The sequence below is a fragment of the Thermobia domestica genome, chromosome 2, assembly GCF_964235325.1.
Source record: "Thermobia domestica chromosome 2, izTheDome1.hap1.1, whole genome shotgun sequence".
NCBI lineage: Eukaryota > Metazoa > Arthropoda > Insecta > Zygentoma > Lepismatidae > Thermobia > Thermobia domestica.
Genome location: NC_137455.1, coordinates 124,230,010 through 124,346,796, shown reverse-complemented (window position 1 = coordinate 124,346,796; position 116,787 = coordinate 124,230,010). Strand labels below are relative to the sequence as shown.

The 116,787-nt window shown below is 35.3% G+C and overlaps 2 protein-coding genes across 2 annotated transcripts; one reads left to right on the top strand and one right to left on the bottom strand.

Annotated features, from left to right (window-relative positions):
- Positions 1–1,249: 1,249 nt before the first annotated feature.
- On the bottom strand, positions 1,250–2,635 carry LOC145679160 (glutamate receptor-like). Its single transcript, XM_081749751.1, has one exon. The coding sequence runs from the start codon at positions 2,633–2,635 to the stop codon at positions 1,250–1,252; it is 1,386 nt and encodes a 461-aa protein (XP_081605877.1).
- A 44,148-nt stretch (positions 2,636–46,783) lies between these two features.
- Phax (phosphorylated adaptor for RNA export) lies at positions 46,784–115,858 on the top strand. The gene is made up of 5 exons (XM_081745741.1): positions 46,784–46,945; positions 94,899–95,595; positions 102,659–102,750; positions 105,055–105,247; positions 114,164–115,858. The coding sequence occupies exons 1-5, from the start codon at positions 46,898–46,900 to the stop codon at positions 114,451–114,453; spliced, it is 1,320 nt and encodes a 439-aa protein (XP_081601867.1). The 5' UTR covers positions 46,784–46,897; the 3' UTR covers positions 114,454–115,858.
- Positions 115,859–116,787: the final 929 nt, after the last annotated feature.

The following is a 116,787-nucleotide window of genomic DNA, read 5'->3' as shown; positions in this document are numbered from 1 at the left end:
AAGGATACTCTCGTTGTTGTTAATTTCTTTCTAGTTTCCAATATATGAACTTTAATAAATAAACCTAATTTCAAGTTGTTTTTTTTTCCTTCCTACATCGAATTCATAACGCATAAGAAACTTTGGTTTTTCTCACTTCCATTAAATTCTGAATGATTGAGAACTAAATCACTATTAATCAATGAGTTATAACACTGTTTATACACAGAATAACACACAGGTATACTTTGTGCATTTGACTGGAGTACGTTCACTAGTAAAAGAGCTCCACTAACAAACGTGCCACTTTCAGCAGCGGTATTGCAAAAAATATTTATAAGAATACTCTGTTACACTTCAAGAATATATATGTACTGTAATACATTGTTTTTATTGGTTGATAGGTTTGAAGTTGCACGTTCCAGTTGAGCACCCGCGACAATTTGAGACACGGACCGACCTACAGCTTACTGTAAAATCGAAATTATGTAAGTTCCCACAGGCAATTGAGACAGTCAGTCAATGTGTTATGTAAAAGTACAAGCGTAAATATGTTGGCGACTTATGGTTTCGTGTAAATTAACAAACAGGAAGGTGCCTGAGCTTAGATATTAGCACAAAATTTATGATAAAACTGAAGAACAGTAATATGACTACATGTAAGTTCCTTTTTGAAAGTCACTCTCCTCCGGGAGTTTCTAGAGACAGTGTTTTCTAAAGCATGTCATTTAACCTTCCAGGATTTAATACTTTGTTTTGAAACAAGAAAGATTTAAAAGTATATTTTAAAAACATGTGCCTAAAACAAAATTAATAAAATGCTCTTTTAAAACGGTTCAAACTAAAAGCATTTGTCAAAAGCTACTTTAAACATTTATTGAAAATGTCTTAATTACTCGTATATAACCTTGTAGTGAACTAATAAAATGCACTGTTTTTATCCTATCTGTTTAGAATTAGTTACCATTTTATTTACTATATCTGCAAATGTAACATTTTAATTATCCGCTATTTACTTCAGGGAAATTTTAATTAATCTTCAATTTTCGGGTCGAAATTAATACGGTGTGCCTTAATTATCAAATTAGATGTGTTTTTCACAACACAATAATCTTATATCAGGGGTATTGTGTAGTCTGATGGTAACAGTACGATATAGTTTGTGTGCTTTGTGAAGTCTCATATAAATTCACATATTTAGCAAATTAAAACATGACTATGTTGTGAGATTTCTTAAGTGGGAGTTTCATCTTTAAATAACGATGACCTGTTATTTATTCCAACCAAAGAGAGAAATTCCTTTACTTTGAATAATTTCAATGATAAATGAGATTGTTGCAAGAAAGGAACCAAACCCGACTATATAAAAAAGTACTTGCACACTTTGTAGTGAAAAGGCAGTATGTACTTCATCACATGGATCTTTACATGTGCCTTCAATTCTAGCTTTTCTTATTTCGTCCATCATCCATTTAAAAATTAGCCCGCCGTTTCTCAGTCTTCCTAGCAAAGCATTAATTCTAGGATGTAAAAGAGATCCCTTAGGCAGTCCAATACCTACAGCTAACATTCCTACGCTTTCTTTCATGATGTGAAATTCGTTATTACAACTCGAGCAAGCATGAAATTTGTAACCGTAATATTCAATGAAATCCTGAGTACCAGCAACTGCTATTCTTCGATATTTTATTAAGTTATCGATAAGCTCGTCAAAATTTCCTCTTACTTCGTATCTTTTAAACAACGACCATAGAATTCGATTTGAGGAGTCATTGAAAGCACTTTGGAAAATCCGCAAACCTTTCGGATTTAAGACAGAATCTGCGAGTTTTTGTAGAGTGTCGATATCAGGAAAATAATGCGGAGAGGTAAATAAACTTACTACCTGCCCTTGAAACAGTGATGCCATTATTAGACAATAATAAAGCCAGGAAAAAAATATGACTCTGAGCGAATTGCTTGTTGGTTCGACTGCAGAGCTCTGAACAAGAGCGACCTTCAGCACATTTAAAACAATTTTAGGAATATTTTGCTCTTCATCATTCAGCCGTTTACTGCATACATAAAATATTCTTAGTATGAAAATCATGACAAAAAATGTCACAGAAATCAAGTACCAGACAATATTGTCATAAAGTAACAACAGTGTCTGTGCTGGTGGTATTTCTTCGCCTTTTGGTACCATAATAGACATTCGTAGAACAACTGCATAGTCGCTACAGTCAATAACTTCGCAACGTTGAGGTGTCATTCCAATAGAGCAATGAGCTATGTCCACTTCTTCCCGAACAAGACTTCCCATTACTCCTGTCCATGATCCATTTAGAAGTTGATGACCATGTTGGAATAAGCCATACGTTTTAGCTGGTTTCATCGTATAATTTATATGTTCTTCTAGAGATTGAAGAATGGTTTCAAAGTAACCAGCAACTTTATCTTCACCATCATCACCTTCCCAAAAAGAAAATAACGGTGGAAAATTCCCATAAACATTCGCTCCATATATCGTAAATCCATGAAGATTTGATGTTTTTCTGGGTGAATACGCTGCAGTAAACATATGCTCAAGTATGCTTAATGTCTCTATTGTAGCACTTCTATGATAAAATGCATTTAAGAATGGATTATACGATGTCACGAAAATCTCTCTTTTCATGGATGCAATTGAGTGTGGATTTTGAGCTCTTTGAGAACAAATTGCTGTCGATAATACTGCAATTTTGACTATTTTTACTTTCCATAAATCACGTAATACCACCTTGGTGTTTTCTTGCCCAACACCTTCAGAAAGATATATGACTAGAAATTTGGCACGACGATTTATAAAATGAAATGTCTGAAACATGTTAATATATTCCAATATTTGAAAATCTCGCATGAACACTATAAACACATCGTCATCTCGTGATACAATTTTATTGTGAAGCTGAAATCCTATGTTTGTATTTATTATACGTAATGATACGTTCATTTTTATGGGAATTTGGTAAAGAAATAAGGATAATTCGTTGTCATTTTGTGCATAAAGAACGCTGACAAGTTGTGTGCTTGAAAATGATTTGGAAACCAAACCCAGAATTGAATTCAAAACCTCAACACAAAGTAAATTGCTGGTTACATCATACTTCACCATTAATGCGTTTCTTAATCCCACTGTTGTTGGTAACTTTCCATTTCCCAGGCACATAATTATTAATGTCCCGAATACAAACATTTGTAAGCCATACATTGTGGATCTTCACAGTTCTAATTCATGCTGTACAACCAAAGATTATCTTCAGTGTTTCTTTTAATCTGGAAGAAAGATGGAAATCTATCAGTAGCATTTATAATTATTCATATTAGGGAAAGGGATATAAGATCAGACACTTCATATTTCTTTTCAGAGGCTTATAGCAATATTTCCATCGTAAGAAGCTCATTTGGTGATATCAATAAAACGGACAAGTTACTCATTAGTCCCAATTTTGAAGTAGTTACTCGCATTGGTATCAATAAAAAGAGAACTGAGCACTACTCGTCTCGGCTGACCTCGGAGAAGGCCCGCCCTTTTGAAGTAACCACACCTCTATTCTCGAGCCGAATAACTACTCCGCGTTTGACATAAATAAAAATCAAAGACTCCTCTGTGATGCTAGTAACTTCTCCAAATTTCTGAAGCAAGCTAAATAGGTGACTCCGTGTGAAATATGGCAGAGTATATGATTGTTTTGCTACATGGAAAAACTTATAATCTGCTTAGAAATGTTGCAAATGGAGATTACAAAAAACATTATGGGTTCATGAAAGAAAATGTATAGTGGTTAGCACAACATTTTTTTAGGAGAATCAACCGAAAATCGGGGTGGTGCAGTACGTAATGACGAAAAGATGCAGGTTTTCTTGCGTTACGTGAGTGATCCGGGATTCCAAGTCGGAATGTCAGGGGATTCTGGTGTGGTGCAAAGTACTGTGTCTATGACTACTACAAATGTAATGGATGCGATTATTGCGAACCGGAAGAGTGCGTAATATGCAAACAGCAAAGGCAGAGTGTCAAGAACAATATACATTTCCGGATGCTATCGGAGCACTTGACTATACACCACTTGGCAATAAAAGAAAAAAAAACTAGTATTTTGGAGACGAATACGCTAATAGGAAGAGTTCCTTCGTGGCTAAGCGGTTAGCGTACATGCCTTTGGCATGGGAGACCCGCGTTCGATTCCCGGTGGGAGCTCATGTGGTTCGGATTCCACGTTAATCAGTGGGTCTCGTCTCATATAGCCTCGCTACTGAAAAGGACGTTAAACTCAAAATCAACTCAACTCAACATTGATAGGAAGGGTGTATTTTGTTTATGTCAAGGTGAAAGGGGACACGTATGGTGTGGAAAACGCAATCAGATGGACGTGCTTTATGACATGACTGGCTGGACTTTTTAAAAAAAAAAAAGGAAACAAAGGGGCTAGGTGTCTGATTTCGTTCTTAAAGCCAAACGATCTACAAAGACTTGGGCAATACGTGATATGCGCTTGTCGTGTTAATCTTCATATTGCTGGATTCGAATCAAAATCCATCAGCTCCAACAGGTTCGTTCCCATGGTTTCAGTGTTACTTTCTTGTTTCCCGTTTTCTTCTTTCTTTCTTCTTTTCTTTTTTCTTTCTTTCTTTCTTCTTTTCTTTTTTATCTTTCTTTCTTTCTTTCTTTCTTTTTTTTTGTTTTATTCTCGCTCGAATATTAAAGATTCTCTTTTGAATTTGTGTCTTAGTCGTAAATGTATTTGATATTTCGTTGTATTTCACTGTAATTGCCTTCTAAGCTTCGGCTTTCCTTCGTTTGCTTTCTGGTAACTTTCACTTTGAAAGTACCACTGGAAATTCTTTTATACTATCCACAAATGCACTTTAATTGAAATTTTCGATGCCACTTGTCCCTTCCATGGCGTTTAGAATACTGCGCCATAGGTTAATCACAACGAAATGACCGCCCGACAGATGGGAGAAATTAATAACTACTTTGCCCCACAAAAGTTTGGAACGGCTCCTAATCGGATTTTTGTCTTTTTACGAAATAAGCATATCATACTGAGTTAAGTGATAGTTTGGGTGTGGCTACACTATATGTAGTTCTCCAGATATAAGGTATACAAAAAATGTTTGATTGAATGAAATATATTGAATTTTTTGGATCAGGGAAGACAAAATTTTTAAACGGCCTTTGAATCCTTTTTTTTTTTTTTTTTTTTTTTTTTTACGGAATAAGCACACGATACTGAGTAAATTGTTAATTTCGATTTGGCTACACTTTATGTAGTTCCCAAAATATGGGACGTACAAGAAAATGTTTGATTGTATGAAATATATTGAATTTTTTGAATGAGGCCACAAAATTTTTGAACGGTCCCTAAATCGAGTTTTCATATTTTTTTACGGAATAAGCATGTCATACTGAGTAAATTGTTAATTTTCGTTTGGCTACACATTATGTAGTTCTCAAAATAAGGGGCGTACAAGAAAATGTTTGATTGTATGGAATACATTGAATTTTGTGAATCAGGGGCAGGGCCGTTTTTAACCTCCTAGCGCCCTAGGCACTTCAAATTCTTACGCCCCCTTATTTCCAGAGCATCCCCTCCTTCAGTTATTACTTTGTCAGTTTTGGTTCGGGAGGGATTTTCTTTTAATTCTCTTACTCTTTTCCCCTTCTTTGTTTTTGCTGTTTGGAGAGTATTTCCATTATCTACCACCTATCAGGTACGTAGCCAGGGGGAAGTCCGGGGGGTCCAGATTCCCCCTTCGAGACCAGAAATGAAAAAATTAAGGAAGGATGAAAAAAATGAAATGAAAAAAGAAGGATCGCGTTAAAAAAAATTAAAAATCAGGAAGCTTTTGGTTACTCTTCCTTATGAAGAGATTTGTATTACTTAAAATACATGGTGGCGAGGTGAGCGAGATATCCAGGAAGAGTCAGGGAATTTGAAATTTCTAGAAAAGTTACGGAATTCTCAGAATTTCTAGAAGAGTTACGGAATTCTCAGAATTTCTGCTACAAGTCAGGGGGATTTCAAGGGAGATTTCATGCTTCCGAAAGTATAGTACCGTTGTGTAACAACGTGGACATTTTTTATCATAAATTTTCGTCATCGCATCCTTGCAGTATGAAACATGTTATTTCAAAAACAATTTTCTACTGCTCGTTTAACCTGTCATTGGAACAGACAGTAGTTGACGGAATAATAAAAACAAAAATTTGTATGGAAAGAAAGTTATGTTAACATTTGATTCAACAGAGAAAGGAACGCAGATATTGTAAACTATTTTACAAGATATCATTGAGTATGTACTTTTTATAATAGTGAATATGTATTTTTTATAATAGTTGGGACCATAATGAAAGGAAAATTGTTATATTTGAACGAACAGAGGAAGGATGTAAATATTGTAAAAACTTTTTCAGCACTTTTATTATTATTATTATTATTATTATTATTATTATTATTATTATTATTATTATTATTATTATTATTTTACTCGAGATTTCTCATAGTTTGTTATTAAAATACTTACCAACATATCCTCATTTTATTGTCCTAACAAACCAATATATGTTGATAATAAAGTAGTTTAGATTGATCGAGCTCCTGGGCATTCAGAATTTCATGCCACGCCCCCCCTCCCCCGTTACAAAATCCTGGCTGAACGAACCAATATATGTTCCAGTAAAATAGTTTAGAATGATCGAACCCCTGTTGTGATGACCACAGTATTTCATGGTACGGACCCCCCTCCCCCCTTCACGAATTCCTGGCTACGTGCCTGCACTTATGAACCCATGCATGTACAGGAGATTGAAATTTATTTGGGCGCACTTTACATTGAACTCATCAAAAGTATATAACAATTGTTGTTTTCTTTTTTATTCTTTCATCATGTTGATGTTCAGTTTATCATATTGAGTGACAAGCTATTAGTTTATAATGGATGGAGGTTGCATTTATAGGTTTCTCGTAAATTATTATAATTAAAAAGTGCACAAGGAATCATTTCCACAGGCTCGGCTTTTGTCTGCTAATAGCAGGAAACACGTATTTTCACTAATATTAGTACAGTTAACAGTCTGTTTTCATCCCCCAGTTATCCTCCGACAACTATCCTTAAGTATTCTTATTTATCAACAATATAAATCTTTATTTTCAATTAACGAAGGTAAAATTATACGTAATACATTTACCTTAACTGCCGAGATCTAGTTTGTTTGTAACGAGGGAGCTCAACCGGAACGGAAGTGATGTTTTCTGCACCAGCGTATTTTATTTTTTTCTCTTTCGCCCTTCAATTTATGCGCCCCCAAATCTTTTGCGCCCTAGGCACGTGCCTAGCATGCCTAAGCGGAAAAGCGGCCCTGATCAGGGGCCACAAAACTTTTGAACGGTCCCTAAATCGAGTTTTTTTTTTTTTTTTTTTTTTTTTACGGAATAAGCACATCATTGTGAGTAAATTTTTAGTTTTGGCTTGGCTACACTATATGTAGTTCTCAAAATAAGGGGCGTCCAAGAAAATGTTTGATTGTATGAAATATATCGAATTTTTTGAATGAGGCCACAAAATTTTTGAACGGTCCCTAAATCGAGTTTTCATATTTTTTTACGGAATAAGCATGTCATACTGAGTAAATTGTTAATTTTCGTTTGGCTACACATTATGTAGTTCTCAAAATAAGGGGCGTACAAGAAAATGTTTGATTGTATGGAATACATTGAATTTTGTGAATCAGGGGCAGGGCCGTTTTTAACCTCCTAGCGCCCTAGGCACTTCAAATTCTTACGCCCCCTTATTTCCAGAGCATCCCCTCCTTCAGTTATTACTTTGTCAGTTTTGGTTCGGGAGGGATTTTCTTTTAATTCTCTTACTCTTTTCCCCTTCTTTGTTTTTGCTGTTTGGAGAGTATTTCCATTATCTACCACCTATCAGGTACGTAGCCAGGGGGAAGTCCGGGGGGTCCAGATTCCCCCTTCGAGACCAGAAATGAAAAAATTAAGGAAGGATGAAAAAAATGAAATGAAAAAAGAAGGATCGCGTTAAAAAAAATTAAAAATCAGGAAGCTTTTGGTTACTCTTCCTTATGAAGAGATTTGTATTACTTAAAATACATGGTGGCGAGGTGAGCGAGATATCCAGGAAGAGTCAGGGAATTTGAAATTTCTAGAAAAGTTACGGAATTCTCAGAATTTCTAGAAGAGTTACGGAATTCTCAGAATTTCTGCTACAAGTCAGGGGGATTTCAAGGGAGATTTCATGCTTCCGAAAGTATAGTACCGTTGTGTAACAACGTGGACATTTTTTATCATAAATTTTCGTCATCGCATCCTTGCAGTATGAAACATGTTATTTCAAAAACAATTTTCTACTGCTCGTTTAACCTGTCATTGGAACAGACAGTAGTTGACGGAATAATAAAAACAAAAATTTGTATGGAAAGAAAGTTATGTTAACATTTGATTCAACAGAGAAAGGAACGCAGATATTGTAAACTATTTTACAAGATATCATTGAGTATGTACTTTTTATAATAGTGAATATGTATTTTTTATAATAGTTGGGACCATAATGAAAGGAAAATTGTTATATTTGAACGAACAGAGGAAGGATGTAAATATTGTAAAAACTTTTTCAGCACTTTTATTATTATTATTATTATTATTATTATTATTATTATTATTATTATTATTATTATTATTATTATTATTATTATTATTATTTTACTCGAGATTTCTCATAGTTTGTTATTAAAATACTTACCAACATATCCTCATTTTATTGTCCTAACAAACCAATATATGTTGATAATAAAGTAGTTTAGATTGATCGAGCTCCTGGGCATTCAGAATTTCATGCCACGCCCCCCCTCCCCCGTTACAAAATCCTGGCTGAACGAACCAATATATGTTCCAGTAAAATAGTTTAGAATGATCGAACCCCTGTTGTGATGACCACAGTATTTCATGGTACGGACCCCCCTCCCCCCTTCACGAATTCCTGGCTACGTGCCTGCACTTATGAACCCATGCATGTACAGGAGATTGAAATTTATTTGGGCGCACTTTACATTGAACTCATCAAAAGTATATAACAATTGTTGTTTTCTTTTTTATTCTTTCATCATGTTGATGTTCAGTTTATCATATTGAGTGACAAGCTATTAGTTTATAATGGATGGAGGTTGCATTTATAGGTTTCTCGTAAATTATTATAATTAAAAAGTGCACAAGGAATCATTTCCACAGGCTCGGCTTTTGTCTGCTAATAGCAGGAAACACGTATTTTCACTAATATTAGTACAGTTAACAGTCTGTTTTCATCCCCCAGTTATCCTCCGACAACTATCCTTAAGTATTCTTATTTATCAACAATATAAATCTTTATTTTCAATTAACGAAGGTAAAATTATACGTATTACATTTACCTTAACTGCCGAGATCTAGTTTGTTTGTAACGAGGGAGCTCAACCGGAACGGAAGTGATGTTTTCTGCACCAGCGTATTTTATTTTTTTCTCTTTCGCCCTTCAATTTATGCGCCCCCAAATCTTTTGCGCCCTAGGCACGTGCCTAGCATGCCTAAGCGGAAAAGCGGCCCTGATCAGGGGCCACAAAACTTGAACGGTCCCTAAATCGAGTTTTTTTTTTTTTTTTTTTTTTTTTTTTTTTTTTTTTTTTACGGAATAAGCACATCATTGTGAGTAAATTTTTAGTTTTGGCTTGGCTACACTATATGTAGTTCTCAAAATAAGGGGCGTCCAAGAAAATGTTTGATTGTATGAAATATATCGAATTTTTTGGATGAGGGGCCTCAAAATTTTTGATTGGTTCTTAAATCCAGTTTTCGTATTTTTTTACGGAATAAGCAAATCATACTGAGTAAATTGTTAGTTTTGGCTTCACTACACTATATGTAATTCTCGAGATATAAGGCCAGAAGAAAATTATATTGAATCTTTTGATCCAAAAATAAAGTTAGAGGCAGTGTATGTAGAAATCCTTGCACATATATATAATGCTAAAACAAGTAATGACACTGATCATGTAAAGTTTTTAAGCAGTTAACAACTCATATATTCCTCTATCGAGTAAAAGCAGTGTTGTAATATAGATCTGGAGTTCTTTCTGGATTAAGCAATAGAGTTCTGAGTCTTTATATCTTTAGGAAGTTTATTGTAAAAAATGATTACCCACGTATTTACACCCTTTTTCATATAATACAGTTCTGTGTTCTACAATAGAAAAGTTTTGTTTGTCTCTAGTATCATGATTATGTTGTTCTTCTACTTGTGTAAGGACACTCTGTAGGTATCTCTTTACAAATATCAATAAATTTAAGATATACAAACAAGGCACTGGAAGTGTGCTAAGTTTCTTAAATATTGGTTCGCAGTGATCTTTTGATTTAACAGTTGTTATCATCCTCAATATTTGTTTTTGTACTGTAAAAATTAGCCACTTGGACTTTGTATTTCCCAAAATATAATGCTATATGTTAAATTCGACTGGAATAACCCAAAGTAAGTTGTTTTTAAAGTAGAATATTTTAACTTGTTTAAAGTATTTTAATTGGAAAATAAATCAGATTTATTAAGATTATAATGTGGTACGAGAGTTTGATCTTAATTGCTCATTTGTTTTCTCCTGTTGCAGAAAGAACATGACGGCTGAACTGGCATTGTGCACGAAGGAACAACAGAACATAATGACCCGATTTATTTGGTCTGAAGGTTTCAGAGACTGCAATTCATCGGAGACATTCAACACAACTCGGGACAAGTGCTTTAAAGGACAGAAAAGTGTACGAGTGGATAGAAAAAGTGGCCGAACAAGCGTGGCACACGAAGTAGCAGGACGTGCGTCAACCTCCATCACTTCTTTGACTGTTTCAACAATTAAGGCGACGAAGTTTTGAGCAGAATCGTTACAGAAGTTGTGAATCTCTGATCATGAGTCAGAGTCCAAAGAGAAAGTATGGAGTGGAAATACTCAGGATCACTAATGAAAAAGAAAAATAATAAAGATTCAAAATACCGCGGGAAAGATTATGTTTGGGACCGAAAAGGACCTATAATGAAAGACCACCCGGAAAGGAGGCGCAAAGTTAATAATACAAGATAAAGTTATTTGCTTGCCAACAATCTGTAGCCAGTAATTCGCAGGTAACGGTGATATATATATATATATATATATATATATATATATATATATATATATATATATATATATATATATATATATTGTCGAAGACAGTATTTTTGTCGTAATGCTCACTATCCTTTGTCCTTTGTTCTTCCTTGGTGCACACTGCCAGCGAAGTGTGCATATTCTCTTTGGAATAGAGTTAAGAAAATGGAGTAAAGATCAAACTTTTGTAGCATTACTAATAGTGTAACCTTATAACATACAAGGCAGAAAACAGTCCGCATAATCTACAGAGAGAGATTGACTGATATTTTTTGTTATAAGAAGACGTTCTTAACGTTATGCTAAAGCAATAACAGTAAAGGTATGATTTGTTTTACAAAAAAACTTTTCTGTATGTAAAAGAAAATGTCTAAACGTTTATGAGGGTGTTAGCCTAATACTTCAGTTAGGTTTGATGTTAAGCAGATTTTCTTTCATGTAAAGAAATGGACACTAAAGACTACTAAACAAATAGTTGAATTTCACAGTTATATCACCAGATGATGTATGTTTTGAATTGGATGTAGTTTGTGAGAAATATTATATTATTTTTCCTGACTTGACACTTGGTAAAGAACAGGTATAGTCTGTATCGGAAAGTATGACAATAAGTAATTTCCTTTCTAATTGATAAAAATGTTTGTTTATTTTTTTTCAAGGAACAAACAAAAAAAGTTCCTCAAGATTCTACTAAAATTCGACTTTGGGAAAATTAATTAGGATACTTCCGAAATAATTGTTAATTTTTGACATAATTTGTACTCCTTAAGCTTTCTCAATTATCAGCACTGCTTAGAATTGGAATTAAAATTGAATGCATTCCTAGTAGAAACATAATATGTTCCGAAATAGGATTTCTTAACTTTCTGGTTATTGTGAAAGGTAGCTTGCGTTTCGTTTAAGACTTAACTCTAACCGATTTTCATGATGCATAATATATGCTTTCTCTTAGGCTTTTCAACAGTCTGTCGCTTAAGAATAAATCAGTCAAAAGGAATCAGTGAGTGTGCATCACCAAGAGAAAGTATTGAAATGTATCTTTCCCGCTAGTTATTACATTAATATGGAGCACAGCGTCTGAGCCTTTCCAGGATGGTTATTTATGTATTATTTTTGGTTGAGCACAATTCACCTTCAACTTTAAGGAAATGTTTGAGGGCGAGTTCGTTTTAAAAAAAAATAAATAAATAAAAATGGAACTTTCGTAAAAATCATGTAAGTGCCCTTGGATAACTAGGAACTATTTTCTACCTTACATTGAAACTGATGATATTTAAATGTTATCATTTCTTATATATATATATATATATATATATATATATATATATATATATATATATATATATATATATATATATATATATATATATATATATATATACAGTGGCGGCGTAAGGCAAACTGGGGCCCAGGGCCAGTGAAGTTGATCGGGGCCCCTTTTCGAACAATCGTGATTTATACACTTCTATTTTTGACATTCATTTACATAATCATTTTTTCTGTTTACTCCTCCCCCTTTTCCATTGCTGTGTGTGTTTAGATCATTTTAATCTGATATATATTAAACAAATGGGGTGACATTCAGCGTCCCTGTCTATTTTTTTAATACTTAGAACCGCCTTCAGGCTGGTATCTAAAAATAAAACTGGAGCAGGACTATCATTGCATATTGTTTTCTTTTTCTATTCATTTTTAAACAAAGGACACGATAGGAAAAATATTAGGGATACAAGTGTAACGGAAACTACAACCCGCAACAGAAATAATATAATCTTAAGAACAAACAAAACTTAACAATCAAGAATCCAGAATTTATCCTACACCAATACTCGTACTATCCTAGTATCAACGCGTACTGTAATTAGATGGAATAGTGGAGGGATTGCTCCTAATAATACATTTGAGAAAAATTTACCTACAAAATGTAACAATGAGCTGAAAAAATTGCAAATAATAAAACCGATGCGATTTCTAAATGTAAGCTCTATGTTTTCTAGAATTCTTTGTTCGGTTCTCGCCTTTGGTATGTCTCCTGTGAAATTTCTCATGAGTTAGTTTATTCATAGTTTCTTCCTGTCTGATTTTGCGCTATATGGGTTTTATTTGATTAGATTTTTCTTCTACAATTAGCCCCATTCACTTTAACATTAGGTTCCTCTCCAGTGATCATACACAATGCTTAACTTTTTTTTTTTTTTTTTTTTTTTTACACCGAACTATCAGTAAATAATGGCTAGAATAGATTTCTCTCCTTTGTGTCATCTTCATTTATCTTTCACCAGGTTTCTCTCCAGTGATAATGTACGATCTATTTAGTCCCACTACTTTAGCCGAAGTATCAATGAATAGTTAAGCCCTAGAATATTTCTCTCCTCCTTGTCTATTTTACTATTGTTTCCAGATTTCACATTTGTTTTATGATTATATTATTTTGTATTTAGTAATTCAGTCCTGTTTATATTCTATCACTTATGACTATTTCCATTACCTCTTACTAACACAGTATTAGAATATATTATAACAGAAAATCCTGAATGTATTGACAGGCCCGCAACTAGGGTTTCTGTCACCCGGGGCAAACACACAATTCGGCGCCCCCCCCAGGTTTAGTCGGAAAGTATCACTTACTTATGGATTGCAACTGTAAATAACATTCTTAATGAAACCAGTTATATCGATTTTTAAGTACTTTAATCAAACTTACTTTAACCACAAGAATATATTACATTCGTTATGTGCTCACAAGTTTTAAGAATAATTTTGTACATAAATTTTGTTTTAATGTTGTATGAAGAAATCAAAACAAAATGAACTAGAAAATATCTGCCACATTATACAGTTATTAATTGAAATAACACATTTAGTTTTAATAACCCGAAGAATAATTATGAACATACGCTTTCATATTAAAATAAGAAACTAATACAAAATAAACTAGAAAATTTCTAGTACATCATAAAGTTATAATTGAAATAACATTTAGTTCTAATAAACCCAAAAATAATTTTGTACATAAGCTTTCATTTAAAAATATAAAAACAATACAAAATAAACTTGAAAATATCTGGTATATTATAAATAGAGCAACCCAAAAGCATAAAAAGCATAATAGCAATTTAGACATATGGTTGGTACCTTGAACATGGGTGTGGTTGTCTAAGGGTCCAGAAGAAGCTAATTTTAAAGAATAATAAAGCATAATTTTAGAAAATAAAGCATAATTTAAAATATATAGCATAATTCTTGGAAATTCTATTTAACTGCAAGTTTAACATATACTATATTAATATTTTTTTAAAAAATATTTATACTGCAAAATCATTGAGAACATAACAATGCAACAATGAAAAGCTTATTTTTATTTCTGTAAATTTTTCGGTGTAATCCTTTGATGTGGAGAAAAGAAGAAAACTTTCCATCAACAATGAAGCACAAAAGAACTCCACACTATATTGTTATGTGTACCTCTCGAACATGAGCACTTTCTGTACTTTTTGTGCACCTTTCTGTATATATGCACCTCTAAGGTGCACATAAGTGATAGAAAAAACTGATTCGAGCAAAGCATATCTCTTTACAGTGCATTAACTAGAAAGTTCATTAAATATGAAAGAAATTGCTTCATAAAATATTAATAAATAGATCAAGATATTTAGATTATTTAATGTATAGTAAATATTATACATTATACACGATTAATGTAAAACAATGATTGAAATTAACAATAAAGCATAATAAAGCATAAGTTGGACTGATAGATAACAATTCAAAATGCCTCGAAAAGCTCTCAAGCAAAACTAATAGATAAAACATCATATCACTCGCAAAATCCCTTGGTAGGCGTACAAGAAACAATGAAATACACCGAGGCGTGTAACTTATCTTTTCCGCCACAAAACTGCCCTCTAGCTTAAAAACATTACAGCAATTACGTAACATTACAGGGGCGCGTCTGAGCTAAACTCTTCAGCCACCAGCAAGCAACAAAAATCGGTAACTTTTCGCCCCCGCCCCTATTGATAACAGCGTTTTAAACTTCAGAGCTGTTCTCAATGGAATTATAGAGCTTCTTCGTGGCTAAGCGGTTAGCGTACGCGCCTTTGGCGTGGGAGACCCGGGTTCGATTCCTGGCGGGAGCTCATGTGGTTCGGATTCCACGTTAATCAGTAGGTCCACGTCTCATATAGCCTTGCTGCTGAAAGGGACGTTAAACTTAAAATCAACTCAACTCAATGGAATTATACAGACCAACAGCTCCTTGTGGTAGGAAAAGGAAAGGGGGGCGGATTCTCTGTGGTCGCCCAAGGGAACAAATGCATGCAATATTAAGTTTTTAATGTATGACATTACACCTATTTAGATGAGACTCTCTCTCTCTCTCTCTCTCTAAAAGAGGTCCCATGGAAAAGGCCAAGTAAACTTTTGATTTCTTTTAACCTCTAGAATAAGTTTCTCAAGGGAAAGGGTGCGATTTTTAAAACAATTGATATACTATCTTCTTTCTGGCGCCCCCTTCAACCACGCGCCCGGGGCACGTGCCCCCTCTGCCCCCCCTTAGTTGCGGCCCTGTGTATTGAATAATTAGGGATATATTATAGATTAAATATGTAAGCACAGAATTCTACTACGGGTTATACCATCCTACTTTTCATTACCAGCTATCACCAGTCAATTGACAGATCTTAACTGCTTTTTATTACTCTTTTGGTACTTTTGTATTTTATTGCCTTTACTTGAAAGATGAAACTACTTTCGACAGTAGTTCCACTACCATATTAACCTGTCTTCCACCAACATTCAGAATGATACCTTCCTTGCTTTGGTAGCAGCGATAGTCTCAACTTCATTATCAAACTCCAAAGTGGACGCTAGTTCATTTTCGATAGAAAGAATATCCAGATTCGTGAATCTTTCTTGACTCATTGTAGAGCGCAAGTATAATTTTATCAATTTCATTTTGCTGAAGGACCTTTCACACGATGCGACAGACACATGCAGTGTTATCGAAATCTGGAGAGCGGTTGGCAAACTTTAGTAAATTTCAAGCTCCATTGAAGATACATATTTCAGGATGCCTTGTGGGGAAAAGTCAAGCTGTTCTTTAGCTTTCTGAGCACACCTTAGTGAACGGATTATATTCTTGCAATCCTGAAATAATTCTAAGCCATCCAGGTCATTCGGGTAGAACAAAGCCAAATCAGAGCAACATGCTTTTAGCCTGTCCTCGCTCTCATCATCTAACTGCTGCACAAACTTGGCCATAGAACACAGGAATCCAAATCTGTCGTTCAGGTCATGCATCTGAGTAAAATGATCATACACTTGTCTCCTCATCTCATCTAGAATTTCATTGATAGAGCGCTTCACTTTGGCCTGTGCAGTCTCATTCTTTGCTTCTCCAGGCATGCATCTCTTTCTCCTGTGTGTATCCACAGTTATGTTCCATGCCTTGCAACTTTCTTTAGCTGTAAATATGATTTCCTTGCCCAGCTCAGTCCCCAGGTATCAATGGTGTCAACCAGGCTCTGTAGCTGAATAATGTTTGATTGAAACTCACATCCTCAGATTGAAGGAATTTTTGGATCCGATCAACATATAAGAGGCTGCAGACCAGAAATACACATTAAAGCGATGAAGTTAAATGACTGGATGCTTGCTAAAAGAAGACCAGTATCTCCTCTAGCATCAAGTGTTTCAGTCCAAGTGTCACGCAGATCTTCCAACAGATTAATTACTTCATCCAATTGACTAGAAAGTGCCTTCAAAGCTTCTATTTTTGAACTCCGTCTAGTGTCAGTTTTACGTTTCAGACCAATCTTTACGTGATTTTGCAGCACATTCCATCGGTGACTAGATCTAGAGAAGAAGACGAAAAACGTTCCATTGCTCCAAACAAAGTGTTCGTCAGAACGTTAACGTGCGCAGCATGTAAGCCACAATGTTCAATGAATTATTGTTACAAGGAACGAAAATGACCAAAAGACTTATATTCCGTATCAAAGTTTGAACTCCAGAATATTGCCCGGTGATTATAGGTTGATTTTATCACAAGATTGGCCTCTGCAATCATAATATCAAGCCTATCACGTTGTAGTTACTTCAGTATTTCAGCATAAATGCTCTCAGCAGTTTTTCCTTTGACAGAGATAAAATCAATAAATGCTTCCCGAACTTGAACAGAATCACGTTGTATGTCAACAAATCGAAAGATTTGTGGCAACTGTTCCACATGAGAACAATCAGGAATTGAATTAAATATAATGCTGAAGTATTTTGAATATTTGAACACTTGTTTTCTTATTGAACATTTTCTTCATTCTAAATTTGTGGACTGAAATGTAAATTCATATACCAAAAAACAAGAGCAGAAATGGGGAAACCAGTTAAGCAAAAGGGTTTTGCTCGCTGAAAATTTGACTTGTAAAGGACAAAAGAAAAAGACAGAAGAAAATTAACTGAATCTGCGACTATAGCGTCTGCACCAAAGAGCTTTCAGTTAGCAACAGAATGCTAGTACCGTAATAAAGCATTACGTTCATCCCTTCTTTCTGAACTAATATGTGAACAAATAAATAAACAGTGATGTTTTAGGAAGCAGGCTAGCAGATGGGGCCCCATTACTTGCATCATAAGACCTTAGAATGTAAACAACCCAATATACTTTGACTTTCTTTTATTATATTTTAATCTACACAGCTTTTTCCTTTAAATTTCTCTGAGGTTAATGAACAAAGTGAAACTTTTATTTTATTCATACGTATTTTAATCCACATACATTTTTTTCCTTTAAATTTCTTTGGGGCCCCAAGAGAGTAAAACTTTTATTTTATTTATTTTTCACCTACATTCAACTTTTGTCTTTGATTTTCTTGGGGTCCCAAGAAAGTGAAACGTTTACTTTATTTTTCACCTATATTCAGAGCTTTTTCCTTTAAATTTCTTTGGGAGCCTCCAAGATAATGCAACTTTTATTTTACTTATTTTTAATATGCATTCAGTTTTTTCTTTAAATTTCTTTCGGGTCTCCGAGAGAGTAGGGTCTAAGATTATAGCTTGTATAGCTTATACTGAAATCCGGCACTAATTAGCTTTATTAGACAGATATTTCTGTTGTTTCATCCGTTAGTTGGTGTAATATTGATCGACAATTAATTGCGTTTCCTTTTAGGAAAGGTGTGGTTTATAAACCTTGACAGCCGTTGTACGGCTCATGCTAACAAAGTTCCTTATTAATTATCTTTTACCTACCGTCGGGGGCCCCCAGAAAGTGGGGCCCGGGGCGATGGCACCGCTCGCCCCGCTCTTACGCCGCTACTGTATATATATATATATATATATATATATATATATATATATATATATATATATATATATATATATATATATACAAATTATTCTTACTTTTAATGGCGCGGTACATCAAGTAACGATATTGTGTAGTTAATCTTCTGTATGCACTACCAAAGAATTCTGAAAAATTATTTTGGGATTTAGCTATAACATTAAAAATATTTTTTTATAGACTTATTTATTTCAGAATGTAATTCGTAGGTTAAAAGTTAGTACGATAATATGCTTTTAGAACTACAATATTTTACATTATACACCGGTATGGTTAGTTTTTTAGTTAGTTGTTTAAAGCAAACACTAATAACTAAACTCAATTTATAGTAAACTCCTGAAATGCACATTCTTAGCACCGGGAATAACCGGTTTATGGAAAATATTTGAGTCTTCTTCCCCCTTAGGTACGTATTTCGATGAACATGTAATGATAAAAACACAGAAGGTACTCTACTTTTGGTATAACTTTTGGATTAAGCTCCACAAGTGGCGAACGAAAATTACAAAATTTACGAGGAAATTGAAGGAATTATACGAAATTTGAGCATCAGACAAACAAGACAGGTCAAAAGGTCATCAAAATCATCAGTTTACGGTTATTAGAGTCCAGAAGGTATAACGTCGTTGGGTTTCCGCCTTTGGACCTGCTCGTCACTGGGGGTGTAGCAAAAGGATAGCCAGTCAAAAACTTTCAGATTTGCCTAACTTACTCATCGCGAGGGTGGTGATTGGCCATCCTCGTACTACACCCTCAGTGACGAGCAGATCGAAGCGTGGGAAGGCAACGACGTTATAGACTACCTTCTAGACTTTAATTATGGATAAAAATGAAATTTAATCTTAGACTAGAGAAGAGTGGGGCAAAAATACACACAGTTTTTGAATGCTCAAATCTCCGTCTTAAAGAGAAACAAAAGTTTGTAATTTTCATGTGACAATCTTCAAACATTCTTCTTTTAGAGTTAACAGGCACGTAGCCAAGGGGGGTCCGGGGGGTCCTGATCCCCCCTTCGGATAAAACAGAAAGAAACGATAAAAAGAAGAATCAGCGTTGAAAATAGATGCTACAACAAAGCTCTGATAACTGCACATTACCCTGTGCCTTTCACCTCCTGACGAGGTGTTAAATATAATGGCATGGAAAGGAAAAAGGAGGTTGGTATTGGAAATATTTGTTAGAGACAGAATGAGAAAGTTATTGACGTGTGATTTACTGTCGGTTTCAAATTACAAGTTAAATAAGCAGTAGCCAATGAGATGCGAACTAGAGCACAGTGTTGTCGGCATGTGCTTTCCTCATTGTTTCCTCTTCACTCCGGCCTTACGAGGAACGCATTAGCGGAATTACTTGCAATACATGGCGGCGAATGAACGGGATATCCTGAATAATTTGGGGAATTTGAAATTTCTAAAAAAGTTACGTAATTCTCAGCATTCCTGCTACTAGTCAGGGAAATTTCAAGATTTCGAAAACATAATGCCATTCTGCAATAGTATGGACATCTATCTTTTTTTTTTTTTTTTTTTTGCCATCGCTTCCCTGCAGTATCAAACATGCTATTTCAGAAAAAAGTTTTTTACTGATCCTTTAACTTGTCATTTGGAACAGGCAGTAGTTGGCGGAATAATAAAAACAAAATATTATGAAGAAAGAAAGTTCTGTTAACATTTGATCAACTGAGAAGGGAACACAGATATTGTAAAATATTTTACAAGACATGTACTTTTTATAACGTCGAGGTCATAATGAAAGGAAAATTGTTATATTTGAATAAACAGATGAAGGAACGTAGATATTGTACAATCTTTTTCAATATTACTTTTATGTTCTTTTACTCGAGATTTCTTCATAGTTTATTAAAATACGTACTAACATATTTTCATTTTAATGCCCTAACAAACCAATTATGTTGCCAGTAAAATAGTTTAGAATGATCGAGCCTTTTGTATGATAAACACAGTATCTCATGTCACGTGTCCCCCCCCCCGTTACGAAATCCGGACTAAAAGAACCAATATATATTGCCAGTAAAATGTTTTAGAATGATCGAGCCCCTGGTGATTTTAATGTCACGGACCTACCCCATTACGAAATCCTGGCTACGTGCCTAGATTTAGTATGTTTCCAATTAATAATTTCGAGATTCTGGCTTCAATAAACGATTATTTAATCATTGACAAAATCGCACTTTTGTCCCACCAGTGAGGTAATAGTTCTCATGAGAAGGACTAAGAGCATGGAACAGTAAAAATAAACAACAGTAATGTTGTAAATGTGTATTAACATTACATTAAATACCAGGTACGTAGCCAGAATTTCGTAATGGGGGGTCCGTGACATGAAATACTGTGGTTATCACACCAGGGGCTCGATCAATCTAAACTTTTTACTGGCAAGATATACAGGGTGGCCCAAAAGTAGGTATACAGACTGCATCAATCAAGTATGACATTTTAATTGGTAAAGATAATGATTTTATTTGCTTTGGTTTGTTCCGAGCTTAAGGTGTAAGTGAAAATAAATTAAGAACAGATAAGATAGAAACTAAGACCCCATTGCCACGTTACATGAATCTTGTAGCTGTCATAAAAAAAAATCTTGAAACCCTATCATATTTCACCATGTAAACATTGTCTTGAAAGGGACATGCAGCATTTTTTCCCATCTTGCAAGGAGTTGAACCATGTGCAACTTTCTGGGACGTCTTGCTTGCTACCTGCTATAGCCCTCCTGCTGATAAAGGAAAAAAAAAAACAGTTTCGTCGCTTCCGAAACAACGGATTCTTTTGCACAGGTAGGGGAAAGTGCACCAAAATACACGTTTTTAATGAGAAGGTTCACTATTTGTCCACTAGAGTGCAGTACTGCATGGTTGGAGGTACCTTTCTTGTTTTCAGGAAGTTGTAACATGTAAACAGTAAATAGAAAGATTGGGTTGCAAGTTTTTTTTAAAGACAGCTACAAGATCTATGTAAAATGGAAACGTGGTCTAAGTCAATACCTGTATGGATAACAATAAGTAAATGATATAAAATGTCATGACCGATCAGTACGGGACTGTATACCTACTTTTGGGCCAATCTGTATTGGTTTGTTAGGATAATATTCTATAATATCCACATTCTTTCCTCTGTTCAAATATAACAATTTTCCTTTCATTATCACCTCAACTATTATAAAAAGTACATATCCACTATTATAAAAAGTATATATCCAATAATGTAAAATCTATTACAATATATGCGTTCCTTTTCCTGTTGAATCAAATATTAACAAAACTTTCTTTCTACATAACTTTTGTTTTTATTCCGTCAACTATAGTATGTTCCAAATGACATGTTAAAGGAGCAGTAGAAAACTGTTTCCGAAATAACATTTTTTATACTGTAAAAAAGTGATGACGAAAAATTGATAAAAAAAAATGTCCACACTATCACAGAACGACACTATGTTTTCGAAAACTTGAAATGTCCCTGACGTTTGTTTTTTCTTGGCATGCTTCCCGCCTAAAGAGTGGATCTGTCTGCAACGAATTGTTGCCATGCCACGATTAAGTTGGCAGTTACAATCGCTAGGAAACACAGCAAAACGCGACACCACTCACAAATCACTGTAATACATTTGTTCGTGGGTAGCAACTGTGCACTTCAAATACCCGCCAAATAGCAATCACCTCATTTGATAGGCTGGCTGACAACTAACATCCTCTACACGACAAACCAAATAACACGTCCATTGGATTAAAACGTTCACGTGAGTTGAATTGATTTTGAGTTTAACGTCCCTTTCAGCAGCGAGGCTATACAAGATGGGACCTACTGATTAACGCGGAATCCGAACCACATGAGCTCCCGCCGGGAGTCGAACCCAGGTCTCCCACGCCAACGTTCACGTGAGTGCTAGCAGAAAATACTTTAAAAGTCAACAATGTGCACTGGCGGGAAGTATGCCAAGATAAAACAAACGTACTCTAGTAACAGAAATTCTGAGAATTCTGTAACTTTTCCAGAAATTTCAAATTCCCTGACTTTTCCAGGATATTCCGTTCATTCGCCACTATGTATTGCAAGTAATTCGGCTAATGTGTTCCTAGTAAGGCTGGAATGGAGTGGAAACAATGAGAAGGGCACATATCGACAACGCTGTGCTCAAGTGTGTGATGGGCACATATCATTGGTAGAATATTGCTTATAAAACTTGAGTTTCGAAATGACAGTAAAACACACGTCAATAACTTTCTTATTTTGTCTAACAAATATTTTTCTCGTGTCCATTTTGTTTTATCCTTCCTTATTATTTTTTTCATTTCTGGTTCCGAAGGGGAAGGGTCCGGACCTCCTCCCACTTGGCTACGTGCCTGCGTATCATATAAGTTCAACCGAACTCATCCAATCTAGATCAAATTTCATATGATGCTGGAACTTGAACTACTGTATGAACTTGTGAAATATCATAGTGTGCAGACTTTTGGGTCCTGAGTTATATGTAAAATTAAAATGAAATGAAGGATTATTTAATTATGACTATGCACAAGTTTTGCTAGTGAAAAGTTCAAATTCAATTAAAAAATAAGTTTCAAACCTGAGTTCAAATGCCTCCAACATTACGAGTATTTACTAAATCCTTTTCCATTGTCTACTCCTCTGCAGAGTTTATGTGTAACTAGAAGAACAGAAATGAAAATTCCGAATAAATTACGTCAAAATATGTCAATATAATCTAACATTGCGTGTAATAAGCGGAGGTCACACACACAAGTCGTGATATATGTATATATTATCAGAAATAGAAATAATAACTATGCTTTCCAAACGTGTTGGTGAATGAAATCCATATCTATTGATGTAATGAATTGTTAATACGTAATGAGATTGTTCATATTAATCAATATTATGAGCAGTTCTTTTTCACATAAATGTAACTAAATAAGCTACAGAAGAATATATGGGAAACTCATTAAACAAAGAATTCAACTCCACTTTTGGTCATCTTGGACATATTTCGTTTTTAACATCACTACCTGAAGCTTCTTTTAGTATTTGAAATATTCACGTCCAGATATTGTAAATAATTTTTAGTTTTTTTTTTTTTTTAATGTTTACTTTTCCATTTCTTTAAACGGAGCATACAAACTTTGTCTCATTTTATCTGGAATTCAATCCCTTGTGCTCTAAATGACACATGTAATCACTCAACTTCAGATCCTTGAGTAAATATTTATACTAGTATATATGGTATTCACCTAAAACAGAGCTATTGTTCCTTGTTCCTTTTAAAATAGGCATTGCATAAATTGAAATAAATATCAAAACTTATTACATAAATGAAAAGAGTAAGACAAACATTTATAATACAATCAATCAATAACAGCAAAACATATGTCCACAACACACACACATACACTCACATATACTTACATGTATATATACACATACTTGAATAGAAATACATTCACGCATATACATATATCGCCTATCGTACATTCATACACATATGCATACATATACAACTGAAGTATACTCCAACTTACTTCTAATAAGCATATTAAATAAAGTTATTGAAGTTCTGTAGTTTGTTAGATCTTTTGAATTCCTCAGTAAAAAAAAAAAAAAAAAAAAAAAAAAATTCTGAGTGATTCATTAACGCATTTTTCTATATGTGCCTTGAAGTTAAGTTTACTATCTAGTAATATGCCTAAGTAGTCTTTTATAGTAGCTGTTCTGGTAATTACTGTATTATTAATTGTATATTCGAAGTTGCCTGGAGTATGTGATTGCAAAAGATTTGCTAATATTAAAGTGTAGCTTATTTCTTATAACTATTATAACATTTATTTAAACCATCTTGCAACTTTAAACAATCAGCGTAATTCGTTATTTTCTTGTATAACTTAATGTCATCGGCAAATAAAAGACACTTAGAAAACTTAACAACACGTGGCAAATCATTTAGGAATAATAGAAAAATAATGGTCCTAAATTATGCCAGACCTTACTTCTAAAGTGATTTTACATTTTTATTTCATTTTTACATGTACATGTATTAATGCAGCATAGTATGAAAACAAGTGTCATGCACAGGATAATTAGGAAAAATCCCGTTTTGAACGGGTAACGGAGCAATACTGCTTTCTTCTCTTCATAACAATGGGTTTGGGTTTTTAAATCGTTAAGTATTCCAACGGGAAAATCACCATCGACATTTAAGGCGAAAATACTTTCGCGTGCGCGTCTGCTTTTTTGTCCCTAGATAATAGGGCGTATATAGAGGGGTCCTATCCCCTCTCCGATTTTTTTAAAGATTTATAACTTTAGGTGAAATTTATCTATTTCGTGCCTCAAGCTAGTTCCATTTAAAAAAAAAAAAATATGCCCCTACCAAATATCAGTAACTTTTGTGAAAAAAAGTGACATTTTCATAAACGTTGCTATACTTTTTCCTTAATGCTTAACCTTTTAAATTTTATTACCTATTTTTATCCTATTAAAAATCGAATCTTCATTATTCGATTAAAAAAGTACCAATAGACCTTTTTACTTTTTTATTTCAAGACTGAAGGCATTGTAGAACATGTTACATATGCTTTCACGCCTTTCTGCGTCGAGACATAGTGTGTGATGACATCATAAATTTAAAAAGATATTTTTTGTTATGCCTATTATTCTTTTTTTTTCTTGCAGGCTTACATTTTGCATTCAAAAGACTGAAATTTTGCACACTCGTTCAGTGCACCCCTTACTTTTTTCAGATGTTTTCAGATCTCTGCGTGAAAACAGGGGGGTCCAGAGGGGAAAATGTAAAAAAAAAAAAGATATTTTTAACAAAATAGCTTTTTTGCGATTCAGATGGAGACATATAAATGGTACCGTTTGAAAGGCTGTTCTATTCTGAAGAGAATGACGTACGAACCATGATCCTTGGATAAATAGGGATGTTTCAGGAAACTGTTACCTAAGATTCTGTTTTATAAGTGAATCTGGGGGATTTGGGGGATATTATTTTTCGCGGGCTTACTTTTGCACCTAGAAGATTGAAATTTTGCACATTTATTCAATGCACCCCTTAGTATTTTTCAGTGTTTCAGATCTCTATCTTGAAACAGGGGGTTGGTCCAGAGGGGTAAAAAGTAAAAAAGGATATTTTTAACAGAAAATCCCTTTCTTCGTGATTTTTCCGCCCCAGATACACGATGGAACATTTGAATGATAGGATTGAAAATCTTCTTTATTATGAAGAGAATAATATACAAATCACGACCCTAGGATAAATAGAGATGTCTGAGGAAATTTTTATATTACATGTGGGTTATCTGGGGCATTGTGGGGATGTTCTTAGTTCATTGTTAAATATTTTCCCCGCCCTTACTATTCAAGATAGCTTGAAATTTTATACACACATTTAGTACACCCCTTAGTATTTCCCACTTGATTTTGAGATATGTAAGTTAACACAAGAGAGTCCAGAGGGGATGAAAATTTGAAAAAAAAAAATCAGAAAAATCCCATTTTCTCTTAAAATTTTCCGCTTCAGGGACATGATAGGGAAATGTGAATGTTGCCGTTTCAAAGGTTGTTTTATTCTGAAGAGAATGAGGTATAAACCATGATCCTAGGATAAATATTGATGATAATGTAGCTGCTTGACTGGAAGTCCATAATTTTCCTTTTAAAAAAAGCCATAATTTAAAAGGGTTAAGAAACATTGTTTGGGATTAACAGAGGTTAACAATTGGGGATTAATTCAAAATTCAACCCTAATATTTTCACTTAAATGGCATAATTAGCATTTAATACTAATTCCTAATGCTTTTTCTTCAGTTCGCGACTTATAATTTACGAGGAGAAAGATTTGATTTAAATCAAAAAAATCAACAAAAATGATTTTTTTTTTTAAAAAAATCATGATTTCTTTCCACCCTCCTAATAATACTACCCACGAAGGGAACAGTAGAGTCGACGGGCCTTGCTACCCAGTATCGACAACTAGTCACCTGTTCTATTTTCTCCTTTCGTTTTTCTACCTAGGTATGCTTGACAGTTGACTCTTCCTTTTCCCCGTATAGTGTACCCATCGAGGGACGCCATCCCTCATACGTGACGGGCTAACATGCCCATCGATGCCGCAAGCCCAAAAATCTAAAATTCTAAATCCTCCTTCTCCACGCAAAAAAAAAAAAAAAAAAACTGCCTTTTCTTTTATGACAGATACTTCTTACATACCGCTATGCTCAGGGGACCGAGACTTTTACGAAAACAGTTGCAAAAACAGAAAATATTTTTTTAAAAAATAATTTTCTTTCTTATTTCAACAAGAAGAGGAGCATGTCATGTAAACAATCGAAATAAGGTCTAAAAGAAAAGTATAAGAGAATTTCAACGTATCTGTTATTGTTAAGTCGATTGAAAGTCTGAAAGTTTCTCTGAAAAGAAAAAGAAATTAAGATTTTCTGCCTTTCTTCTCCAAGTACTTTTTTTTCGCAACTTTTTTCCCATTCTACTTCCTGTTCTCTTTGATAAACATTTTTATCAGAATCAGAAGCATCGATTTTCCTTCTAAATGCGCTAGATTTTTTTAAGAAGAAAAAAAAACTCGAACGACTTATGCCAAATGCCTGAAGAAGCATGGAGAGGATAATTTTCAACATATGAACAGAGAGGAATTCTCTCTCTCTCTCCTTTTTTTTTTAAACCTTTGTTGGAAAACAATATTTACGTTTTCATATCGCACCTTCTCGAGAAAAGTGACACAAGTCAAAAAACCTAAACGTCCAAGTTCGTATCCCTCGAGGGAAAAATTACATAACTCGTAACTTGTTTTAAAGTTATTTTATAATCACATTTTTTTTCTTTTATGTCTAAAAGTGTTGTAAATATAGCTTTAAAATTATCCCGAAATCAGAGTGTATTGGAACAAAAATGACAAATTTCGTGTTATGTCACTTTTCTCGCGAGGGATACGAACTTGGACCTTTAGTTTTTTCACTTGTGTCACTTTTTTCGAGAAGGTGCAATATCACACGCTTCTTATAACCTCTCGCGATGGAGAAGTGACGAATGTGAAAGTGATGTAAGATTTTGGCTACTCCCTCACCCCTAAACCCTGTTCGGGTACGGACTAAGCTCTAAGCTGAGATAAACAAAGTAGCGTTGTCAACCTGATCAGAAGATATTATCGTTCGTAGCACTTAAAATTGTTTTTGTCGTAAAATTATCGTATCTTTTTTTCCAGTCTCAATATCAAGTTTTATTATTATTATTATTATTATTATTATTATTATTATTATTATTTTTACAGCTAGAACAATATTTAACTATCTGCAATAGGAAACAAGATCGAAGCTTAATTCTTTAACATTATCGAAAAAAGTTATTTTCTTTCAACACTTCATATGTTTACCTGTGAAAACTTATCTACATTAAGTACCTAGTAAATACTCCTTCTCGATTGGTTTCTTCTGTGCGTGGTAGTGGTCCCTGATTTGATTACAGGTGGGATCATGGGTGCACGGTATACTAATAATGGTTTGGATCAATGTTCCAATATCTTTCATCTCATACAGTCTAACCAACCAGCAGTTTAACAAAAGTATTTAAATTGTTATCCGATTAACTTTAATTTGCCTGCATTATTTTACCTTCTCAAGACGTTGGTCGTCTTTGTAATGTTTCGCATAATTTCGTCTGTTGCAAAATTCAATTTCTTTCTTACGCAATGAATGATTCTTTTTTTTAATTTCAAATATTTCCGGAGTAATTTTTACTTCTTACCAGGCAGTGGCATGGCGTGACACTTTCACAGTTGTTACCGGTTGTTGGTTTTACAAGTATCTCTAGTTTTTCAATATCAGACAATCTAGTCCGTTTTTCATTTTAGCGTATCAATCATTTTAAACTATATGCATTGGCAACGATTTTTCAAGGGGGAGTCAAATCCCACTTCATTTATCTTGATCTTTTGAAAAGTGTGGCTTTTCAGGTTCTTCCATTTTTACTAAATATAATCTAAAGTCTCTCAATGAACTTAGATATTCTTCAAAGTCATTTATTTTTTTCTGCAAAAACTTACATAATGAATTTCCTTCTGTAAGATAGTGAACAAGATTTCTTATCTTGACCCTATAACATAAAAAAAAAAAAACAGTTTAAGTAAAAAAAAAATTAAGTCAAACTTTGAAGGGTTTGGTAGAATTTTGCTGCACGAACTCTGGTTTGAGAATCTCATTCGTCGATATTTTCGTCATGGATTTAAAGAGTCCTAACAGTTCATCTTTAAAGCTATACAGCACATCATTTATCCTACTTCTATAGTTCCACCTTGTGTTTGAGGCTGTTGGGATACTTTTGTTGACTACACAGGCCGGTAGCCAGCCCAAAAATGTAGAGGGGCGGCTGAAGTTAAGGGGACCAGATCCAACCTTATTATACTTCATCACCATATTATAGTTCATTTCAAAGCCTACTATGAAAATCTTAGAGGGGCAGCAAAAATTTAGGGGAACCCGGCCCCCCTAAACCCCCCTGAATACGGGCCTGTGACTACATAGTCCAAAGCATTTGTTCTTTTTGAAGACTTTGAGAATAAAGAAGCAAGTCACGACATAGTTTTACACCGTTTTGTACAGTCAACGGACTTTTCTAACACTAAATGAAGCTTATGGGCATGACAATGAAAAAAATAGACTTCTGTATATCTTTGTTTAACAAGAGGCTGCTGCTTCCTACCTCATCAACCATTACCGAAGCTCCATCGTATGTTTGAGCAACAGGTTTTCAGTATTGAAAACTATTGATATGCCATATTGACTTGATCCCTAGTCTTCCGTTGCAAGCGCTGCTATCGGCTGAAGGAAATCCACTCGCTTTCTCTCGCTTAGCAACAGCTGAACCCTTATTGGCTCAACGCGTGTGTGTGTGAGGGTGTGAGCGTTAGTTCGCATTTTTGCCACGGCTCAAGTCATTTTGGCAGCACAATAGTCAGACTGTCAAACACAATGCGAACAGTCAAACTACGGTATAGTGAAGACGATTGCACAGTTCTTTTTCAACACATCAAACTGCATCAAAGTGCAAATTCAACTAGTAGGCTAGAGGCTAGGGCTGGAAATTTGCTGAATCGAAAGTAGGTATTCTATACTAAATTAAAAACAAAATATTTTCAACTTAATGAGCATAAATCTTAAATAATAATAAATATACGAATTAGAAGGAGCGCCGGGAAACATCTCTACTTCTCTCCAGGGGTGCCCACAAAGGGGGGCTATGACGCAAACTGCGTCATTGAAATATTTGGGGGGGTTAAAAATATATATAAATATGTTTGAGGGGGTGTAAAAATTAATCGAAAATATTTTTTTTTCAATTTAAGAACACCTACGGATAAACAATTGGGGGGATGCGTCATGGACATAAGGGGGGGTGGGCACCACTGCTTCTCTCTAATTATCATTACTATGAAATTGTATACTGTTAAGACAATGAAAGAACTTTACGAATACGGAAATTACAGCCAAGTTTCCATACTTGGATTAGGAAGCAAACGAAACAGCATAGTTGAATCACACTGCCAGCTCGATCCTCTATAGCGAGAGGAGAGCGAGTAGAATAAACATGCTGATGATATTCTAGATTCTCCTTGTTTTGACAGGGAACGTTCCTATTTTTTCCTGTTCCACTCAGCCGAACGGTAACATAAGGGCCATTCCGAACGTCCAAATACGAGCGCGCAGGATGCTTCTGGCCGTAGAGTGAGTATTATAATAATCACTCTACGCTTCTGGCACTGGCTGGCACGCTGAAAGGTGCTTCTGAAGTGAATAACCGCTATCGGGGTTCGCGTTACCTCTGAAATCTATGGTATAACAACAATATGTTCCTATTTGGCGCTGGCAGTGTAAATGCGGTATAGGCCGTCCGAACTTTTTTTTTTAAAAAAAAAAAGAAAGGAAAGGAAAGGAAAATATGATGAAATTTAGAGACATATGAAAACAACGAAAAACTGTCATATTTTTACCGTTACCGCCGGTAACAGCGGTAATATGCACTACTCGTCCCTGTTACCAGGACCAGAGATGGAGTGGGTCAGTGAGTCGGTGGCAGAGTTGGCGTGGGTCAATGAAAACTTGACCCACCACCCACCGTAACCCACTGACCCACCACCCACCGTGACCCACTCTGACCCACGACCCACCGTGACCCACCACCCACGGTGACCCACTCTGACCCACCACCAACCGTGACCCACCACCCACCATGAACCACTCTCATCCACTGTGACCTATTCTGACTAACCAAAATCCATCGTCATCAACTCTGAACACGATTCACGGCCTCTTCTGCACTGACTAAAGAGTTTACACTTATAATAAAACATGACTGTGAAATTGTCACTAATCGGAGTTTGAATTTCTAGTCAATCGCTCAAGCACCGCTCTGTCAGAATAACGGTGGATCTGATCTTTATGATATAAAATGGTAAAGTGTTTGTCAGTGAGGAAATTGAAACAGTTAGAGGTGAGGGGAAATTAGTGTGTGCGTAAAATATACTTGCACTAAGAGAGTATTCTTGCAAGTGTTAATTTCTCATCGCATTCCAAAAGAAACTTCTATTCGCAGGAAAATACCCCTGTACAATATGGAAAAAGTTATGGTTTCTCAGTTCACAGTATTTTTCTCATAAAAGACTTGAAAAATCAGTTTTTCATAGTGTATAAAGGTGCTCGGGTACCCTATGTGAGAGCATCTCCATAAAGTATGCTCATAATTGTAATTCGTGTAATCACTAAACACCACGTTAAATTTAAGTTACAAATATGCATAATTGCAATTATTATGAATATTTATTGGAAGTAGTTTACCTAAAGCAAAGAAGAGACTTACTAAAAAATAGGTACAGAGTTGAATAGCACAAATAAACCATTAGTAATACAAGGAGGCCTATAATACAAGTTAGACAATGTTTGAGCATTAGTCAATTTCTAATATCAGTCATCTGTAAATTCATAAGGGGAAGTCCCCGTTCGCACTCTGTCGTGGAAATTGATAATACTTCTACCCGATTTCTGCAACTCCTCATCGACAATCTGCTTGTTAGACTTAAGTCTGATGAAAGAAAACGAAAAAAAAAAAAAACACAAAATGAAGAAAAAATAATGTGCAATGTACTGGAGAGGAGTCGCTAAAATTAATTCTCTTTAACGAGGACGATTACGAAACATCACCTACTAATTGAAATCCAGATTATTCTCCAATAAAGTAAATTCCAATAAACTTTCTTGTTATTGTTCGTCCCTCAATACATACTAGAGATGCAAGGGCTCGGAAAAAAACCGGCTTTTTTGGAAAAAAACTCGGTTTTTTCTGCTTTGCTTTTTTGCTTCGGAAATTTTGGGCTTTTTTCAAAATACTGCTTTAAATTGATAAAACAGACTTTGTATCGCTTCTCTATAACACAAAAAATCATTTAATTAGTGGTTGATGCTGATAATAATATAAAACATCGAAAATAAACTATGAATTTCGAAAAAATATTTCAAACAATTTTTCTTCAACATACTTACATTATGAATTCCACAGGATTAACCAATGTATATAATAAGAATTTTTTAACCTCCTATATACAAAAGTAAGCAGAGTTGGCAAGAACCGTGGTTGTTTTTGAAAATGCCAAAAACCCGTTTTTTGGGGGATGTTTAAACCAGGCTTTTTTGGTTTAAACCAGGCTTTTTTGACTTAGATTTTTTGCTTTGTGTATTTATATTACATATTCACAGAAATAGCCTAAGTTTGTTTCGCCTTGATGTTATTATGCAACAGCGGGGTTATGCCGGAAGAACTCCCATAAGCTTAAAGAAGTGCGGTCAGTAAATTTCTTAAGTTGAGAATCTCTCGCCCTAGCCATTGGGAAAATCCCGTCATTACTTGAAATGTAAGACAATAACGGGAAAATCCTGTTATTGCTTTGCATGTAAAATTTAAAGGTCAACGTACCATAATCAGTACGCTAAAACTGAGGTATTAAATTACAAATTTAGTACCGGTACGTAGATATCATTGAAAGTCCAATCCAAGCTAATGTTGGAAGCTACGTAGGCAATCGATAAATTTTGCCAATTTCTATCAATATATTTAAGCAATATTGGCTTCTTTATAAAACAACACGCATTTAGGCATGTAGAAATATACAATTTGGTTTGTTTCGTATATTTAGGCTTAACATCCTTACGAAATACCGAGGTTATCAAGGAGAAGACTTTCGCTTAAACTGACATCCGAACCGCTACTTGGGTTACGCATGAAAGAAGGATTGTGGTTCGACCGAGAATTGAATATGGGACACCTTAATTAACAGGTGAAAGGGAAATAAAACTATTGCAGTGGTTTGATATCTGGAAACGTTACCATGAAGTTCACACGATTCGCATTTTTCATTCTTTTTATTTTTGTGGTTTAAACCAGTTATTAAAAAAAAAGTTGGTGTAAATCAGCCAACACTAAAAGTAAACACTTCTTTTTAAAGAATACACAAATAACTAGCAAAATAGTATGTAGTATTTTTACTTCAAAATATTCCATACCCTCTTTTTGAAACAAAATAAAATTAAAATAAAACATAAGAAAAATACTTAGATTTATATGATACACTTAAAGGCTGCACATCTAGAGCTTTTGGTTCTGTATATTCTTGAAATTCTACAGTTAAGTTTTATAGAACCACCATCACAGTTTACCCAATCCTCAAGTTTTCTGAATTTTTAACAAGAGGGATTCAACATATCATTACGGACCCCCCCCCCGAAAAAAAGACTACGGAATATATTTAAGTTAAGCTAAATACAACTGCACAACAAACATGACTGAGTAATTAGCTTTTGCGGTTCTATCGGGAAGTCCGGGATTCAACCAGCGTTCGACCATTCTGACAAAGCTTTTCTTCATTCCATCTGTGAATGTAGAAATAGTGCGTGTACTCTGATTTGAGCGACTTCCTTTTTTACTGTTTTTAAAATCGTTATTATTACTAATTACCAGCAGTGACGGTTTTGCGAAGGTTAGCGGGGCGGTCTTTCGGACTGAAGCCCGTTCCCCAAAGTTACGGAATGTCTGCAACAAACGAAATATCTATTATTTATGCCTTTACTCATAAACTTTAAGCTCCCGTCAAATAAAAATTACGAATGTTTAAAAAAACTAAACATTAGTAAGAAACCCTTCCCAAAATACTTTTCTAAATCCGCCACTGATTCTCAGTATAAAATGATTTTTAAAGTTGTATCCGGAAGATTATTACTAAACATATAAACGAAACGAAATATTAGTTATGCCTGTACTCATAAACTTCAAGCACTTCCCAAATAAAATTAGGACTTTTTAGAAAACGAAACAATCAGAAAAAACCCTCCTAAAGTACTTTTCTAAATCCGCTACTGATTATTTGTATAAATTGGTATTCAAGGTTGTATCAGGAAAATTATTGCTAAATCACTTCACAGCTACAGTATAACAGAAATGTGGAAGTACGGTTTGACGGATATATTGAAAAACGTACGCTTTGACGGATAAATAGAAAAACGGGCAAGTTTTACTTTTGCGCTAGAAACTAGAGTACTAAAAGCTCTTAGAAATGAAACACGGATGACAAACTAGAGAAGAAAAAAGATGTCGATAACTCAAAAGTTAAAATAAAGTTAAATAGCCTCTAAAAATTACCCTCAAATACTACATTCTTCATGTTAGCTTTAATTCGTAAAACATGTGCTCCATCCATCTTGATGGTGAATTTCAGAGCGAAATATCACATTCAGGTCATGGAATTCTTATCTAACTATAGAATATACTATAGGAAAGCTATTTAGATAGAAAAATCATGAAGTTGAAAAAAGCCAAAATTTCCAAAATTCTCGTTTTTTTTTCAAAAAAGCCGGCTTTTTATGTGAAAAAAACCATCGATTCAAAAAAGCCGGCTTTTTTGCATCTCTAATACATACTCATCTCATTGTTAATTATCCCATTGTTAATTATCCCCGGACTCCCGAAGAAAACTCATCGAAACAACTTATTGACCGTGCCAATAGCGACTACTCTCAGTCATGACTCCGTTTTCTTTCATTTAGAAATAGAAAAGAAAGAGAAGAAAGTAGAAGGGTAAAAGAAGGAGGTAGGAAAAGAAGAAAGAAAAGAAATAGGGTATTTTAATAAGAAACAGATTACTGGATAATTCCGGAAATATAGTAAAAGGTCGGGAAAGTCGTTGAAAGATGAATCATTCTAAATGTTATTAACGACTAATCAATTTTGGAATGCTTCGGAATAGACACATGTTCCCTCATACCACCCAGACCTAGCTCCAGGCACTACGTTCGTGGGGTTGCCCAGATCTAGACCAGGAAACGAGAAAAGTGAAATCATTCTTTGTACTGTTATACCAACCGGTGATTGATAACCATCCAGCATCTGAACTCTGTTCTTTAGGATCGACCACACATATGAATTAGCCAAGAGGAAAAAAAAATCAGACTTATAAACTCAATATAAATTTATGTATCGTATCAATAAGAATTTCAACTTCCTGGAAGAAAGATGTCGTATTTAGGCTCATCCTGCTATTTTTGTTTCACTCCTAGAGCCGATTTAAACCATTAGTAGCGGTCCTTCATGACCTAGGTTATTTACCTTAACACATCTATTAAAACATGACACATATATTGCAGATGTTAATACAACAAATGATATCACTAAAATGACTTAAATTAAATCTATCATGCATTCACGCGCTCACTCACTCAGGACAGTGTATATATGTTTAAAGGAAAATCAACTAGCTACAAGGGTACAAATAGTTTATTACATTCATAGTGAAAAGAAAAGACAAAACAAATAATTATGAAGAAAATATTAAAAGCACAAGTTCTTGGTTATATATTAATAGAGTACATAGTGTTATATTTTAGTAAATTTTTATATATTCAATCATATTGACAAATGGAAAGAAAAAAAATAATTACATGTATCATATCTTAGACATGCTAAAGCAAAATTATGATTTGCGACATACGCAAAGAAGACACTTATTTCACTTTAAAAAAAATTTGGACAAAGAGGAAAGAAAAGAAAAAAAAACTTTTTAGGTGTATTAGAACTTATATGAGTCTCTACCTCACATTGATCAATAAAATATTAATAATTTTGAGCGTTCAAATCACAAATCACGCACTAGTCGTAGTGTCCAAAACATTTCGCTCCATTTAACTTAGTTTGTGTGTATATATATATATATATATATATATATATATATATATATATATATAACTAGTGGTTTACAAAAACCATTCATCGACTATATTTGGTTTGTAACTCTTAACAGTTTATATCTGCAATCGCACACTGCTACGTTTATACCCATCTAGGGATTTCGAGAAAATCACTTACACCAGAGGATGTTTCTCCTCTTAGACGGTCTATTTCCAAACTTATTAATTGAATAATTTCAAGTTATTTATCCAACACTGGGACACGTCATGAGACCTTGCCTTTAGATCACTTTTGTATATATGTATACACGGTTCGGATTAAAAAAAAACAATCTTCCACAGGTGTACGGAGTATGATGGTTCAAATTGAGGATGGAAAAAAAAACTGGTCAAGTCACAGGATACATATGCAGGTGAGAAGGATTCAAGGTGCACTTTCCACAATGATTTTAGGTTAGTTGTTCAGGGATAATATTCGTTATGATGTGGGTTACGTTTAGACCTACCGTTACTTTTCAATACATGCCATTACATAATTACAGAGGTTATTATTTACATCGATTCAGAAGAAAAGGAAAATTACTTGAGTGCACGGCGGTATTCTTGACAAAATCTACATTCTTAAATTCGTCGGAAAACTCACTGGTAAACTATAGCAACCAATACACGTTTAGGGGGACAGACACGAGCGCTCTTACATATATTCATATAATACATTTAATATCATACTTTTACTTTAAAATCATATTCACATACTAATTACATATACATTTCGACGTATTCATTTCTCTCTCTATATATATATATTTATAATAAATGCGCACGCATTTAAATTAATCACCCCAACAATAAATTTTTTGAAAAGGTTGCAACATTGTCCAAGAAAACAAATGACTTCCGACATTACATATGAAAAAGAAAATTGATTTTTTCACCTGATACCGCGCGTCTATAAATTTTAACTTTTATATAATCAATTCGTGCTTAAATAATAAAAAAAAAACTTTGTGAGGCAGGCACGTAACATAGAACATTCCTAAAGATATAAATAGATAAATCAAAGTACAATTTCTGGGCCCAGATCAACTACAAGGTAATCGAAAACCAAAACAGAAAGGAAAGTGACCAATGGATTAAAAAAAAACTTAAGAGGACGACGGTGACAGAACGTAATTGAAGTGTCGTCAAATATGAAGTCTTTGTTCATTTCGGCGATAGGTCAAAATGTGACGGAGGACCCAATCACTATCTACTTTATCCATGAATCGTGTCTTGCAACGTCTCAGCTGGTAATTTCAGATCAGAGTTGTACGTTAAATAAATCGTAAGCGACAAGTTCGAAATCGAGGGAGGGGGGAAGGTTGAAAATTAAAAAAAAAAACTTGAAGAAATGAAGACAGAGAGAGAGATAGGGAAGAAGGAAGACGAAGAATAGGGGCGCCAAAGACTTAAGTGAGAAATAACTAACGCTACAAAGATAGAAGTCGAATTTCGCTCTCAACAAATCCATAGCCAAATTATTCTTAACATGCCAAAAGGGTGGTCTACTCAAATACGTAGACTCAAGGGGGCGCCCTGCTGCCAAGGATGCAAGTTCTGTGTCCATCAGATCCCAATCCCACAAGAGTTTGTTTGTAAGATTGAAATCCGAGCCCCGTATCCGGCCCAGACCAGCAGGATAAAAGGAGAGGGGGAAGGGACCAGGTAACTGCGTCCCCAATTTTGAAATCTCTAAGTAAGAAAAAAAAACATTCGACCCCTCAGAAGAACTAAGAAGGTTCAAGGACAGTAAAGAAATTAGAGTAATAACTAAGATATCCCTAATTAGTGATTTGCCAAAATAAAAAAAAATTAAATAAACTGAATTTTGGATCGGTGATTTCTATTGCCAAACTTCACCGATAGCTCCCCTTCGCAGAATGCGCTAAATTCTGAGGCATCGATTAATTTCCATCACTATCTAGTTTGAAAACTGAGAAAAGAAAACGAAAATATTCAAGGGGGGAGGGGTCGATGCCCGGGTACGGGAAATAAATTTCAATAACTAATTGTTTTAATTCTGTAACCCTGTCAGAGCTGTCGCCTTTATAAACATTGTAAGCTAGCCCGAGTAGGTAACGTGAAGAAAAAAAATCTCACAGAGCAGGATATTCTATTTTTTAAAACCGACCAGAAAATATAATTCACTACAGCCCTGATGTATAACTACTACTGTCTTTTCACAATTTATTATTCAATATGTCTAGTCAGCGATTATATGATGCTACCCATTCTATCAGATGGTATTACTATGGTTGATTATTACTATAACCCATTAAACTACAAAGTATTACCATAGTCCGACTATATATCGCCCTCCGGTCCGCGTGATATTATGGTGCAGGGGTCAGAACCCGAGATGTTTGTAGCTACACGTATCTATTCAATATCTATATATCAACACGCGGCGAAGTATTCACTGGGCTACTATATATTTAACTATATGGGTGTTCTATCTTCTATATTCATTTACTACAATATTCATACACTTTCATATTCATATTCGTATTAATATTCATATTATATTCATATCATCATTCTTTTCATTCACTACGACGCTATATTTTACAAACACCCTGTCTCCTCTATCTACGCACAGCCTATATACACATTTCATCATAACACTTTAAAATCTATAATCACTACAAACATTTCCCATTCCGATCACCGCACGACAACCTCACTCGAACTCAAGACTCTTTCACCACGCACACAATACTATGTAATACCTGGTAGCTTTATTAAGAACGAAAAAAAAAATCCTACGTATGTTCACTGAAAATAGAATTATCTGCGATAATATTTAATGTTTATGAAATTCTGCAGAAACAATAAAATTATTCTGCAGCCACAAAGAAAAAATGAACATTTAATATAATTTCAAAGCGAAGAACTAGCATCATATCGCCCGACTTCTGTTAAAAATTACGTATAGTTTATTTACTTAAATATTTCGATTTCTAGACTAAGCAGAATGTTGAAATTTTCAGGATATATTAATTTTGGGTCACTTGACCTAACTGTACATCCATATAGGCTGTGAATTATACCTTCTAGGTTTTATTTCGAAAAGAAAGGTCAATTTCACGGAAACTAAATCACTAAGCACCTCGACATACGAATGGCGGTTAGTACTGACTTTCGACACTAGAGGCTAGCGACGATATGATCAACCCTTGAACAACTGAATGTGACCTTGTACACGGAATTATTGTACTATATTACGTTCACTTTTAAATATTGTGTATGAGTTCACTTAATGACGGAATAATAAACAATTTATCGCATAGTAAATACTACACTGTCCATATTTAATTATCTCACACACTCTTTCATCGCTTAACTACCACTACCACTGATACTACATTACAAATATACACATACTACTCAAACTACAAGACACATCATGCCAATACACACCAATCATCACTATCATTAATACATGTTATACTAATAAATATACACAGAAAACATTCATATTTTACCATTTTAAATCGGCTCGAAAGGAAAGGGGAAGAAAGAAACAAGGCCAACTGGCCCTTGTATTTACTAAATCACATTCTTGAGTGTTTAATTAATGCCCCGAGGGGACGTATCGAAGTATTAACTAACAATAGGACCCCTGCCCTGAAGGGGCAGGAACCCGGAACAAACTACATGTTCAACTCATCCCGCTGGAAGCCGTACTCCCAATTTGGGAGTCAGATAGGAGCCCTTACTGTAAATTTACACGTGCATTATGATTACTATCCTAACTACAACAAAATTAAATGCCGCCATGTATGTAAAAAAAAAATCACTCGCTACCTACATAAACAAATCTATAATGGACAGGTCTTGTAACCCTCAATTAGCAGGAAAATTGGAAGGTGAAAAATATCAGGGGAAAACACTGATCTTCAGAACCGGTGTTAGGAAAAGGAAAAACGGAAATCACACTACTTCGGAATCCTGTCCATAGCGATCGGTGGATGCAATCATGGCGTCACTATATTGCACTTACTATTTCAGCTTTTTAGTCCAGTTTTACTATGAAATTTAATAGTTCATGGCTCCTCAAGACTTCCAGTGATTGTACATGTTAATAAAATCCCAAATATTACCTTGTTTGCAGCTTTTCTAGCTCCTTTTGACCTTTTAAGCTAGACGATCAGAATCTAGTGTCTTCAGTAACACTTCCCGGCATGGAATGGAAATAATTGCGCCCTAATATCATAGCGTGGGTTTATCAATCAATCAAAACAAAGCATTTTTGGCGGTGGGGCTTTGAAACAAATAAAATTTGGTAAAATCTGGATTAAACTAGTTTTTAGAGGGACCTAGGTATCTAAAGAGAGGTGAAGGGTGGTCCTGAAAATTCTGTCGAATTTTAGATTGGTTATTTAATCTGAAGAGTTCCGTCCAATAGTGGATCTATATTTTCAGATAGCACTGACACCGTAAGAATTGTAATAATCCATTTACATATCCATATACAAGACTTATAACTAATTTAATATATAAATAAAGATATTGATTCCCAAAACTATAATCCGTAATGAATTTTTTACAGTTTTCCATGTTAATTTGAAATAGAATAACGAACAATATTATGAATTATATGAACAGCCAGAAATTTTTTGTTGAACGTCAAGTACAGTCGGTGCAAAAAATTTCGGGCACCCTCCTATTAAAAACATAATCTCATTAGACTGTAATGGCATATTACACTGATAACGATCTCGTTGGTCAGTTTTGAAATACTCAGCAAGAAGTATCATATCTCAATCACCATACAACATCTTTTCCATATCGACCATGTCAGTTGGCAATGTCGACTCATGGAGAACAGAAACTTCACCTACCACGCCTTCGATAGGGAATCTTGTGAATAAAGTATCAATTAAAGCCTGATGAACTGAAGATTTCTTATTTGTTTATAAATTTAATTTTTGTAATTACACATGAAGGTTTGATGCCATTACCAAGTTCCCTCCCCCGTCTAGAAAGCGAAAGGGAACGAGGTTCCTGGAAAGTGTTCAGAGGTGAATGGGAATTTCTCTCCTTCTTCAACTTCAATTACCACACTGCTGTTTGCCATGTGCCAAATTACGATGAATTTCAATTAAATTATCATAGTATAACTATTTCCTTGTTGAATTATCAATACTTTTCAGTGGAAAAAAGGATGAAATTTGAAAGTTCCAAATCAAGGTAAGTAGACCAACATAAAGGGGAAAAAAGTGTAAAATTTTCCATATAATTATGCGTACAATCCAAACTTAAAATTTCCGTGTAATTAAGCTCACAGTACAAATTTTATGCCTATTTTTCTCACAACTTTATGGGTTGATTGCCCTGTGCTGTGAGCGCTCCATATAATTAACATAAGATTCAGTAATTATTATAGCAGAAAGCAATGGATATATGAAGCCAAGCACTGTGTTTTTTGTTTCTGATTTTTTTTCTTAAATAACATCGATCGTTTTCGATCATTTTTACAAACCAACTCACTACCAATTTTCCATATATAGAAAGTGCCCCCCCCCCCACATAAAGGAGAATTTTAAAAAAATGCTAGGACACATTCTGTTTATTTTCAATAAAGAGTTAATACACAGAATTTCAGCTCCGTAAGTTTAACGGCTTGCGAGATACTCATTTTTTTCGCAAAAATTTGGATCCTCACTACCTCCTTAGGATATTATGCATTATAATAAAAGCAATATAACATTCCAATTTGGATTAAGGCCTAACTATATACCAAAAGTAATTTCATTTGATTTTGCAATTTGACCGTGATGATCAGGCACACATAGTTACATTCATTTTTTTTAATAAAATTTATATATTACAGTGATTCAAAAATGTATTTTTTCCAGTAGTTAGCTCCTCTAAAAACTCACAGATCTCGAAAGCCAAGTAGTAGTATAAGTCTTATTGTTATTATTACAATTAAAAATATCAATATCCAAAAGCGCCTGAAGTTCTTTTTTCACTTGGTTAGATATACTCACCTCAGGTAAGTAGACAGAAACAAGTGGAAAAGGAAGGGAAATGAAGGTCTTGGAAGTAAAACGAAGATAAATTTACCAGTCTTCAGAAGATACTGTCTACAATGCAGTGAGCAGAGAGGGTCGGTAGATCATACTGAGTCGGTGGGTCGCAGTGGGTCACGGTGGGTGGTGGGTCGCAGTGGGTCATGGTGGGTGGTGGGTCACAGTGGGTCATGGTGGGTGGTGGGTCGCAGTGGGTCACGGTGGGTGGTGGGTCACAGTGGGTCATGGTGGGTGGTGGGTCGCAGTGGGTCACGGTGGGTCACATACAGTTGACCCACGACCCACTGACCCACTCAGAAAACTTGACCCACTGACCCACTTCAACTCTGGTCGGTGGGTCAAGTTTTCTGAGTGGGTCAGTGGGTCAATAGCATGTGACCCACTGTGACCCACCACCCACCGTGACCCACTGCGACCCACCACCCACCATGACCCACTGTGACCCACCACCCACCATGACCCACTGCGACACACCGACACTGTATGATCTACCGACCCACTCTGCTCACTGCATTGTAGACAGTATCTTCTGAAGACTGGTAAATTTGTCTTCGTTTTACTTTCAAGACATTCATTTCCCTTCCTTTTCCATTTGTTTCTGTCTACTTACCTAAGGTGAGTATATCTAACCAAGTGAAAAAAAGAACTTCAGGCACTTTTGGATATTGATATTTTTAATTGTAATATTAGCAATAGGACTTATACTACTACTTGGCTTTTGAGATCTGTGAGTTTTTAGTGGAGCTAATTACTAGAAAAAATACATTTTTGAATCACTGTAATATAAATTATTATATAAAAATTGAATGTAACTATGTGTACCTGATCATCACCGTCAAATTGCAAAGTCAAATGAAATTACTTTTGGTATATAGTTAGGCCTCAATCCGAATTGGGATGTTATATTGCTTTCATTATAATGGATAATATCCTAAGGAGGTAGTGAGGATCCGAATTTTTGCGAAAAAAAAAAGTATCTAGCACGCCGTTAAACATACATAAAATTTTTACTGTAAGCTTAATTACACGGAAGTTTTAAGTTTGGATTGTACGCATAATTACATGGAAAATTTTACACTTTTTTTTTTCCTTTACGTTGGTCTACTTACCTTGATTTTGAACTTTCAAATTTCATCATTTTTTCCACTGAAAAGTATCGATATCATCAAGGAAATAATTATACTATGATAATTTAATTGAAATTCATCGTAATTTGGGACATGGCAAACATTAGTGTTTTAAAAGGGGAAGAAGGAGGGAAATTCCCATTCACCTCTGAACACTTTCCAGGAACCTCGTTCCCTTTCGCTTTCTAGACGGGAGAGGGAACTTGGTAATGGCATCAAACCTTCATGTGAAATTACAAAGATTAAATTTATAAACAAATAAGAAATCATCAGTTTATCAAGCTTTAATTAATAATTTATTCACAAGATCCCCTATCGAAGGCGTGGTAGCTGAAGTTTCTGTTCTCCATAAATCGACATTGCTAACTGACATGGTCGATATGGAAAAGATGTTGTATGATGATAGAGATATGATACTTCTTGCTGAGTATTTCAAAACTGACTAAGAAAAATCGTTATCAGATTTAAGTCTAACAAGCAGATTGTCAATGAGGAGTTGCAGAAATCGGATAGAAGTATTATCAATTTCCACGACAGAGTGCGAACGGGGATTTTCCCTTATGAATTTACAGATGACTGATATTAGAAATAGACTAAGTGCTCAAACATTGTCTAACTTGTTGTTCATCAATGTTAATGGCCCACCGCTAGACAAGGTCAAAGTAGACGAGCTAGTTATTTCTTGGCTGAAGGATGGACATCATTCCGCTGCGGATCATTTACCACGAAAAAGTTCTAGAGGCCAACAGGAAATAAATCCGATTTCAGATTTGTTTTAAGGTGGAAAATTACGAGTTATGGAAAATGTATACTTTTATTACTAATTGCTTATTTGTGCTATTCAACTTTGTACCTAATTTTTAATAAGTCTCTTCTTTGCTTTAGGTAAACTACTTTGAATAAATATTCATAATAATTGCAATTATGCATATTTGTGACTTAAATTTAACGTGGTGTTTTTAGTGATTACACAAATTACAATTATGAGCATACTTTATGGAGGGTACCCGAGCACCTTTATACACTACGAAAAACTGATTTTCCAAGTCTTTTGTGAGAAAAATACTGTGAACTGAGAAACCATAACTTTTTCCATATTGTACAGGGGTATTTTCCTGCGAATAGAAGTTTCTTTTGGAATGCATTGAGAAATTAACACTTGCAAGAATACTCTCTTAGTACCAGTATATTTTAGGCACACACTAATTTCCCCCCACCTCGGACTGTTTCAATTTTTTAACTGGCAAATACCTTACCATATTATACCGTAAAGGTCAGATCCAACGTTATTGTAACAGAGTGGTGCTTGAGCGATTGACTAGAAATTCAAACTCCGATTAGTGACAATTTCACAGTCTTGTTTTATTACAAGTGTAAACTCTTTAGTCAGTAAAGAAGAGGCCGTGGATCGTGTTCAGAGTTGATGACGATGGATTTTGGTGAGTCAGAGTAGGTAACAGTGGATGACAGTGGTTCATGGTGGGTGGTGGATCGTGGGTCAAGTTTTCATTGACCCACGCCAACTTTGACCACGACTTGTTAAATTATCGTATATTTTTCTACTATCGTATAGTAGCTATCGTACATTGTACACAGATCAAAATAATTGTATGATTCGATTATTATCGTACATGTTGGCAACGCTGAACAAAGCCACGTGAAACTAAATCTCGCTGCTTTGCTATTTTCCTACCGACGCTTGTGCTCATGGGCGTCTCTGGCGGGGGGGGGAAGGCGGGGGAAGCGTTCCCCCCAATATTTTGAAGTAGAAAATATTCAATATTTTATTCTAATTTAATTTATTTACTAACGACAGAATAACATAAATATTAGTCTAATAATTGAGGAGTTCGATGTAATAAGGACGTAAGCGAGTTTACGCCCTTTTTGCATGAAACGCATTTGTGGCTTTTACCATGCTTGTTTAGCTTCCTGGTAATATTTCAGTTCAATATCGGAATAAAATGCTTCATATTACATTGTTTTATGTAAGAAAAAACACTTCTTAAACTTTCAAGATCGTTTTTCTCCAACCGCATGCTTCATACGTACGCCCTTATTATATCAAACTCCTCAATATATATATATATATATATATATATATATATATATATATATATATATATATATATATATATATATATATATATATATATATATATATATATTAATATAATATTGAGGTTATGAAACGATTATAACAAAGTTCTTAATATGCGTTAGGGTGCCTATGAAGGTAAGCAGAAAGGTAACAAATGGAATCGAAGTTAATAAACAGGTTGGGCTAGGTAGTACCATTCAAATCACTTTCTTTGATGTCCCCCCAAATTTTAAATGCCAGAGACGCCAGTGCTTGTACTCCTCCGCAAAATAGTTCATATGGTTTGATCATTACTTTTACTATGAAGCTCCATATAAAACTGCTACGTTATTATAAATGACAAAAATATAATACGGATTATCTAATAATACTGCAATCAAGTATGGTTAATGAAACAATACAAATAAACACTACGCATGCGCAGTAATTATGGCGCCAATTCAATTGCGGACACGTGTTCTGCTTTTAAGTCTGAAAGATGGCTGGCATGAATCCCGGTTGCGCGAGTGTTGTGGTGGAACACCATCAAAGTTAACCTTTATTCACTAAGCAACAATTGTTTACAAGCGAAATTCAAATATATTTTTTAAAATCTTTCGACTTTTCTCTTTCTTTTCTGCTGCTGCTGTAAGTATCTGAACAACATGAGACAGTATTATCAAGTATAATTTGCTCCATCCCGTGGGGAGTGGGAGTGATACATGACTAGCCAATCGTATTTGTGGCAAGCGGAAATATACAAATATTTTGTTTATCGGAGTGTAGAGCTTACGCTGAACAGGGAATAAGTAAGAAGAAGGAATAAACCACTCCTTTTCCGAGGAAGCATTATATATATATATATATATATATATATATATATATATATATATATATATATATATATATATATATATATATATATATATATATTAATTCGACGAGGAAGTGGCAAATTATAGTACTTCCACATTATTTTCTCACCGTGTATTTGTCGTGGTCAGCAGAAAACTAATAGTAAATAAATAAATAAGAAAGAGAGAAAGAGAAAGTATACGGAGTTGAATATAGCATGTTAACAACTTCCCGAATAAAGCACAGTTTTGTGTTTCTACTCTACCGTGAACAGAGCTCCTTCGTACGCGGGAGAACCGGATTCGGTTCACGGAGGGAGTTCATATGGTTCGGATTCCACATTAATCAGTAGGTCTACGTTCCATATAGTCCCGCTGCTGAACGGGACGTTAAACTCAAACTCAACTCAACTCAATAACTCTATCGTGAACAGCTCTTTCCCTGTCTCCTCTTGCTATCGCTCTGTTTGGTTCTACTACTAAGCAGTTGAGTCTCGATAAGTGCAAGGATAGAGGGGAGTGTCCAATACTAGTCTTAAAAATCACTGAGTAAAATTCTGCCTAAAGCAATGCAACACAAAAACTGTAAAAAGTCCTTTAGAGGAAACATTATAGACATAACTATGTGTGAATTTTTTAAAAAAATCCACTCGATACACAATAATTATTTTGAAGCGGACTGAAAAATACAATTAATTTAAACAATGTAATTTCTTGTATTAAAAGTTAATGATAATTTCAAAGTTGTGCAAACGATTTAAGCTAGATCTCTGTAAATCTAGATTTAAGTTTAAGAAGAGATGTATATAATGAAATTTTGAGGACGTATAATTGTGTTTCAGGGGACATCACAAAGAATATATTTATTTCTTGTCTGTGGCTGGTAACAATGACCGCGCATGCGATTGTGACAACGTGCGATTGGGATTAGAATGAACGTTTGTATTGAAATTGTTAATATTTATTAGTAATTAATATATATACATGATGTTAGATGAAGAAGAATTAGCTCCACAAGAAGAGGAGGAGGAGGTAAATAAGTTTATAATTGTTTAATTATAAGAATACAGAAAATTAATGTATGAGTAAGCAGTGTTATCAGTTGCTGAACTATGAATCGAACCTTTTAACATAACGAAATTGTTAATAAGAGGATTTTTGCAATCGAATTTAGTACACATATATGACAATTCATCACTATTGCATATTGTCACATGTGATTCAACAGATACATTGGTATCTTGTTTTGTGGGAGTTTCCCGCCGACGCCTTAAGCAGTACAATACCATTGTTATTTGTCTTAATACAGATTTTGCTTAATATGATTTGAAGGCTATTTTCATAAGGTAAATCAGTCGCTTCCCCGTTTTATTAAGCTGCAGAGTACCATGCGTGCTATCCCATTTTATGGGGACATACTTGTATTCATGAAATGTGAAAGTTAACATTGTAATTTTGATGTATATTTTGACGTTGTCTATTGCCATAATTGGTTCAAGGACAATAAAATTATTATTATTATTATTATTATTATGAACTTCTTTAGCAAGAAATGCACTTAGTATTTTTTTTTAAAGGGAAGAGTTGCATTAATGTTAGCATAATCACTAGGAGGATGTGTATACAAACAGCGTGCGTACATATGGCATAAAAATTAGGTTCGTGTATAAAACTAACTCTAAAGTACAAAACAGCTTGTGCTAGGTGTCCACTTAAAACATGAATGCTATCTAACCAAATCAGGAGAGCAGCAGGATAATCGAAGCGGTTAGCGGGAGTATGTCCGTAGGGAGCCGGCGCGTCAGCGATGGTAGGTATACGGGAGTATGTTTAGTACAAGGGGTCCAGAAGCACGTAAAAAAACACAAAATTTAGAAGAGAAATGAATTATGCAAGTACTTAGACGTAACATAATGTAACCAAATCTAACCTGAAGCTAAATTGGACTAACCTAATATTGGTAGAAATAAGCGAAATACTATCATTTTTTGGAAAATTATGCGGGACCCCTACACTAATGTAACATAAACTAACCGAATGTGAACAGAAATTACCAAAATTGCAACGTTTTTTTTAGAGAAAATAGCTGGACCCCTTGCTGGTATACGCATAAATAATGATAGTGGAGAACTACTGGTCGGGTACGGACTTTTGGGTTTCGGGTAGGACGAAGGTGAATTTCGAAAGAGTACTTCCTGAGGCTTAACAACTACTGAAAATGTATTATTGGCAGAAGTATATGGGTACCCAATGGAGTTCGGGGGTACGTAGTTTCTGCATTATTTAAACATTTTGAAAATGTCTGAAATGTTGTAAACAACGTTACAGATATCTGTTTACCGAAAACCGCAACTTGCTACACCTCATGGTTACTAAAATGTGGGGAAATAAAAGAGTGAGACAATAGAGGTGTGGAGTTTGCATACTAGATGGTACAATTATGTAAATGTAATTACTAAGGCCTAACAATATCCTCAAAAGTACTTTCAATCCAAAACAAACCTACATCCCCTTGGAAGGGGGGGGGGGGTACCATGGGATTCGTAAAATTTCCATTTCTAAACACTACCGAAATATGTCTCAATAAAGTTTTAAAGATATTTATAAATGTATGTGCACCGAAAACCGAAAGTGGGTACAGCTAATGGTTACCAAAATATTAGGGAATAAAAAGCCACACTATAGATATGTGAGGTTTGCGTGCTAAAGGTACAATTTTGAAAAATTAATTAGTGAAGCCTAACAACAATTCCAAGATCACAATCGTACATCCTATCAGGTTTAGGGTTACAGTTCGGTGCACAGAAAATATTACTAAAAGCTTAAGTCCAACTTAGAAACAAACTCTTGCGCCGTGTGTTTATGCTTTCAGAAATAGGCTTACACTTCGAATCGACTAATTCTCTTATTAAACCCACCTAACACCCCTCCTCCACCTCTCCTTGTCTAAAGCGGTGTGTGACATAATATACTCTTTCTATACAGACGGAAAAAAAGAAAACCGAACCAGTTTATAAGGTTTATAGCTCTAAAACCTTCACTTTCATTCGTTTGTTCTGAAATGCCTTTCTAGAGTCTGAATAAAACAAAATGTCACAAAATGTTCTCATAGCTTCATAAACGACCTTATTTGCATTCTTTCCCTTCCTCAAAGGCTGTATATCACATCAACCTAGGAAGATGCACCTTGTGAAATCTATGGAAATTATTAATCATGGCAGTAGGTTTTGTGCTTCCCAAAGTCTAATGCTGGCGTAGAGCTCTAAAGACTGCTGTCAGAAATGAGTGTTATTCATTTCTTTTCAGTAATTGCATGTCAATGTTCCAGTTGGCGTCATTTGGGCAGGACAGAAGGGTGTAATTGCCCCCTCCCTTAAGCTTCATAATTACATATCGTTTGATCACATGTATACTAATGAAAAAATTTCGATCCCAGCTCGCGTCAAGTAAACGTTGTGGTGGACAAACACCATGGGCGTGGATTCTCCCATTTCCTCCCACTTTCATCATTCCATCATTTCCTTCATTGCTCCTTTAGCCTACACCGCATAATCATGGGACGGAAAACTTCAAGATTTGATTCCATTATTATACTAATAAAAAAAATGAAACTATTATGTCGGCGGAGAATCTCCGCCTTCACCCGCTCCCGGGCAAAATCTAAAATGACGCCGCTTTTAACAACAAACCTATATAGTTACGATAGCACATTGCTAGAGCACATACATTTGGTTTCAAGAGTCGAACGTTTGATCCCAAACCATATGAGTTCATGTATCACGTTGAGAGTTAGTGATAAATTCAAATATGGAGACAGAAAGGGATGATTTACATATATACAGTAAGTTTAGAATTGTGGAATAAATTATCGACTGCATCCGTATTATGATGAAAATTGTGACTTTGTGAAACGGAAGAAGAAAAGGTTCCCAACTGCGAGGATCACATTAGGCAGTTGTTGAATTAAGATGGAGGGGCCTTTTTAGATCATCAGATGATTACGAAGAAAGATCTTAAGATATGGGGAATTAAGAATTAAAAAAAAAAAAAAAAAAAACTAGCTTCCGAGCCGGGTTTCGAATCACGAACCTTTTAGTTATCAAACCATGACTTTATCCACTCAGCCACGGAAAACTCTACAGTGCCGGCAAAAAAAAAAAAAAAAAAATCTTTACATTGTGAAACAAATCAGAAATCATTCCAAATTCATAATATTGAAGTATTTTATTGTGGCTAATACTTTACAATTAGTATTTTGTCATATCGCCTTTATATTTTATCACCATCTGCAGTCGTTTAGGCATTGATTCAGCCAGATGGCGAAGTATGTAGAGTCCATGGTTATCCACAGTGTTTTGATCGTTTCCTTTAGATCCTTGATGTTGTTTGGTCGTGTCTCTTAAATCTTGTTTTTCATGACGTTCCAGGCGTTTTCGATTGGATTAATGTCAGGAGAATTACCTGGCCACTCTAACATTAATATAATTGCTTGCTTTCATGGTTTCATTCTTGGGAAGAAAGTACAATCCTCCTCTGCCCTTGTTATCACTGAATGCCCCCACACTATCACACTATCAGGGTATTTAACGGTCTTAACTGTAAATTTCGGGTTATACCGTGAAGCAGTACTCGGACGGCGCACCATCTTAGATCTATCCCGGATCAACCTAAAAGTGCTCTCATCACTAAACATCACTTTTTTCCACTCTTCAGGTGTCCAATCTTGATATTTCTTACAGAAGTCGAGCCTTTTTCTCTTCATTGCTGCTGTAAGAAGGGGCTTCTTCGCAGCACGGCGACTGGCAAGCCCAGATCCTTTAGCAGACGGTAACGAACTGTCCTAGTTGCGACATTCTGGGGGAGCTCAGGATGCTTGTTTTTCAATTCTACAGCTGTTATGAAAGGATTTGACATTACTTCACGCTTTAGAAGTTTATAAGTCCTTAGCGAAGTCTTTCTAGATGCACCGGAGCCGGACTTCCTACATGGTACATTTCCAGGAGGCAATGACGCCGCTGAACGCTTTAGCTGGTAAATTATCTCTCTTGACACTCCAAGATCCCTGGATATAGCGATTACCGAATCATCTTTCTCCAGAAGAGTTTAGGCCCGGGATTTCTCTGCCATTGTCAGCTTTCTACGACCCATTGTGTGTAATCAGAACAAAGTTATACGTCCACTTACGTTCAAGAACTTAAACAAAAATCTAGCTGCACAGAGCAAAGAAAGAACTATCTCGCCGTACAACGCTACGAGGCACACTGAGCTTCTGCTGGGGGAGGGAAGATTGCAAGTGGCGCGCTAATCACTGACGTCATCATCAGGCTCCTCTCATATTTTTATGGCGGGAACGGCGCTTGACCCCGTTAGTTGAATTTTGCATGTAACGTTTTTTTTTTTTGCCACACAATGTAAAGATTTTTTTTTTTTTTTTTGCCGGCACTGTATGTAGTCTGTCACATACTTTTCTTTGAGCTACGAGATTGGGATGTTCCAAGCGTAGACTCAGTGGATGCGCCGTTCAGATTTGACGCAGACCTCTTGTAACTTAGTTACACTGTGTATAATGAACTTTCCCTTGTTCAGGAACACTTTTGAAGACAGAAAGTCTATTCCTGTTGTGTTAATTAAGTTATATTTGATAGAACTATATGATAAAGTAGTGCCAAATACTTTGCGTCGTTGTCTGTTACATGACTTTAGTGTAAGGGATTTCAACTTGGATGGTCTTAGGTTCGAATCCCGACCATCCTTATTGACTTTTCCTTCTAGATACGCTCATACTGTGCACTCCAGAAATTTCAATTTTGCAGTAAATATAGTCGCAGCTGGTTTAAGAGGAAATTATTTTCAAATATGATATTTGTTATTACATGCTTTTCTTTAACTTGTGATGTTTCAACTTTGATATTAAATCCCACTACCTTAATGTAATTTATTTCCCTACGTTATATCATACTGAATGTTTGCACAACGACGATAGTCGGGAGGTAATAGAAAAATTCCATGTTTACTGTAATGTATGTAACTTACAAACTTATGCAAATTTATAACTTACAATTAGCTATATTTAGGTCGTGTCTTGTCAGATGAGGGTTTAGTGAACGGTACTCCTACCCTGGTTGTCCTAGGTTCGAGTTTTTTTTATTTATCTATTTTATTTTATTTATTTATTTTTTTTTTAAGCTTCACTTAGTTCATGCATTCAGATCTTCAAGATTGAATCAAATACAATAGCAGCCAGTGAATAAATTGTAATTGACATTATTTTCAAATATGACACGTTAATACATGCTTGACATTAGCTTACAATATTCAACTTTGTAAATAATGACAGCTACATTTAATTCACTAGCTGCTATTATATTTGCTTCAAGCTTAAAAATCTGGAATACATATACTAAGTGTAGCTAAAAGAAAAAAAGTAACAAAAGTGGATTTGAACTTAGGAACACCAGCGTAGAAATCCCGTTCACTAACCTCTCATCTAAGAAGCCATGGCCTAAACATGACTATTTGTAAGTTATAAATACGCATCCAAATGACACGATTAGTAGAATGTATAATAACTTTTTTTGGCTCTTTTTTTCTTTTCAGAAACGTAACGTATTTAAGAGATTTGTTTCATTCCATTAGAAATTCGAAAATGATGATGTGTGTTTGAGTGTATTGTCTTCTTTATCAGACAGTTCTACCAAATACTACTCAATTCACACAACAGTATTAAAAAATAATAATTAAAAAAAAAATCTTACTGCCTTAGAAAATGTTCCTAAAAAGGAAAACTGCATCATGTAGCCTGAACGGTGGCGTAACTAACTGGAGCGCGATGCGGGAGGCCCACGTCCAGGGTTTGAAAAACCCCAACCCACCTGAGCCCATGTGGGTTTTTTCGGGTTTTATTGTTTTTTTCGGGTTTAATTGGGTTTTTTCGAAATATTTCAATCTCTTTAGTGCAAAAATGTTAAAATATGATGTACATTTCATGAGTGTCATTGTCACAACTTACAACAACTTCCTATTCACTGCTGTTTTGAAACAATTGCCGCCATTTTGAAATTTTATATTGGATCGCCAAAAAAATCTGTATAGCAAATTTAAAATGTCTTGTGCTTCTACACTCAAAATACAAACTTAAAAAGTCCGAAAATTGCACCTTGTAGCATGGATACATGCTATTTTGAAAAATAGCCGCCATTTTGAAATTTTATACCGCCAAAATATATACAGCTAATTTAGTCTCTCGTACTTCTACTTTGAAAATTTCAACTTGAAAGACCTAAAATTGCGCTTTGTAGCGTGAATATCAGCGGCGCAAATTTGTCTTCAACATTGGGGGGACGGGTAAGACGGTATATATATATATATATATATATATATATATATATATATATATATATATATATATATGCGTTGTACAAAATATTTATGAAGGCGAGAAACAATGCTGAGGAGAATTACCCATGTCGGTCCCGGCGTCCTCCACAGGGGACATAAAATATGACGACATTATTATCGCTTTATAACTTTAAAATCCGACTGGCAACATTGAAAACTGTTTACAAGGGATGACCAAATATGATCATTCCTTGTAAACAGTTTTCAATGTTGCCAGTCTGATTTTAAAGTTGTAAAGCAATAATAATATCGTCATATTTTATGGGCCTTGTGTGGGACTCCGGGACAACATGGGTAGGAGAGCAGAGTTGTCTTCAACATTGGGAGGCTGTCAGATTTGAGGCTTATTCTGGGAGGTATCAATTTCATCTCTCTTTCCTTTGTGACAGTTGAACACACACAAATCATCACATTTCTTCCTAAAAGACACATTTCCAATCCGATTATTGAGGGGAACAGTTCCAAGATTGTAGGGGATATGTCCTCTTCATCCCCCCGGGATTTTCGCCAGTGGATATCAGTTTTTTTTTTTTTTAAGCGCTCCATTTTGTAATTTTACGTTGGTATGCTGCCAAAATCTAAACAGAAAATTTAGAGTGTCTCTGGTTTGTATTCTGAAAATTTAAAAGATCGAAAGTTGAACACTGTGTGGCAAAGGCAGACAAACGAACAAATGTAGATCGAGTCATCCTGAGACTCAGTGACGTTCGCCAAATATGAATACCAAATAGCTATATTAATTTAAAACAAAGACATAATTTAAAACATAAGATGTTCTTTTTAGGTGGGTCCAACCCGAAAAAACCCGGTGGATTTTTTCGGGCTGGGCCCACTTGGGCAAACCCTGCCCACGGCAGAAGGGAACCCATTTAAGTTTCGTAATTCCTCTTTGTAGGTTTTTATATAATTTTACACTTTTTCCTCAATGTCTAAAATACACACTACTTTAGCCTTAGAAAAAAAGTAAGTTGTGAAGGACCTATATACTATAAAGCATACTCAAAACAGTTATCACCTCTTTGCTGCAACAACTTTAACGGACAGTAATGAAGGAAAAGATTGCGTGAAATTTCAACTTAGAAGTATTATTTTTAGATAACTGTCATTGCTAGTAGTGTTCTGTATTTGTTTAGACCCCTACTCTTTTATAACTGTATTTTACTTTTCCTGTGACGAAAGCAACACCTAAGAGAGCATTCAGTGAACAAAACGCCATTAAAAAATATATTCGTTGTACAATGGTGCAAGTGAAGTTGAGCTCTTTGGCACTCTTCAGCAAGGAAAACGAAAGAAAAAAAAAAGCCACCACATTGGAAGTAGTCAACGAATTCATTTACGGGCAGGGGGGCCGCGGTGGCTCAGTGGTAGAGCGTTCACCTCTGGTGCTAGGGGTCTCGGGTTCAAACCCTGCTCCCGCCAAGTGAACTTTGTGGTGGACAAACACCGTGTGCGTGGGTTTTCTCGGGGTTCTCCCGTTTCCTCCCACTTTCTTCATTCCACCATTTCATTCATTACTCATCATCACCGTCTCCTTTAGCCTAACCGGCATAAGCGTGGGACGTAAAACTCAAAAATTTCATTTCATTTTTGTTTTTCAGATGGTAATTTATAGGTATACTTAAGTTGGTTGAAATTACTCCATAGTTAGGGAATAGACACTGAAACTATCCCTAATAAGGAAGGAAAGTGACATGTAAAAGTAGTCAAATACAAACGATATTAGTGTCAAATTCATAGTTTTCTGGGTCGCAAAGATATATAGTGACACTGTCGATGATGTTTAAGTACGAGTTAAGCCTTGGTTGATATGGAGTCAGAGTGGGAGGATGACAGGCAAAAAGAATCGAAAACATTCTTTATTTGTGTCGAATGCATAGTTTTCGGGATCCTGACAAATAGTCCCATTCCAAGATGTAGTATATGTGAAGGTCGGATCCATTGGCATGAGGGTCAGAGGGGAGAACCAATGAAGATTTCCGAACAGTTCCTTTGGTATGAGTTTCAATACACTGAGAGTGAAAAGTGGTAGTGCACAAATACTGGTGTCACATCCGGATCTATCAAAAATATGATTTCTGGGAAATTATCGTTGCTCCAGGGAAGCATTACCTCCTGATCACTAGCTAAAATCATCACTGCTTTGCAGGGGCATAGGCAGAAGCTTATTTCAGGGATAGAAAGCTTTTTGAGGGGTCCAAATTCAATATGACATACTGTACTAAAATGTCTAACATCATCTCTAAAAATAGGTAAAATTTACAAATAAGTAGTGATATAGGGGGAGTCTAAGTCCTGTGTATGTCTCTTCTGGTCTGTGTCGTCATAAGCTTCTCTTCAAATGTATAAGACATACCATGTATATAAGAAACGTAGAACAGAATAAAATAAATATAGAAAATGTATGTAATTATAACTAAGAGATAGAAAATAATTACACACAAAAGTTGAAGAAGAAGTGTTTCCACTTGTGCAGGGCTAAAATCAAGTGAGGAGCGCTCATCTGAAGTGCCACTATTCATCTCTTCGAACCAGAAAACTATGAATTCGACACTAATATCTTTCGTATTCTATTACATTTCTACATGTCATCTCTTCCCCTCCTAGGAATGGTTTCAGTTTCTTGCCCCTCACAGTAAATTGTTCAGATAGTAATTTATACTTAATTCGTTTGAATTTTCTCCAGGAGTCCATGTTGCATCGTACGGTTTACTGTACGTTTGTTTTTCTGAGTTTCTGTATATATAGAAAGTACGGTTTACTGTACTTTCTATATATACAGGGTTATTAAAAAAAAAAAAAACATATTTCAAACATTTATTTCTTCCAAACTACAAAAGATAGAAACGTGATTCGAACGTTACTTGATTAAGAAAAGTTTACAATTTATTGTTAGTAATTATGGTGTGCATTCAATATGAGCACCGTGTGTTACACAAATGTCAAAACGGTGGCTCATTTCTTGCCACACACGAATCAGCTGGTCTCTAGTTATCGAATTCACACCTTCAACAATTCGATGTCGTAGACCTTCAAGAGTGTCAGGCATACGAGGGATAAAAACACGGTCTTTGACGTAACCCCATAACCCCTCCTTTCGTAAAGTGTACGAATGCGATCGACATTCTCGTTCGATGTGCTTGGACGTTCCGTGCTTTTCCCTTTGCAGATGCAACCATCTTCTACGAATTTTCGATGCCACTTGTAAATTTGCTTATGATGCGGCAGTTGTTTATTAAATTGACCGCGAAATGCTCGCTGAACTGCAACAATGGACTCAAGTTTTGCCAATTGTAGCACACAAAAAGTCTTCTCCTGTGGTGACGCCGCCATTTCACTACAAACAACAAACAACAGCGCCAATGCGGCTGTGATTGGAACTTGTATCCGGGCTGTTTAAATTGTAAACTTTTCTTAATCAAGTAGCGTTCGAATCATGTTTCTATCTTTTGTAGTTCGGAAGAAATAAATGTTTGAAATCCTTTCTTTTTGAATAACCCTGGATATATATATATATATATATATATATATATATATATATATATATATATATATATATTACAGTAACAATGGATTTTTTTAATTACCACCCGACTATCGTCGTTGTGCAAACACTCAGCATGATATGACGTAGGGAAATAAATTACATTAAGGTAGTAGGATTTAATATCAAAGTTGAAACATTACAAGTTAAAGAAAAGCATGTAATAACAAATATCATATTTGAAAATAATTTTCTCTTAAACCAGCTGCGACTATATTTACTTCAAAATTGAATTTCTGGAGTGCACAGTATGAGCGTAGCAGAAGAAAAAGTCAATAAGGATGGTCGGGATTCGAACCTAAGACCATCCAAGTTGAAATCCCTTACACTAAACAGTCATGTAACACAACGACGCATAAGTATTTGGTACTACTTTATCATATAGTTCTGTCAAATATAACTTAATTAACACAATAGGAATAAACTTGTACTGCCTTAAGAAGTGTTCCTGAACAAGAAAAAGTTCATTATATACGGTGCCATGTAACTAAGTTACAAAGAGGTCTGCGTCCCATCTGAACGGCGCATCTACCGAGTCAATGTTTGGTATATCCCATGTGGGTTCCTGTCACCACGGCATGGCGCGTCCTCAGGTTGCGGATCGAGGAGAAGGCCTCTAGATATAGAGGTTAGCTGCGAATATACTGAATAAGCAGTCGCGGACAGACGACTAGGAGTGGTCCTCCAGCATGGGGGTTTGGGTAAGGCTAACACCCTCATCCTGTAAAAAAAGGCACTTGTTCAGAAACATTCACAAAAGCCTCGGACAAGGACTGATAACTTGGCACGACATCAGCAAAAGAAAATGGACATGAGATTTGGAACATGGAATATTAGAAGTCTTTATAGGGCAGGCGCGTTAAAATCTGTAACGAGTGAGTTAGAGAAATACAGGATGGACTTAGTAGGAGTTCAGGAAGTTAGGTGGGAAGGAAATGGATCTGAGAATTCCGGAAATTTTACGTTCTTTTACGGGGAAGGAAATAAAAATCACCAGTTAGGAACAGGGTTTTTCGTTCACAAACGAATATTACCAGCAATTAAACGGGTTGAATTTGTTACTGACAGACTTTCTTTTATTACTCTTAAGGGACGGTGGTGTGATATTATTGTTTTAAATGTACATGCTCCAACTAAAGATAAGGGTGACGATATAAAAGATAGTTTTTACGAAGAAGTGGAACGGATATTTGACCAACTCCCGCGATACCATATGAAGATTCTATTAGGAGATTTCAATGCGAAGGTAGGACGAGAGGATATTTTCAAACCGATTATAGGGAACGAAAGTTTGCATAAGGAAAGTAATGACAACGGTGTTAGACTCGTAAACTTTGCAACATCCAAAAACCTAATCGTGAAGAGTACAAAATTCCCACATCGCGACGTTCATAAATACACTTGGACATCACCAGACGGAAAAACACATAATCAAATTGATCACGTTTTAGTAGACAGAAGAAGACAATCTAGCATAATTGACGTCCGGTCGTTTAGAGGGGCTGATTGTGACACTGATCACTACCTGGTAGCAGCGATAATACGGGAGAGATTATCGTTGAATAAAGGTAATACTCAATGTCCGAAAACGGAGAGATTTAATTTAAAGAAATTAGAAGAGAGCCAGGTAAGAGAGGAATACCAGATTGAAGTTTCGAATAGATTCTCGGTTTTAGAAGACTCGGAGTGCACTAGTGTTGAGGATACTTGGATTGAAATTAGAGATAGCATTAAAAGTTCAGCAATAGAAAAACTGGGACACGCGGAAACACGTAGGAACAAACCATGGTTCGACCAAGAATGCATTAAACTAGTAGAGAAGAGAAAACAGGCAAAATTACGGTGGCTACAAAATCCGAATGAAATAACTACACAAAATTTCGCAGATATCAGGCGGGAAACTTCCAAAACTTTTAGAACAAAGAAACGGGAGTTTTTGAAAGCTAAAATTAAGGAACTTGAAGATAATAGTAAAAATAAAAATATTCGGGACATGTATAAGGGGATCAGCGAATTTAAGAAAGGCTATCAACCTCGTGCTTATATATTAAAGAAATCTGACGGAACAGTTCTCACTGATACGGATAGCCTCTTAAATAGATGGAAAGATTTCTTTGACGATTTGCTGAACACGCAGCCAAAAACTAATGTGCGTGGAGAAAAGGAGATACACACCGCAGAACCGTATATTCCAGAACCCAATCGAATAGAAGTGGAAGCCGCTATAAAGAAATTAAAGAAACACAAATCTCCGGGTGTAGATGAAATTCCGGCTGAGTTAATTTTAGCTGGAGGCGAAAAATTATGGAACAAGATACACAAACTCATTCTCCTTATCTGGAACAAGGAAGAATTGCCACAAGAGTGGAAAGAGTCAATCATTGTTCCAATTCACAAGAAAGGCGACAAAACTGACTGTAATAATTATCGAGGCATTTCTCTTCTGTCAACATCCTATAAAATCCTTTCAAATATTCTGTTAGCAAGATTGACCCCATACGCAGATGAAATTATTGGAGATAATCAGTGCGGATTTAGACGAAATCGATCAACTATCGACCAAATATTTACCATTCGCCAAATACTCGAAAAGAAGTGGGAATACAATACCCCGGTACATCAACTATTTATTGATTTTAGAAAGGCTTACGACTCGGTTAGGAGAGAAACATTATACAACGTTCTTACAGAGCTTGGAATACCGAGAAAGCTAATTAGATTAATTAAGATATGTTTAAGTGAATCCCAAAGTAAAGTCCGGGTAGGAAAATTTTTGTCCAGAGCTTCCACGTCGAAAATGGCCTGAAACAAGGAGATGCGTTGTCGCCATTATTATTTAACTTTGTTCTGGAATACGCCATAAGGAAAATCAAAGATAGCAACCAGGGCCTAGAGTTGAACGGCATTCACCAGGTTATGGCATATGCTGATGATGTAAATTTAATAGGGGATGATAGGAGAACAGTAGAAATAAATGCAGAGATATTATTAAACGCTTGCAGGGACATGGGTTTAGAAGTAAATGCAGAGAAAACTAAATACATGGAAGTGCGTCGGGACCGTAATACGGCAAATTGTGGAGGCGTTAAAATATTAAATAATACTTTTGATAAAGTGGATACTTTCAAATATTTAGGATCAATATTAACAGACGAAAATCATATTCACGAAGAAATTAAATGTCGACTAAAAGCAGGGAATTCGTGTTACTATTCGGTTCAAAATCTCTTGTTGTCGCGAATTCTGTCGAGGAATTTGAAGCTTAAAATATATAAAACGATAATCATGCCTGTTGTTCTGTATGGTTGCGAAACATGGTCGCTTACTCTGAGGGAAGAACATAGACTGAAAGTATTTGAAAACAGGATCCTGAGAAGAATATTCGGACCCAAAAGGAACGAGAATGGGGAATGGCGGAAGCTTCATAACGAGGAACTACATAGTTTATACGGTTTACCCAACATTGTTAGGGTCGTCAAGTCTAGGAGGCTTAGGTGGGCAGGTCATGTAGGTAGAATGGAAGAAAGTAGAAACGCTTTCAAAGTCTTGAGTGGTAGACCCATAGGAAAACGACCATTAGGAAGACCTAGGCGCAGATGGGAGGATAACATTAAGATGGATCTCGCAGAGATAGGAATACAAAGTAAAAACTGGATCCAGTTAGCTAAGGATAGAAGTCAGTGGAGAGCTTTTGTGAACGCGGCACTGAACCTCCGGGTTCCATAGGCCATAGAGTTAGTTAGTTATGTGACAGACTACATAGAGTTTTCCGTGATTGAGTGGATAAAGTTATGGTTCGATAACTAAAAGGTTCGTAGTTCGAAACCCTTCTCGGAAGCTAAAGTTTTTTTTTTTTTTTTAATTCTTAATTCCCCATATCTTAAGATCTTTCTTCGTAATCATCTGATGCTCTGAAAAGAGCCCTCTATCTTAATTCAACAACTGCCTTAATGTGATCCTCGCAGTTGGGAACCTTTAATTCTTCTGTTTCACGAAGTCTCAATTTTCATCATAATACGGATGCTGTTCGATCATTTTTTCTCCAATTCTAAACTTGTATATGTAAATCATCCCTTTCTGTCCATATTTGAATCTCTCACTCACTCACTCCCAATGTGATCCATGAACTCATGGTTTGGGATCAAACGTTTGACCCTTGAAACCAAATGTAAGCGCTCTAGCAATGTGCTATCGTAATTATATAGGTTTGTTGTTAAAAGCGGCGTCATTTTAGATTTTGCCCGGGAGCGGGGGAAGGCGGAGATTCTCCGTCGACATAATAGTTTCATTTTTTTATTAGTATAATAATGAAATGAAATCTTGTTTAAGTTTTCCGTCTCACAATTATGCGGGTAGGCTAAAGGAGAAAGTCATGATGAGCAATGAAGAAAATGATGGAATGAAGAACCCACGCCCAGGGTGTTTGTCCACCACAACTTTTATCTTGGCGCAAGCTGGGATCAAACTTAAAAGTATATTAGTATACATGTGATCAAACAATATGTATTCATCAAGCTCAAGGGAGGGGGCAATTACACCCTTCTATCCTGCCCAAATGACGCCCACTGGAACATTGACATGCAATTATTGAAAAGAAATGAATAACACTCATTTCTGTCAGTAGTTTTTAAGAGCTCTGCGCCCGCATGACAGACTTCGGGAAGCACGAGACTTACTGCCACGATTAATAATTTCCATAGATTTCACAAGGAGCATCTTCTTAGGTTGATGTGATATGCAACCTTTGAAGAAGGGAAAGAATGCAAATAAGGGTGTTTATGAAGCTATGGGAACATTTAGTGACGTTTTGTTTTATTCAGGCTCTAGAAAGACATTTCAGAACAAACGAATGAAAGAGACTGTTTTAGAGTTTTAAACCTTGAAACTGGTTCCTGCTTTTTCCGCCTGTACGGAAAGAGTATATTACGTCACACACCGCTTTTGACAAGGAGAGGTGGAGGAGGAGGGTGAGGTGGGTTTATTACAAGAAGTAATTAGTCGATGAGGAATTCTGAATGCATAAGCACACGGCGCAAGAGTTTGTTTCTAAGTTGGACTTAAACTTTTTGTAACATTTTCTATGCATCGAACTGTACCATGTAGTTTGTGAAACTTCCATTTCTACTTCCCTATGTGTTAAGTGAGAAACCCAGCATAGTTTTCTGCAAAAAGGTTATTTCAGTTTTCAATTTCTTTTGGGCAATTTAAACAGTACACTCAGCTGTGTTGACTATTGAAAACTCCATGTCGATATCTATTACAGTAACTGATATATTAGAAATTATATTTTTGATGACGTCATAAGTATAGAAACCAGGGTGGATTGATTTAAATCAAGATTTAAATCACTTGATTTTTTTAAATAAAAATCGTTGATTTAAATCGAATTCCGAAATAAATTAATTTAAAGTGGAAATAAGTAAAATCCCGTTTCTGTTCTGTTATTTCGATTATGGAAGTTAATCATAATAAAATGAGACTCAAATGTACAGTACAGTATAGTATGAAAACAAGTGTCATGCAGAGGATGATTAGGGAAAATCCCGTTTCGAATAGGTAACGGAGCAATCCTGCTTTCTTCTTTTCATAACATTGGGTTTGGGTTTTGAAATCGTTAACTATTCCAATGGGGAAATCACCATCGACATTTAAGACGAAAATTCTTTTTTGTGCGTGTCTGTTTGTTCCTAGATAATAGGGCGTATTTAAAGGGGACCTATCCCTTTTTATTATTATTATTATTATTATTATTATTATTATTATTATTATTATTATTATTATTATTATTATTATTATTATAACTTTAAGCGAAATTTATGTATTTCATGCCGCAAGCTAGTTCTGAGTTTTTAAAAATAGGCCCCTGCCAAATATCAGTAACTTTTGTGAAAAAAAGTGTCTTTTTGATAAACGTTGCTGTACTTTTCCCTTAATGCTTACCTTTTAAATTATATCACCTATTTTTAGGTGATAGGGTGGAATCTTCAGTGGAATCTTCATTATTCAATTAAAAAAGTACCAATAAGGCTTTTTACTTCGTTTTCTTCAAGACTGGAGGCATTTTAGAACACGTTACATATGCTTTCACGCCTTTCTGCGTTGGGGCATAGTGTGTGATGACGTCACAAATTTAAAAAGATTATTTTTGTTATGCGTATTATTATTATTATTTGGCGGGTTACATTTTGCATTCAGAAACTGAAATTTTGCACACTCGTTGAGTGCACCCCTTAATAATTTTCAAATGTTTTAGATCTCTGCGTGGAAACAGCGAGGTCCAGAGGGGCAAAAATGTTTTTTGAAAAGGATATTTTTAACAAAAAATAGCTTTTTTCGTGATTTTCCCGCCTCGGATGGAGACGTATGAATGATACCGTTTGAAAGGCTGTTCTATCCTGAAGAAAATGATTTACGTACTATGCTCGTAGGATAAATAGGGATGTCTCAGGAAACTGTTACCTGAGATCCGTTTTTATACGGGAATCTGGGGTATTTTGGGGAATATTATTTTTCGCGGGCGTACTTTTACACCTACAAGATTGAAATTTTGCACATTTACTCAGTGCACCCCTCAGTATTTTTCAGGTTTGTTTCAGATCTCTGCCTTAAAACAGGGGGAGGAGTCCACAGAGGTAAAAATATAAAAAAATAAAAAGAGGGTGTTAAAGTTCCTCACCCTCCTCACCGTTACTACTCAAGATAGAAGCTTGAAATTTTGTACACACATTTAGTACACCCCTTAGTATTTCCCAGTTGATTTTGAGATCTGTGCGGTAACACAGGGGAATCCATAGGGGATCAAAATTAAAAAAGTAAAAAAATGCTGATTACTCTCAAAATTTCCCGCTTCAGGGACATGATAAGGAAATGTGAATGTTACCGTTTCAAAAGCTGTTCTATTCTAAAGAGAGTGATGTATGTACCATTATCCTAGGATAAATAGGGATGATGCTGTAGCTGCTTGACTGAAAGTCTATAGTTTACCTTTAAAAAGAGCCATTATTTAAAAGGGTTAAGAAACATTGTTTGGGATTGATATAGGTTAACGATTGGGGATAATTCAAAATTCAACCCCAATACTTTCACTTAAATGGCATAATTAGCATTTAATATTAATTCCTAATGCTATTTTTTCAGTTCGCGACTTGTATTATACGAGGAGAAAGATTTGATTTAAATCAAAAATCGATTTAAATCAAAAAAATTAACAAAAATGATTTAAAAAAAAAATCATGATTTTTTCCACCCTGAATGGATATGGACTTTTGGGTCTCTGCTATAACAAGAAGAAATTTCACAAAGTGAATATATTTACCTGAATAGACAGTCTAATGGGTGTCCTGCTATTAACTTCTATAAAAAAATAATTGCTTATTTTAAATTTCTTTTAGGCAGCTTAAAGATTAGACGGAGGTTCAGTATCGAAAGTTCTTTTGCTTTAAATAATTGTTAGTGGTCATTTTGATGACACTTGTTGTTTCTAAAATTAAGATAAATTTTATATTTAATAATAATTTATTAAATATAATTCATTTATATTTATTATAAGTATATCAGAGAACTTAGACATACTCTCAGATCTAAAAATTACATATAAAGATCTAAAAATTAAAATCCTGTTTGTTCTTCAAAATAAAAATCTCTTAACTCGGGAGCATGATTCTTTTAAATGTTTAAGTTAACGTACACCACTAGGCGTTTTTAGAAAATTAATTATTAACAGTGCAGAGAGAATTCTATTTCTATTATTATTATTATTATTGTTATTATTATTATTATTATTATTATTATTATTATTATTATTATTATTATTATTATTATTATTATTATTATAGTATTTCCTTATTTTAATATGGATAAAGGAAATCTTGAAAAAGACTGGGAAAATATCATTAAAAAATTTATTAACAAAAATTAAATGCAAAATAAATCTAGAAGATTCGTATTCCACTCAATACATCGTCAGCGCATACACAAAATTGGTTTGGCAGTAGTGACTTCTAGGTGACATTTTAGACGGTGGCCCACAGTTCTTGAAATAGTTGTTACGTGGAAGATTTTCAAAGACTGTCCATAAATTTTTAAACTTGTTAAGTTCTGTAAATAAAATATATATGTTAACTAATTATTGATTAAAATAGCGCACTATTCATCTTTAATAGAATATTTGGAGCTCAACACAAAGGTAGATAGAAACTTCTCTATATTAATTTTCTGTTATTGTAAATAATACCGATCTATAAATTTTCATAATTACTTTAATACTATTGAAGTACTACAGTAGAACACGTGATTTACCATCTGTTTAATATGCTTTAAACGTTGAACCAACCTGACGAAGGGCACTCGAGATTTACGCCAGAAATATATATGGGTATTTGACGATAATTTCACTCTTACAGGAATACTTAAAAGTTAGTAATAACCAGGGTTGGCTGGTTTAAACCAAAAAACAAAAAAATGTGCGTAAAAGTGTATGTGTTTGTAAAATCTTGATGAACACACATTTGTGGGTTATCACGTTTCACTCCCGTATACTATTCGTATTATATTCTGAACTAAATTCCACATTCATTACTCAAAAAGATTATACTACAAAAGCAACTTTTTTTTTTTTTTTTTTTTATAAGTTTATAAATGTTTATTTTGTGATTTTTTGTAGTTGTTATTATTGTTATGTAATTGCAATTGAAGAAAAATTCTAAATATTGTTTCGTTTCAATGTTTACTATTGATAAAATACATAGAAAATGTCGTACTTTTTGTGTGTGTGTGGGGGGGGGGTCATACAGACCCCACGAGAGGCATTTAGTGAAATAAGTATTTTTGGTATCTATTTATGTATAAATGAGTCTGAGCCAAAGTGGACTCAAATAATTCGTATCTTTATTCACTTTTCTTATTGATATGCAGATTAAGTCGGTGTATTTTTTTTAATTTGGACCAATAAAAGTCGTTGTTAACTAACTTGAACTAAATTAGTTTTTCTGTACTCCGTAGTACTTTGAAATTGTTCATATGTAATTCTGTGTAATGGTTTCACTTGTGCAACTCTTTATCTTTTTGTCCTTCTGAAATAACTCTTGACAGTTATATTAAGAAGCATGTAAAGATCAGTACAACGTATTTTTTTATCAGGATTCCTTCGTGAGTGAGTCGGCAGACGTATCGCATTTGTGGCCAATTAGTCCTGGTTCCGAGTTCAAATGTAGGACAATTTCTCCCGGATGTAACTCGAGAAGCGGTTTTTATTCCGCTTTAAGATTATGTGACCCCTTCCAGCATAACCCGGTTGTTGCATAATAACATCAAGGCGAAACAAACTTAGTTCTGTGCATATATGATATGAATATATAGAGCAAATTATTTAAACCATAAAAACCTGGTTTAAACCAAAAAAAAACTTGGTTTAAACCAAAAAAAAAAACGGTTTTTTGGTTTTTTTAAATAAAAACCATGGTTTTTGCCAACCCTGGTAATAACTTATATTGTGTTCCTTATGTTCAATCTGCAATTATTCAGAAAGAGCAATTGCGGGAATTTGTGTAAAGTCTCATTGTTAAAAAATTGGTACTTAACCATTTCTGCAGTACAAAATTGGCATCAGTAATCTGAAAATTATGATGACAGTACGTAATAAGCACAGGATTCGCTAGAGCTCCTTGGCGGAGTCCAACAGCTTTTACACTCGCCAACGGAAATCTAGTCTTGTAGACTGCCTACAAGAAAAAAGCACAGTAAACTTCCGTAAATTGGATCTGTTTTGGCATCGATCAGACTATCTTCGTTCTTAGGATGATAACCACTCATGAAACAGAAATATCCATAAGTGTTATATGTGTCTGAAAAACAACAAGGCCGTCACTATTAGCCATGGCAAGTAGACTGGCACTTACATCAAACTACGTGTTAATTAAGATTTAGCGCGAAATTTTCTCATGTTAACCCCTTTCACTTGTATTTATTATTTAAAAACGTATATGTATTAATAATAATACTGAAGTGTAATAATTTATGTAAATTGGGGCGCCATTTTAGCAGGATTTGCTCATGTGGGCCGAGCCCGAAAAAACTACCTAGGTTTTTGAGCTTTTTATTACTATATTATTGTTATAACTACGATGATCACATTGAAAGTAATTTTTATCAGATTTTGGACTTTCCTTGGGTGAATTAGATGCTATCACAGATTGTATTGTATACAACATTCAACATAAAACCTTTATAAAGTTCTGAATAAAAAAAAAACTTACCTTAGCTTGAGATAATTATAGAACAAATTAATGTGTGGATTATGCTTATAACCTGTTTGAAGTAAAATATGCATTTTTATGTTTAAAAAAATACTTCCCATGAATATTGTGCTCGCTGACTCGTCGACGCCAAGGGACATTTGACTTGTTTAAGGCCATAGGTGCCGGTTCTACCAGTAAATATGTAAATAAATACATTAGTAAACTGTTAGTATTATTTCTTACGTTTCATGGTAACAGTATTCTTCAGTAAAATTTAGTTTTCCAACAACAACAGTTTAGTTCAGTCATTTGGTGCTACTCTTAAGCATTCTGTAGAATCAGCAGAGCAATAGCATAAAAACTCTTGTCAAATTTAAGAAACTTAATGCTCGGAGTTCCGAAGACTACGTAACGCTCACTATTTCAAGTGCTGAATTCAAGTTTCCGTACTAATGGAAGTTTCGATGTACAGTAAAGAAGGCTGCCTTTTTGGGAAAAACCCGTCGTGAAATAAGTGCTCGGGAAATTCCCGTAATTGAACGCACAAAGCATCGGAAGTGAATACTTCAACAGTAAAACTATTTTACACTGAAAGATATTTAATTTCATTTAAGACATTTTGAAACATTTAGTTAATAAAATACGAATTATATCTTTGTTAATTGTTTTAAATAAATTTTCAGGAAAGGAGCCGTCGTACAAGTACTCGAGAAATTCCCGTAATTTGAACGCACAAAGTATCGAAAGTGAACTTCAACAATAAGACCATTTATTTTACGCAGGAAAATATTTATTTCATATAACACGTTTTGAAACATTTACTTTATAAATCACGAATTATATCGATGTTTTAAATTATTACGTATTAGTATTTATATTTGGCGATCGTCACGAAGGCTCCTGGGATGACTCGATCTACATTTGTTCGTTTGTCTGTCTGTACTACACATACTACAGAGTACAAGAACGAGACACACTAAATTTCCTGTGTAGATTTTGGTGGCATACCAACGTAAAATTTCAAAATGACGTCCATTAAAAAGAAAAATAGCGGGTATCCACGCTACAAAGCACAATTTTTATCTTTAAAGTTGAAATTTTCAGAGCAGAAACACGAGACACTCTAAATTAGCGTATATATTTAGGCGGCGATCCAACGTAAAATTTCAAAATGGCGACCATTTCGACGCTACAGGGTGCAATTTTCGGACTTTTAAGTTGAAATTTTGAGGGTAGAAGCACGAGACATTTTAAATTTGCTGTATAGATTTTCTCGGCCATCCAATGTAAAATTCAAAATGGCGGCCATTTTTTTTTCAAAACAGCATGAATAGAAAATTGTTGCAAGTTGTGACAATAACAATCTTGAAATATCTATCTATATATATATATCACGTTTTAACAGTTTTACCCCAAAGACATTGACAAATTTCGAAAAAAAAAAAAAAAAAAAAACCGGAAAAACCCATGAGCTCAGGTGGGTTGGGTTTTCTCAAAAGAACCCGAGTTTTTTCAAACCTTGCATTTTAGTAGCTGTTAGGTATAGAGATGAAAAAAAAAGGCTTTGGGGGGGAACGAGAATTTTGGAAATTTTGGCTTTTTTTTTTTTTTTTCCATTTTCATGATTTTCTGTTTAAATAGTTTTCTTATAGTATACTCTAAAGTTAAATAAGATTCTATGACCTAAATGCCATATTTCGCTCTGGAATTCACCATCATGATGTATGAAGCACATGGTTTATGAATTAAAGTAAACATAAAGTACGTAGTGTTTGAGGGCAATTTTAGAAGCTATTTAACTTTATTTTAACTTCTGAATTATCGACATTTTTTTCTTCTCTAGATCACTTCTTTTTAGTCATCCGTGTTTCACTTCTTAGAGCTTAGTACTCTAGTTCCTAGCACATAATTAAACTTATGTTTTTCAATATATCCATCAGAGCGTACGTTTTTCAATCTATCTGTCAGAGCTTACTTCCACATTTCCGTTATACTGTAGCTGTGCAATGATTTAACAGTAATCTTCCATACACAATCTTGAATACCATTTGATAGAAATAATAAGTATCAGATTTAGAAAAATATTTCGAAGTAGCTTTTCTTATTAATGCTTAGTTTTTCTAAAAATTCCTAATTTTTTAAGGACAGCTTGAAGTTATGAGTAAAGGCAAAACTAATATTTAGTTTGTTTTAGAAATTCCGTAATTTCGGGGTAGAGGCTTCAATCCGAAAGACATCCCCACCCTAATCTTCTTCGCAAATCTATCATTGCTGGTAATTAGTAATAACAAAGATTTAAAAACGACTAGAAAGGAAGTCGGCCAAGACTCACAGTACAGCACTATCTCTACATTCACAGATGGAATTAAGAAAATCTTTAGTCAAAATGGTCGAATGCGGGTTTTTTGTCATAATGGTCGAATGCGGGGTTGAATCCCGGATTTCACGATAGAAGCGCGAAAGCTAACCACTCACTCATGTTTGTTGTGCAGTTGTGTTTAACTTAAATATATTCTCTCTCTCTCTCTCTCTCTCTTTCTCTATGGCCATAAAAGTTCTTCTTTGACTTCTGTCCTTATCCAATTCAATCCAGTTTCTACTCTGTATTCCTATTTCTGTTAGATCCATTTTAATATTGTCCTCCCATCTGGGCCTAGGTTATCCTAATGGACGTTTCCCGATTGTATTTCCAGTTAAAACTTTGAAAGTGCTCTTACTTTCTTCCATTCTGGCTACATGACTTGCCCACCTGAGCCTCCTAGACTTGATGAGTCTAACGATGTTTGGTAAACCGTATAAATTATGTAGTTCCTCCTTATGAAGTTTCCGCCATTCCCGTTCCTCTTGGGTCCAAATATTCGTTTCAGAATTTTATTCTCAAATAATTTCAGTCTGCGTTCTTCCCTCAGCGTAAGCGACCATGTTTCACAACCATAAAGTATAACAGGTATGATTATCATTTTATATATTTTAAGCTTTAAATTCCTTGACAGAATTCGCGACGACAAACTATTTTGAACTGAATAATAACAAGAATTTCGTGATTTCAGTCGACATTTAATTTTGTGGGCATTATTTTGGTCTGGTAATACTAATCCAAGATATTTGAAAGTATCCATTGTGTCGAAAGTATTAATTGATATTTTAACGCATTTATAATTTGCCGTATTACGATCCTTGTGAACTTTGTATTTAGATTTCTCTGCATTTACTCATGTCCCTGCAAGCGTTTAATAAGGCCTCTGCATTTCTTTCGATTGTTCTTGTATCAGATTTACATCATCAGCATACACCATAACCTGGTGAATACCATTCAACTCTTTGATTTTTCTTATAGCTTACTCCGGAACAAAGCTGAATAATAACGGCGATAACGCATATCCTTGTTTCAGGCCAATCTCGACATGGAAGCTCGCATTTTTCTATTCGGACTTTACTCTGGGATTCATGTAAACACTTAATAAATATAGCTTTTTCGGTATTCCAAATTCTGTAAGAATGTTGTACAATGTTTCCCTCCTAACCGAGTTGTAAACCTTTCTAAAATCAATAAACAGTTGATGTACTGGGTAAGATATTCCCATTTCTTTTCGAGTATTTGTCGAATGGAAAATATCTGGTCGATTTCGACTAAATCCACACTGATAATCTCCAATAATTTCATCTGCGTACGGGGTCAATCTTATTAATAGAATGTTAAGAGAAATGCCTCGATAATTATTACAATCAATTTTGTCGTATTTCTTGTGAATTGAAACAGTGATTGATTTTTCCACTCTTTTTAAATGTATTCCATAGTTTTTGTTTTTTGTAAAAAATAATAATAATCGTAACGATATGTTGAATTTTCTTGTTAAAAATTCAGAAACCTTCAGGACTGAGTAAACCGTGATGGTGGTTATATATTCTACAGCTAGGAAACCATACGCTCAGATGAACCGTCTATTACGTATATGATCCATGAACAGAAAATTCGATAATTTCCCGATTCTGAACAAGCTTAAGGAACAGCCAGTGCATCACAGAATTTGGAGCTTTATCGATTTTGCAGATCCGAAGCACCTGATAGGGGTAACAGATTATTACGTATGTGATCAAAATCAGTGAAAATTTTGTTCGAAATATTCATACAATGTATATGAAAGTTAAAACTTAACTCAAAAATTTCAAGAATGTACAGAACCACCCGAAATGCAGATTTCTCTCAAGTTTTTCTTTATTTTGCTTCAAAAAAAGGGGTGTGTGATATTTTGAAGTAAAAATACTACATACAATTTTGCTAGTTATTTGTGTATCATTTTTTAAAGTAGTTGTTGTATATAAGGTTAAAATATTATTACATATATTGGTTAATCCTTTGGAATTTATAATGTAAATATGTTAAGAATTTTAAAAAATCTTTTTGAAATTCATGATTAATTTTTGAGGTTTCATATTATCTGCATCAACCACTAATTAAATTAGTTTTTTGTTGTAGAGAAGCGAAACAAAGTCTGCTTTATCAGTTTGAAGTAACATTAAAAAAAAAAAAAAAAAAAAATCCCAAGCAAAAAAGCGAAGCAGAAAAAACCGAGTTTTTTTTTCAAAAAAGCCGTTTTTTTTCGAACCCTTGCATTTCTAGTTAGGTATATCTCTACAATATACTAAAAACGAAATTTTACTTAAAAATTAATATTTATTATTCTTCTACAACGGCAATTCGACTTATCGTAAATCTGTCAAAATTGTAATACAGGAGAAAAGGGTTGTTGGAATTTTCCCCAGCTCCAAATTTTCCATTTTTTTAAACCCGCATCTAAACCCACCTCTAAGAATATATTTCAAAACTTGAATTGAAATAATAATCTTAATGTGATTATGATTACTTTCTTTAATCTTGCTTCTTGGTATATGCTAGTTTCAAATTTCCTTAAAATATGTATCTATCACCAGAACAGAATACATTGAAAACAAAAAGGGTTTGGTAATCATGTATAATGAATTTTGTTTGCGCTCGACCAAATTCGCTGTAACAGTGTTCAACTGTAATCTATATATTAAAATGCTAGGTTTATATGTTTGTGGTCAAGAAAAGTTTATATGCTTGTGGCCAGATCTCGAAAACCACAAATGCTAGAAACGTGCTGTTTTTGCTGGTCGATTGCAAATTTTGTGTAGATTTGCCAGTTCTCATTGAAATTTTCATAAAACTTATCTTTATTTCTCTATTCCACATTTTAGGCGTCGTTTTGACCCTATTAGTTTAATATTGCAGGGCTCATAGCGAGTCACTTTTTTTAACTAAAAGTTACTTTTTTTCAAGTTGGTCACTAAAAGTTACTTTTTTTTAATTTGTCCATAAAAATGACTTTTTTGGGAGGTAAAGTCATTTTTTCATGTGATTTATGTTTTGCATTGGCAGTTTTCTAAGAAAAATATGATAAAAATAAATGGAAAAAGGCAGAAACTTGTCTCTTATTACTCTTCTGAAAACTTCAATACTTGCTGCCACATGTGAACCAAGTCAGCTTTATTCTTTCTTCAACATTTATTCCTTCTAAAGCACAGTGGGTGGTTGGTGGGTGCCTAAACTCTAAAGGTGGGTTTGAGAGCCCTTGTAAGCATTTTGTATGCAACTACATTTTTAGTTAACATTTGTAATTTATTTTAAAAGTTCAAAATAAGGGTATAAACATAATCCACATTATCTGCTTTGATCTTATTATGTTCAAGGAGAATATTACCTGTTTACAGTTTACTTTTCATTGTATGCGGAATGTTGGTAGAAACCATACCAATGTTTACCAATTATGTGGTATCAAGCCAGAATTTGTATCAAACCTATTATACAAGATAAAATTTTATTACGTACCAGTTAATGGTAATCTAGAAAATATAGAAATTTGGCCTTACCCCATCCAGATCAAAGTTGAAGTACAAAACCGTGGAAAGTATGTAATTAATAATGAAGCTCTAAACACAAGTAATGCAATTTTTTTATTAGCTGATTATATATATATATATATATATATATAATTCAATTTATGCCCAAGTTCGGCATCAAGTTTTAAAGTTATTTTTTGATGTGCTTTTGGTCACTTTTCAACTATTTAGAGGAGACCAGACCACTATGAGCCCTGATATTGCCACTAGGACGTTAAGGTTGATACCCTTGTAAAAGGCAACCAGTGGAGGAGGTACGTATAGCGGGTTGATGGGCATTTCAGGCGATGTCAAAACCTATTGCAAGCTGGCGGGTTTTTAATCATATTACTTTAATTAAAATGCGTATTCTGTGGAGGCAGGGGAGCAGAGAGTCAAAATCTATGCGAAAAACTTAGTATTACATGATCCTGGCAAGTTAGGAAGATTCTTATATAAACTACTCATTAAAAATAAGTGGACCCGTGTCCCAGCATTTTTGAGAATGTCGGTTTAAAGTGGGGAAGGTAGCGTTTTCTATAATTTGAAAGCGATGGTGCCTGTTGTTTCTGATCGCATCACAGGGAGTGGTTAAGCAATACGAAATTAATTTTGAACATACAGTAGGTAGTACCTACCCTGAGCTGGGTTTTTATCATAATACTTTGTTTCAAGGGCACATCCTAGGGGAGGGAGTAGAAGGGGTAAAAAATACATGTAAAAAATAAAAAGTATGTCACGAGCTCGCCAAGTTAGGAAGATGAGACCCGGTGTATACACTTTTCATTATAAAAAGGTGAGTGTTTTCCAACGTTTTCAAAATCTTTCATTCTAAGAGGAGGGATAATTTTCCATAATTCCTTTCTTCACATTGAAAGGGATGTTATCGTTTGTGATTGCATCACGGGGAAACGGTTGAACACTTTGAAATGAGACACAGAGTGAAAAAGTGACTGCATGGATCGGGACTTGAACCCGGAACGTCTGACATACCTGCTACTGCGCTGACATACCTGCTGATGCTACTACGCTATCCAGTCCGCTTCCTAGAACAGCCATTCACTCTCGAAGTCGGTGCTCTCTACTCGGACCACGTGGGTTGTACTATAGACCATTGCTGTGCTAAGACAATCCTGTATCAATATATCGAGCACCTTATGACAGTTGTAATTGAATATAGATATTAATAAAAGAGGAATCAACCGTTTTTTGTTTGCTTGTTTGTTTGTTTTAAACACACGCCAGATCCTCTTTGGTTGTGAATGGAGAGCACCGACTTCGAGAGTGAGTGGCTGTTCTGGGAAGCGGACTAAGTGGCGTAGTGGTTACTGTATCGGCACGGTATGCCGGGGGTCCGAGTTCGAGTCCTGGTGCAGTAGACTTTTACACTGTTTGTATGTTATAGAATTCACATCTACAGAGTTCACATTCACATCACGTATGTATAAAACGGTTGTTTCCTCTTTCATTAATATAGCTTGAAATTAATTTTGAAACTTTTTATTATTTATTTATTTATTATGGAATTTTGATTAAATGGCACATCATAACAGAAGGAGAAGTAGTTCAAAATTTCAGCCAAAATTACAGTATTTCATAAGGACGTCAAGTTAGGAAGATGAAATTGGATATAAACACTTCATTAAAAATAAGGAAAGACGTCATGTCCTGGTTTTGAAAGTTTCAGTTGTAAGGGAAGAAAAAGGATATTCTGTAATTTCTTTCCTCACATTTAAATCGACGGTGCCTGTTGTGATCGCATCACTGGAAAATGGTTGAACAGTTTGAAATGAGTTTTAGAATACGGTACCTACGTCAGGTTGGGAGAGGTTAAAAACTCATGCCAAAATGCAATATCTTATGGAGTTTTTATTACTACACTTTCATTGATATGCTTATCTCAAAGGGGAGAGGAGGGTCAAATATTTTCCACGAACCTAATTCTCCCATGCAAAGAATAGATATTTAGCTAGTAAGGAATAAAAAGTAATGCGATTACATTCCTTTGTTTAGAGATAATAAAGTATTTTTCTCCATGTGTCAGTTAATTACAAATCGAGAAAGTTTCACGTGAAAAAAAAAATTACTGAGGATGTACCTCAAACTTCTGAACACTAACAGCAATCAGATCGTGAACCTTCCTATTTTTTCTTGCATATCTGGTGGAGTATGTGAACACAATACAATGTTTGTATGTCACAAAAGCCCTTGAATCGTAAAATCTGTTGTAAGAAAGAAAATTGGCAACAGAAAATAAGAAAATAATCCATTTTCAACATTCCAGTACTTTAAGAAAATCATTATTTCTTTTAGAAAAACAATATCCATTCAATAAAGCTATTTTTTTTATCCCTGTCTTCTGAACTTGAGGTACTATCACAGTATTTCCCTGGCGTGTTTTGAAGAAAATTAAAAGAATCTTTAATCTTGCAAACTGGCTCAGAGATTTGAATCCTGTGTGTAAAAGGTGATTTTATTCTGTATTACGTAAAATGATTCATCGTTGTTACTGTAGAAAGTTGTGTACTTACTTCCTTTCTAGAAATCGAAATGTAAGCGAGTGTCAATGGTGCTAAGTGTCCCATGAAATGCGCGATTCCTTGTGTGACTTTGTTTTTTAAGTTCAGTGTTTCATGATTTTACGCACCAAGACTAAGGGAGACTGTGGTGATGAGATGGATGATAATGGTGCCATGACGAAAGTGGGAGGAAACAGAAGAACTCTGAGAAAACCCATGCGCTCGATGTTTGTGCCCTCGAAGCGCACTTACCGAGAGTTGGAATCGAATTAGGAACCTGTGCCAGAAGTAAACCACTGCGGACCCACAAAAAAATCCCACATGATTTCATGTGTGCAATAGAACATGAATGTGTAAATGGTATTTTAAGTAGGAGTGTGGCTTTAAATATACGTACAAAATTTAATAAACCCAATATTGCCAAATAAAACTCAATTTTGCGCAGTAAAACCTAATTTTACCCAATAAAACCCACTGGGCTGGGTTTTTCACAATCCTGCAAAACATACATTTCACTTTCGTCTTAGAACACTGGAAACCCCTATTGCCATTATTAATTATATATATACATAGAGGCGGATCCAAGAGGACTATAGCCCCCCCTTGACGCTCAGGTATACACTGGATAAAATTGGCTTCAGCCCTGCTTTACACTGGATAAAGCTGCGAACTATGGTTTAGCCCCTCCCTTGATCATATCCTGGATCCGCCACTGCAATATATAAAGTTTTCGTAATGGAAAATATATTGAAGAATTCTTATGAAACGACTTTTAAAATACAAAGAAATTAAGTAGCTAATTACAGAAATAAATTTGTATAATGATTACAGATATTATATATATATGGGTATTTTAAAAAGAAAACAACCGTGTATTAAACATTTTAGTGACAGCTGATCTGAATTTAGTGACAATTTCCTTAATAGTTGTCGCAATAATTGATTTTCAGTAGTCAGACAATTCAAATAGAAACTACGTACCATTCATATTCTGTAATTCACATTTCATTACTTATAATTAAACACCAGTATTATCAAAACATAATTGAATTTGGGCTCCTAAGCATGCATCTGTACAAGAGTCAAAATAGGAAGGTAATCAGATCTATATATATAATAATTTTGTAAACTCCAGCAAGAATCATTTAAATTAAAGTATTCATTAACCTGTATTTGTTCCATTAATGTTAATTTGCTGTGACTGTCTATGCGATAATGAGTGATATTCTACATAAAAAAATTGAGTTTAATTTTGTCGCTACTATGAATTGAAGTCGTTAAATTAAAATCCAAAATTACATTTCTGTTCACCAAGGTTTTTTTTTTTTCTTTTTCATTTTGCTAAAATAATAATTTAGTAAAGTAGTAAAATATTGTGCAGTGCTCGAAAATACAGTCATTTTACTCTGTGGAAGTAGGGACTAAAACAAAACTAGCCACAAATCATGTTAGTTCCATTTTCCATTGTTTCAAAATTCCAAAGTAACCTGAACTGTAATATTAAAAACTTACAAAACGTTATATTCAGGTTTACTTAAAGTTTGAAGAATCCTCTAACCAAAATAAGGGTTGAGCTTACGTTAATGCTCATCAATGGATAATTAAGAGATACTTTCTCACTTAAGATATTTCCCAGTTATTATGTACATACATGCCTGTATATATATATATATATATATATTTGGTCTAGGAATTAATTCGTGCGGTTTTACAAAAGATGGCGTAACTAGCTTATTGTTCCATAGTTTCGTTGATTCAAACATGCGTTGAAAACTACTGTCATTGAGCATCTTGTTTAGTATATGTCAGTTGCTTGAAGCGGAAACAACAACATTTTTTCTTCAACTGAAAATGGCGCATTTTGTGCCTGATAAAGTGTTTTTGCGGGGAGTTATTCTTCATTGCTTTAACATGAAGAAAAGTGCTACCGCAAGTCATCATATTTTAGTGGAAGTGTTTGGTGACCATGCTCTAGCTGAGCGAACGTGTCAGAAGTGGTTTGCACGGTTTAAAGGTGGTGATTTCAGCTTGGAAGACCAAAAGCAATTTGGACAGCCAAAAGAATTTGAAGATGAAGAATTGAGAGCATTGCTTGATCAGGATTCATGTCAAACGCAGGACGAACTTGCAGAAGCATTTGGAGTTGAGCAAACAACAGTTTCCAAACGTCTCAAAGCCATAGGAATGATTCAAAAGATGTCTTATTGGGTTTCACATGAATTGAAAAGAAAGACGTTGAAAGAAGAAAAACCGTTTGCGAATTGCTGCTTCAAAGACAGAAAAGGAAGGAATTTTTGCATCGAATTGTAACTGGTGATGAGAAGTGGATTCATTACGAGAATCCTAAACAAAAAAAAAGGCCTGGGTGAAGCAAGGTGAACCAGGTCCTTCACAACCGAAACGAGATATTCATTGTGCAAAGGTTATGCTGTATATATGGTGGGATTTGAAACGTGTGGTGTACTATGAACTTCTGAAACTTGGTGAAACTATTAATGGACACCGCTATCGACAACAATTAATGCGTTTGAAGCAAGCTCTGGCCTGAAAACGACCAGAATGGAATAACAGGCATAATAAACTTATTTATCAAGATGATAACGCTCGACCACATGTCGCAAAACCGGTCAAAACCTATTTGGAAAATGTCGGATGGAAAGTGTTACTCCACCCGCCATATTCACCAGACACTGCTCCGTCTGACTACTACTTGATCAATTGCATGAATAACGATTTGATTGGACAGCGGTTCACTTCTTCAGAAAATATCGAAAAATGGATCTTTGATTAGATTGCATCAAAAGATGAGGAATTCTTTCGACACGGAATCCGTAAATTGCCTGAAAGATGGGAGAAAGTAGTGGCTAGCGATGGACAATATTTTTGTTAACGTATTCATTTACTTTGTTTTTGAAATAAAGCTTCAATTTTTATTAAAAACCGCACGAATTAATTCCTAGACCAAATATATATATATATATATATATATATATATATATATATATATATATATATATATATATATATATATATATATATATATATACAGTAAACCCCCGTTAACACGAATTCCAAGGGACTGAAAAATCAGGAGTTCGTGTTAAAAGAATTCGTGTTAACCGGGGACCCAAATTTTATTATTCGAATACATTTTCTCCATACATACGCACTACAGTATACAAACTATACATACCACTACAGTATATTATGTATGTCATAGAAAACACTAGAGATTGTATCGAGACGAGACTGAGTATTCTCGGTCTCGTCTCGGTTCCAAATTCGAGACGAGACCAAGGCTATTCTTTGTCTTGATACCATCCACAGAATTGTATCGAGACGAGACTGAGAGTTTCGGTCTCGTCTCGATTTCGAAAAGCACTCCTCGGTCTCAAATTCGAGTTAAGATCGAGATTGAGACTAGTTTCGGTCTCGATATCATCCTCTGAAAAGTGAAAACACTACAGTAAGTTTATTATCCTATCTTCGAAGATTTAAAAAAAAAGTTTCCACGCAGAAAATCCAGGTCAAGTTATAAGATTGATATCTCCGCTACCAGGGTGAGTACCGCTAGTAACGGAAAGGTATTTATGATTGCTGTCACCAGTTTGGAGTTACAGGGGAGAGAAGATGTTTTGTCTCGAGCTGTCGCCAGCTCGTCTGCCAAGCACCTGCATGTTCAGCGCTTGACGGAGGACAGAATCAACACCTCATAAGAGAGGAAAGATACATGTTTCTGTTTTTTCTCTTATTTACAAGGCAATTTTCGTCTGTCTAAATACTGTATGCAAAAACTGATCTGGACTGAAATCTGAAATAAGAAAAATGATCTGAAAAAAAAAAACAACCAAAGGATTGAAAGTTCGTGTTAAATCAAAAGCTTTACTAATTCAAGGGACTAAAAATTAGTTCGTAATTCGTGCTAACCGAAATTCGTGTTAACCGATAAAACTTCCTATAAGATAACGTACAGCGATGCCGGGACCGAAATTTTGTTCGTCCTAACCGAGTGTTCGGCTTAAGCGAGTTCGTGTTAACGAGGTTATACTGTATATATATATATATATATATATATATATATATATATATATATATATATATATATATATATATATATATATATATATATATATATATATATAATATTTGGTCACAGATTCAGTTAAATACTCGTTTTGAACGTTATTAGTTTCACTTCAATTGTCAAACATACCTTGTAACCAGGGATGTAGCCAAGGGGGGCCCGGCCCCCCAAATGGTTTCCTGGCCCCCCAAATGACTAACTTTTAAAACATCGTAGTAAAATTATCTCGCTTCATTCATTTAAAAGTAACAAAGTTTATTGACAATTAATAATTTATGGTAAAATAGCATGGAGAAATATTGTTTTTCTATACCGATCGAAAAATAGTATAGTATCTCTTCCTTATACCGTTCGAAAAATAGGATACTTTCTTGTGACAGCAGATTACACAATTTACTGCGATTTATATTTGACAGTTTTAAGACAAACGTTTTAACAAGGTACTACAAATACAGCCATAAAACAAAGGTACTAAACTGATTTGTAAGTACAGTGTATTTTATATGCTTTAACGTGTTTTAAAAGACATAGAGGATGGAAAATTTGGTGAGAAACAATGCTTTTATTCAATTTGGATTTCATTCGCTCTCTTTTATTTCTACTCAGTGTAATAAAATAATTCTGTTTTGTTTTAGTCACGAATAATAAATAAATATTTTTGTCAGGAAACCATTAAGAAATTAAGTGAAATTTCAAAGAAAATCAATCTTGTGTACATAGGTTCTGTATACAAGGTTTTAAATTTAAATATAAAGGTAACCAATAAAAGTTTTGTTGCTTTTTCACCCACCACCTTCGAACATCGATATGTCACCTATGTCACCTATGGAAGTCATAAATAGTCCCCATCAGCATCAACGACCTTCTGAAAACTCTCTGGAAAGCCATGCAATCCAACGCGGTAGAACTTGGTGGGCCGTGAAACGAAGAAAGTATGAGGTGCATTTTGGACTTTTACTAGGGATTTGAACTGGCGTCCTCTAAGGTGATTCTCCAAAGAATGGAACAGGTGATAATCGGACGGTGCAATACCCGGAGAATATAGTGGTTGCAATATTGTTTCCCATCCAAGGCGGAAAATGGTGTCCTGAGTCATCCTAGCCACGTGGGACTTAGCGTTGTCCCGTAAACGAGGACCCATTTGCAATTCAGAAGTGATGGCTCCAGAGTTTTGAGTTTTTGTTCAGCACAGCTCAACTGCTGACAGTACACAGTTGAATTGATACTCTGACCACTGGTAGCAGTTCCCGATGCACGAAGCACCAAACACACAAAAGGACCTTCTTCTGGTACAGTGCTGGTTTCTGCTGTTTTGAAATAGGTTCATGGGATGTTAACCAATGTTGACGGCGCCGTGGAGCTTCGTATAGGACACATTTTGTATCACATGTCAACGCCCTGTCCAGAAATGGCTCCGAAACAATAAATAAACACAGGTGACTGCCGCGTTGCCTTCTGGCCCATAGTCAAAATATGAGAGACCCATCGAACCAACTTGTAGTGCTTCACAAGTTGATGGATGTGCTGCCGAATGGTTTCACCACATTCTGAATTGTAGTCCCAGTTCCTCTTTGTACATGTGTTGGTCTTCTGGCACGTGGTGCTTTCGGGTGTTTCGTCATTGTTCTTAAACTTGTTAAACCATCGCTGCAATGTCCGCGTCGTCACGACACCCTCACCAAAGGCCTGGCATATCTTCTGTCACGCTACAGCGGTGTTTGACCTCCATTTGAACTCGTTCAGCATACATGCTCTTATGACGCTCTGCGGATGTCCCATGTTCCCTCTGTCTTTACGCAAGTTCACGGTGTGTCTGAATTGCCACAACCAGGTAGTATGTTGGATATACCCACACCAACAACTGACGTTCGCCTTATCTCCACTCGCATTCAACTCACAGTGTGAGGTCCAATTGAACACAGACCTCCACGAAAAGGGACAGAACTTTCTTGGTTACCTTTATAGTTATGCACAAAAGTATAGCGTTTGGTCCCGGGCAGTAGTTCTTGATTAAGCATAATAAAAACTATATTGAATATAATTTATGGATAATAATAATAATAACAATAATAATAATAATAATAATAAGAAGAAGAAGCTAAAATAGTGTTCTTAGTCTTCCAGAAGGAAACCAACATTTTTCCTTCTTTCAGGCCTCAAAAACATTAGCAGCAACACATTTTTTTTTGACTTTGTACATTGTAGCTGGCCCCCCTTCAAAAACGACGGGCCCCCCCTACACAAACCTGCTGGCTACACCCCTGCTTGTAACAGACATTAAACACAACGGCTTCCATTTTCCATCATCATCAACTAATGATCTCAATTCCAAACTTCCTCAAATCAGGGGTTTACACATCTATTTCTATGGCAACGTTTACATTAATACATATGTAAACGTGTATATACAGGGGTTGGACAAAAAAATCTAAAACGTTTGCAAAAGTGTGAAAATCGTACCTAGTATGGTGTGGGGCCTCCTTTTGCGTCCAAAACAGCTTGATCCGACGTGGAATGGACGTATACAGCTCGTGACTCGTGGTGTGTGGAATTTTGTACCATTATTTCTCCAAAACATGCTCCAGTTCCTTAAGGGATACTGGTGGAGGGTAATGAGACCGAACACACCTTTCTAACTCAGACCACAATGGCTCAATGATGTTCAGATCTGGTGATTGTGGGAGCCAGGGGAGGTGTTATAGCTTCTGGTCATGCTCCTCAAACCATGATTTCACCGTTTTTGCAGCGTGACAGGGTGCCAAATCATCTTGGTAGATGCCATCACCATCAGTGAACAATATTTGGGCCATGGGTAGAACCTGGTCCCCCAAAATGGCCTTATACGCCTTAGTATTCATCATTCCATGCAGGGCTATGATAGGACCTGCGGAAAACCACGATATCACTACCTTACCATAACAGAACCACCCCCATGCTTTACAGTTGGAAGCAGACAATGTTTCATAGGCCTGCGACTGTGTTCTCCATACGTAAACACGACCGGTTGTTGGAAATAAGGTGAAGGTAGATTCATCGGACCACATTACGTGTCTCCCATGCTCATGAGTCCACGCCTTGTGGTCCTTGCACCACTGGATACGCCTCTTCGCATTTACTGCTGTGACTAGGGGTTTGCGATAGCAGCCCTGCCATGAATTTTCATTTTATGAAGTTCCCGTCGCACTGTTTTCGATGAAACCGGGTTCTGTAGGCCGGAATTGGGTTCAGACGTAATTTTCATTGCAGTGGTCTTCTTTTTAGCTGCTACAATCCGTTTTAATGCCCTCCGGTCCCTATCTGACAGGATTGTCTTTCGACCACTGTTGTGCTTTGCAGACGTCGTTTGCCCATGAATTGTGTATGCCCTGGTGACATTGAACACAGTGCCTTTCGATCCCCCTACAATATTCGCCACGGTTGCCACTGAAGCTCCAACCAGACGGGCACCAACGATCATGCCTCTTTGGAAGTCTGTCAGGTCGGCCATTTTACCGCACCACTTTCACACCACAACACTCGCAGGTGAACTGGTTACTTCTGACGGAAGAGGAAGGTCCACATGACACATTGAAAACATAAAACGATCAGCAACCGCAACATGTGTTGTACAGTGGAGGGCCAAACTTACTTGTCCTGTATGAAGTGATTTTTAGATTTTTTGTCTATCCCGTGTATACAGGGGCGTCATTTGGGGGGGCAGGGAGGGGCATTTCCCCCCATAGTTTGAGATTTGTATAGATTTTATCAATAGAATAGTAGTAAGTCAGTGAAAAACGCGAAATTTTACATATATCAAGGGGTCTTATCCCCCCCCCTCCAAGCCAAATCTGAAATGACGCTACTGCGTGTATCAAGACTATGAATATAGTCCGCCAATTTTTAATAATCATCGGATTTTCTGGTTGAATAATTTTGAAAATATCCCAATTAAAGATATCAAATATGTAGAATACTATAATGCTAAAATGATAGAAATTTACATAATTTAGAAAAAAATCCTAAGTATATGCATTTCAATGGGTAACAAAATTGGGTCATTAGTATCACTACGTCCATATGTAAGCTAGTCAGATCAAGACATGATGTGCCGGACGTGTGGGATTTTATCAAGGTGAATGTCAAAGAGAGTTAACACAGGGGCGGCTCGCAAAAGAATAAGAAGTGGTATGGGATCGTGAAGGTTCGAACACAAACTCTGGAATTTCTTTTGTATACTTATTTTCCACTAGTAATTTGTTAAATACAAGTTTATATGCGTATTGAAAATAGTTACAGAGGACTATTTACAAGAAAGTTCACAAATCCTAAGATTTGGTGATAAACACGTTATATCTATTAATTTGACGGTAAGTCAATCGAATTCTATTAGAGGTTTAAAAAGTACAGGTACGGACTAAAAGAGGCGAGAAAGGACTTGGTGTCCCTCCACAAATGCGATCCAGTACTTGAACAATTGGTAAATGGTGACTTATACACTTCAGTTGGTTTTGTTTAAGTCTTATCTTGGTCCACTTTGTAACTATCACCAGCTCTGCGGATGTACATCGAAATTTTAGGGTGCGTGTGGTGAACAGTCAGTTGGCCCAAGCGCCCCAGGCACATGATCATTGAACGTGAGGAACGTGGTTAACTTCTTAATTTTGTGAACCCGGGGTGACTAGGAAGCTCCGAGGTCCCTAGGTTGACGCCAGAATGTCGCTTCTAGAGGCTAAAATACCTTTAGTTTGTCAACATAATGAGAACTTACTAGCATTATTTATTACTTTGCTTGTTTCGTTTATTAAAGAATTAAGCCTATAATGCCTATGTTTTTGGGTTACATGAATAAGTGAATGCCTCATATATGATTCTAGTATCAGAATTCTGATACATATGTACTGAACTTTGCATTGATCTCTTGACATGGTACGTGCTAGGAAGAAAAGAAAAGAAGAAAACAGAATTGAGTAATTTGACGTCAATATCATTTGGCCTACGATCCAGAGTCGGTTCTAGGCATTTCTTAAGTGTAAGCAAACAATGTTTCAGCGCACCCACCTAAATGATAATAGTAGAATAGAAAGTTGTAATACACAAAACGTCTTCAAATAATTGTTACAATTGCAAATTTCTTATATATTTGTATTCTCCCTATGAATATTAACGAAAAATGGCGAAATTATAACTAATTGACTGTGGATGAATACTGAACAAAGTTCCAATTTTAATAACATTTTTTAAAAATAAATACAAGACACAACTAGGATGCGTATTTAAGATGTATTTTGACAAGTACAATTAAAACATAAAGGTCGAAACAGAATAAAATTCATGAGCTTCAAGTGTAACATTAACACAGGTTTGATTTTGACAAAAAGGTATGTTCTTATCTATATATTTATATGCTAGGTTTATATGTTTGTCTCCAAAGAAAAGTTTGTATGTTTTTTCCAGCCCTTTCAACAATGAGACCTCGAAAACCCCAAGTGCTAGAAATGTGCCGTTTTCGCTGGTCAATTCCAAATTTTGTTTAGATTGTCCAGTTTTATTCAGATTTTAAAAAACCGTGTCGTTACTGTTCTATTCAACATTTTAGGGGCTGTTTTGAGCCTATAAGATTAACATTGTTGCAGGCTGAGACTACAGTGTTAGGCAACCAGTAGAGAAGTTACGTATGGCGGGTTGACGGACATTGCAGGCGCTGTGCTTAAATCTGAATGGCAAAACCTGTTTCATGCTGGCAACTTCAAAGGCGTCAAGAGACGCAATGAGGCGTACTCGGACGGATATGGATTTATTAGAAAAAAATATTTCCACATGATATCGTGCTACTTCTACAAATTTGCTACAAACTCACTCCAACATCTATACATAGCAATTCACGTCCTTTGTGACAGGGTTGGCTGGTTTAAACCAAAAAACGAAAAATGTTCGTAAAAGTGTAAGTGTTTGTAAAATCTTGATGAACACACATTTATGGGTTATCACGTATCACTCCCGTATATTATTCGTATTATATTCAGACCTAAATTCCCCATTACTCAAAAAGATTATACCACAAAAGCAACTTTTTTGATATAAGTTTATAAATGTTTGTTTTGTGATTTTTTTGTAATTATTATTGCTATGTAATTGCAATCAAAGAAAAATTCTAAATATTGTTTCGTTTCAATGTTTACTATTTATAAAATATATCGAAATGCCGTACTTTGTGTGTGTGTGTGTGAAGGGGGGGGGGTCATACAGACCCAACGATAGGCATTTAGTGAAATGAGAAGTATATTTGGTATCTATTTATGTATAAATGAGTCTGAACCAAAGTGGACTCAAATAATCCGTATCTTTATTCAATTTTCGTACTGATATGCAAATTAAGTCGTTGTATTTCTTTAATTTGGACCAATAAAAGTCATTGTTAACTAACTTGAACTAAATTAGTTCTTCTGTACTCCGTAGTACTTTGAAATTGTCCATATGTAATTCTGTATAATGGTTTCATTTGTGCAACTGTTTATCTTTTTGTCCTTCTGAAATGACTCTTGGCAGTTATATTAAGAAGCATGTAAAGATCAGTACAACGTATTTTTATCAGGATTCCTTCGTGAGTGAGTTGGCAGACGTATCGCATTTGTGGCCAATTAGTCCTGGTTCCGAGTTGTTCAAATGGAGGATAATTTCTCGGATGTAACTCGAGAAGCGGTTTTTATTCCGCTTTAAGCTTATGTGACTCCTTCCAGCATAACCCGGTTGTTGCATAATAACATCAAGGGGAAACGAACTTATTTCTGTCCATATATATGATATGAATATATAGAGCAAATTATTTAAAGCAAAAAAAAAAAAAAAAAACTGGTTTAACCAAAAAAACTGGTTTAAACAAAAAAAAAACGATTTTTTTTGTTTTTTCAATAAAAACCATGGATTTTGCCAACCATGCTTTGTAAATCTCCTATCCTTCACTTGTGTGAGTAAGGAGACATGCACGGGGGGGAGGGGGGATTCATGGTTAGAACGATGCGCTGAGTAGACAGCGCAGGTTCAGCTAGTGTTTCATTGAAAGCATATTTACGTAGTATTTTCCAGTGATACGATTATGGTAATTAGCTTAATTTCTCATTTTCTTTGTGACTGAAAAGTTCATATTATAAAGACAATTTCCTGGCTTTGAATTCGGCAGAATCTGTTTATTATTGCATCCGTATCCATTTCATTGAGTATTTCATTTTCAATTACCATCATAGGTAGTCCATTTAATGTTCTTGAGATATAGTTGATCTCAAATATTTTTTTACTAATTTTAGCTGAACTTGTTTAATACACAGCAAATGACAAAAATATGTACCTTAATCGATATTTATTTTGTCTTCGATCCGGTGGCGGAGTTCAAAATCAGATCCCACTGCAAAAAATTCTTAACCCGCTCCCGCGAAAATTCTTTTCAGGGTCTCTTAGGCCTATAAAACAACTCATTTCTTTCATGTCTCTTTCCAACAAAGACTTTCGAAATCAGGCAGTGGATAACACAATATAACTACAAGCAGTGGGACATTCTCCTTTGGGTCCGAAGATGTTTCGGAGTAGTCTACAAAATGCAAATAATTAGGACTATTACCTGATATCTAAAAATATCGCCCCATCTGTATTTAATACGAGTGAATGGATTGATAACGATTGTTACACTGTTATAATACTGTACAATGAGCATACTGTATGCAAATGCTGCTGTTATTCACAGTGAGAGCTCTTTAAAAAAGTGTTACTTATAATCCTAACGACCTTTCGTTTACAGTCTCGATTTCGACTAGTTTACCGATCATACAGGGTGGTAGGTAACTCCACCGAAAAACTTTGGGAGGTGATTCCTTATATGAAATGAAAGAAAAAGTTCTAATTAACATGGGACGAAAAACGTCTCCTTCAGAGTTATGAACCGCCGAAAATTCGAAAATTCATGTTTCGAAACGCTCTGCCTTAGGTACTACAGGACCGATCCCAAGCGGTTTAAGGAATTACAAAGGAACTAGTATGCGCTCTATCTAAATATCTATGTTCTACCGTGGTCCGTTCGGCGAAACGAACTGTAAAAAGGAAATTGAAGTATAGGGATACTCCTTTAAGTACTAATGGCGCGTTCATTTCGCCGATAACGGAGGGTGGTAAAACATGGATATTTAGATAGATCGCATACTAGTTCCTGTGTAATTCCTTAAACCGCTTGGGATAGGTCCTATAGTTTCTAAGGTAGGGCGTTTCGAAACATGATTTTTCGAATTTTCGGCGGTTCCTAACTCTGAAAGGAGACGTTTTTCGACCTATGTTTATCAGAACTTTTTTCTTTCATTTCATATAAGGTATCACCTCCCAAAGTTTTTCAGTGGTGTTACCTACCACCCTGTATATGCATATACTGTGTGAAAACAATTGTATTCAAACACGTTTTGAAATACATTAATTTTAACTTAATAATTAAATTATTGCAATCAAGTAGAATAAACTTACAGTTTCAAAAGTTTTGCAGATTCTACATTAACAGTAACTGGTATTGAAAACTCCCCCAACCTCAACATTTGTATGATTATCCTCTTTCGAAATTTTGTCCAGAAGTCTAAAGAAACTTTTTAGAGCCTTCGCCTGCCTCTCAAGTTTCGTAGCTTTCTTTTTCGATAAATGCTCCATTTGGTTTATTTGTCGTCGGCCATTATTATTACACGAAAAACAAAATACTATTGAAAAGTGAAAACACACATCATTATACATATATATAAAAAAAAAGACTCAGATAGAAACGAAAATATTTAGTTGATTTTGAGTTTAACGTCCCGTTCAGCAGCGAGGCTATATGAGACGACCTACTGATTAACGTGGAATCCGAACCACATGATCTCCTGCCGGGAGTCGAACCCGGTTCTCCCACGCCAAAGGCGAACAAAAATATTGACGAATGACAAATGGACAAATAGACATAACAAAGTGAGCATTAAGCAGTGGACAGCGATTATGAGCGAGTGATATTAGGAACTTCAGTTAAAATTTCTCTCAGAAATGATCAAAAATTCCATATGTACCGCCCGTCTTTTCGTAGTATTTCCCCCCCCCCCTTCCCTGAACCAATGGACTACAAAAGTCTAGTCGCTTGAACTTCGATTATATGCATTTCATTTACGCTGATCTTTCTCAACCCTTAACTGTGGTTGGCGGGACCGAACCGCTATGCGAAGACACTGTTCATGACAAGGCGGAGCACCCTTGAAGACATTTCTGTCTACTGTTATAATGCCACCCAATCCATAAGCAACATTTGCAGTTGACTTCCTTTTGTTTGTTGGTCCATTCCTATTTCAAAGACATATTTGGCAATGATATTCTTTAGCAAGGTCGCGGAAGGGTTGTTGGGAGAGGAATGAAGAGTCTGTTACATATGACCGGTTCCATTTCAAATCGTCCAGGCAAACCAAAATTGGTCCCCATCATAGTCTCAGATTTCATTTATTTTTTTTATATGGGATCTACATGCAATATTATTAGACCCATATTTTTTCTTTTTGCTGAGAAAAATTTTTTCTTCGATATACAGGCTTCCAAAATGGCTGCCCTCCTCTCGGATTGCTCTAAAAACTGAAGAACATGTCAAATTAAAAGTTTTGTTGTAAGGAAACGAGTGTACTTAATAACATAATCGCAATAGCAGGAAGAGTATAAAGTTGTATGTTTCGGTGGAGGGCCAAAATTCGTCTATTGGTCCAATAGGAATCATGCAATTCACTCGCAATGTTGCCAACTTTGGTGAAATTTTTGCTAACTTCAAACATATTTTTTTCTGTCCTCACGAGCAATATCAACCATCTGCTTCTAGCATCGAAATCTACTCCATAAGGTCTCTTGAAAATATAAAGGACTTACGTTTCTGATTATTACATCCCACGTTATAGCATGATGAAAAGCTGAAAATTTCATTAAGACGCCATGTTTGGACGCCATTTTCTCAAAAACCCCACCTTTTAAAAATCTGAATTTTTTACATGTATTGGAGAAGTACCTAAGTATTTAATATCCGTTAACCGTTCATGCGGCTGAAGCCCCTAACATTCGCAATTAATTATTGAAATTTCGATTTTTGTACTTGGAATGTAAATATTTCCTATGGGCATTTAGGTCCTATACACAAGGCGATTTGAAAGGGAGTATGAAAATTTTGAGAGATGAATCCTGACATCAAATCCAGTAGAAAAGTTCCTATAAACATGAGTCGAATTCAGCTTTGTTTTCGAGTTACAGGGTTTCCAACTCGGGACCCAAAATAGGCTTGGGACAATGGAAAATAAAATATAAATTTCGTGTTAAATCAGAACTATGTTAAAGTTATGATGAAGTTCAGAAAGTTGATTTGTATCAATATGATGATTTTTACGTGCGTTGCAATTCGGTAAGCAGTGTTGCCAACTTGGTAGAAGTTTGTTTCCAAATGACACTACGTGGTTTTTGTTTGATATTTGGTATTCATTAAATATCACATGAAGCACAATTTTCCCCACATCACCACAGTTTTCGAAAAATTACATGTATTTCATTAAAGGGTTTTATCTCGTGCGTTATTGATAGTTTGCAACATTAAGTGTGAAATTCACTTGATGTTTGCCATCTTTAGTAAAACCAAAATGTCGAATAAAAACTACGTCTGTGTAAGTTGTAATAATAATAATAATAATAATAATAATAATAATAATAATAATAATAATAATGAAGAAAAGAAGAAAAAAATGTATTTTTTATTATTGCAAAACCTCTCGTAACAGTACACATTAAGTTCGAACTTGTTCAAGAAGTTCTGCTGCAACCACGAAACAGTTTATTACGTGATTCGGTGTCGTGAACATCGTCCTAGTGTTCTCTGGAACCATGAAAACTGTTTTCGCTGATAACGTGGCATTGTAGTGCACTAGTTACAGTGTTTGTATGAATAACAATGGAGAAGTCCTATTACAGTAAGGGCCGTATTAAGTGTGTTGATTATTCTAAAAGACATAAGATAATTGTGTACAGAAAGAATTCTTGACAAAAATTTTATCTTGCGGTAAAATATATGTATTGTGTACAGCGCGTCTGCCAAAACGTAGTATTAGGAGAGGATGATTATTTCTGTAAAGGATGCTTTGAATATTTACCGTGAATAACGTGACTGTGTGTGAGATGTTGGTGACCACGAAAGGTATAAATATGAAATTATGCATCAGCAAGATAAAGCATTTGTTCTTCTGAATGTAGTTTTGGAAACCATTAACCAGACAGTTAACATGCTAAACATGGATGTGTCGCCATTAAAACGGCCGTTATCGGTGAAACCTAGACTACGGTGAAGGATTCACCTCTCAAAATTTTTCATACTGCCTTTCAAATCAATTTGTGCACAGGACACAAATAATCATCCTACCCTAATAGTACGTTTGGGCAGACACGCTGTACGCAATCCATATATTTTACCGCAAGATAAAAATTTTTGTCTAGAATTCTTTCTGTGCACAATCCTCTTATAGCTTTTAGCATAATCAACACATTTAATACGGTCCTTACTGTAATAGGACTTCCCCATTGTTATTCACACAAACACTTAACTAGTGCACTATAATGTCATGCTACCAGTGAAAACAATTTTCATGGTTCCAGAGAACACTAGGACGATGGTCACGACACCGAATCACACAAACTATCAATAACGCACAAGATAAAACCTTTTACTGAAATACATGTAAGTTTTCGAAAACTGTTGCGATGGGAAATTGTGCTTCACGTGATGTTTACAATCATTAATGAATACCAAATATCAAATAAAATCCACGTAGTGTCATTTGGAAACAAACTTCTACCAAGTTGGCAACACTGCCAACCGAATCGCAACGCACGTAAAAATCATCATATTGATACAAATCAACTTTCTGAACTTAATCAAAGCTTTAACACACAGTTTCTGATTTAACGCGAAATATATATTTTATTTTCCATTGTCCCAAGCCTATTTTGGGTCCCGAGTTGGAAACCCTGTAACTCGAAAACAAAGCGGAATTCGACTCATGTTTATAGGAACTTTTCTACTGGATTTGATGTCAGGATTCATCTCTCAAAATTTTCATACTCCCTTTCAAATCGCCTTGTGTATAGGACCTAAATGTCCATAGGAAATATTTACATTCCAAGTACAAAAATCGAAATTTCAATAATTAATTGCGAATGTTAGGGGCTTCAGCCGCATGAACGGTTAACGGATATTAAATACTTAGGTACTTCTCCAATACATGTAAAAAATTCAGATTTTTAAAAGGTGGGGTTTTTGAGAAAATGGCGTCCAAACATGGCGTCTTAATGAAATTTTCAGCTTTTCATCATGCTATAACGTGGGATGTAATAATCAGAAACGTAAGTCCTTTACATTTTCAAGAGACCTTATGGAGTAGATTTCGATGCTAGAAGCAGATGGTTGATATTGCTCGTGAGGACAGAAAAAAATATGTTTGAAGTTAGCAAAAATTTCACCAAAGTTGGCAACATTGCGAGTGAATTGCGTGATTCCTATTGGACCAATAGACGAATTTTGGCCCTCCACCGAAACATACAACTTTATACTCTTCCTGCTATTGCGATTATGTTACTAAGTACACTCGTTTCTCTAGAATAAAATTTTTAATTTGACATGTTTTTCAGTTTTTAGAGCAATCCGAGAGGAGGGCAGCCATTTTGGAAGGCTGTATATCGAAGAAAAAATTTTTTTCAGCAAAAAGAAAAAATATGGGTCTAATAATTTTGTATGTAGTTTCTTATTTTAAAAAATAAACTAAATCTGAGACAGTCGTGTGGACCACCCTGGACGATTTGAAATGGAATCACTCATATGTATTTTGTGCATATAGTTTGGTCGTGGAAAGAATGCCACCGTCTTTAGTTGTATTGCCCTAGTGCTTGATATAATATCTATTTAAAAGCGAATTTTTTTTCCATTTTATCTCATACTCGTAAAATCTCTCTTTCTCTCTTTAAAAATATCTTTCTTAAATCTTCCTTCGCCGCGGGAAATTTTCCTCAAACTACCACCATTTGTAAGCGTGGCATTGGCGCCAGTTGATGTACGAGTCCATTTGAGTTGTAAAGGGACGTTTTACAGCCAACCACGCAAAGATTCGGCTTTATTGTCCTTTTTATGTATTTTGTCTGTACATATTTATTTGAAGCTATTTGGAATTTTTTTTCTCATAACATTTTCTCTAATAAAATTCAAATTTAAAACACAAAATTCCTTTTCCACTTTAGCGCTCTCTTCACTTGGCGCCTCCTGCAAACGCGTAATTCAAGATCCGGTCCTGCTATGATCTGTTCTTATGCTGATATGTTGTTGTTGCTCACGTTCAATAACACAACTAAATCTTGGAGAGAGAAAGAATCTATATTCAAATACCATACGAAGAAACGAAAACAGAAAATAATAATAATAATAATAAAGTCACCTGCTCATCACCTAGTTGTACCACATAGGTAAGGAGCTGTGCGATGCGACAATGACTAACTAATTGAGATAAACGAAAAATTGAACACATTAAATAAAATTATTAATACAACAGATTATGACAATATTATTTAAAAACTAAGACTGTAGAGAAAATTAAAAATGAGATTCCTACACTCGATTTCTGATAACCAAGTCCTATTCATAATTTCGGTTGCTTGGGATGAAACTTACTTATTCATTCTTGAAATCCTCAATTCCTCTTTGACTTCTTGCGTAAGTATTGGTGATTGGAATCTTGGTTGTGTTTAATAGTTAAAATGCATCCGTTAAGTAGTTTTTCAAAGTTATAAACGCTTGACATGGATTGAAAGCTACATAGTTCTTCCTGTTATGTTTTTATACAGATCCGTTTCTATACTAGATTTATTGATAGAATAGCATTAAAAATAAATAAATAAAGTACAGGATACCTATATGCGAGCATTTGTCTTTTTTAATTTAATTGTTCGTTTGTATTTCCGTATATTGTCCTAAATTCTGATATCCATTGAAACGATATACACCTCAACATAAATGTGAGATCTATGAGTTGAGAAGTAAAGCACTACTATGTATAACTGTCAGCACTAGTTTTATATAATAATGCGTACAAAGAATGACTAAGAAAATGTTCTTTGAATTTCCTCCTTAATAAATACATTGAATTTTCTCCTTAATAAATGCATAAAAATTAGTTGCACTGTAGTAGATAAAAATTAGTTTCACTTTCAGAACATCATCTCAAAAATACTATTTTACTGTATAAGTACGAGAAAATTGCAAAGATTCAAGGTGGATTAATTTAAATCAGTCCGATTTAAGTCACGATTTAAATCGCCTGATTTTTTAAAATAGTTGATTTAAATCAAATTCCAAAATAAATTAATTTGAAGTAAAAGTAAGTGAAATCCCGTTTCTGTTCCGTTATTTCGATTATGGAAGATAATAATCATAATACGAGACGCAGATTTATGTAGAGCACAGTATGAAAACCAGTGTTTCGTGCAGATGATGATAAGGGAAAATCCCATTTTGAACGGGTAACGAGGTAATCCTGCTTTCTTCTTTTCGTAACTCGTTAACTTTTCCACCGGGGAAATCACCATCGACATTTAAGACGAAAATTAATTGTGTGCGCGTCTGTTTGTTCCCAGATAATAGTGAAGTATTTAGGGGGATCCGATTCCCTCTCCAAAACATAATAATAATAATAAATATAAAATAATAATTTTATAACTTTAGTCGAAATTTGAGTATTTTATATTTATTTCGCGCCGCAAGCTAGTTCTGAACCGCCCAGTTTTTATTTTTATTTATTTATTTTAAATATATCCCTGCCACATATCAATAACTTTTGTGAAAAAAGTGCCTTGTTGATAAACGTTGCTGTACTTTTTCCTTAATTTTAAGAAACATTGGGATTGAAAAGGTTAACCATTGGGGATTAATTCAAAATTCAACCCCAATACTTTTACGTAAATGGCATAATTAACATTTAATACTAATTCCTAATGTTTTTCTTCAGTTCGCGGCTTGTATCACGAGGAGAAAGATGTGATTAAAATCAAGAAAAATATTTTTTAAAAAATCATGATTTTTTTCACCCTGCAAAGATTGCATTTTTTAATAGTATTATTATTATTTTCGTTGATACCTTGTGTTTAGATAAATCTGTTAGAAGTAAAGGTGAGATGATGAATACTTTTGGTAATATACATTATTGCATTATGTGTCTATGAGATGATTTCTCGACTAAGATTTGAAACGAAGTTAAAATACATTATCTCTGTTTTCCAGTTTGCAGAATACGTTCCTCTTGAACGTCCATCAAACTATAGCGCAGGGAGGTCTGTCTCAGCAACTGTAACTGCTAAAATCGAGTACAGTGATCAGAGTGCAGAGGACGAAGATGAATCAGATGAGGACTCTGATAGTGATTGTGATTCATCTCTGTTTAAGAGGAACAAGGTGAAAAAGGCCAAGTTTAAATGTGATACTTTTGAAACTGTTAGGGAATCTCAAAAGAGCGTAGATAAATTTAAGATTTGGAGCACCGAGCTTCAAGAGGCTGCCCTTACAGAAGGCTTAACAACTAACTGCGAGTTGAAAAGTGAAACTTTCGAACGAACTAGGGACGTTGAATCATACAACTATAATTTACCTTATTTACTAGGTGAACGACCTTATCCAAGCAAACCTAATTACGTGAAGAAGCAAAATAATTCTTCCGATTTCAGAGATAGTTGCAGGTATTCTGAGGACCAGGATATCAAACCGACAAATAAGAGAAAATTTCACGAGCGAAAATGGATGAACCATCGACAGCGTAGAAAATGGCCCAATCCCGTTGTTAAGGAAGAGCTTGTTAAAGAAGAACAAAACATGCTGGTTCCTCGTGAACTTTTGGACTTAACAGTGACGGTTGAGAACACAGATGAAGAAGTATCGTGTGACATTGCAAACAAGTTGTGTGAACCTAAAGAAGATCTCATAGGTAAGCTTTTAAGTATTTTGTAATACGTAACATTTTTGCATTGATACAGAACGTACAATATAATTGGCATCTTTTTAGGTTTGATTTTTATTTTTAAAAGTATTAAGTTATCATTTGCTCTTCCTTAAAGAAAAAGATGGTTTCCTGTAACTAGAGTATATACAATCTATGTAAGACGTGAGCATTTACATGTCTCCTTCTATCAGTGTATAAGTAACTTTTTGTTGGAGGAAATGTACAGATGGTTATTGAAATAATGGAAACACGTGTAGCTTGCAGGAAGTAAGATGTGTGAGGTGCTAACACTTAAGACAGTAGGTGAAGCACGTAGGCGTGTGTTGAAGCAAGCAGACGGTGGTGATGCAGAATGGGAGATCTCTGTGAGTTTCAAAGAAGCCAAGTTGGAGGTGAGCGGTTGGAGGGCGTAATTGTGTTAATTGTTTCGCGAGAAACAGCGTCCAAAAGGATGGCAGCCTACAGAACTCGACGTCGACGAAGAGTAATAATTGACGAAACAGAAACTTTTTTTTCAATAACAAGGATCGCCTAGCATTGAAAAAGAATTGTCACCAAGGACCGTAGAGCCAATACTGTAAAGTTGTCTGTGGAATTCAGTCAGCACCTATTAACAGAATAACCTGTTACAGTAATCACAGTTCGACGTGAATTGCATAACCTGAACATCTACGGTTGGATCAGTAATGTGATGGGGCTATTGAGATTTGTAATGTTGGTATGCTTCTTTGTTGAGCCATTAGTTCCATATTTGCATCACCGTGGCTGCATTTCATCCAACATGGACACGTATTTCATGGAAGCGTAATTCACCGTCTCGATACACCACGGTTGTCCAGCGATCAAAGGCAGAAAACTGCTAGTATGCCTACAGCATTTCCCGACGAGGTTTAATTTTATGTCGAATCTCACCAGCGTCAAATAAGCATATTTTCATTACGTAACTCCGCAACTCTTTTCTCTCCTCGGTTGCTGGTCATCCTTTGGGACAGTCACCCAAAATACATACCAAAATACAAAATACATACCCAAATTTCGTCATACAATTTACCGAAATTTTGATACAGTGTCTAAACCGTTCTGTAGGTATATTAAATGCTTTGTAGGTACAGTAAACGACAGATTCAGAAGTTCTTTCACTGCTGAATACTGAAAAAATAAAACCAATAATATTAGACTGCACGAATGTACACATTCGTTCCACTCAATTTTGTCATTGAATGCACGAAGAAACATGATATTAGAGAATATGGTGTCTGGTTTTGTGTTTAAAAAAAATAAAACTATTGGAGTGTTACTTAAATAGTAGCGTGTTTCAGTTCAAAACCAAGTTTTACTTTACATACAGACACGAGACTTCGCCACGTATAGTTTCTTACCTCCTTTTCTTTTAGATCGTAAAGAAACCCTCTTGAAAAGGAAATATTCCTCAACTTTAAAAACTAATGGTTTTGTCAGTATAAGTGTTTTTATATACCAGACTGTTAAAAAACAATTGACTGCTTACAGTAGAAAAAACTGGTCTGCATCATCAAGATAATTTCTGTCAACGATTCACAAGTGTGTCAAATTTAGTCTCGAAGATGCATGACTCCCGTGTTGCGGTGAAGTCCCAGAAAACACATTCGACACCATTTCTATCTTGGAACACACACTTTTAGGAAGGGCTGTCTTAGTATTTAATCATAGAATTTCTCCACAAAACAAGTGACAGAATAAATTATTTTGCAAATCAAAATTTAAAAATGCTGAAATCAATTTTGTGAATTTTCTAAAATAAAAGTTTTTGTACGCAAAACAAAACAGTCTATAAGTTACTGGAAATTTAACATTACCAGGTATTTAACATATTTGATTGTGTTCGTATAAAGAAAATGTTTGTACTTTTCTTGGAATATGCTTTAGTTACCTTCATTTACCATAGAGTTGTTTTGGTTTTATCGAACTGCGCCTAAGAGTGATTATATGAAGGGTATGGGGAAAAAAGAAGGAATGTCACAAAACTGCATTTTCGAGAAAACGGCGTTTTTATATTTTAAACCGCGTAAAAAAGAATAGGGTAGGCAAGCTTTTGCCCCTTTTTACATGGACATTTCGACATTTACGCATGCATAGCATATACTGTCAAATAGTACCAAGAGTCACCAACAGATATTACAAAGCACCCGATAAAGCACACACATGGACATTCCCTGTTTCTTCCCCTTACCCTTCATATGCTAAATATTCACATAACAATGTGTTTACAGTGTCATAGAATTTTGTCTTCTGCACATGGTAACAGCAAAATATAGTAGTTTACCGTCACATTTGAAATATCATACAGAATGAATCAAGGGCAGTTAATGTGTCGTTACAATTATAGTGGTATAATGTGGGGATGGGTAAAATAAAATTGTAACCATTCTGAGTTCGAGGTCTCTATTTGGGTGAACATTTATTTGTAACCACTCCGTGTAATCTGGTCACTGTTCGTGGTCCTAGTAATAAGTATTTTCCTGATACTTGAACTTACCTGGACAGGACGATGAAGGACCTCTCCAAGAAGAGATTACAAACTGTTTCCAAATCGCTCGTCGGTCTCAATAATGAGATGAGCATTAGGCGCCGAGAGGTTCGGGTGTCTCGTCTCGAAAACCTCACGGACGATCAGATGGTCATCCAGACCATAACGCACACAAATATGACTCATACAAACAACGAAAACACACTGGATTAAATGACATTATACTTATTTATTAGAACACTATTATATATATATATAAAGTAGCAAAGAGGAATGAACACAACACTGAACACTGAATATGTATAATAATTTTCGTCACGGAAATCACACTTTGCCCTTTTAAGGCAATATAGCCCTTATATATATATATATATATATATATATATATATATATATATATATATATATATATATATGAGATTATAATTCAGATTTCACGACAAATGCTTCTCTCACACCATTGACGCACTTGGGGGATTAGCACTGGGGAAAAGTTGTCTGGATCGTCCCACGATGAATCCAGTTGCGGCGCCGAACAATCCTAAAGCGTAAAGGTGATTCTTCAGCAAAATTAAAAAAAAAAAAAAAAAAAAAAAAAAAAAAAAAAGTAGAACGCTAATGTTGGAGGGCGCGTGTGTAACTTTTTAAACGCACAAGGTTCGTGAACCTGGGACTTCACTAGTTGGGGGCTAGCCGTAAGTAAACGTCCTTCACCGGCTAATAGCTTGTGCCCCTTAACACAAATTAATACTTGATTCACAACGCAACGTGCGTGGTGGCTGCGTACAATATCGCGGAGTCAAACTCTCTGAGCACCAAAGCTCAAGGTACGGGCTGCAGTGGTCAATTAAAGAGGGTTGGCAGTTCATTTCAAAAATCACTCAGTTAACTCACCTGTATGCACATACAAACAGAATATCGAAAAAAAATGTTAATTTTAGTCAACTGCCTGCAATGCACGAGACACGGCGATAACTCTGGCGTGAGAAAGTACAGATAACGAGCTACGAAACAACGCAGTTGGTGCCACTTTGGTTACTGGAACATCTGGTCAGCCCGTATTTCTCTAATCTATTGCAATGTTTCATAAGCGATTAAAGAAAACACTTAATTCAGTTCCCAATAACTACAGAATATATTCTGTGCATATAATAAGTCAGGGAGAAACACTGAAATGGTTCGTCACTAACTGAAATGTTCTGACCAAAAGCAATGTTTTAAATATATATATGAAAAAGCGATGAAAGACTTCTTTGTCCAATTGTGTGGGAAAGAAGCAATTCTCACCAAAGAAAGAACTTATATGCGTCGCAGAATAAAGTACAAATTGAAAATAATAATCACTGTCTTTACGAAATATACAGAGTATCCACAAAAAATCCTTCTATAACCTGGTAGCGGTTATAAAATTATAAAATATGTATCTGATGATGAATAATATCCAGATAACGAATATCCGTCATTTGAGTAGAGTTTCTGGATATACGTTGTTACAGTCATTGTTTATTTCCTTTTTAATATATATTTCCAAACAATTGTGAATACACGGACCAATTAAATATAACTGTTTTTAAACGTTTCTGTTATAGTAAACGATTGAAATAGCTCCATTGATTAGGATGTTCTGTCGAATGAAAATTCAGTATTCCAAAGTTAGGAACTTTATTACAGTGCCATATAGTTCGCTTGTGTCCAGAAGTTAAGGTCACCATGGAGAAGTGACACACGAATGAAGACGCGGACGGATACCGATTTGCAGATTCAAGCGTGTGGGAGAGATATCCAAGGACAACACTGAAGGTCAAATGATACAAACAGCAAATGGCGACTGTAATGTAAGGCACCTATTTCGTGCCGGTTGAACCTGTCGATTGCACTGCGTGTTTCCATATTGTAGATGAGGCCAGCGGGTTGCAGTCTGATATCCAAGGGTGTCTCAGACATATTCAATAGTATTAAGATTCGGAGAGCATGGAACCATTCCAAACGCCTGATATCTTCGAGGTCCAAGTATTCGTCACAACCTGGGCCCAATGTGGACGTTCATTATCGTTCATCAGACGAAACCTATGCCCATATGCACCACGGCAGAATCGCATATGTTGTTGCAGGATAACACCCATCACAGTAGCTTACGGAACCCATACAGGGGTGTCCGTAGCTCCAACATTATGCCACGTCAAAGCATATATCCACCACTACCATAACAATCTCATTCCACAAAATTGACAAGGTAAAACGTGTCTCTGGTTCCCGCTAGATGTACAGAGTTGGGAATCACTCTTCAGACTAAACCGGAACATGTCAGTGAAGAATATCCACTCCACTGTTCTTGGGTCTATTCACGATGGGTTAGATACCATGTTCAGGGGTCGTTACGGTGTTGTGATGTGAATGAACGCTTCTGAGGGATCACTTTACCTAAAAGCAACACTTCGTGCTTGATACACAATTTGTCGGGAAACTGGGTCCCAGAGGCTGCTACAAGCTGTAGAGCCGATGTAAACTCTCTCTTGGGAGAGCTGTTTTATACTATGATAAGATCCTTTCTTCATAACTGCATCTAGATATTCTATCCTTGCTCTTCCTTTTCCTAGTTTTCCTTCTGCCTTTCCCTCTATCAGCATGGTGATCCAATCGGAGTGCCGAATAAGATGGCTGGTTAGACATTATCGGGCATTTAATGCCAGATAGCGATTTTCCCATTGAGTTGCGGTACGTGGGCGACCTGTTCTATTGCCATTGGCTTTTGTCGTTCTCGTGTAATTACACCGAGTCACATTCAACCCCACACAACAGTTCCTTAACTTTGTCCCGTTTCTAGTTTCCAATGATACGGCCACATCCAATGTCGTCCAGATACCTTCTCTCATCTATGCTTCCTATGCAATTGATGTATACCTCTCCAATGAAACACGCCGTACTTAGTACAATTCCAGCTGTCTTATTTTCCTATTTTTTCCTATATTTTGGGAATTTGTGTATATTTGTCCTATGTTTTGATCTTGTCCTTCATTCCTATATTTTTCAGTGATTGAATTATTAAAAATACAATCCAAGGGCAATTCCAGTGATGATTTAAATTACTACATATTAGCAATGTGCTAAATGTGCCTTAGCATTGTTTTTCCTGTGAGACTAGTCACTAATTCTCACTATTATTTTTTAAATTTGCTTTTTCCTATCCGCCTATGTCCACTTTTTTCTTTTTCTATGTGCTTATTCTTCCCCAATGAAGCTTAGCTGAGGAACCTTGCCATGCTCCAGTTTCTTATAACGCACGCTGTGTTAGCATTTTGTTTCAGCAGTGTGTGCAGCAGTATTGGTTAGGCATTGAGGTGTGTTGGTATTCAGCAACATATCTCAACGCCTCCCAATATTGCTGTACATAATATGCAGGATTCCCACACGTTCTGGAAAACCTGGAAATAAAATAAAAGGGTGTCGTGGAAACGCCCTACAAAAGTTATGGAAAGCAGAAAAATGATGAAAATCCTAGAAATTATTTATGAATTGGAAATGTCCAGAAATTTGTGTTGTATAACAGTTGTTAGAAGTGTGTATAAAATTTGCAGAGCTATAATGAATGAAATGTTATATTTTTAGTTTAGAGGGAAATACGTTGGTTAAATAATTCAATGTTTAATTAGATTCAAATACTTCATTACAGAGAAATAAGTTATTAATCTTTCATTAGAAAGATATGAAGTAATGAAAAATACTGTCAAAATAAAGTTCATCTGTAAATAAAAGAACTAGAAGGATAATATAGGAAGGTAGAGAAATACTTAATATTTTTGCGTGCATTAATTGAATTAGACATGGGCCACTCGGACCACAAAAATTTGTTTTTTAATCAGTAAATCAAGTCATTTATTTCAATAAGTTTCATTTTTTTCTAAAACAATATAGCAGGTCTACTAATTTCAAAAATTAAAAGGTTATATATACTCGTATTCTGTATTAATCTAAATCTTGTTTCCAGTTGCCCATTGGGGCAAAGGGTGGCCTTTTCCTACAATGCATCTATATTTTTTCTGTGCTTTGGGGCATAATATTCTATTGTATAAACCAAACTGTCCTATATTTTTTCAATGTTCTGCCGAGAGGCTTGTTAGTACTTAACTACCAAGCTTTGCGTGTATCACCAGTCGATGATTAATCACGCTCGTAGAGGACACATGTATCACTCTCATAGTTGCAGTTTACGTCATTTGTGCGAGATGTGATATTTTGTGACATCCTCAAAATCACATTGCCTCTCTAGTTGTGTTTGGGTTTATATATATATATATATAAACTTAACTTTTGGACATGAGGGTTCATTTCCATTCCTTTTTCCTTCAGCATTAGTTAGTTGATCAGGTTTAAAGTCAGAATATTTTATAGTTATTATTCTTTATACAACAATTTTGAGTTTTCATCGGTACAAGAGTAATGTAAAATAATATACGATGAATTAATTACAATATATTTTTATTTACATAATATGTCTGGGTAGGAAGTACACTGAGTAGCATGAGTGTTTTATTAATATTTCAGTCAAAGTGGTGAAAAACGTTGGCAAAGAGAAAGCAATTGAATTATTCAATGAAACTAAGAAGATGGAGGCAGACGGTGGCTTATTAATACATGTGAGTAAAAAGAGAATGTAAAACGGTAAATAGGAAAGGAACTGAAGATACTTGTTTCAGGATGCATCCCTATTGAAAGAAGTTTGTCTTTAAACACACACGCACATACAAAAAAGTGCAATGATTGACTTCAAAAGTACAAGTCTAATCTAATCGAAACAAGTACATTCAGTTTTTCCTTTTACTGTCATTAAATGGTTTCCATCCATGGTTTTACTTCGATATGTGTATAACAGGAATACAGATAATAGCTTCGAATTGTAAGATTCTCACCAGGAGAGACAACCTTTTTAAAGTCTGAAGTGAAAATTAAGGATGATCAATTTGTACATATATAGGTATATAGATAGATGTAGGGAAGAGAAAATTATCATTGTTCGTGTTTTTTAAGTTAATACGAGAGGAAGATTTAAATTGATAGAATGCTACTGACCTTCCCAGGGTTTTAATTTTGAAATGTGTATTGTCATACGGTTTAGATAATGTTCACAACCCACCGTCCTTTGCTTTGTATTTTTATTTATTGCTAGTGCCGTGTATCGAATTTTAAGAAAAGTGTCCCAATTGTTCAAAAATGATGAACATGTTCGGAGTTCCCTTAGTGGAATTCTGTGATAACAGAAAAATTTCACTAAGCACTAACTGGAAGGTTTAATTTACGAGTATATTAAATACAGTGGACTATTTATCCTGATACGTTCCTGTAACGTGCAAACTAATAGATACAAAACGCTGAGATATCGTGTCTCGCAAATATCGACAAAGGGGCATTGTTTGACATCCTGCAATACAACCAGATTAACAGTGTTGCCAATCCAACATCATCATCATTATTATTATTATTATTATTATTATTATTATTATTATTATTATTATTATTATTATTATTATTATTATTATTATTATTATTATTGCAGATCTGTTTTGGAGTGAAGCATGGGAGCAAGTGCATAAACCTTAGTGAAAGTAGTTTTCACTGATTACAGCACGATTCAATTTCGAGTAAAATATACTTATTTTTTTTTTCGTAGAATCCGAATTTACAATAAAAAGTAAGGATCCTATTTAAGTTCTAAAGTTACTCCTACCCTAAAATAAGCCCAGGAGGCAAGGGGGTCTTATTTTGTAAATTTTCTCCAAAATACTAACTTTTTTCGTCCAATATTTATTTCTCCAGATATTTTGGAGTCTCCAGTTAAAAAAAAAAAGAAAATCGTGTATATAAGGATTTTGAGCGCGTGTAAACCGTTCATCAGTACAAACCACAAAATGAAATCCACAGTGTCTATTCAGAACCAGGTGGGAGTAACTAGGTCCAAAACTTCAAATTTCTTCCTGCTCCCCTTTGCATAAGGATATAAAAGTCAAAAGCATATTTTTTTTCTCCATTGGAAGAGTAAAAGCTTTACTTAATCGTAAAACTCTGATTACTGAGTATTAACAGAGATAATGCTGTGTATATAACGTTTTTGGAATGACTAGCTAATAGCAACGTTCCCTTGTTCAGTTACGTCTGAGAAATAGGTGATTATGATGTTGTGCTTAGATTTGTAAATATGCTCAACACAAGACTTGTAAGAACCAGTTTGTTTCTGTTGTGTAGAAATTTCATAGGTCTAGTACTTTTTTTTTTTTTTTTTTTCGATGTGCAGAGCTCAAAATTTCTTTTTCTTTTTTGGTAAATGGTATTCTAAATATTCATGCTAAATGCAGGATTATAATCTTCATAACTGATAAATCGTTATATATATGTAGTGAATATGAGGTGAGTAGCTGTAAGGGTAAAGGTAAGCTCTTTAAAAACATAACTAAATAAAATAAAAGGGACTCATGAGTGTAATTATTGAAATGACCAAGAAATTGTATATAGTCAAATCTGACAATATAGTTCAGTAAGTAAAATATAATATTTGAAGTTTGTAAAAATATTGAACACAAACTTTTAAAGAGAGGAAGTCAGGGAAATTCGTAAATTGAACAGGGAAAGCTCTGAAATTTAATTGTGCAACTTAAGTAGTAGTGAAAGATAATTTATTTCCTCGTTTAAGTGTGTCGTAAAACGAAAGTATAACTGTCGTAAACATAATACAAGTGTCGTAGGTCCATAATTGAAACGTAATCTTTAAACGTGACATTAAATGCAGAAAGGAAGTGACAAGTGAGCATATAGTAGAAGAAAAAGACGGAAGAACATTTTTTTTTTTTTTTTTTTTAATACGAAGGAGCTGTATCGTTATGTATATGTATAAGTTTCATAATGAATAAAATGTTATTAAACGAATGGATGTGTATATATTTTCTCAGAATGGTTCTCGTCGTCGTACGCCTGGCGGAGTCTATTTAATGCTTTTGAAGCAGGATAAAGATGTGACCCGGGAACAGTTGAAGATTATCTTCGAGGAGGATCGAAAAGCCCATAGTCTTCAGCATAAGCGTCAAGTAGCCAGACGTCGGAAAGAGAAAGCTTTTCAAGACATGCAAAAGCTGAAAAATGAAGGTAAGTCCCGGTTTCTTTCCCTTGTGTGCTTATGTCTGCAAGGATCCAGTGTATTTTGTTAGATATAAAATAACAATAATAATAAAGTATTTTTAAAGTAAGAAAAGGATTTGTAAATATATTTCACAGTGGTTATGAAGTAATTTTGACTCATTGATTGGAGATTAACGGCAATTTTCAGCATCGATGCTATGTGGAGGCCTCTTCTGATATGTTTTCAATATATGCTAATGCGTGGTATCGGGTGTGCGAAGTTGTGGTTATCAACGTAAGAGTGGAGAATGGCGCGCTGCTTGTTAGCAAAAAGTGAATTTTTATATTCTATTTATTTTATATGCAACCTGCAAATGCTAAAACAAAATATATCTTGAAGGACTAATACGTTTGATGTCTGAATCACAAAACATTTGATAATATATAACTCGAATGTTACCAATAAAGAAAACAGTTGGTTCATATATGGCCATTCATGCATGAATAGTTCATACCTGAAAACAATATATTCCATACTAGCAGCGTTCACCCCGCTTCGCTGCGGTCACCCCGGAACGCAATAAACTTTGTTACTTAGATAATTTTTACTTTTTCGCTTTCAAATTGCAGTAAATGTTAACATTATAGCGCCTGTCATTTATGTTAACCCGCCGAGTGACACGGTCATGCGGGTTGCATATAAATACGTTTATTTTTACCTATGATGAACTAACAAAGGATTTGTACGTTATGGACACTTGAATGGTCAATTATCTCAAGACACTGGTAATTAAAAATTAAAGTGATATGATAAAAACCATCTAGGGTCCAAATCCTAATAACCCCCCAAAAATAAAAGAAATTGGTTCAGCCGTATTAGCGTGATGAGGGAACAAAGGATTTGTACGTTCTCTTTTATAATATAGATATGTCCTTTCATACAACAATGAGACATATATTTTTTTTTAGCACGACAATGATTGAAGTAGCATACATGACTGGAACCCTTTTCCAGTTTAAAAATAGTGTATTATAAACTATGGGGAAAATATTGAAATGTTGTAAATTTTACTTGCGTTTAAATCAAATAATAGAGACTGAAAGGATTGTAGAGCTCCTGATACGTACAATTTATTAAGAGTATTTTTTCTAGTGTTCTGTACATATCGTGTATCTTATCTTGGGAGTCTGAAAACGGATTCTTCGAAATTCTACAGTCATTTGTCATGTAACAGCTATTTCAAGAGAGATGGTTTCGACTGTGAAGATTGAGATTTGTCGGATGATGAGTACCAGGGGGGAAATTCTGAAGAATACAAAACGACTCCGTCAACATGGGAACAGAAGTCCCTCGCCCTTCTATGACATAAGAAGTCATATACTGAAGAAGGTCAGAAGATCGTGTGGAAAGATCTCGGTTCCTGAACTAAATTGTCACTTTGATTATTTCAAGTATCTTTACACTGACGGTCTACTCCAGTAATGGACAAACTTTCTTAGACGGAAATCAAAGGAAAGAAAGAAAAAACTCTTAGCGCAAGCTATATAATATTTATAAGAAACAACAATAGTAGATTTTACAATATTCTTGCAATAACGCCACTTACTGATCCGCCCTCGTAATAAAAATCCTCCAGTTGAAACACTGGTCTGTACCCTTCCAGAAAAGATAAAATTTCCATAACCTACCGGATCATTTTTGCGACTCGAAAAAGAGGACATGTAGTAAACCTATTCTTTTCATTGGTCATATCAAGAGTCATGTCATGGCCAAATAGTACCTTCTAGGAGTCTACAGACTGTCATTTACCCATCACTGTTCTAGTCAGTCATACATATAGTTGCGCAAACTTGTATGCGATCCAACTGAGACCAGGAAACTAATCACGATATTAGACAATTTATTGATCATCATCTGAATATGATTCAGTTACCTGTGCACACAGATTATTGGAGTAATAAAATTGCGCATCCTCGAATATATACGGGGGCGGGGTGAAAAGTTCTCGGCCTAACAATGAAAGACTGCGAATTTCAGTTCAAACATGATGTTATTTTTCGACATAATCTCCCTTAACTTCAATACACTTGGTCCAGCGTTGCTCCAAACTCAGTATTCCTTCCCGGAAGCGAGAGTCTGGAAGGTTGTGAAAATAGTCATCCACGACCCTTTCAACTTCTTCATTCGATGTGAAGCGCTTCCCAGCAAGAATTTTCTTCAAGTTTGAGAACAGATAGAAGTGCGATGGTGCCAAATCAGGAGAATATGGGGGATGGCCGAGCAAATCGTACCCCAAATCCCGCAGTTTTCCCATCGCGAACGCACTCTTGTGCACAGGTGCGTTTGTGAAAGATGATTTTCTTCTTCTTAAAGCCAGGCCTCTTCTTGCGAATTTTGGCATCCAGCTGGTCAAGAATATTGGAGTAATATTCGCCTGTAATTGTTCTCCCTTTTGCAGGGTAATCAATTAACAGGATCCCTTTCACATCCCAAAACACACTGGCCATGACTTTTCCGGCCGATACGATCGTCTTCGCTTTCTTCGGCACTGCATCACTGGCCTCCACCCACTGCTTGGACTGCTGTTTCATTTCTGGCGTGTACTGGTGAACCCATGTCTCATCCATTGTCACAAATCGCCCTTTTGAATCGTTTTCGCATTTGCTTTTGGTCGGCAGTCAGCAAATGCAGCACTTATCTTGCGCAGACCTTTCGCATCCCTAGGTCTTTGTGCAAGATGTTTCGCACCAGTTCCTCCGATATCCTCACTCTATCAACTATCTCACTCACCTTCACTCGCCTGTCATCCAATACGATATGCACTTTTTCGATTGTTTCCGGTGTGGTTGTGGTTTTCGGCCTTCTTTCACGTGGGTCATCTTCGAGGGATGTGGGACCACGTTTAAATTCAGCTGCCCACTTTTTAACGGTTGACATGGAAGGAGCAGAGTTCCCGTAAACTTTTGTAAACTTCGGATGAATTTCCGTAGGGATTAATCCATCCAAAACGAAAAATTTGATTACCACACGATATTCAAGTTTATCCATTTTCACAACTAACACGCAAGACGTCTAACTGCAACAATGCCTGCACACAAACTACTTGAGAGAACAAGTTGAAACTTGTTATACGAACAACTGAAAAGCACCCCCAGGCAAGAACAATACATTTTGCTGATTGGAGTGCCAACTCTGGGTCAGGCCGAGAACCTTCACCCCACCTTCGTATATTCGGCATTATTATTATGTTAGTACATACGAAGAAATTTGTCGTTTTCTGCATTTCACACGTTTTCGTTCCTAGTGGAAAAACGAACTTGAAATTACACCGAAATGCTGATGCATATTATTGATTATATGGTCAAGCTGTTTCTCTGTTTCCCTAACTGCATGTTGTACCATATATGATCCAACCTTAAATTTTATCAAAATTTTGAGAATGCAAGTTCTTTTTCTTTCTTTTTAATTGTGTAATGTTGATGTACTTACGTTAAGCAAGTTTTATATATATATACTAAAGACCAATGAAGGGGATGATTATCCGACATGTCATTAGTAAGAAAGTAGTTAAGGAGCGAAAATGTGCGACTGGCCTAGGATCAAACACAGGTTTTCGGCTTACCACTGATGTGCCAGCTATTATACAACTGGGCTACTGCAGGCCTAAAGGAGGATTTAATACAAAAAAATACGCCGATTTTTTTTATCCTATTCACAAATTTTTTTCTAGAAATTTTGACGTATATATATATTTTGTGTAAAGTTCCCTGAATGAAACTGTTTCACTGAAACCTTGTACCTAAGAATGGAAAGTAAAATTAAAAGGAGCTTTCTAAACCTCATGAGTATTTTGATCTTTAAAATAATAATAATAATAATAATAATAAAAACGTTTACAGTTTCTAGTACTATAGTTACAGTTTAAAATAAGTTTTATTTTCATCATTTATTTCATTTATTATCATTGTCTTCCTCAGCCTCGGAGTGCAAACATGTGATGTTAAAACTATATACAGCCTGATTATAAATGATTCATCGGGTTTTAAAGTTTCAATATGTTGAAAACGTTTAATACAATACGTTTGTGCTGTTGATGAAACGAAGAAACACATTTTAAAGTTCTTCGTATTCGTTATCTTGACTCGTGGCAACAGATAGTAGATGCCTAGTTTCCAAAATAGCATCTATGCAGGAGAAAGCATTTGTATCGTGGAATATGAGAAGTGTTTTTCCATTGTTACTGTATAACGCAGGGCGCAAAATTTCAAAGTCAGACGCACTCGCCAATTCAAAAATGATGGTTGCCAGTATCTCTCACGTACAAATTATTATTCTCCCCCGTATTTTGTTTGACAAAGAGATTACATCAGTGCATACAATTTCAATACCAGACAATTAGATCCAGGATAATCAATTTTGAATTGGACAATTCATATTCATGTTAAAAAATTCTTACCTTAAGACTTCACGTTTGTGTAACGCTCACGCTCTGCACTGAAGTACCAGTTGTCGATTGCAGTTTTCGGAACAACGTCCTTAAGTGAAGGGCCATTGATGTAAATTGTCAGCAAATCATCCAGTGTGTCAGTCTTCAGTGAATTTCTGTAGGAAGTCTTAATTCTGTTGAGGCTGCTGAAGCCTCTCTCACTTGAAGCAGAACTGACAGGTAAAACTGCACAAAATGCAACAATTGGAAGCAAATATGAGAATCTCGTAATGAAATTTTCGATTGAGGGTGGGAAAGGAGGGGCGAATTATAACGTTGCGAAGACTTCACATTCCGTGTTTTCTCTCATTCAGTGATAATTATTTTCGTGCGAAACAGAAACTGCGCAGCCCTGTGAGTTTGGGCAAAAACGAATCCTACCATTCCATTCCACTGTTCGCCAGCTCTAAATTCCTACTCGCCAATGGCGACCGGAAAATTTGCGCCTTGGTATAGCGTGCATTTCGTAGTCTGTTTGTCAGTCATTCCGCTACAGTCAAACATGAGCGAGATATTCCAAAAGTGAATGTATGTGCTGAAGTGTCCAAATCAAAAGTGTACCATCCTTTTTCCTCCGCGAAGGACACTGTGACGGTGTATGCTATTCCTCGATATGTTAGTTTTGTTGTGTCCACAAGTAAAAGAGAATTCATATAACTTTATATTCCAACTTGATAGAGCGTGGTAGCTCAGTGGTAGAGCGTTCACCTCCAGTGGTTGGGGGTCCCTGGTTCGATCCCAGCTCGCACCGTGTGGACTTTGTGGTGGATACCGTGCTCGTGGGTTTTCTCGGGGTTCTCCCGTTCCCTCCCACTTTCTTCATTCCACCATTTCATTCATTTCTCATCATCACCGTCTCCTTTAGCCTAATCAGCATAACTGTGGGATGTACAACTGAAAAGTTTTTTTATGGGACATTATCCATTGACACATCCAATGACACTATCCATTGACACAAGTGTGTCGCTACCTGAAAGGAGCAGTTTGACTTAGTAATGCATTTTTACAAATTATTTCCATTTGTAGGGTTGAAAATTATAAAAGGAATGGTTTTTGTTTTATCGCGATACGTTCAGTCGTTAACTAGTATCAGGGGAAAAAAAGATTTTGTGATGACGTCATACGTGGTCAAGCAGCGAGAGCAGGCTTCCATACGCAGTGCCAAGCATTTTGTTTGTGAGAGGTGTGGTGGCACGTTCTAAAGTGCGATTTCCTTTTCCAGAACTGATTGCAAAAGCTTAGAAATGTCACCTGCATGTAGAAAATCATAATATGTGATGGTGGGCTGCACAAAAGCTTTTATAATATTATAAAACGTAGTTTTTCCTGCAAAGCATAGGTTCAGCGTTTCACAAAAGAAACTAAAATTTTGAAATTAATACCATGTAAATAGATGACGAACGAGATTGCTACAGCATCTAAGTACCTTTTCTGTAATCATGCTTCCGATTCCCAAACATAAGTATGTTCATTTTCACGTTTTGTTCCCATTTTTAACGCTGACCGTATAATTTTGTACTTCAAGATATGTACAGGAACGCAACATATGTGGGAAAAATGAAATAATATCTGTAAAGTTTGTCAGAATACGAAAAATACTTTACCGGTTAAATTGTTTCATTCGCATCGCTCTTTGCGGAACAACTCTCGTCACCCGTTTCATCATTGTCACTTGATACAGAAAACTTAAACGAAATCAATGTCCTGAGGAACACTGTCATCGTCACTGATTCCTTCTACGAGCCGGTAATTTCACTCCCCAATTCACATTGTATAGCGGTTGTATTTACATTTATTTCTAAAGCAGTACCGTCACAATCATGAATGACACCGTTGCTATTACCCTCTAATGCCTCGTCTCGACTACAACCGTCAATTGTGTCTTGTACGATACTTTTACTTTGGTAACTGGACATAGATTGGCGCTTATTCAATGGCTCGGATTCAGTGGCTTTCAGTAATATACGTGGAACAGCATTCTTTCTCAGTTTGCGTGTAAATTCTCCTGGCATTAGCTTTTCTGGCAGTAAATATGACTGCTGGAAGTCGGACTCTTTAAGATGTTTGGAACAAACACGAGTGTTTTCATTTGCCACAAAATTTTTTCTATCGATTTTCTTGAACCATTATTTATATCGATGTGGTGATATCTCACGACTTGGAAACCGTTTTTAAAAAAAATATTCGCACGAGAATTACAACTGAAAGCAGCACGTGTTAGGCATTTCTACCTCTCAATTCACATAGCACGCGCTGTTTTAACACGTGTTTTCTGCTTCATACCAGTGTTTCTTTCAGAAAAAATGTTCCAGGGGGGGGGTCACATTATTTTCAGACAGTACTATTATATTTATTATATTATATTATAGATGTATTATTTTGGTATCTTCCGGGGGGCGCTTTCAGAGCTCCGGGAGACATTGCCACCACCAAAAACATGTCTGGAAGAAACACTGCTTCCCACAACACTACGTAATTACTGCTCTCTCTCTACTCTTTTTTTATACTAATGCTGTAGGAAAAACAACTAACTAAAACGTCCCTCAAGAATTCAACACAAAGCAAGACTGTTAACGAATCCAAAACCATGATCTATTAAATCCACTGCACTATTAATAATTTATCATCTGCGTACAAGGGAGTGATTGGTGACTCACATTGAGTTCCTCGCGTAACCCACGCGTGACGTCAGCATTTACGATTCATCAAAAACAAATGCCTGTAGAAGCTGAACGAGACGGCCTATCAAGATTTTTAAAAATACTGGTCTCTTATTTTTTGTTACTCTTTCTGTTGCACCAAACTAGTTTTTAACTCGAACTGCTCCTTGAAGGAAGAATTTCCACGCCGGTGGATTGAGGATGTGCTGAAGATGACTTAGCGCTTTCCCTATGGCCTCCTAGATCTCCTGATCTATCAGTTTGTATTTATTTCCTTTGGAGGCATGTGAGAGACAGTATATGTGCGTCCAAGTTCTATAATCGCATTGCGTCTGCATTTACGATCATTAGTAGGGATGTGCTAGAGCGCGTATGGAGCGAACTAAGCCACCACATAGATATGTGTTGTGTGACGAAAGAAAGCAGATCGAACATTTGTAACAACATGTATGTATTAAATATGGAGGCTTGTGTATATTTTCTTGCCATTCGTTGTTATGTGTGTTACTCGTTTTTTAAATAATAAAGACCTTTCAAACCCGATGAATGTTTTTATAATCGCCCTATATATAACCCGGAGAAAAGAATGTTTTATTACTCACTATTATTACTTGTTTCTGTAATTTTTAACTTTTGGTATTTTGTAAGATTTCATTTGTGACATTTTGTAGATAGGCTATTGTTAAAATTTCCTGTTACTGGTAGTCTTATGACCAATTATCTTTATAAATTTTGGGATTTAGACATGACCAGAATTTCCGTTTTTGAACTGGGTTTCCGATATGTTGGGGTAATTTTTGTACTTTGTAAGGGTATACCGTTTTTCTTTCGTTCTTCAATCAATCGAGGTAAAACAGTACTTTTACATGCATATACCCCAGAAAATGATTTAATGTTAGATGCAGCACTAGGTCTCAAATTTCTATTGTGTCGATTATGTGAAATGTTCCAAATCTAGTTTTTTTTATGTGTGAGGAACATTTTAAACCAATCAACCACGTGCAAAAATTGAGACGCATTAGGACAAGATATGAATAATAATCGAATATCACCGCGGTAATTTACTTTGTGGTATTACCTACACTGAACAAATTCATGCATTTTTTTTTTCTTAATTTTTATTTTATTTTAGTTCCATGTTTTCTCATTCCATCAAAAAATTATTGATAAACCTCGTAAGTTTAAAACCTATTTGTTCGCAGAAAGCTACGGGTGATAGCTACAAGGTTAATTCGACACTGGATTACGAAACTTTATTCGTATGTAGTAATGTATTGTATTAGACGGACTTTGTTTGTTTGAAAATAAGCCCCAAAATTGGGTCCGTCTTATACGTTGGTACAGTAATTTTGATAAGTGCAGCTACGTATAGTTCAATGACTCAGTAAGTGCAGTATGGATACAGTCCTTTATTTAGCTTTTCATAGTATATATGTTTTCTCTGGACGCGCGTACACTGTAAATATTCCCAGACGCACGTGCGTTTCTGCAGTCAGTTAACCATTAACAACTCTGTTACTTGTTCAAAATGTCTTTTTTTATTTAAAAAAAATTATAATAACTGCAGTAAAAATATTTTTGGCTCAAAATTGAATACAGAAAATAAAGCGCATCTTATATGCCGGCAAATACGGTAATGAAAATATGAATGTTATCCTGGTCAATTCATAGGAAAAATATTTCGTGTCAATAGTAACAGCCAACATAAATTATTATTACTATTATTTTTTATGGCGAATAAAGATAGATCAGCACTACACTTCCCTTTCGATTGTATCATTGTTTTTTGTTTGCAGGTCTTCTTCCAAATGGGGATAGTAAGCATATGATAAAATTTCTGAAAGAGGAACCTGATGTAAAGGAAGAAATAGAGGATGGAGATCAGAGATCGGTGAATGACGAGAACCCAGTGGAAAGTGGAAATGAACAAGACGGTGAAGTTGGAGTGAAAAACCCTCCGCCTTCTCCTGTAACTGATAATCAAGAAATCGAAGATTCCAAGAGCAGGAATGATAACAGGGAGATGACGAATTACGACGACGACGGATTTCTTGATATTCACTGCAATGATATGGAAATCTTTTAATGCAGGTTTGGAGTCTATTCGAGACATAGAGTTTTTGGTCTTCCTTTGAGAAGCTGTAGGAATGGAAGGTTTTTCCAGCAGTTTGTTGTACGATGTATTTAATATCGTATAGATTATAAACTTCGCATTGAACTATATAAATATGTTCCGTTTACGAAGTTTATCGAGAAACTGTGTATCTAATAACAATAATAATAACAATTAATAGTTATATTTCTGTATGTGTTAAGTGTTTGAATGTCCTTACAAGAAAATGTAATTGATAAGTTTTTACTATGAAGTTCACGAACAAACATAGTCAGCGATGTTTTATGATGCACGTCGGCACAACTTGTATGTGTGAATTTACTGTTTCTCCCATGAAATCTGTGAAAAAAAAAAAAAAAAAAAAAGCCTACACATTTTTGAATATATATTCATATATATTGGTTACTTGTTTATGTACTTTGCTGGTAGCTTTTTGTTTATTATTTGTGAGCGAACCAGAAATATGCCCTATAGGCAGTGTTTGCTTATTTTTAGTAATTTAATACTTTTCTAAATTGGTAGGTATTTTTTGATATGTTTCAAGGAAAGTGCTTTTCTAGGAGATTTCATTATCTTGATAAAAGTTGTTAGAGAAGTGAATTTGAAAATGTTGAATGCACTTTAGTGAATTTTTATACACTTATGCGAATGTGAAATTTGTAAACATAGTGTCATATTTTTCGTTTTGGTAAAATTAGTCAGAGACTTCAACGATATTGAAATCTCCGAATAATATACTCATTGCGAACTATCTGTTATGGTGATAACTCAGATAGCTCTAATGTGAGTTTTACTTAATGTAATATCACATCGCAAGCCCAAAGTATCAAGAAAGTTGATAAATGGGATATTGACTACATAAAAGTTAACACATATTGTTGCGGTATCAAAGTACATAGCAAATATGATGCTTTATAAACACATTGCCTAATCATGAGCGTCCAAACAAGCCTGAGCTCACTAGAAATGATTTTCTTTACGTGGCGCTTATTCATTTTCCGTCAGTTACTTCGAACTATTTCTTGTAAGTTGCTATATTTTCTTTTAACATTAGCTGTGTATTGTTGCAGTTCGTTAGCGGTCTGCAGATTGGCTAAATTTTAATTTGTACCGCTCCATTGTTATATTGAACTTGTTCATATTGTAAGTTTAAACTTTTGTCAAGGACTACTTGATTTTGCCCGTGCACTTTCCTCTTCAGTATATGTTAAGAATCTTACCATTCAGTTCCCGTTGCATAATTATTAATTAGGCTAAGATCTTGAATACTTGAAACGATGTTATAGTGTCAATAAGGAAGATGTTAATACTATAATATATATGTGTAATATGCATGACTTTCTACAGAGCATAATAAAAAAAAATTTGCAGCATATAATTTGTGTTTCTTAATACAATTAATAATTCCCTTTTTTTTTTTCAAGTCTTGGTTGAGTTGTTGCGTGCCATGTCTTACTGCGAAAATACTGTGGACAACATCACAGTACCTAGTTATATAAACTTCAGTTTCAAAAATATCGTCTGAATGGACCAGAATAATTCATGCTTACGTACTTGAACATAATATTGAGTCATTCGGGAAGTTGTGTCGTTGGCTGGAAACCGAGTTTCCGTGGAGCACTAGCGCCTTATAAATATGAAGAATGAACGGTAAGTACATGTTGACTAGTGTGTCTTCAGTGTAGTACAGTGAGATGGCTGCGATGTAAGCTATGGAATGAAAATCATATACATTACGAACATATACAACATTGCATGCTATACAAATGTAATAAGGAAAAAATGCAGGTACTACAGTAGATAATATTGATGAAATACACTCGACAGCAGTGAATATAAGTACATGTCCTAAGTAATTTCAAAAATTCTAAAATTTCAATAGCTTTTTAACGAGTTCTCAAAGTCCAGAAAACCTTACGTTGGTCAAGTGTAGTTAGTAACAAATGAAATCGTAGGAATATCAGGCGTGCTATGAGTAGCAATTTTTCCGGCATTCGGTAGTAATGGAAATGGGAATAAGATTGATCATGGTTTTGCATGTTGTAACTTAAGACCAGAAAGTGTAACGCACTCACATTTATACTTCACTTTTGCCTAAACACCAAAAGATTATTATTATTTTCAGATAACGAGTCGAGTGACAAATTGGTATCGTACAAATGGATGATAGTTAGCAGCCAGTGACACACCGAAAATTATCGCTAAGCCAAATCATCATGGTGGTTAATGTTTATTTGGGCAATGAAATGCAATAAGCTTCGCAAAAATGGTGCAATTTGCAACTTTTGAATTAACACTTATTTCGGT

Coding starts and splice junctions, on each gene's coding strand:
- LOC145679160 (XM_081749751.1), bottom strand. CDS start 2,635: ATGAAAAGAGAGATTTTCGTGACATCGTATAATCCATTCTTAAATGCA.
- Phax (XM_081745741.1), top strand. CDS start 46,898: ATGATGTTAGATGAAGAAGAATTAGCTCCACAAGAAGAGGAGGAGGAG. Junction 46,946..94,898: donor CACAAGAAGAGGAGGAGGAG/GTAAATAAGTTT, acceptor TCTGTTTTCCAG/TTTGCAGAATACGTTCCTCT. Junction 95,596..102,658: donor ACCTAAAGAAGATCTCATAG/GTAAGCTTTTAA, acceptor TTAATATTTCAG/TCAAAGTGGTGAAAAACGTT.